We start from the raw sequence: 144,179 nt of genomic DNA on the forward strand, positions 1-144,179 counted from the left end.
GCGCGAACCCCGCAGGAAGCTGCTGCGCTCCACCACGCGCATCCCGCGCCACTACGTGATGGAGGAGCCTGCGGAGATCCTGGAGCTGTACCCGCGCAACGTGAGGCGCTACGCCCCCCGCGCCGCCCACCTCCACCCGCATCCCCATCGCTCCCACACATCCCAGCACCTCCTCCCCACCGCCGACGACGACGGACCGAGAACGGAGAGCAGGAGGACGTCGGTGGGGAAAAGCCATCGGCCCCGCTCGCTCTCCGACCTCCAGCAGCAAACGCACTTCTACATCGGAGACCACGTTGATCCCACCGTCCACGGAAGACGTGAAGATGAAGAGGACAAGGGGAAGAGAGGGGTCGACTGGAGAGATCCGGATGCACCTTGTCCGTCGCAGGATGCCGTGAGAGCTGCCGAGCCTCTGGTTGTGCGAACGCGCCATTGCGTCCATTCCCCGGGCAGACCAGGTTTGTCCCAGTCCAGAACCAGACAAGCCGAGTCCTACGTGAAGCGCAAGTCCAGACCCAAGCTGGAGAAACCTCTGACGGAGTCGGACTCTGCGTCCGTGGCCTCCAGCAGCGACCAGCAGAACAGCAGCACCGACCAGTACATCCAGGTGATCCACAACAAGGAGCGCCACCTCAAGTCCGAAGGGCCCAGGCAGGACCGGCCGGCCAAGACCAAGTCCAGGACCAATTTCGAGTCCAGCGATCTCGTCTGCTCTAACGTCTGACCTTTTTGCTCAAACAATGGGTTCTGGTATTAGTCCTGGTGCAGCACTCCTTTGTATTCAAAGCACAAAGAGAATGATCGTAGATAGATTAAGGCAGTGGTTCCCAACCTTTTTTCCTTGTTCCCCTCTACTTGTGTCTAAGACCAGCCGGGCCCCCCGACCTGTACGTACTAGCACCAAAATAGTCTTTAATTGAAAAAATGAACATTAATTATGTTTTTTTGATACATTTCTCTTTGGTTTACCCTGTATACATATGACTTTGTTTTTATCACATTCATTTTGTGTCACCAATGTATAAAATACGCACAAAAGGACATACAGTAAAAGGACATAAAAATATTTCTGAAAAGTTTCTTTTAATATGAGAGAAAAATCTTTTAACATTTATCCTTTAACAACCTGTCGGAGTAGATTAAATGTTGAGTAATGATATAATGATAAGTAATGAAATAATTTCCTGTGTTTGTCACCAGTGTATAAAAAACACAAAAAATATTCAAAGACATTCATAAATTATTCCTAACAATGTCTTATGAATGACTCATTTGCAAATATAATTTTTACAACTGCATAATTTCAAAGCAGACAAAGTTTTGCGCTCCCCCTCCAGAGATCTCTGGCGCCCCCCCAGGGGGCCCCGGACCCCAGGTTGGAAGACACTGGATTAAGTAACAGAACATAATTTGTATGATACATGTGTTTACATTTCAGTGGCAAAATTCCAAATATTTCCAAAGCTGGAAACTTTCCATGGGAATGAAGTAGAACATGTGGTATTCAAGTCAAGTAGCTTTTGATGATATTTGTGGAGTAAATAGAGTTGATCTGTGTTGCAAAGGTTTAACAAACCCGTAAGTGTACCAGCTTGATAACTAGCACATAAAATAACTGAGCTCACCAGGAGAAAGAAATCAGTGGAAAAACCTGCAGGTTTCTAATCTAAAACATTTCTCCAAACTTCGGTCTCGGTCTCCATAGTTCACCTTCGTGGCGACTGGAATGTATATTGACTTCATCATGTAAAAAAGCTTCAATTAATGAATAATCAGGGGTGTGGTCTTTTGATTGACAGCTGGCACAGCAAATGGCAAATGAGATCTTACCCTGCGTTCACACTGAAAGCGTAAAAAATCTCCCGACGCCAGCATCTCGCTGTTTGGAGCGTTCACACTGAAAGCTTCATGTACTGTCGACGCCTGCAGTGGGCGGGGCTAAAGCTGCAGTGGGCGGGGCTAAAGCTGCAGTGGGCGGGGCCTGCAGTGGGCGGGGCTAAAGCTGCGCTGCAGAACTGGAGGGAAAAGTGGGAACAGCCTACACATATAGCGTACACATCTTCAGTTTCCTATTTCTCCTATTTCACCATAAATCACACTTTGGGACGCCTTCTTTATATTTTAGCGTTATTTCCGCGTAGATAAGAGTGAGTTTGATGCTCCTTAACAAGTTTGGTCTGCGGATCAACATCAACCGCCAACGAGCCCTTGCTCCTGGTGAACCATAAATCTGCCTAGGCTGATTTATGGTTCCGCGTCACACCAACGCAGAGCCGACGGCGTAGGGTACGCGGCCATAATTCAGGCGAAGCTGCAGTCTGTCTGCGCTGATCACTGACACACCGGGTCGGAGCGGATCTGGTCATGATGTTTAAACTGTGTTTTGTGATTAATAAGCACGGTTTTTAATTATTTTGCGTTGGATCAATGTAGCAAATAAAATCGTTGGGACCATCCAGTTCCTCACCCATCAGTTAGTGTTTCACATGAGCAGTTCAGGTAAAAACGGCAGTCAAATCAGCAAAAATGTCAGTTTGCTGGATGAAATATATTAATTCCTGATAAAATAAGTTTGTTAGTGACAGCTCTGCTCCTGTACGCATATGAATGAGTGTACGTTTGTGTGTACATGAAAGTACAATCTGCATTGAGGCTTCTCGCTTCGGGAATCCCGGTCTGTGATTGGACGCTGCCTCGGCGTGGCTGCTGCTCACTTGCTTGAAGTTCAGATTTTTCAACTTCAAATTGACGCGCTGCTCCGGCTGCTCCGGCTGCTCCGGCTGCTCCGGCCGCTCCCGCCGCTTCTCGACGCGCGTTTTCATAGACAATGAATGGCAGCCAGACGCCTATGACGCCCGTGACACTTTCAGTGTGAACGCAGGGTAACAGGATATAGTCCTTCATATCTAACATTGTGTAATGCTGTTAACTGTTTGGACTGTCATGGCCAGTGTTGAGTTGGTCTGGGAGAGTCCAAGCACCAAGTTTAGCAGAGCAGCTTGTATTAACAAAGCATCAGCTGTCTCCACTTCCTCTGGACCATTGCTGAGGTTCAGCAATGGAAGGGCTTGAGTTCATCCAGGGTGCTTGATGGCAGCAACACCAGTTTGTTCTGCGTTCTAACTGACAAAACTTGCTGCGGTTTCTGTTGAAACAGATTTGAATAGAATCAACAAAAGGTAATCATTACATCATAATTAAGCATGAGCGACGCAAGCCATGCTAAAGTAGCTAACTCTTGGTGACTGAGCTAAGGTGGGCATGCCGCGCCTTCAGTACAATCAAGAATTGGGTGGATTCAGCCCCAGTCAACATAGTGGCTAGTATAGAACAAGACTATAATAGTTAGTCTCAAATACAGCTTGGTGCTAGATATGCTGCTATAGGCTTATGCTGCAGGGGGGACCGACATGATCCACTGGGCGGTGCCTCTCACCCTTCTTCTCATCTCCTCTTCCCTTCCTCTCTTCTCCATTTCCATTTTTATTTATTATAAGTAACTCATAGCTATCGTTTTTGTCCATCGTTCCTGTAGTTTCTTGTGCTGGCCCCCCTTTTATCTCTTTTGAATTCAATTCAATTCAATTTTATTTATATAGCGTCTAATACAACAGAGTTGTCTCTAGACGCTTTACAGAGACGCTTTTTGTGCATGTTTGCTGGCCTGCGGTCCCGGTTTGTTGTAACTGAACGGGTATGGTCCAGGGGGGGTGCACTGTTCAGGAACATGTGAATGGCACCACAGAGGTCCACATGTCCAAACTTACATTTATATGTTACATATGAACTAGTTGACATCATTTTCTCACCTATGGAACTGTGGATACTCTCCCTTATGGTGCTTTTCCACTAGTACCTACTCAGCCCGACTCGACTCGCCTCGCTTTTGCGCTTTTCCACCAGGGGTCTAACGTGCCGAGTAGATACTTTTCTGTAACTATTCTGCCGAGGTTCTATGCTGCTGAGTCGGCTGTATCTGACATCATCACACTACAGGCCACCGATTGGTCGGGGGGTTGGAGTCAGACGTCTGAGTCAGGAGGAGGAAATCAGAGAAAGAGACTCTGACGGATTCTTGTTCATTTTATTCAACAGCAACGGCAGCAGAAGTCTGTTTCATGATCCAACTCTGAGGGTCAGATGTTCATAAACCTGGTGCTGAGGAGAGAATTAAAAAGAGATCTAGACGGAGATAAGGAACGACCAGATCTACCAGGAGATCTGTCTCTTCATAGCTGCTCACGGCTGCAGCTGACTTTTCAGCAGCGACGAGACAAACTATCAAAAAAGGTGTTGCTGCTTGAAGTTTCTCTCACTCTCATTTTTTAACTTGGTATCAAACACAAGCCACAGACCCAGCAGCACATCTATCATCTCCTCCAGGTTCTACATCTTTAGTGTTGTTGTCTCCGTTTAGATACACAATCAAATACGTCACAGCAGCTTCTACAACCTCCTACTTCTGCTCCAGGTGCTGAATTGTAGTGGAAAAGAAACCAGGCCGAGTTGAGATGAGTAGAGCCGAGTAGGTGCTGGTGGAAAAGCGCCATTAGAGACAGGAGAAGTTGTGTCATCCAGAAGAAACTTGGGGCCTGATTTACTAAAGGTTTGCGTGCGTAAAAACGTGTGCAAACTTGACATCACCCGCAAACCAATGTGCGAGCTGATCTACTAACAGCGTGCAAAGAGGACTGTGCCTCTCAAATGAGCAAAATAGCACACGCTGTTCATTTAGTACTTTTGCCCTGATGAATAATCAATATGGGGCGTACCCGCCAGAAAGCGCTAAATACTGGGAGGGGAAAATGCAAATAGGTTCATTTACCACACGCAATGAGATTTACCAAGCCTGAAAGTTATTGCGGGGATTGTGATTGCGTCTGTATTTAATACGTTCCAAAGGAAGGTGCTAATCTGCCCAGCATTACGCACCGATGGCTGCTGTTATTGTGGTGTTGTGCCGTATTCAGCACCCCTGCCGTGAAAAGCACCCCCTCATACACACTCACACAAACACATACTTAGGAGTTTATATTATATATATTTACAAATATTATGGAAGACAACACAGTAAGCAGGCTATTAATTAATGACATCAATAACCATTTACCCGATTTTTGTTATCTGTGACTGTGATTGTGGGAAAGTATGACTATTGTGGAATCCATGAGCGCATTTAAACATGAATCATTAACACAAAACTGGACGCTAAACAGAACGTGACACGGAATGAGAATATCATTTTTGTCATTGTGTGTACGTTGTCATTTGTAGTAAATTAAACATGAGCATTTAGTCCTTTTTGACATTTACTCGTGAATAAGAAATCTGTGGGTATATGTCGACGAGGGGGTGCTTTTCACGGCAGGGGTGCTGAATACGGCACAACAGGTGCAAGGAGGCGACATCGCCAAAATCAAAGAATACGCAGAGAGAGAGTCTTTGCCCAAGTTTTATTAAAGGCCACTTTTTCTTTAGTTCTTGCCACCTTCTTTTAACCTCATCTGCCGTTCTTTTTGTCTTACCAACTGCATTTATTCTATCAGATTTTCTCCCATAGCCTATTGCGTTTCTTTTGGTAATGTTTAAATTTCTTTGCTGTAGTTCATGAATGTGTTTATTTGCCTCTTCCACTAATATCTCTAACTCCAACTCGTCAAATTTCATTTTGCACTTGCGACCCTGCTTTCCATCCAGACTCTCCATGGCGCAAACCGTAAGACACGCAACACCTCATTTAAATACTGCGGTTTGCGCCTGTTATCAATTGCGCAAGCATTCTTAGTTGATCACCCGCAAAACACACAACAACAGCACGTGCAAACTTTTTCAGTGCACACGCAATTTAGTACTCTTTATTTAGGATCTTAGTAAATCAGGCCCTTGGAGTAGAGTCACTGCTCCTCCACATCCTCCGTTGGTAGGTGTTCTGGTCCAACCAGGTGGAGTCAGGCTACTGCACCCCTGACCAGATCTCAAATAAGCAGATTTTAAAGGATGGATTGAGATCTTTTCATTTGGCGTTCCTCACCCTGTAGTTTTACATCGAAATACAATTGTTTGGGGTGGGAGAGGACGTTAACATTTAGCGACACATGTTTTAAATTCTGCCCAGTTCATCAACGCGGTGTCCAGTAGGGACACACCTAGGCTTCACAGGGCAGCATCTCCCAGAATGCCATCCTTATCCACAAATAGAAGAAAGTTGTTTTGAAATGGAGCTTGTGGGGGGCACGGTGGTGCAGCTGGTAGTGCAGCCGTCTCACAGCAAGAAAATCCTGGGTTCGATTCCTGCCGGGGACGCTGTGGGCGCTGAATTGCGTGTTAGTTCCCCCATGACTCCAGTGCCCACACCATGGGTGGGGTTGGAGAAAGGAGCTTTCTATGTGGAGTTTGCATGTTCTCCCCGTGTTCCCCTGGGTAGCTAATGTTCTCTACCCTCACAAAAACATACAGCAGGCCTGGGCTCTACTGCCCCCTCTGGCCAACCGGGGAACAGATGGGGTGGGGAGGATCCGGCCGGAATAACGTGATCCTTCCACGCGCTACGTCCGGCCGGAGAAACCTCACCCTGTCTGGTGAAAAGATGCGGCCTGCTCCTCAGGTTAAGCTGAGGTCAGTGCGGGGCCCTCCCGGGGTTGGTAGAGGATGGCAATGCCCAGAACTGTAGCTTAGGTAGGAGCACTGGGTGATAAAAAAATGAGGAAAAAACCGGGATAAAAAAAAAAAAAAAATGGAGCTTGTAGCACCCTATAATGTAATAATTTCCTATAATGTAATAATTTCCTGAAAATTTAATAACGCCTGAAAATGTAATAAAATTTGCATTTAACTCAATCGAAAATGTAATACAATCCAATAATGTAATAACTTCACCAATAATGTAATAAAATATCAATTTTTACCAATAATGTAATACCTTATTACATTATTGGGAATTTATTATATTTTCAGGTGGGTCTTTTTTTTTTTCCAAAACTGATAATGTAATATTTGACAAATAATGTAATATATTTGTTCATTTTCAGTCCAGAGTTCTACATTTTGTGTTTTAAGTATTTAAGAATGTTTTATACGCTGGATTTGAATCACCAGAATGACTATTGGGTTAAATTGCAGACTTTTAGTAGCATGTAATAAATTCCCAATAATGTAATAAGGTATTACATTATTGGTAAAATTGTTATTACAATATCAGTCAGGATATTTTATTACATTATTGGGGAAGTTATTACATTATTGGGTTTTATTACATTTTCTATTGAGTTAAGTGCAAATTTTATTGCATTTTCAGGCGTTATTACATTATAGGAAATTATTACATTATAGGAAATTATTACATTATAGTAAATGATTACATTATAGGAAATGATTACATTATAGGGTGCTACAGAGCTTAAAGATGTTTTCATGCGAGACTGTAACTTTTGGCTGATTTATACGTTTTGAAAGCCACGTGCCTGGTGCTCGCCAACCATGTCAGACCTATCAAGTCCTTGCGAGCGTTGCCATGGAGACACGGTGGGTTGTAGAGGTTGGCTCACACTGATTTCATTTCTTCTGCTGCCAGAGTGTACGTTTTGATTGAATGCAGTACAAAAAGAGAACTCTTCATCTGTCATCTAGGGTATTTCTGTTCAGTTTTATTTGATCATTTACTCCAAATACACAATTAGTTCTCACATATTCTCACTTGTTCCCATGGAATGTTTCCAAATCGGAGTATTTACATCATAAATTGTGTGCAAATGTTTGAAACCGCCTGTATATCCGTGACACCTGTAATAAAACATGAGTGGCGCTCACATGCAGTGGACATCATGACTCCTGCGTTCTCAGAAGAAAGTGGAAATAGAAATGAGAGAAATATCTGTAAGATGTAGTGGTCAGCTTTAAACCTCAGTCACTGAGTCAGACAGTTATCTCAAACTCATCTCTGTGGAACAAAAGTAAAGTTGTTAAATTTGCTCTTTAAAACTGTCTGGTTACCATAGAAACCACCTTTCTATGTTTTCATAAAAGACCTACTAAAATCCAATGACCGGCAGAAATTTTAGCATGCCAAATATCTGGAGAAATTTGTGAAATCCCAAAAAAAGAATGAGGCAACATCCTGGCAACGTCCTCCTAGATCCTCAAAGGGGCCTTAGGCTGCTGGCGACGGGTGCTGGTGCCCAGCGGAGCCACCCAGCAGGACCAGTAACATCCTTACCCACAAACTACTGATGTGCTTGTTAAAATAACTAAAACTACATTGAAATAATCAAACTGAAAAATAAAAAATATTTAACATTTTTAAACTGTTATAACTGGTGGGCTCATAGTGGAAGTTCCGCCAGGACCCTCTGTGAATATATCTGTTTACATGCATCAATAACCCTTTTAAAACCTGAATATTGGCAATAACCCGAATTTGCACGGCCATGTAAACACCAATAACCCCTTTGAATAACCCGAATTTGCTCATATTCAGGTTTTTAAAAACCCCAATATGAGCCCTGGGTTACTCCTTTTAAAACCTGAATATTGGGTCATGTAAACACCAAACAGAATATCCCCATCAAACGGAACAGGAATCTGTTTTCTGCACATGCTCTGTTCACAAGGAATCCTGGTCTTTTGAGTCCAGGAAGTTCTTATAAACACGGAGAAACCAAGACCAGGAGGAGACTAATCACTTCATAAATGTAATGAAGGATATGAACATTTCTGCATTTGTAGACGCTAGAAAGTACCGGGATAGAAGATTTACAAGAAGGTGAGAGAAAAGTTGCGCGAAGCAGCATTTGTTTTAAATTTGGATACAGGAAGAAGAAGCAGAAATGACGGGAATTGCCTCATGACGTTCTCCGTGCGTCGCTGGTTTGATCCAGATATCACAAATGATTAATTACCATGTAAACGGAATATTCCCAATGTTTCAGTAACCGGAATATTAGCAATAACCCGAATTTTGACTGCATGTAAAAGTAGTCTATTATAACTGGTGGGCTCATAGTGGAAGTTAAGCCAGTACCCTCTGTGAATATACAGTATCTGCGGCAGAGCCTGGCAGCAATGTTTGGATGCAGGTGCAGAGCCACAAGGGGAAGGATGGAAACTGAGTCAGAGAATAGTGAAATACTGCAGTAGGGCTTTCAAAGGCCGAGGATCAAAGGTCCTGATAACCCAGGTGATCACCGGCCACACGTAGATCCAATTAATCCACATAGCAATGGTTTCCAGTTGATCCTGGAATAAAACCGGAAGCAATTGCACCTACAAAGTAAATAATTCAAGGTAGGACTGGTTTGGTTTCCACACAGACAGGTGGAAGCAGCAGTGGGATGATCAGAGGGGGGACTGCAGGTCAGCATGGAGCTCCTGAAGCTCTGGCCTTCAAACATTCACAGAAGACCAAAGACCAAGACCATAAACTTCAACTGGTCCAGAATTCAACTGCCCGCATCATAACTCGGACCCCCTCCATCCATCACATCACTCCTGTCCTGCAACAGCTCCACTGGCTCCCGGTTCAGTTCCGCATCCAGTTCAAGGTCCTCCTGTTCACATTCAAGGCCATCCACAACCTCCCCATATCTGTCTGATCTCCTCCACGTCCACACTCCCTCCCGAGCTCTAAGATCCTCCTCCTCCATACAACTGTCTGTCCCCTCCACCCGTCTCAGAGCATTCAGCCGCTCTGCTCCTCGTCTCTGGAACTCATTACCACCTCAACTCAGGAACATTGACTCATTCACTCATTTCAAATCCAAACTCAAAACTCATCTGTTCAAGACTGCCTATCTCATTTAATGTTAATTTCTTCTAATGTTCTTACCTCTGCTGTTTTTAAATGTTTTTTTTTTATTTTCTATTTTTTATTTATTCTGCTGGCTCTATTTTTTTTAACATGTTGTGTACGGCGACCTTGAGTGCCAAGAAAGGCGCCTTTAAAAATAAAATGTATTATTATTATTATTAGAAGAGAAAAGGATGGGGAGGGCAGACCAGCACAACAAACTACAAGAACTATGGAGAACAATGATGGTGATGAAATATTTATGATTAATAAGTGAGAAAGGAAAGAGAAGGAGGGGTGAAGGGAACCGCCCAGTGGATCATGTCGGTCCCCCCTGCAGCATAGGCCTATAGCAGCATATCTACCACCAAGCTATATTTGAGACTAACTATTATAGTCTTGTTCTATAGCTGCAAATATGACTACTGACTCTAACACACTAGAGTTTACACTAACTAGAGATTTACCAACACCAGCTAGAGGTTTACTAAACACTAACTATAGGCTTTACTAAACAGAAAGTTTTTCAGTTTGGTTTTAAAGGTGGAGGTGGTGTCAGCCTCCTTAACCCAGATTGGAAGTTGGTTCCAAAGTAATGGTGTCTGATAGCAGAACGCCCGCCCTCCAAATCTACATTTGGATACTCTAGGAACTACGAGTAAACCTGCACTCCGAGAACGGAGAGCTCTGCCAGGAACATAAGGCACTATCAGGTCTTGCAAATATCACGGAGCTAAGCCGTTTTGGGCTTTATATGCAAGTAATACAATTTTAAATTGGATTCTGAATTTTACGGGTAGCCAATGGAGCGACGCTAACACTGGAGAGACGTGGTCTCTCCTGCTGATTCCTGTCAGCACTCGTGCTGCTGCATTTTGGATCAGCTGGAGCCTATTCAGCAAATTACTTGGACATCCTGCTAATAACACATTACAGTAATCAATATTACAGAGATGGAAACCTGATTAATATGCTATCTAAATGACAAATCCTGATCGTAAATAAGACCAAGGTTTCTCACAGTAGCAGTGGAGGCCATCGTAACACCGTCTAATCCCTTCCTAAAATGCTTGGGACAAAAATAATTCTGGATTATACTTCCCAACGGCTGCATGTATAAACTGAACAAGATTGGCCCTAGCACTGAACCCTGCGGAACACCATAACAGACCCTTGACTGTTCTGAAGAAACCTCATGTACATGAACAAACTGGAACCTGTCAGATAGATATGATTTAAACCAACGTAGAGCTGTCTCTTTAATCCCAACAACATGCTCTAACCTGTGCAGTAAAATGCTGATCTACAGTGTCAAAAGCAGCACTGAGGTCCAGTAGAACCAGTATGGACACTAATCCCTTATCTGAGGTCCAGTAGAACCAGTATGGAAACTAATCCCTTATCTGAGGTCCAGTAGAACCAGTATGGACACTAATCCCTTATCTGAGGTCCAGTAGAACCAGTATGGAAACTAATCCCTTATCTGAGGTCCAGTAGAACCAGTATGATGCATTCTGAACCCTGACTGAAAAACTTCAATCGATCATTTCTATACAAATGGACTCATTAAAGCTGATTAGAACTGTAGAACTAATTGGAACTGATTAACAACTGATTAGAACTTTAAAACGGATTAGAACTGATTAGAGCTGATTAGAATTTATTATAACTTTAAAGCTGAGTAGAACTGATTAGAAGTTTAAAACTGATTAGAACTTTAAAGCTGATTAGAATTGATTGGAAGTTTAAAACTGATTAGAACTTTAAAGCTGATTAGAATTGATTGGAAGTTTAAAACTTATTAGAACTTTAGAGCTGATTATAACAGACTAGAACTTTAAATCTGATTAGAACTGTTTAGAACTTAGAACTGATGAGAACTGATTAGAACTTAGAACGTTAAAGATGAGTAGAACTTACACACATATGTGTCCCATATAGGCCCGGTTTCACAGACAAGGCTTAAGCCTAGTCTCAGACTAAAATGCTATTTGAGCTGGTTTAATTTTAAGTCACTTGCACAGATATATCTTAAAATAGTCATAGATTTAGTCTGTTCTGGATTAAACAAAGCCAATTGCAAGAGGGTGGATTAGAGCTACTCTAGGACTAAATTGAAGTTTATATTAATCCTGCAAAGAGGCAGGTTTAACTTCGGCTTAGTACTTTTTGTGAAAGGGAGCACAGATGTTTTGGGAGCATGGAGTATTTGGAATATCTAAATGAAGACCAATATTCGCTACAGAGTCCAGCCAGACAAATACTTGTGGATAGGAGTAATCCATTGAGTCAGTTTGATGAAATAACTTTCCGAGACCGCTTAAGAAGATGTACTGGAGATAATTACTTTGCTTGAGCCTAGACTTTCCTCCATGTCTCAAAGAGGAAGGCCTGTACCCAGTTCTCTCCAAGTTCTGATCACTTTGAGATTCTTGGGATCTGGAACCTTTCATCGTGAAACTGGTGATTTGTGTGGTGTCAGCAAAGCAACAGTGTGTAGAATAGTTCACAATGTCTGCAGTGCCATTTGTGAACTGAGAAATCTGTACATTAAGTTCCCTGATGCTGCTGAGCAAGCCAACTATAAATCGCGATTCTACGAATATGGGAACTTCCCAGGAGTGATTGGCTGTATTGATGGATGTCATGTTGAAATCAAGTGTCCATCAACTCCTGATGCTGAGGAGTACAGGAACCGTAAGAACTGTTTTTTCATCAATGTTCAGGGTGTATGAACTCCCAATTTAGAGTTTTCAAACATTGTTGCCCGTTTGAAGGGAGCAACACATGACTCAAGGATTTTTCACAACTCTTCATTGTGTGCTCAGTTTGAGAGAGGGCAACATAGTGGATTACTACTTGGTGACAGTGGATATGCTCAGAGTTCCTATTTATTCACACCTTGGCCACATCTCACAACAACTGAGCAGCAAAGATACAACAGAGCTCATATTCGCACTAGAGGGATGGTCAAGCGTATGTTTGGAGTGTGGAAAAATCAATTCCAGTGTTTACGCAATACACTTCGTTTTGAGCCAAGAAGATGCTAAAAAGTGATCATTGTTACAACTGTTCTGCACAACTACCTGAAGCTGCACAACTACCTAAAGCACTATAATTGTCCTGACCCTCCAATGGAAGACCAGAATGATTCAGATGTGCCCATGCCAGTCCAACGAGGACTTGCACTCAGAGCTGCTTTCACATTGCAGTGCAATATTGCAGTGCAATAGTGTGCTGAGAAATTAAATGAGAAACTCAACCAAGGCTGTCCTAAAATTTAGGTTGTGGTGACTACAATACTCACACTCTTGTCAAGTGTATTCATTACATTACATAGCTATCTCATGCATCTTTCTTTGAACAACTCTCTTTTCTAAATTCATATCCAATTCGACCTGTAGAATTCTCATTATCATGTCATGCTCTTCTTTCAGATATTTCATTTTCTGCTCATGAACTTCTAAGGCTAACTTTTCATGCATTGACATCCTTTTTGGTCTCTGCTGGAAGGTTTTGGCAGCATCTTTTCTCTGGGATGCCATGCCAGATGTGGAGGGTGCACAGTCACTGGCTCTTCCACCAGGGTTAGAATAATTTCCTCTGGGAAAAGAACACTTTTGGATACAAAAGTGTGGTTACATTTTTATTTGCAATGAATTCACTGCAAATGGCAGCCCAAGCATTGTTCTTCTTAATTTCAACAGCAGCACTATGCCCTTTACTTTCAATAACAGCATGATTTCCCAAAATTTGTTTAAGTAGAGTTTTTTTTTCATACATAGTATAGTTCTTTGAGCTTCAACCATGTTTGGTGTCAAAATTCCCTCCAGCAAAACTGTCCTCAATTCCATTCCAGGTTTTTATGAACACCATTAGGCTAACAGACTGTGCTCCCACTTAGGCTAATGAGGTGTTCTCATTTAAGCTTACTCCAGGACTCCACAGTCTGGGACTAACTAAGACAAATATAAGCCACGCTCATGCAAGCCACTTAAATGACCTAGCTTTACTAGTCTGACTTAGGCCTACTCCTGGCTTGATATAAGCCTTGTCTGTGAAACCGGGCCATAACTCCTCATGACCGTTAAAGCTTTTTGAAGGCACTAGTGTTAAATACAGTGACATGTGGCTGATGTTCTCACACATGTCATGAACACCATCACTGCAACAGACTGGATTGGAGTTGAGGCTAAAAGTGATTCAACTTATTTTTTCAATAAATGCAGACTGTAAAAATCATAGTAAAGTAACTATTTAATTCAAAATAATGCTGTATTATCTCAGGCAGAAGATTCAGTGACTGCGATAAAAGGTACAGTAGCTGCCTGGATGGTTGAGGCAGCAAGTCCAATTCATTTTCCGAGTTTGTTTAAATCTGAACTTAATTCATCCTTTATGTAACAATCAGTATCACTGATTACTCTTTCTTATCCTCATGAGGTTTATTAAAGGAGCTTGAGGCCGGATTGTGGCAAGATTTATGAAAAAAATCCGTATACATTTTAAGTTTTCTAGTAATAATGTCAGATGAAGCGTTCCAAACCCAAAAGAATGTTTCCTCTAGTGTATCTCTCCGTTGCCTTGAACAGGCTGTGTGCTGCAAAATGTGCTGCAATTCGGTCCCGATTTTCCCGCGCTGTCCTGCAGATGTGACGTCACATGACGCTGCATGCACGTTCTCCCCGTTCTCCCGTGCCGGCTTCACTGTTGGCTGCAGTACCCCCAACGGCCGTCGTGGTGAAGGGTGGCGCTAGAGAGTCTCATTTCTTAAAACGAGCCTCAAGCTCCTTTAACAGAAATAATGGAGATGCTGGGGATTGAACCCAGGGCCTCATACATGCGAAGCATGCGCTCTCCCACTGAGCTACATCCCCTTCCATGGCTGGGCCTGAGAGGAAAGTAGTGAGGTGGTGATGGGGCATTGTGACGCCGTGGCTGATGTGAAACTCCAGCTTCCTACCCCCTGCAGGGGCCACACCTTTGAACTGGCCTCAACACAGACTTGAACCACGGGAATGCCATATGATGAAGTTCCTGACTGACTGATATGTTAATACCAACTCATTTGGCCACAGATCACATCTGACTGTATATTTCTTTTTGTCTCTCACTTGGCTTGTTTATTCCTGCCTTTTGTGCTTTGAACTTACTGTATAAAGTCATGATTTCAAACCATTCGTGGTCAGCACACCGACCCAGACACGCTCTGCGTAGGTCTGCTCACCGCCGGCTTACTGAATAAAACTCACTACACCACAACGACTTCTGAACTGGTTTTGATATTATTCTTCAACAGTGGCATATCCAGATCTGTATCCGGTGGAATCAACTCTTTATTTCTATCCCTCCAAAATCCAAACCTGATGGATGAATGTCTGCCATCCAGGCAGGGCAGGATAATACACAAGAATTTAGGATTTTTTTATTTCACAGAACAAATCACTTATTATTTTATTGCAGTGGATAAAGTACTTCAACATAAGTAGTTATAAACACAAACTGTCTGTGTGTCTGTGTTCTCACAGTCTACTGTTTATTAAAAAAGTTAATCTTGAGAAAACAGGTTTAATTTCTAGATAACTGTAGAAAGAGCAATTCATGGATGTTCACCTTCTTACCTTCTGTATTGTGGTTTATACTTTACAGGACTGTCTCAGAAAATTACAATATTGTGATAAAGTCCTTTATTTTCTGTAATGCAAAATGTCATACATTCTGGATTCTTTACTCAACTGAAATATTGCAAGCCTTTTTAACTCTAGCATAGTTTGTTAGAGTTAAAAAGGCTTGCAATTTCATTCTTTGCATTTCAGTTGAGTAATGAATCAAGAATGTATGACATTTGTTTGGGTTTTAAACGTGTACACTGCAAACGTGATCGGGGTGATCAGTACAAAGCGGTCAACAAAAAATTACGGCTCCCTAAGAGTTGCGAATTCCAGAGAAACCACTCGGATAAACTGTGAAAATTCAGATTTGTCACAAATGTGGTGCTGCGATGGCCGGGAATCAAACCCGGGTCAACTGCTTGGAAGGCAGCTATGCTCACCACTATACCACCATCGCTCAGACATGTCAGAGCAACGTCATAATTTCGGCCACACAGGGCAAAACTGGATTCAATGGGACTGAGGCTTGTCTGTCCTGGCTCTGTTTGCCTGTTCGTCTGGTGTCCCTGTGAGGGATTTAGGCTGTCCCTGTGTTGGTTTCCTGCTGGCTCTGTCTTCCCTTTCCCAGGGTGGGCAAGGCTATTCACTGCTGGGGGACCCTGACCTCAACAATGCTGCTGCTTTGCTTTACTTTGTTTTCAATTCACTTGGACATCAGTGCTTTTCTGGACTTCAGGGTGAAATTCCCAAGGTGGCAATGTTGCATAACTCCTCCTAACCTTTAAACAGAGAGGGTAGAACTGATTAGCCAGAATAAAGTGTTTAAATTCATGGAAAAATAAAAAAAGGTGAGTAGAACTGACTAAAACTTTAAAGCTGATTAGAGCTGATTAGAACTTTAAAACTGATTAGAACTGACTAGAACTGTAGAACTGATTAAAACTGACTAGAAGTTTAAAACTGATTAGAACTTTAGAACTGATGGGAACTTTAAAGCTGAGTAGAACTGATTACAACTGATTAAAACTTTAAAGTCTATTAGAACTGATAAGAACTGACTACAACTTTAAAGCTGAGTGAACTGAACTGAATGGCAGGAAAAGTCTTGTAGTAGGATATTGAATTGGTCACAACCTTAAAACCCAAATAAGTGACTTCAAGCACAGAAAAAAGGGATTTTTTTTTAAATGCTGTCTTTATAGGATGCAAGGATGAACTTTCAGAGGGACATCAGGGACTGCTGTGTGATGGCCTTTCCTGAGACCTGGGCAAGCTCCTGACGGTGACATTCTGCTGGCTGGTTCCACCACATATCGGCACAGAACTTCAGAGAGCAAGAGTGAGTTCCTCATCATCAAGTCAAACTGGCATTTGGATGTGGCAGGACTGAAGCAATGCTCCACTTCAGACCAGACTGTCCTTGAAAGTGAGCCCCTTCTATGTTCCCTGGGAATTCAGATTGCCGATTCACTATTGTAGTTTATATCCACAAGCAAATAAATCCTTTGCTCTGGACGACCTGTTTGAAATAATAAATAGAATAGAATGATTACCAGCTATGATTTTTGTTGGCGACTTCAACGGGGCAAACATGAGGAAAGCTTTGTCCAAGTATCATCAACGTGTGAACTTTCCCACCCTGGCTGATCAAACACTAGACCAGGGGTCGGCAACCCGCGGCTCTAGAGCCGCATGTGGCTCTAGAGCCGCCCTAGTGGCTCCTGGAGCTTTTTCAAAAATGTTTGACCTTTTTTTTTTCCCTTTTTTCCTTCTTTTTTTTCTCTTTTCTCTTTTTTTCCCCCTTTTTTTTTACTTTTTTCTGTTTTTTTCTTTTTTCCTTTCCTTTTTAATCTCGACATTTCGACTTTTTTCTAGCATTTCGACTTTTTTCTCGCATTTCGATTTTTTTCTCGCATTTCGACTTTTTTCTCGAGATTGTACTTCAACATTAATCTCGACATTTCCACTTTTTTCTCGAAATTTCCACTTTTTTCTCGACATTTCCACTTTTTTCTCAATATTTCGACTTTTTTCTCTAAATTTCGACTTTTTTCTTGACATTTGGACTTTTTTCCCAACATTTCGACTTTTTTCTCAAGATTGTACTTCAACATTGTGACTTTTCGACTTTTTTCTCAACATTTCGACTTTTTTCTCGACATTTCAACTTTTTTCTCGACATTTCCACTTTTTTCTCGACGTGCATAATGAAAAAAAAAATCTTCCCCCAGTTATAACTAATATAGAAACATGCAGCATGTGTTGCCTTCATTCTAAGACTTTTCATTTTTTGCGGCTCCAGACATATTTGTTTTTTGTGTTTTTGGTCCAGTACGGCTCCTTCAACATGTTGGGTTGCTGACCCCTGCACTAGACCATTGTTATACATTGCTAAAGGAAAGTTACAAAGCCCTCTCCTGTTCACCTTTGGGGAAGGCTGACCACACCTCGGCTCTACTCATGCCAGACTTCAGAAAGAGACTGAAACGGAACAAACATCTCTGGGGTGAGTGCAGCACTAGAGTGAGGGATCTGTCTCCCTGCTCCAGAGCTGGTTCCTCACTCTGGACTGGCAGAAGTTCTGTGATTTTTTATTTATTTATCCTTTATTTATCCAGGAAAGTCCCATTGAGATACAATATCTCTTCTGCCAGGGAGTCCTGGTCAAGATGGCAGCAGAAAAATAAATTCAGTTTCATATAAAAGAAAATACAAACAAGGACAAGTAACTTTACAAAAAAATAAAACCATATCAAAACAAGAATCAAACAAACATAAAACATACAAGGATCAGAAAGCTAAAAAGAATGCATGACAGATAATGACCCTTGATTAAAAACAATGACATTGTTCTGTGAAAACTGATTTGAACATATGTTTGAACATGTTAAGAGAGGGTAAATATTTCAAGTTGAGTGTGTGTTGTAGCTCATTCCAAGCTTGCGGTGCATAAAAGGAAAAGGCTGATTTACCAACTCTGTTCCAGTGCTTGTTTTCTCTGATGATCTGGTGTTATAGCTACTAGAGTAATATTTTAATAAATTGGATATGTACAGCGGTAGTTTACCCAGTAATGCTTTTGCAATAAATATTAACAAACGGGATTTTCTCCTTAGACTCAGTGAAGTCCATTCAACCATTTGATACAAATTACAATGATGTGTACGTGCACATGAACCAGTTACAAACCGCAAGGCAGCATGATAGACGACATCCAGTTTTTTCAAAAGAAATGAAGATGCATGCATGTAAATGCATGCATGGATGCAGCTGATGGAGACTGTAACAACGGTTGGGGGTGACTACATATGTTGCTGCTCAACCGTGCTTATTTCTGCTCAGAGAAAACACTGCTACGTTTCTTCTGCAGGTTAAAGTTTATCAAACATGTACGGCTCCAGGTATTTCCTACATGTGTCCTACAGTCCTGTTTGTGTGTGTGGTTTGTGAACTTTAAATTACTGAAAGAAAGCAAACGTTTACATGAACTGGTGTAGGATTGAGGCAACGCCACCGGAGGGCAGTATCATCACAGCTCACACTATTACAAGGCAAGTGTATCAGTGTATCACAATTCAACAACATGGTGATTCAAAGTGCTTTACAGAGACCTTAAAAAATGACATACATAAAAAGCATGATTCAAAATTTAAACAAAAAGATACAAATATAAAAGAAACAATAGATAAAATCAGTATTTTAAAATATGATCCAGTTTCTAAACTCAAGTTTAAAAGTACCAGTTCAGGTGTGGATATTTATTCAGATCCAGCTAAGAATAGTTGAGTCTTCAACCTGGACTTAAATAAAGTGTTTCAGCTGATCTGAGGTTTCTGGGAGTTTGTTCCAGACATGTGGAGCGTAGAAGCTGAATGCAGCTTCTGCATGTCTGCTTCTGACTCTGGGAACTGATAAAAACCAGATCCAGATGACCTGAGGGGTCTGGAAGGTTCATACTGGGTCACAAGGTCCCTGATGTATAAAGGTTCTGGACAGTTAATTCAATTCAATTCAATTTTATTTATATAGCGTCTAATACAACAACAGTTGTCTCTAGACGCTTTCCAGAGACCCAGAACATAAACCCCGAGCAATTATTACATAAACAATGGCAGGTAAAAACTCCCCTATTGGGAGAAAAACCTTAAGCCAAACAGTGGCAAGAAAAACTCCCCTTTAGGAGGAAGAAACCTGGACCAGGACCTGGATCATAAGGGGGGACCCTCCTGCCAAGGGCCAGACTGGGGGTCAGGGACGGCAACAGCACAGCAGGCAGGTGGAAGCAGCAGTGGGATGACCGGGGGTGGGAGCCGCAGGCAGGTGGAAGCAGCAGCGGGATGACCGGGGGTGGGGACCACAGGCAGGTGGAAGCAGCAGCGGGATGACCGGGGGTGGGGACCGCAGGCCAGCATGCAGCTCCCGAAGCTCCGGCCCAATCTGCAAGTTCCAGGTTGGGGTGCAGGGTCGGGGAAAGGTTGAGAAGGGGCAGGGCCAGGGAGAGGTGTCTTGAGGGACAAATCTCTCCCCCGCCTGCCCGGGCCGTTACCCTGCCCCTCTCACTCCCACGCTGCAGGTTCCGGTGTTGTGCATTCAGAGATGCTCTTCGCCACCAGCAGAGGATGCTGCACCATGTACAAAAGAGAAAAAAGAGAAGAAAAGGGGGGGCCAGCACAAGAAACTACAGGAGCGACTCTAACACACTAGAGTTAACACTACCTAGAGATTTACTAAACACAAACAAACAAACACATTGTTAAAAAAGTTTGAAATATCCAATACATTTCGTTCCACTTCATGATTGTGTTCCACTTGTTGATTCTTCACAAAAAATTGCAGTTTTATATCTTTATGTTTGAAGCCTGAAATGTGGCAAAAGGTCACAAAGTTCAAGTGGGCCAAATACTTTCGCAAGGCACTGTATGTGTTTTCGTTGGTGTTCATTTAGTTCACGGGTCGGCAACCCAAAATGTTGAAAGAGCCATATTGGACCAAAAACACAAAAAACTAATATGTCTGGAGCCGCATAAAATGAAAAGTCTTGTATGTATAAGTCTTAGAATGAAGGTAACACATGCTGCATGTTTCTATATTAGTTAGAACTCGGGGAAGATTTTTTTTTTCATTATGCACTTCAAGAAAAAAGTCGATATGTCGAGAAAAAAGTCACAATTTTGTGAAAAAAGTCAAAATGTTGAGAAAAAAGTCAAAATGTCGAGAAAAAAGTCAAATGTTAAGAAAAAAGTCAAAATTTTGAGAAAAAAGTCGAAATGTCCAGAAAAAAGTCGAAATGTCGAGAAAAAAGTAAAAATGTTGAGGAAAAAAGTCAAAATGTCGAGAGAAAAAACTCAAAATGTTGAGAAAAAAGTAAAAATTTCGTGAAAAAAGTCAAAATGTTGAGAAAAAAGTCAGAATGTCGAGAAAAAAGTCAAAACATCGAGAAAAAGTTGAAATGTCAAGAAAAAAGTCAAATTTCGAGAAAAAAGTCGAAATGTCGAGAAAAAAGTTGAAATGTTGAGAAAAGGAAAAAAAGAAGAAAAAAGAAAAAGGAAAACAAGAAGAAAAAAAGAAAAAAGAAGAATAAAAAAAGGAAAAAAAAAGAAAAGAAAAGAATAAAAAAAGGAAAAAAAAGTCAAACATTTTTGAAAAATCTCCTGGTTTCCACTAGGGCGGCGCTAGAGAGGGGTTGCTGATCCCTGATTTAGTTTCTTAATGTTTTTACCTTCTCACTGGACTGAAACCAGGACCTGAAACCAGGACCAGCAGAATCCACACAAACCTGCATTTAGAAACACACGTGCACTCTCACATGCGCAGTGGAGCAGCCACAGAGGAGCCATTCATGCCCGGCCCGGCCACGCCGGAGAGCCCCCGAGGAGAAGACTGGGACCTCTGTGAGGTGGAGGAGCTGCGGGGTTGGGCGTGAGGTCACAGGAAAGGGGCAGGGCCGGGACGCCACCCCTTTCCTGTGACCTCAGTCCTCTCCACACAGAGCAGGAGGTGAGGAGGTTCTGATCAGGAGAAATCTGGACCGTATGTTCTGTCTGAGCTCTGGGATTGACCCATCCAGACTGGATCTGCAGAGTCAGACCAATCCTGACTAAGACCTGCTGGGCTGAACTATCTAGACTTGACCTTCAGAACCAAACCCATCCTGACTGGACCTTTGGAAACAGACCCAGCCTTCCTGGACCATCAGAACCAGATCCATCCTGTCTGGACCTTCAGGAAAAACGGGGAGAGACCTGAAACATGATTGACGGTGGTGAGTTCCAGAGCAAGAGAGACCTCCAGAGGACTTGTGTGACATGTTTAACCTCCCCAGGCCCGTTCCTGAGGTTCCTGGGGTTCCTGAGGTTTCTGAGGTTCCTGGGGTCCCTGATGTTCCTGGGTTGCCTGAGGTTCCTGGGGTTCCTGAGGTGCCTGGAGTTCCTGAGGTTCCTGGGTTTCCTGAGGTTCCTGGGGTTCCTGAGGTTCCTGGGTTTCCTGAGGTTCCTGAGGTTCCTGAGGTTTCTGGGGGTCCTAAGGTTCCTGAGTTTCCTGAGGTTCCTGTGGTTCCTGAGGTTCCTGGGTTTCCTGAGGTTCCTGAGTTTCCTGAGGTTCCTGGGTTTCCTGAGGTTCCTGAGTTTCCTGAGGTTCCTGAGTTTCCTGAGGTTCCTGAGTTTCCTGAGGTTCCTGAGTTTCCTGAGGTTCCTGGGGTTACTGTGGTTCCTGGGGTTCCTGAGGTTCATGCTCTTATGTTTGATCTAACAGAAGTTACCACAGGTGTCTCTGACCACATCTGGGAAGATGATAACTGGTGTATGTGACACTCCAGCAGAGGGTAAAGTATTCCCAGGGTCTACTTGTATCAGCAGAGGGTAAAGTATTCCCAGGGTGTACTTGTATCAGCAGAGGGTAAAGTATTCCCAGGGTGTACTTGTATCAGCAGAGGGTAAAGTATTCCCAGGGTGTACTCGTATCAGCTGACCTCTTCAGAATGTGGAACTGAGTCGTGGGTGTTTGTGACATATCTCATGAAGGGCTTATTGATTGATTTTGGTGATTGACGCGTCAGCGTCTTCTTGTGTAATGTGCTGTCAGTCCCCTGAGAGATTAAGTCTGACTGACTGAAAAACAAAGACCATACTGAACTCAGACTTGGGGGGGGGGGGGTGCTGGGGCTGCAGGTTAGGTCAGACATCTACACAGACAGGTGGAAGCAGCAGTAGGATGACCAGAGGGGGGACTGCAGGACAGCATGCAGCTCCTGAAGCCAAATCACACCTGATTCTAATTCATGGTTGTCATCAGCTTCTCATCCAGGTCTGGACAAGTGTGTTAATGACACAGTCCTTTGTATCACGGTGCGCTGAAGCAGGTTAGCATCTAAAACATGCAGGACAGGGGGCCCTGAGGACCAGGGTTGAAGACCATTGCTCTAGGAACTACGAGTGAACCTGCACTCTGAGAACGGAGAGCTCTGCCAGGAACATAAGGCACTATCAGGTCTTGCAAATATTGCGGACCTAAGCCGTTTTGGACTTTATACGCAAGTAATAACATTTTGAATTGGAATATCTGAGTTTTACTGGGACCAGTGGAGCGACGCTAACACTGGAGAGACGTGGTCTCTCCTGCTGATTCCTGTTAGAACTCGCGCTGCTGCATTTTGGATCAGCTGGAGGATATTCAGAGAATTACCTGGACATCCTGCTAATAACACATTACAGTTATCTAGTCTAGAGATACAAACACATGAACTAGTTTTTCAGCACACTCTGGAAGAGGGTGTTCCTCTTTGTGATATTACGGAGATGGAAAAATGCTATTTTACAAACCTGATTAATATACGACAAATCCTGATTGAAAACAACACCAAGGTTTCTCAAAGTTGCACCGGAAGCCATCGCAATTTAGAATTTAGAAGCAAAACATTTCTGGACATCCAGTCCTTGATGTCCCTAAGACATGCCTGAAGTTTAACCAACGGTTCTGTCTCATCCGGCTTCATAGACAAATAGAGCTGCGTATCATCAGCATAACAATGAAAGTGTATGCCGTGATTCTGGATTATACTTCCCAATGGCTGCATGTATAAACTGAACAAGATTGGCCCTAGCACTGAACCCTGCGGAACACCATAACAGACCCTCGACTGTTCTGAAGAAACCTCATGTACATGAACAAACTGGAACCTGTCAGATAGATATGATTTAAACCAACGTAGAGCTGTCCCTTTAATCCCAACAACATGCTCTAACCTGTGCAGTAAAATGCCATGATCTACAGTGTCAAAAGCAGCACTGAGGTCCAGTAGAACCAGTATGGACACTAATCCCTTATCTGAGGTCCAGTAGAACCAGTATGGACACTAGTCCCTTATCTGAGGTACAGTAGAACCAGTATGGACACTAATCCCTTATCTGAGGTCCAGTAGAACCAGTATGGACACTAATCCCTTATCTGAGGTCCAGTAGAACCAGTATGGACACTAATCCCTTATCTGAGGTTCAGTAGAACCAGTATCAGTGTTGGGGGTAACGCGTTACAAAAGTAACGCAATTACAGTAATGTATTACTATTTGCTGTAACGCAGTAATATAACGCATTACTAATACATTTTCGGTAATATTTTACTCGTTACAATCTAAGTAACGCGCGTTACAACGCATTTTAACCCGTTTAGCTGTTGTTTTTTAAAGAATTCACCAACACCGCGTCCGCGAGACATCCCGACAACAGAAAAAAGCGTTGGGAACGCGGCGCGGCGGAACGTAGCGCCGCTGGACACTGTTTGTGTGGGGACTGTTTAGCCAGTGAGCAGAGCCGGCAGGGAAAAGTCAACAGTGCGGCGTGTCCGTGTGTAACTTAAATCTACCATGGTCTCAGCGTTAGAGCTCGGCCAAGTGAGGCTTTATTAATATATGGGCGTTATACATTTATTAAATATATATGAGCGCGGAGTCGGCGAGGAGCTGAGCCCGGCGAGGAGCAGGAGCCGGGCTCACAGTCAGTCGCGCTGTGAGAGCGGATTTATGGTTCCGCGTTAAATCGACGCAGAGCTTTCGCCGTAGGGTACGCAGTAGTTCGCGTAACCCACGGCGTATGGCCTGCGTTGGTGTAACGCGGAACCATAAATCAGCCTTAAACCACACCTGCAGCCCATCCGGAGGAGAGGTTAAAACAGCTGCGAGTTGTTGATTGCTGGTACGTTTTGTTAACTCTGAGAGAAATATTGGTTTGTTTGTTAGCTTGCTGGTGTTTTTTTCTCTCTGGGAGTTATTTATGAAGAAGTTCTGAGTTCCGTGTGAGCAGTATTCGAGTTGAGGGGGGATGAGGGGTGATGTGATGGCACCCCCCCTGAAATTAAAACGGTCCAAATCACACCCCCCCCCCCCCCGAAATAAAAACGGTCCAAATCATCCCCCCTGAAATAAAAACAGTCCAAATCATCCCCCCTGAAATAAAAACGGTCCAAATCATCCCCCCTGAAATAAAAACGGTCCAAATCATCCCCCCCTGAAATAAAAACGGTCCAAATCATCCCCCCTGAAATAAAAACGGTCCAAATCATCCCCCCTGAAATAAAAACAGTCCAAATCATCCCCCCCTGAAATAAAAACGGTCCAAATCATCCCCCCCTGAAATAAAAACGGTCCAAATCATCCCCCCCTGAAATAAAAACGGTCCAAATCATCCCCCCTGAAATAAAAACGGTCCAAATCATCCCCCCCTGAAATAAAAACGGTCCAAATCATCCCCCCCTGAAATAAAAACAGTCCAAATCATCCCCCCCTGAAATAAAAACGGTCCAAATCATCCCCCCCTGAAATAAAAACGGTCCAAATCATCCCCCTGTAAAACTGCCATCCCCCCTTTCCATCCCTTATGTCATTTCATCAATGAATGTGGTTTTACTGCTATTTCAACATTTAGAGTCATCACCAGAAAAATAACACCAGAAAAATAACTTATTTGACAATTTTCACCTGTTTCAAGTAAATTTTCACTTGAAATAAGTAGAAAAATCTGCCAGTGGGACAAGATTTATCTTTTTTTGCTATTTTGTTGAAAGTAACTCAAAAGTAATACACAAGTAGTGTAACGCATTACAATTCAGATATAGTAATATTGTAATGTAACTAATTACTTTCAAATGACAGTAACTAGTAATATATAATGTATTATATTTTGGATGTAACTTGCCCAACACTGACCAGTATGGACACTAGTCCCTTATCTGAGGTCCAGTAGAACCAGTATGTACACTAATCCCTTATCTGAGGTACAGTAGAACCAGTATGGACACTAGTCCCTTATCTGAGGTCCAGTAGAACCAGTATGGACACTAATCCCTTATCTGAGGTACAGTAGAACCAGTATGGACACTAATCCCTTATCTGAGGTCCAGTAGAACCAGTATGGACACTAGTCCCTTATCTGAGGTACAGTAGAACCAGTATGGACACTAATCCCTTATCTGAGGTCCAGTAGAACCAGTATGGACACTAATCCCTTATCTGAGGTCCAGTAGAACCAGTGCTGTCTCTGTGCTATGATGCATTCTGAACCCTGACTGAAAAAGTAGATAATTTCTATACAAATGGTCACGTAACTGACTTGCGAATGGAAGGTTGGAAATTGCTCAATAATTAGCTAAAATGTCTGGGTCAAGAGAGGGTTTTTTAAGTAAAGGTTTAATTACTGCAACTTTGAAAACCTGTGGTACACATCCTAAGTTTAGGGATAAGTTAATCTGGTCCAGTATTGTCACACCAATAAGAGAAAGAACATTTTTCAATAGTCAAGTCGGGATGGGGTCTGCTTCACTATTTTCCACTATTGTAAGATGAGCAATGGCCTCCCTAAATGTAGCAATAGCTTTATCGTACAAACATCTGCTAAAATAATACCTCCTATTTTGCGCTTCAACATCGACAATATTACATTCAAATGTTATTAAATAGTGGTCAGATAAGAGGGAATTTACACCAACAGATTTATCGGGTTCAACACTGTAGGTGTGGACGAGATCGAGGGTATGATTAAATCAGTTACTAATAGAGACTTATAGCTTAAAGATCGTTTATTTAGTAGTCTGCATCACATTTTTCGGTCTTTAATTGGCAATAAAACTGTATTGGTGTTTTTTAGAAGGTTATTTTGATCAACACCTCTATCAAGTCGCACTTGGTGAATTTTCTAAGGGGGGGTCAACACCAACTCTATTCTGCTAGGCACCGTGTTAGAATAGAAAATTACATAATGTATCCCTATATTTTTATTGGCAGGCAGTAGTCATTGAAAAGGTACAGAGATACCTGTAAGCCTGCAGCTCTGCACCCATGCCTGGACCCTGAATTGTCAGGGGGAGTGTCTAATAATACCAGCCAGATTTCTAGAAATAAGAGCTGGACCATCTGCTTTATTCTTACTTTTAATGTAAGATTGTAGCCGTCTCCTTAATCAGACCGGGCTTTCCCCAAAACGTCTTCCAAATGTCAATAAAGGCCACGTAGTTTCCTGAGATGAGACCAAAGTGGACATGTTTGGTCGTATTGACCAGAACCGTATTTGAAGGTAACTAAAAACAGCATTTCAGCAGAAACACCTCAGACCTGCAGAAGGGCATGATGGTGGATGGATGATGATTTTCCATTTGGTAGCCACCACTGATGAGTCTCAGAGCGAACAGTAGCAACAGCTACATTGGCACACGGTTAAATGCTGCGCTGGAACCCTGAATAGCCTTTTGGTGCCAGTCCAACTGCCCCTGGTGCTCACCCCGTCTCCAGCTGGGCCACTGAGCTAGACCACAGCTAGTCTAGATCAGGGGTCGGCAACCCAAAATGTTGAAAGAGCCATATTGGACCAAAAACACAAAAAACAAATATGTCTGGAACTGCAAGTCTTGTACAAGCCTTAAAATGAAGGCAACACATGCTGCATGTACCTATATTAGTTATAACTGGGGGGAGATTTTTTTTTTTCATTATGCACTTTGAGAAAAAAGTCGAAATTTCGAGAAAAAAGTTGAAATGTCGAGATTATAAAAGGAAAAAAAGAAAAAAAAGAGAAAAGGAAAAAAAGAAAAAGAAAAAAAAGAAAAGAAAAAATGGAAAAAAAGAGAAAGGAAAAAAAGGTCAAACATTTTTGAAAAAGCTCCAGGAGCCACTAGGGCGGCGCTAAAGAGCCGCATGCATGTTGTTTCAGCAGAGAAATGTCAGATTACTGCTGTTAAAGCTGCTACTGAATCATGTGGGTACGTACTGTTCCCCAAATAATTTATTTGTAATTTTTGGCTTTTTTTCTGTTAAATGATGTCAGGATGAAAAAAAGTGGTATCTTGATTTGAGGTTGTGTTTTTGTGAACTGACAATGATGATTTTTATCCCGTTTATACTGTACATCAAAAACAGTATTAACATTGTAAGTAGATTGTCGGACTGAGCAGGTAGCACGTTTTTGGTGGACCCATCTCCTCTCACAACTCAGTCAGTGCGTTTACATGCAGCAGTTCAATCAGATTTCTGATCGTACAAGACATTGTTCGGACTTTTAAACTGCATGTAAACACCTCAATCCGATCTACTTCGGACCTATTTCGGACATTTAATAATTGGATAACAACACCTAGATAATTCGTTCACAGTCGGAATGTTAACGCCGTGTATATGGAGACATCAGATATTGCAGTCTGCGCATGCTGGAGAATTTCCTCTGGGGCGTTCACCCGGAAGTGAAAGGAGACGGCGCGTGTTAAATAGTTGTTTAAACACCAACATGAAGATCAATAAAGAGATGGCAGAAGCTTCATCAGGACACCGGAGCAGATCAAAATAAAATGGAAAAATATACGGAAGGCGTAACATTGGCGCCAAACAAAACAACCGTTAACTGGAGGTGGCTCTTTGTTGAAATGGTTACCATGGTTACAGCGCCACATAGCGTCAGAGTCAGCCATGCTCTGGCCATTTATCCCATTCTCTGAACAGCATGTAAACTCAGACAAGTGATTGGGTCTTCTGAAAGTCGTTATCAGATACGATCAGAAATCCCATTTCTTTGCTGCATGTAAACGTACTGACTGATTAGGTTGTCCTAAGTGGATTTTCTGATGGTCCTACAGAGCTTCCTCCTCCATCAAGCTCAAACTCTGCTGGGAGAAGATCATCTCAGTGGTGTGGAGGAGCTACCAGAGGGATGGGGATGGAGAGGAGGCACTGGGAGCAGGACAACGGTCTTTGCCACCACAGCCACCGCCGCCACGGAAGGCTGGCCGTGCTCTCCAGGTCTGCAGCCTCGCCGGGTTTGCTCAGTGGTATGCAGGTCGGCCAGTGACTGACTTCTCTGACTGTCCAGGTCCCTCATCCTCTGTCACTCTGAGACCCAGGAGGACCGTCCACCACAGAGGAAAGCTGGGAATCTGTCAGAAGTGTGCAGACTGTGGACCAATAGCAGGAGAGCAGACATGATAGAGGACGAAGAAGTCCCGAATGAAGCCTGGAGGCTGATCCGGCATTCAACCAGGGAGGGAAGATTCCACAACCAAAGAAGAACCCACAAGGAGAGCAAATGGAGAAGCTGGAGGTCCCTCACCATGAAGGTAGATACAACAAGAACTGGTTCCTCAAATAAATGTAAATACAATGAGAATGGGTTCCTCAGCATCGTGGTACATGCACCGAGCACTGGTTGCTCAGCATCAAGGTATGTAGAGCAAGAACTGGTTCCTCGGCAACAAGGTATGTAGAGCAAGAACTGGTTCCTCGGCATCAAGGTATGTAGAGCAAGAACTGGTTCCTCAGCATCAAGGTATGTAGAGCAAGAACTGGTTCCTCGGCATCAAGTTATGTAGAGCAAGAACTGGTTCCTCGGTAACAAGGTATGTAGAGCAAGAACTGGTTCCTCGGTAACAAGGTATGTACAACAAGAACTAATCCCTCAGCATCAAGGCATGTCCAGCAACAACTGGTTTCTCAGCATCAAGGTCGGTAGCTCAAGAGCTAGTTCCTATGCATCAAGGTTTGTGTAGTGAATGAATGTTCTGACTGGAGCCACAACCACCAGGGAACAGGATTGCAGTCAATCAATTGTCCAGTTTATTTTAAATTCACAAGGTGAATGTTGGTTTAGTGAAGTTTCAGGATGATTGCCATGGTTCTAAAATAAAGAATGAACAAATTAAATCATCTTGACAAATAAATCATCAATTCACTCTTAAAGCATGTTGAATACATATTAAATTACCACAAATCTCTCCAATAACCAAAAAAATGATCCTCAATAACAAACTAATTGGATCAAATCTATCCATTCTTCATGTCAGAGACACTTTAACTAAAGGAATATAAAGAAACTACTTACATTGGAGGTCAAACCAAAAGACACATGGCAAACACCTGAAAAACCCTCAACACACACTCAGTCAAGGTGTGAATGCTTGGAGACAAAGAGGAGGAAGTTCTTCAGACCTCTATTTATAAAGGTGGGAGGTACCAACACAGATACTGAGCCACCACTGGGTGTCTCCCCCTAGTGGAGAGGAGGGAACATGACCTGACACTTTCTTACAGTACATCAACAACTTGTTCCACAGCATCAACATAAATATGTCAACAACTGGTTCCTCAGCATCAAGGCACATAGATCAAAAGCTTGTTCCTCAGCACATACAGTAGGCGCTGGAACCGTGGGTGCTTCGGGGCCCGAGCACCCACGGGGAGGGCCAAGCAGGCGAGCCCCCATGTCAACAATCACTGATTGGCTAAAGCCGTTTTCACACAGAGGGCGCGCAGCTGGCGCCGGCGCCGGCTTTCCCATTCGTTGTGCACGGTCTGCCGCCGAGGTCGGCGGCGCGCAACAGGGCGCACGCCGCTGAGTTTGCGGGGCGTCAAGGGCGCAAGACGGCGCAAAGCGGCTTTCACCTAGAACGCGGTTTGCGCCGCGCACCCTTGCCGCCGCTCAAACCCGGTGACATGCGCCCTGTTCCGCGCCGCCGACCTCGGCGCAAAGCCCTGCGCCCTTGCGCGGCGGCAGCACATACACAATGAATGGGAAAGCCGGCGACAGCTGCCATTGGTGCCGTTGGTGACACAGTCATCTGTATCAGGGTTTACAGGCAAACATCAAAAACATGCAGGACAGCGGCTCTCGAGGACCAGGAATGAGGACCACTGTTGTAGAACAGAGACGATCAAGATGGAAGAAAGAATCATCTTGGTTATGAACTATAGAACTATAACCTCCTTTTTCTCAGATGAACATCCAAATTTGTTTAGATATTGATTATTATTTGTGTGTGTGTGTGTGTGTGTGTGTGTGTGTGTGTGTGTGTGTGTGTGTGTGTGTGTGCGTGCGTGCGTGCGTGCGTCCGTGCGTGCGTGTGTGTGTGTGTGCAGCGTTCATGTCCGTTACCGCTGTTGAATCTACATTGCTGAATTGCTGAATCTCGTGCGAAACGACACTATATGACATCCAGCACCCACCAGCAAAAACATAATTTGGCGCCTATGCCTCAGCATCAAGGTATGTAGATAAAGAGCTGGGGCCTCATTTAAAATGGAGTGCGTAGAATTCATACTAAAAGTGCATGTACACCCAAAAGCCAAAAATGGCGGGCGCAAAAAAAAAATCCGGATCTATAAAACCGCGTGCACGCAGACTTCCACGTAATGTTCTCTTTATAAATCACAGTCCAGCTGGAAGGTTGCGCAGCTGAATCCGCCTCATATCCCGCCCTCTACACGCCCACTTCATACCAAAAATGGTATGTTTTGCATATGAATGAGCCTGCTGAGCATGCGCAGTGGCTTCCTGCAGCCTGTTTGGCGTCAGAATGAATGAGATGTGTCCAGCCACGGTGCCACTGAATTTCACTGAGATCTGAGATCTAGATGTTGAGGATGAGGTGGAGGACAGGAAAACCACATTATTTTGTGGTCACAGTAAAAGTAGAAAAATAAATAGTATAAAATACAGCGAGTGAGTGGCAGCACGCCGTTGCTGCGCGGAACGCCGTGAGTGCCCCGGCGCAACAGGGGGGGGGGGTGTCCCCCCCGTCTTTTCAAAATCATGTTTTTGTCCCCCCCCACTTTTTATAGTTTAAAAACTAACGGTAGGATCAGCTATTAACTGCAAATCACACCCTGTGTGAAGGGCCCGGCAGCCCCGCTGCACCCCCCACTCCCCCTCCTCCCCTCCCGTCTCCCCTCAGAGCTGCTCAGGGCGGGTTTATGGTTCCGCGTTACACTAACGCAGAGCCTACGGCGTAGGTGCGCGTCAGCGCGTACCCTACGCCGCAGGCTCTGCGTCGTTTTAACGCGGGACCCTAATTTAGGCTTACACCCGCACTTAAAGGTTTCACGCGCGCGTAAAACTCATTATATATATAAAAAAATCTGTGTCCCTTTAGGGAAGAAATGAGAGGCTCCGTGGAGCCCCTAAACGCTCTACGAAGCCCCTCATTTGTTCTGTCCTAAAGCGGTGGGTGAAGAGGAGGTTGCAGCAGCAGCAGCAGAGTCCTGACTGACTGAGCTTCACACACAGAGGGACACGATCAGCGCTATTTTATTTTATTATTTTATTATAAGTCTGATATATGTTGTGATATGTGATGACATTATTAAGAGTATGACATGAATCTGGCTTCATTTCACCACCTCACAGCCTGCGTCGCCAGTTCCCCGTGTCTTAAGTAAATTCTTACGGGAGGGTCCTGGTTGCCGTAAAGATAAGCAGATTTTTCGGTTAGTTTCTTCTTTTTAGATCCGAGGCTTTGCGTAGATGGTGGCTTCCGCAACTTTCAGGCGCTTTTTCTGCGCAAGCAAGCTTTATAGATGAGGCCCCTGGTTCCTATGCATCTAGATACTTATATCAACAACTGGTTCCTCAGCATCAACATAAATATGTCAACAACTGGTTCCTCAGCATTAAGGTACGTATGTCAAGAACTAGTTCCTCAGCATCAAGGTACATAGATCAAGATCTGGTTCCTCTGCATCAAGGTATGTACAACAAGAGCTGGTTCCTCAGGATCAATGTACATACAAAAAAAAACAGAATGCCAGGTGACAAAACTGGAGAGAACCCTCTGAGACCCTCATGGACTCCTCGGAGAATGAACAGATTAGATATAAAACCATGCATCATCTGGCATTAACCAGATGATAGTGAAACAGTTTCCATTGCGGAGGTCTTCATAGAGATGGGTTTATTCTCCCTGCAGATGGATGTGTGTGTGATATTTGTTGCAGGAGAGCAGCATCTGGAGGATGTGCCTGGCCACGGTGCCTGCTGATGATGCACCATCAATGGCCGACAGCAGCATCCAGACTGACCACAGAGATGACAGAGTTGATGTCCTGAAGAACGAAGGGAAACTGGTCAGGTAACAACAAACCCAACCGCCGCGCCACTACGTTAAAAAAAAAAACAATAAAATGAATGTGTTAGACATGTAACTGAAAAAAAGCCCATACGATCACAGTGTTATGAGGTGGTTCTGCTGAAATGCTGTGTGTGGTTTTCTACAAACATGTTCTGAAATATTGTTTCTGAACTGTATCATAAAGCAGATGTCAGTCGATTGTATCCCATAAAACAACATGGTTCTGCTTTAACATATGCAAAATATGTATAAAGACAAGATCATAAATAATTATAAATCATTGGCATAGCCACATTATGTAGATTTATTGCAAAATTATGGACAGAATGATGTGTGTATTATGTCTATGGAAGGGTGCATGTATATGGATGTATGTATATGAATGCTTATGTATGCATGTATGTGTAGATGAGTGTACATGTATGTACATGTATGTATGTGCATACAGGTATAAATAAGTGCATATATATGTATGTATGTATGCACAGCAAAGTATATATAGGTGGGTTTGGTGTGTGTGGGTGAATGTATGCACGTGTGTAAATATGAACATCTTAATGCTGTTAAGCCGAGAGCCAGTTTGAGCAACATTTATTTATTTTTCTTATTTATTTACTCTGTTTCTTTCTTTCTCTCATATGTAAGATGTAAGTATATATATATATATATATATATATATATATATATATATATATATATATATATATTTTTTTTTTTTTTTTCTCATGTAGTTATTGTGTTTTGTTTTTTTCAAATCTTGCACTATAGTGCTTACATTGTGTTAAAAGGGTAGACAAAATAAGCTTTGGCTTCAGTCTACAGTCAGTCTAAAACTTTGTATTGACTACTGACTTCTATAACGTGACCAAATAAACATATCAAATCAAATCAAAAATCAAATCAAACATCAAATGTCAGAGAAAACACCTGTGGCTTTTGGTTATCTGCTAAAAGTCAGAATATGACACCAACTACGTTAAACCTTTGGCATCAGGAAGTAGTTGATGTTTGGACATGTCTGTCAGTTTTCAGCTGTTCTCCTGCACTTTCCCCTCAGACACCAGACCCCTCTGAGTCCAGACCAGCTCACCTGCTTTCAGAACCAGGTTGTGGACAGCGGAGGAAGCAGCAGCTTCCACCAGAACATCTGCAGTCAGGTGAGGAAACTGCTGGTTCCTGTCATGTCCTTGTTAGAAATATCCTGTGTTTCTTTCTATTTCTCTCTATATTAACCCTTATGCTGTCTTCGGGTCAAGGAAGGAGGAAGAGAAGAAAGGAGGAAAGAAAGGAGGAAGGGAGAAAGAAAAGAAGGAAAGAAGGAAGGGAGAAAAGAAGGAAGGGAGGATGGGAGAAAAGGAAGGGAGAAAAGAAGGAAGGGAGGAAAGAAGGGAGAAAGGAAGGAAGGGGGAAAGAAGGAAGGAAGGGAGGAAAGAAAAAAGGAAGGGAGAAGGAAGGAGAGAGCAGGAGGAAAGAAGGAACAGGAGAATTAGGTCATTTTGACCCAAAGACAGTACAAGGGTTAATATCTATTTTGTATTTTTCTTATTACGTGAAAGCTCCTTGTGGTCAGTAAAGGAACTGCAACTACATTCACCTCCTGGATTATGTCAGACTTTGTTACACTTTTATCCAAAGCAATTTACAAAAGGAGAAACAAATCATAAAACATGGTAAATTGCTAAATAAGTGCAGTTAGGGAAGTGTTCAGGTGAGGCCTTCATGTAAGGGCAGTTAAGATAGTATTCCGGTGTTGGTTAAGAAATTACAAAGACATGAACTTGATTTACTGCCCGTTTCTGGTCAGAAGTGGTTATGCTTCATTGATTTTTTTCAAGCTGTTGTTGAAGCTGTGACAACTCCAACCAGTAAATGACTTGGATCACCAAACAGACGTTTGTGCTGTATAATAAAATCGCCGCGAGCCGCGAGTCGCCTCGCGCTGACTCCCGCTTCCTGATTCAAACGTTTGACGGCCCCGCCCCCCGACCAATCAGAGGCACGGAGGGTGATGACGGCCCCGCCCCCCGACCAATCAGAGGCACGGAGGGTGATGACGGCCCCGCCCCCCGACCAATCAGTGGCGCGGAGGGTGATGACGGCCCCGCCCCCCGACCAATCAGCGGCGCAGGGGGTGGTGACGTCAGAAATAGTCCCTGCTCAGCCCGGATAGAACCTCGCTAGAATGGTTACAGAAAAATGTTTGCTTGGAGCGGCTCTACCCGCCTCAGACCCTAGTGCAAAAGGGCAAAACGGGGCTGTGGCGGGTAGAACCGAGGAGAAGCGGGACTAGTGGAAAAGGGCCATTACTGGACTCATATGCGCTTTCCCACTAGAACCTACTCAGCGCGACTCCACTCGCCTTGCCCTCGTTTCTTTTTATACACCCAAATGAGAAGTAGGAGGTTGGGGTGAAGCCATCCATCCATCCATCCATCCATCCATTCATCCATCCATCCATCCATCCATCCATCCATCCATCCATCCATCCATCCATCCATCCATCCATCCATCCATCATCCATCCATCCATCCATCCATCCATCCATCCATCCATCCATCCATCCATCCATCCATCCATCCATCCATCCATCCATCCATCATCCGTCCGTCCTTCCGTCTTCTTCCACTTATCCGTTCCCGGGTCGCGGGGGCAGCAGTCTCAACAGAGATGCCCAGACTTCCTTCACCCCAGACACTTCCTCCAGCTCTTGCTCCATCTCTTCCTCCAGCTCTTCCTCCAGCTCTTCCTCCATCTCTTCCTCCATCTCTTCCTCCAGCTCTTGCTCCATCTCTTCCTCCAGCTCTTCCTCCAGCTCTTCCTCCATCTCTTCCTCCAGCTCTTCCTCCATCTTTTCCTCCAGCTCTCCCTCCAGCTCTTCCTCCAGCTCTTCCTCCAGCTCTTCCTCCATCTCTTCCTCTATGTTTTCCTCCAGCTCTTCCTCCATCTCTTCCTCATCTCTTCCTCCAGCTCTTCCTCCATCTTTTCCTCCAGCTCTTCCTCCATCTCTTCCTCCAGCTCTTCCTCCATCTCTTCCTCCAGCTCTTCCTCCATCTCTTCCTCCATCTCTTCCTCCAGCTCTTCCTCCATCTCTTCCTCCAGCTCTTCCTCCAGCTCTTCCTCCATCTCTTCCTCCTCCTCTTCCTCCAGCTCTTCCTCCTTTTGATGCTGGTGCAGGTACCAGACGTGCTCGGGGCCCGGCGCCTGCCCATGACTTCAGTCCTACACCGCGCTCCATTTCATAAGAATCAGATCTGCTCGGGGTCTCTATTTATGCATCTTTGTGCCTTAGCGTCACATTTCCTTTGCAACCTAAATTTCTCTCCAGCGCACCAATAAAGCCCCTTTGAATTTGAAGATGCGTCAATTTTATTTATTTAACTGTTTACGGTGTGTGTCTGGCACTATTATTTGTTAGACCAAATACCAATTATACTTCAACAAATAAAAAAAAAACTCTTATTGATAACAGGAACACATATTGGCAATATAAACTAATTTTTCCATATGAGCAAATTAATTCAAGTGTATAGATAATTTTTATTTATTTATGGTATGCACTCCGAGATTATTTATTGGACCAAATATCAGTTCCTATATTTATATCTAGAAATACTTGATAGGAATATGTATGGAAGGCAGTGGCCTCCCACCCTGAAGTCCAAACATTTAACATCAAATCCCACACTATGTGGTGAAAGAACCTGCTTACAGGTTAACTAGACCAGCTATGGTTGCAAATTTCACGTTTCCTTTCAAACATTTTGGAAGCATTAACAAATCAATTAATCAATGTTGAAAGAAGTCTCAGTTCAAATTTTATTGTCATTAAAAAATTCAATTGAGAGTTTCTGCTGCTGTAGGAAACATTTCCTGAGAGTTCCTGCTGGTGGTAGATCTAGGAACTGCCGTGTTATTACTGTTTCAGAAATTCAGATGAAAAGGATTACTTCCTGTTTAACATGGCGACCAGTAACCTAAATTTAGGGTGAATGGGTTCAGATGAATGGTTCTGGTCACTTAAAGGAGCATGAGGCAGGATTGAGGCAGGATTTATGAAAAAAATGTGTATATATCCGTGCGTGCTCCCGTGCTGGCTTGGCTGTTGGCTGCAGGAACCCCGACGGTCGTCGTGGCGCTAATGAGTCTCATTTCTTATTCTTGCCTCAAGCTCCTTTCAGTGTTCGGAGGTGTGATTCAAGTTTTCTGACATTTAAGAGTGTGTGTGCGTTTGTGTTCATGTGTGTGTAGTTAGCCATCCCAGAGGTGAATGAAGAACGGTCCCCGGATGGAAGGAAACCCGAGCTGAGCCCACCAGAACCAGAACCAGTGGACGACAGCAAAACACAGTCCAGTTCAACCAGTATGTGATGTTTCTGGAACAATCAGTGGCGGCTGGTGATAGAAGATTTTGGGGGGCACTGGCGGGTGGGGATTACAACACAACTATAAACTCTATTTGAACGTACATTTTTTTGTTATTTTTTTATTACATATCCCTACATATACTACATATACCTATACATATACTACATATACATGTAGCATATTTTACATAAACATATTTTACATTTTTCAAGTAACAAAATAACATATTTGAACCATTTTTCAGATTTTATATAGAGATATTGACAGATATTGTCTGAAAAATGGTTCAAATATGTTATTTTGTTATTTGAAAAATTTTAAATTTGTTTTGTTGATGAGAAAATATGTTTCTCTATTTTTCTTATTTTTGTGAGGGGGGATATATATTGTTTTTCGGCACTACCTTGTTCTCTATAGCTGATATAACATGAATTACTCCTATGTGGGATCAATAAAGTTCTTATTTTTGCCATCTAAGAAAATTAAATATATTACTTTTGGTGCCTAACTGTTTCCCAAGTATATTAGTGCGGGTGTGAATGATAAAAAAAAAATCCAAATCAAAAAATCAAAAAATCTCATTACACTTAAAACAAGAGTTTTCTTTTTGTCCATCGTTCCTGTAGTTTCTTGTGCCGGCCCCCTTTTTTCTCTTTTGTGCATGTTTGCAGGCTGGAGCCTCGGGAGCTGCGTTCTGGCCTGTGTTCCCCCCCCCCCCCCCCCCCCCCCCCACCCATCCCCGGTCATCCCGTTGCTGCTTCCACCTGCCTACGTGGATGTCTGCTGTTGCTGCTTCCGCCTGCCAGGGCTCATATTCAGGTTTTTAAACCCTGAATATGAGCTAATTCGGGTTATTCAAAGGGGTTATTGGTGTTTACATGGCCGTGCAAAACCGGGTTATTGCCAATATTCAGGTTTTAAAAGGGTTATTGATGCATAGAAACTCAGTCAATAACAGGACATGAACTGATTTCACAATGCTGTCTCAAAACAGGTGTTAATCCTTACTGGATAGGAGATCTGGACAGCATCATCATTAAGGCGCCTGAGCTGCTGCTCAACCATCCTCAACATATAGCTGGGGTCTATGAAAAGAGGAGGTCCCTGTCGCAGCAGCTGGAGGTTCCTCACACCACTGCACAGGTACGCCACTGATCGGCCAGGAGAACTGCCATTTGTAGAAGAATCAGGGATGAACACATCATGGAAACTTGGTGGTCTATGTCCACATTGCTTTTTTTGCTTTTGCAAACTAATTGACACACAGATTCAAACTGGCCCAGCTGATAGCCTTCAGGCCACTGGTCAATAATATAAAACATGCTGGTTCAATAACTGAGCTCTAAGTGCAACATGTAGCCAAGATGAAGCCACAATTGATCAAAAGTTAAAAACAAAATGTGTTTCATTTCTGTGCACACTGTTTCTGCCACCTGGAAAGCTTTTCCAACAGTCCTTGAGGACTTTCCAGGTTTGCTGAGTAATTGTTAGTTGGTTTTAAGGAAAACTTGCAGTTATTCCACTGACCTATACAGGACTGTCTCAGAAAATTTGAATATTGTGATAAAGTCCTTTATTTTCTGTACTGCAAAAATGTCGTACATTCTGGATTCATTATAAATCAACTGAAATATTGCAAGTCTTTTATTATTTTAATATTGCTGATTATGGTTTACAGTTTAAGATTAAGATTCCCAGAATATTCAAATTTTTTGAGATAGGATATTTGAGTTTTCTTAAGCTGTAAGCCATGATCAGCAATATTAAAATAATAAAAGGCTTGCAATATTTCAGTTGATTTGTAATGGATCCGGAATGTATGACATTTTTGTTTTTTTAATTGCATTACAGAAAATAAAGAACTTTATGACAATATTCTAATTTTCTGAGACAGTCCTGTAAGGTCTGGATACAGACCTGCAGTTCCTCTATTGACCACTGGGGTCCAAGTCCAGACCTTTGGTTCCAATCAGGTCTGAATCTGGACCTGCGGTTCCTCTCCTGACTTTACCAGAGCCCTGCTCGGTCCAGAATGCTGGCCATGCTTGTCCCAGATTCTAAATATGTTGATTTCTGCTGCAAAGTTGGATGTTTTAACATGGAGGTCAATGGAGTTTGAGTCACTGTTGGATTCAGACCCTGGTGGTCAGTAAGAACTGTAGCTGATACAGACTTCATCATTGGAGAAGGTTTAGGAACCCTGATGTAGTTTATGGCTCCAAAAGTAAACAAACTTTATTGCTTTGCATAAAAGTGGTATTTTTGATGGGAGCGGGTGTTTAAGCGGCAGATAAAACTTGCCATGTCGGGTGTATTTATGTGTGTGTTGCATGTCCCCCTCCTCCAGCCCCACCGGCTGCCCTCCTGCTCCCTGAGCTCTGCTCCGCTCTTCAGCTCCTGCAGCAGCCTGCAGGCCTTCATCATCTCCACCATCGTGCTGATGAAGGGTCAGGGGAAGGTAGGATCACTGACCATTCCCACATCTCGGCTGTGAAACTTTATTTGATCGCCATGATCAGTGTTGGGTTGGGTTACTGTAACGAGATTACATTCGCCAGTAACGCAGTAATGTACCGCGTTACAGTTGTAATTTGGAATCACATTATAGTTACTCTAAGACAAAAAACATTACGTTACTTTAGTTACTTTAAGCTTTTCAGCTACATGTAGAACGGGGGAACAGAAAAGAAAATCAAACTTGCCTTTCATGCGTTTTCACGCGTTGCGCAACACTTGTCTGACTTTACGTGATTTTACGTGATTTTACGGGACTTTACGAATACACATTTGTGCTGATCTGGGCACTGCAGTAATAAGGTTCCAACTACAGGACTGTCTCAGAAAATTAGAATATTGTGATAAAGTTCTTTATTTTCTGTAACACAATTAAAAAAACAAAAATGTCATACATTCTGGATTCATTACAAATCAACTGAAATATTGCAAGCCTTTTATTATTTTAATATTGCTGATTATGGCTTACAGTTTAAGATTAAGATTCCCAGAATATTCAAATTTTTTGAGATAGGATATTTGAGTTTTCTTAACCTTATGTATTATGTAGTATGTATGTTGTATGTAACTGTTTTGTATTGTGTTGTATGTTTTTTGTTGGACCCCCTCGAAAACGAGATTATTCATCTCAAGGGGCTATCCATTAATAAATTTACTTTACTTTTAACTAGTTACTTTCAGCAACCAGTAACTAAGTAGTGTAAGGGATTACTTTTTTTTAAAGTAACTAGTAATATGTAATGGATTACTTTTTTTGAGTAACTACCCCAACACTGGCCATGATCCTCAGAGCTCATGCCATGGTCATTTTGTGGTTCTCCGATGTTGAGAAGTAACTAAGGAGGACTGTGTCTCTGTTCTCAGGGTTTGGGCTTCAGCATCGTTGGAGGGAGGGACAGTTTGTACGGACCAATGGGGATCTACGTGAAGACCATTTTCCCAGCAGGAGCAGCAGCTGCAGATGGACGTTTGCAGGAAGGTGAGATGTGGGAGCTCAGAGATGAGGTGGTTTCTATCAGCGGAGGTCCAGAGTCTCGGGGAAGGGAGCTGGGACAGGCCCGACCTCCACCTCGGTCCTTTCAGACATTGAGGCTCTAGTTACTGTCTAGAAAGCAGTTATGTCCCATTAGATCCCGACAGATAACATAAGCCACTTCAAATGGAGGCTGTATTTCGGAGGTGGAAGAATGAGGTATTGCAAAGAAAAACCTTAAGCAAAAGAGTGGCAAGGAAAAACTCCTCTTTAGGAGAGAAGAAACCTTGAGCAGGACCTGGCTCATAAAGGGGGACCCTCCTGCTGAAGACCAGCTGGGCAGAGCAGGAAAGGAGAGAACCGAGAGAGAAAATGAAAAACAGAGAGAGGAGAGACACAGAACATGCACAGAAGAGAAAAGGAGAGGCAGACCAGCACAAAAAACTACAACAAGGAAGAACAATTATGTTGATGAGATAATTCTAATTGATAACTGAGGGTTGATCTGAGGAAAGGAAAGACGAGGAGAGGAGAGGAGAGAAGGAGGGGTGATGGGCACCACTCAGTGGATCATGTTGGTGCCCCCCTGCTGTGTAGGCCTAAAGCAGCAAATCTAGGACGAAGCTCTGTTTCAGACCAGCTGCTCTAGTCTGGTCCTGCAGCTGCAGCCATGACTACTGACTGACACACTAGAGTTTACACTAACTAGAGGTTTACTAACACTAATGTTTTCAGTTTGGTTTTAAAGGTGGAGGTGGTGTCAGCCTCCTTAACCCAGATTGGAAGTGGGTTCCATAGTAATGGTGACTGATAGCAGAACGCCCGCCCTCCAAATCTACATTTGGATACTCTAGGAACTACGAGTAAACCTGCACTCTGAGAATGGAGAGCTCTGTTAGGAACATAAGGCACTATGAGGTCTTGCAAATATCGCAGAGCTAGGGCATTTTGGGCTTTATAAGCAAGTAATACAATTTTGGATTGGATTCTTCAAAATTGTTCTACGGGGAGCCAATGGAGTGTTGTAGAACTTCATACTGTGGACAGGAAGGATCTCCTGTAGAAGTCTTAGGGATCTCCTGTAGAGGTCTGAAGGATCTCCTGTAGAGGTCAGAAGGATGTCCTGTAAAGGTCTGAAGGATCTCCTGTAGAGGTCTCCAAGATCTCCTGTAGAGGTCTGAATGATCTCCTGTAGAGGTCTCCAAGATCTCCTGTAGAGGTCTGAAGGATCTCCTGTAGAGGTCTGAAGGATCTCCTGTAGAGGTCTGAATGATCTCCTGTAGAGGTCTGGAGGATCTCCTGTAGAGGTCTGAAGGATCTCCTGTAGAGGTTTGAAGGATCTCCTGTAGAGGTCTGAAGGATCTCCTGTAGAGGTCTGAAGATCTCCTGTAGAGGTCTGAAGGATCTCCTGTAGAGGTCTGAAGGATCTCCTGTAGAGGTCTGAAGGATCTCCTGTAGAGGTCTGAAGGATTTCTGGTAACGGTCTGAAGGAACTCATGTAGATGTTTGTGTTGCAGCAGATCCGAAGAACCTCCAACTGAAGACACTTTGTTGATGAATCTCTGAATTGTGAAGACGGATGTTCAGGGTTGTTAATGATCTTCTTCATTTTATTAAGTATCCTTCAATCATCTCCCCAGAACAGGGTCCAGAACAGTCCCCTCAACAGAACCAGCCTTCTTTGTCACATGATCCACTCCAGCTCCATACCTGCCTCACTCACCTGCCAGCTCTGCCTCCTCGTGTCACTATGGTTTCTCCCCCCTTCCACACCTGCTCTGCATCTGCAATCAGATGCAATCAGCCCTGGGCTTTACGCTTTCCACTCCCAGCCAGGCACTGCCAGATTGTTCTTTGCGTTATGCAAGTCTTTCCAGAACTCACACTTGGACTGATTTCCCGGTTTTGACCCTCCCTTTCCCGACCTGTTCGCATGTCTCCGTCCTGCTAATCACCTCAGCCTTCTGTCTCCGACCACGAGTTCTGCCTCAGCGCTAGTTTCTGTTTGCCTGCTCCCTGGGGTGCCTGGTGATTCCTCTGAGTGACCGGCGTTTCAGCTCCTGTGTTCCAGCTTACAGATCTTCTCAGCAATCACACCAGCTGTTTTCTGGTATTCGCTCTCCTGTCACTCTGAGCGTTACCACGATCCTGAGGACTGAATTCTGCTCTGCATCTTACTCTGCTCTATTGCCTGCTGTGAGGTTGCCTTTCATACTCAACGCTTACTCAACACTGTGCCGTTGTGCTGCACTTGGGTCCGCCACACACCCTTGTCATTCTTTATCAGTTTGTTCAGCTTCTTTTAGTCTCGGGTTCTGATGCTGCTCCCCATCAGATGACTGCATATGTGACTGAACTATCCACCACAGACTTATAGAACATATTCAACATCTTGCTGTAAACACAGAAGGATCTAAACTTCCTCTAGAAGTGAATTCCGCTCTGTCCTTTCTTGTAAGCATCATCAGTGTTGTATCTCCAGTCCAGTCCGCTGTCCACGTGAACATTGAGGTGTTTATACTCTTCCACCACCCTCACTTTTTCTCCCATGATCGAAAAACTATTTGATTTCATTCTGGATCTCCTAAAATCCACAATCATCTCCTTTGTCTTGTTCACATTCAAGGTTATATTTATTTTTCCCACACCATGGCACAAAAATGGTCAACCAGTCCTCTGCCCTCAGTGTCTTGTCCATCACCGATACAGCCCACAACTGCAGAGTAATTTGAGTATTTCTGCGGATGACAGGACTCAGACTTTTCCCGGAAGTCTGAGTTGTACAGCGATAAGAGGAAAGGCAGGGTACTGACTGAAGGAACCTGATGGATGATACAAGCAACTGAAAGGAGTCTCCTCTGCAGGGAGGCTAGATTCTCCCTTAGAGATAGAAGATGTTGAGTCAACCAGGAGAGACTACTGCTTCTCTACATCCAGAGGAGACAGTTAAGGTGGTGCATTTGATCATGTCTCAAGCATCCCCATGGACAGAATCCAGGATTTCGTAGCATTCCTCGCCCTCACTGTGCACCTTTCTGTTATGGCAATTCACGCAGCACTCATTTGACCTGAGTTACCTCTGTGTCCAAAATACACTACAGTGACAACTGAGTGAATGGAGCTAAAAGACGTTGGAACGCCTCGGTATTCCCTTGGAAGAGATGGGTGGATGGATGGACAGACGGACAGATGGATGAGTGGACTGTTCTGTTAATCAGACGATAGTCAAATAAATAGATGTGAACATTTGCTTCTCATCTATGCAGGTGATGAGATCCTGGAGGTCAACGGAGAGTCTCTTCATGGTCTGACTCATGACGAAGCTCTGCAGAAGTTCAAAGTAAGCCGACCAACACTAGGTTTCTTCTTAGATCCTGGCTTTGTCTTGCTGAAAGACAATAGTTAGTTTTCAGATTTACTGATGCCACTAACGTAGACTGAGTTTACAGCTGTTAATACTGCAACTTTTCTTTCCAAAATGTAGTAGTGTCATCTTAAAAGGCTGATGAGACAGTTCAGGAGGCCTCTGGGAATGAGACATTGACCCACGTTGGAGTGGAGAACCTGATCCCGGGGGGAGGCCTTCAGGTCGGCCTCCTGGTGAGTGTCAGTAGGGCAGGGCCCAGTGGAGCCTCTCAGGAAGGAAACCAGGCAGAGAGAAACAGTGGAAAAACGCTGATGTGAAAGTCCACCTGGCAGTTGATCAGACAAGATGACCAGGTGCTAGACAGGTGAAGCAGTGACCAGGAGAATCCAGAACTCCTCCTGTGGGGCTGGATGTGGTAGCCAGTAGATGGAGTCATCCTGGAGAGAGACCAGATTGACAAGTGCTCAGCCAAGGCCCAACGCATGAAGGAAGGACAGAAGTTCAGGGCTAAAGTTGGAGGGTTCATGGGTGATTGTAGCTCGGTTGCAACAACTGTAACCCAGTGCTGAAGCCACGACCTGGACCAGCAGCTGTGCATGTATATGCTCTTTAACCCTGTACAGTCTCTGGGTCAAAATGACCTCATTCTCCTGTTCCTTCTTTCCTCCTGCTCTCTCCTGCCTTCTTCCCTTCCTTCCTTCCTTCCTTCCTTCCTTCCTTCCTTCCTTCCTTCCTTCCTTCCTTCCTTCCTTCCTTCCTTCCTTCCTTCCTTCCTTCCTTCCTTCCTTCCTTCCTTCCTTCCTTCCTTCCTTCCTTCCTTCCTTCCTTCCTTTCTTCCTTCTTTTTTTCCCTTCCTTCCTTCTTTCCTCCTGCTATCTCCTTCCTTCTTCCCTTTCTTCCTTCTTTCCTCCCTTCCTTCCTTCCTTCCTTCCTTCCTTCCTTCCTTCCTTCCTTCCTTCCTTCCTTCCTTCCTTCCTTCCTTCCTTCCTTCCTTCCTTCCTTCCTTCCTTCCTTCCTTCCTTCCTTCCTTCCTTCTTTTCTCCCTTCCTTCCGTCCTTCTTTTCTCCTTCCTTCCTTCTTTCTTTCCTTCTTTTCATTCTTCCTTCCTTCCTTCTTCCCTTCCTCCTTCCTTGACCCAAAGACAGCACAAGGGTTAAAGTTGGACATTTTAAATTGGAGGTTTAAGGAAAACTCACTGGTGGATCCAGACCCTAGTGGTCGGCAGAGGAACCAGAGCTCTGGATCTGGACCCTAGCAGTCAGAAGAAGAACTGCAGGTCTGGATCTGGACCCTAGTGGTCAGTAAAGGACCTGCAGGTCTGGATCCAGACCCTAGTGGTCAGTAAAGGACCTGCAGGTCTGGATCCAGACCCTAGTGGTCTGTAAAGGACCTGCAGGTCTGGATCCAGACCCTAGCGGCCACTAGAAGAACTGCTAGATCCAGACCTTAGATTGTACTTTTTTTCTCTGTAGCAAATAAAAAAGGGTCTCCTGACGATGGCGGTGAGGACAAGTGTCCGTGTCAGGGCCCCATGTGGTCTGGAGCCGGTTCCCCAGCTCTACAGGTCTTGCTCCCTCGGTTCCACAACAGCCACAGCAGAGTACGGCCACATGAACAACTCCAGCAACACCCTGATCCCGGGCCAGAAACTCAGAGACCGGATTATGATGGACATCGTCCTGCAAAAAGGTGAGCCTCAGGTTTGCATATGAACCACTACAAGAATCACTTTCTAGCAGTTTTTTTGGTTTGTTTTATCCTCAGCTAGATGGCAGAACTTTCATTATTATTGTTATTATTAGCTGTCCCTTTTTTGTGTCTGGGTTACAAAACTATACTGATGCTTCAAAGGCTAGAACAAAAGTTCCGTCTGGGTCGGGTTTCTTTGAGGCAGCTAGATCAAAGCCTCATATTTACCACAATTTCTAACGTTGAAGTTCCTGACATAAAAAAAAATAGCAAAAGTAAAAAGAACTAATCTCAAGTCATTCAACTGGTTTTCAGAAGATCTGGTATACCTCAACTGCTGAGAACTTGTCAGTCATTTTGACTGGACAATGCATTTTAGGGCTGCATCTTAATCAAATATGTGGACCTGGCCAACACACACTCTTTGGCCCATATCTAGTCAATTAATGATAAGTTATTAGTGAAACCCAGCACTCAGTCAGTATATAATTCTGTAGAAGTGCATTGTATTTTTTGCAGCTTCTTCCACAGGGGCGCTACAACCCAATGATGAAAATTTGAACTGTAACTGCACATATAAGGTGTCACGATGAGGCTGGGTAGGACCGAGATGCGATAGACGAGTAGGCAGGAGTTCCAGAAAACTTGATTTATTTATACCGAATAAAAAACAAACCAAAATCGCTGCTGAGTAGGAATTACAAAAAACAAGAGCGATCAGGATAGATGGCAATAAGGGAAGTCAAGACATAACTTAAACAGAAGGACATAGAAGGACATGGGGTTTCAAAATAATACAGGAACCTAAATACCAAAACTGTTAAAAAAAAACCCAAACCTTTGACATAAGGCTTCAGCTGCAGGCAGTAACTAGCCTATCAGGAAGCCCCGCCCCTGGAATTCAGACGAGCCAATGGCTGTTGAGTATTGGTTCCTCAAGGACCAGAACTCAGACATCTGTCGATTTCAACTCCACAGACAAACACTGGAACATCCTGAACTCATCGGTTTTATGGAGTTCCATGTGTCTGGAGTACCGGTTATACTAATTCCACTCTTCATGTATTCCATGAAATGTTTTGATCCTGGAAGTTGTCTGTAACCATGACGACAGTAAGATAAAGTTCCTGTAAACCCATTTACCAGGTAAATCTATTTTTAGATTTTCTACATATCCATCAATGACATTTATGTCAATTTATATGTTCCTCAATGTGTTTGTCTGTTTTTGTGAAAACCTTGTTACCATTGTAAAATGGTAAACAACAGATAGAGTTAGCAACAGTAACTAAAGGGGGTGCTGCTTGCTGAAAAGTCATTTTTGGATTACAATACTTAACAGCATGTGGGAGGAATAGACCGAAACCAAACCCAACCGGTTTAAAACACACCAGCAAAACTGTGCTGGTGGTCAGCCCCGGGGTCAAGCAGACAGACATGGGTCAGGCGCAGATGCAAGAACAGGAATCGGCTCAAGTCACAGACAGGAACTGGACCAGATCGAGAATAGGGAATAGTCCCGAAAAGATTCCTGGTCCAAATTCTAAAACTGGTCAAAGTCAAGGTCAGGAGCTGAAGGAGGTTCAATGTTGTTCCAGAGATGGAAGATGGACAATGCCTGGGTCAGAGATGGAGGAGGATCAATATGTGGGTCCAGAGGTGGAGGAGAGCCAAAGTCTTTATCCAGAGATAGAGGAGGGTCAATGTCAGGGTCCGGAGATGGAGGAAGGTCAATGTCTGGGTCATGACATGGAAGAGAGCCAAAGTCTGGATCCAATGATTGAGGACGGTCAAAATCTGGGTCCAGAGATGGAGGAGAGCCAAAGTTTGGGTCCAGAGATGGAGGAGAGCCAAAGTTTGGGTCCAGAGATGGAGGAGAGCCAAAGTTTGGGTCCAGAGATGGAGGAGAGCCAAAGTTTGGGTCCAGAGATGGAGGAGAGCCAAAGTCTGGGTCCAGAGATGGAGGAGTGTCAATGTGTGGGTCTTTAAATGGAGGAGAGCCAAAGTCTGGGTCCAGAGAGGGATAATAGGCATGGGCACCTTAAAGTAAAGGTGATTTTCAATAGTTTCATGATAGAAAGTATGTTAAAAGTTTTGATGTGTCGCTTCCCAGAGACCGGAGTCGGTTTGGGTATCGGACTGTGCTGTGTTCCCGCTGGTAATGGTTCTCCTGGGATCTACATCCACACCCTGTCTCCTGGGTCTGTAGCGCACATAGATGGCAGGCTGCAGTGAGTAACAGACCACCTTAAAATTCCTCTAGAAATTAAACAGAGATTTTACTAAAACTTTATTTGTCATGTTGGCATTATCTGAAGTTCTTTTTTCCTGGCATGTCCTGCTGTCTCTTCCTTCAAAAGGTGTGTTTCGACTAGCAGGGGTTCTGGGCTGTTTTTTCAGGTGTCTCCATTACCAGGAACGGCCCTGTAAAAGTGGTCTTCAGGAACCTTTATAGGGTAAAAAACGCCCCTTGTAGCAGAAGAGGTTTTCAGGTCAGCCGACAGGAATGTCCTGTTCAGCTATCTCACATAAATCATTACGTAAACATAAATCATGTGACCACAACTCATCTGAACCATTTGGATCAGAGATATTTTCCTGCAAGCACATGTCTAATTCAATTCAATTTTATTGGTATAACGTCTAATACAACAAAAATTGTCTCTAGGCACTTTCCAGAGACCCAGAACATGATCCCCGAGCAATTATTACATAAACAATGGCAGGTAAAAACTCCCCTAGTTGGAGAAAAGCCATAAGCCAAACAGTGGCAAGGAATGTGTGATGAAGTTGGAGATTACTAATACTTTCATTTAGCAGACACAAAGCGATAAAAGCATCTTCTGAGAGAACAACAAAAGCAAGAAATCACATACGAGGGTCCAGCATGCATAAGTGCTGGTCAGACTACTGTGAGTCCATTCGGACACAGATGCTGCCATGCTAGTGCTACATGTTTTTTTTTTGTTGAAGTGTTCCTTTCCCACCCAACACCACAGTCCTTTATAAAAGAAAACTACGTCTTAGAAGACACTATCACATGGTCATCTTGTCATAAGTGCATGCAGCTTTCTCAGTGCTGAGTCATGGAAAGAGCTGGACAAATCTTCTAACTCATTCTGATGAGCAGAGAAGTTTACTAAATGCAGAAATTCTCCGTAAAGTGCTGAGTCTTTAGCTTGCTCTTAAAAGTAGACACGGACCCTGCAAATCGGACAGAGTTTGGTTGGTTCTTCCACCCTATGGGAACAATGGAGGAGAGTCTGATTTCATGCCACGTTGTGGTGGAAGCACCATGCGTCTTTCACTGGCTGAGCAGAGCTGTCGAGAGGGAGTGTAGCTCTGGATGAAGGAGTGAAGGTAGGCAGGAGAGGTTTGGGTAATTGTTTGGTAGCCAGAAGCAGAGCTTTGAACTTGATGCGCGATGCAACTGGAGGCCAGTGCAGAGAGATTAGCAGCGGAGTGACATGAGCTCTCTTGGATTGGTTGAAGACCAGACGTGCTGCTGCATTCTGGATTATCTGCAGATGTTTAACTGAGCACGCAGGGAGGCTCATTCTTCGCAACTGTGCGGCAGTTTGATGGTTTTTACAAAAAGTAGTTTTATTGCAAACCAGACAGTCCAGACAAAAACACAATAACCAGTTTGTACTTTTAGCACGGTTCCTGCTCCCTCCAGCTGGATGAGCTAGATTTAAGGGTGCAGGCACCAATAAATAGTGCCATAACCTTAAATGCTGTCAGTTAGGACAAACCAATACAAAGGGTGATTTCAAAAAACTAAATTAACATAAACCAATTATCGGACCCCCACAAGAATACAACTGAAAAACAAAATAGAACATTTCCAACATATACACTATCCAATAAGTTTCCCCTTTTGTTATTTCTTAAAATTGACCTTAAAACCATTATCTCAACACTACACCCCCCTACCCACTATGGCCTGCACCTCCTACTCTCGTTCAGGTAACCAACCACACCTGGTGCTGCACTCGGTGTGTTGCATGCTCCTCCGGCTAGGAGCCATTAACCTGACCTGGAGGAGAAGGAAGTGCGTGTACACAAATATGTTTAACAAAACAAAAAAACACAAAAATGACAATGGAAAACAGAATGTAAATGAACATTAAAAAGTGGGTTACCAAACACGAACCCGGCCAATAACACCTTCATGCAGTGGTGAGAAGGCGAATATCCACTTCTCACACCCACCAACAACGAATTACAGTAGTCAATGCGTGACATGACCGGAGCCTGAACCAAGAGCTGTGCCGTATGTTCGGTCAGGTAGGGTCTGATTTTCCTGATGTTGTAAATAGCAAATCAGCAACATCAGACCGAGGCAACATGGTCCTTAAAGGTCAGCTTGCTGTCAAATATGACACCAAGTTTCCTAGCAGAAGACGTGGACACAAGTGTGAATCCAACTGCACGTTTGTCTGAGGAGGTAAAGAAGGGCTGGCTGGACAGACAATAAGCTGAGTCTTTGACTCAGTCTTGAAGGTGGCGGTCCTTCACCAATGTAGAGATATCAGAAAGACAGGCCAATATTCGCATTGAGACGGCAGTGTTGCCAGGTGGGAATGAAAGGAAGAGCTGGGTGTCATCGGCATAGCGATGATAGAAGTCATGAGAGCTGATGATTTCACCTAGTGAGATGGTGTATAGTGAAAAGAGAAGAGGGGCAACACCAATCCCTGTGGCACCCCTATTGCGAACTCATGTAATCTTGACACTCATCTTTGCCATGATAGGATCTTCCTGCAAGGTAAAACATGAACCACAAGAGTGCAGATCCTGGAATGCTAAGCTTTGAGAGTGTGGAGATGAGGATGCTGTGGTTGACCGTGTCAAAGGCAGCAGATAGGTCAAGCAGTATGAGGGCTGAGGACAGACCAGCAGATCTGGCAGCCCGTAGTGACTCAGTAACTGTCGGAAGAACAGTTTCAGTCGAGTGGCATTGCCTGAAGCCAGACTGATGTGGATCATACAGGCAGTTGTTGTGAAGGAACTGTGAGACCTGACTGAAGAGGGCTCATTCTACACAGACAGCTGACAGGTTATGGCAGACCAAGAGAGCTGTGGCTTCAGCTGTTACTGAGACGAAAAGTCGGGTGTGCGAGGAGTTAGGAGACACCATGAAAGGTGACTTTCAATCAATCCAAAGTAGATTCTGGCAAAACCTTGTGGGGCACATGAGGGTAAACCACAGTTTCACCAGCACTGTTTGTAGTGAGGTTAAGCTGCTGTTGTCCTCAACTGGGGATGTCATTAGGCGGTTGAAGGAATACTTTTAGGATCTTCTCAATCCCAGAAATGCATCTTTCAACAAGGTAACTAGAGTCTGTTCTTGTGAAGACCACAGTCCTCATGATGGGGTGAAAACTTTTATCATGGAGTTCATATAAGCAGGACCCCAAGACCACCTTGTAGACCAGTGAAAGAGACGTGTGTTTTATTGTAGCAGCCACAAGTAGCCAGTGAAGATCAATAAACAGAGGTGAGAAGATCAATGATTAGAGATGTTTTGTGTGCGTCTGGGTTGATTAAAAACTAGATACACCCCTGTATTCTGGACCTTTAATAGTGCTATGATTGCACAAGCTAGAAAGCGAGCTAGGAGGACATTGAAAGGAACTATACATGCACATTGCTGTTGTCTTGCTGGTCATGAGTCAGATTCGTTTCCAGTAAATGTTAGACTGTCAGTGCATCCCTTTGTCACACGTTTATTCATCCATAACTTTTATGGACACAGATTTTTGGAGCAGCCAAGGACTAGAAGTGGTGTAGTTTGGCGGTCTCCAGATTTCAGCTTTTCCTTCTGTGGATGATGTGCTTTGGTTCTGAACCACAAATTTGAAAAAAGTTTGGTGGAAACGACTCACTAGTGACCATAAACTACATATACATATACATAAACATGTTGATATTTGACTGGAAGAGCAGAACGATGGACTCAGAATAACTGTGTTTGTTACTTTTGCATTAGCTAATGTGAAGTCAGGGGCACAAGTATGTACACACCTGTTTTTTGGAATTTTGTTTCCTTGTTTTTTTTCTGACACCTTCTTCTGAACTTTCCATTCAGGTGTGGAGATGAGATCATGGAGATCAATGACACTCTGGTGTACAGCATGGAGCTGAATGATGTGTACTCAGTTCTGAGCCAGTGCATGTCAGGTCCAGTGCACATCATCATAAGTCGACACCCCAATCCTAAAGTATGACCCACTTCCTCACCTTACTTTGACTAGTGCTGTGTGTGTGTGTGTGTGTGTGTGTGTGTGTGTGTGTGTGTGTGTGTGTGTGTGTGTGTGTGTGTGTGTGTGTGTGTGTGTGTGCGTGTGCGTGTGCGTGTGTGTGCGTGTGCGTGTGTTTGTAAAAATAGATGGACAGACAGTTTGCAGGTCAACCTCAATCTACACTGAATAAGCCATCTAAGTATGAGCGCCATCTTTAATTTCCTGAGCATGAACACCTTTGATTATCCTGGCTGACCTGACTACAAGTTTAAACTCTGGACTGGAATGATCCATGTTCCACAGGTTTCCGAGCAACAGCTGAATGATGCCATCGCTGAGGCAGTGGAAAACAGCAAACTGAGAAGGGATAAAAGCCAGTGGAGCATAGATGGTGAGATTTGTCCTCTGGCTTTGCCCAGCAGTAATGTGTTTGTGTTGAGCAATCAGCAATTGTTGTCCTTATCTTCATCACCGAGGCTCTTCTTGTTATGGCTGCCTTCAACAAGAATGCAAACCTGTGAGACCTAGTAAGATCATTCAGGAGAAAAAGACCACAAAACAATCTGGGTTAATCCAAAAATGTACAAATGCACGGTACCAAGTGTAGCAGTCAGTTGGGAAACACCCACTTTACCTCAGTTACTAGAAGTTGGCTATTTTAGCTTGTGCTAACCTGGGGTGGTCTAGTGGTTACAAAGGTGGGCTTGGCTCTGGAGGTACCGACATCATTCGACATATCTGAAACAAGGAATGCCAGAATCCACAGCTAGCTAGTGAATTGTGTGACCTTTTTAAGTTTTAGTGAGTATACATTTATTTTAATATTCGTGAGCACTTTACAAAGTCAATGAAAAATATATTTTTGAGAGTTGGCTGTATGAAGAAGTGATGTGTGATAAAGTACAGCTCCACGTGTTGACCTCTTGTCAAAGGAGTGTGTCGGGCAGAGTCTTCCTCCCACAGCCGGCAGCAAGATGAACGATTTCAGGAGCAGAGTCTCAGTCTGTCAAGAGTTCAGCAACCCCAGAAGACCATGACCCGCTCATGGAGTGACAACAGCCACCAGCACAACCATGTGCCCGTTAACAACCATCGCAAAGTCCTCCATGACCCACGGCCCTGTGTTCACAGCCTTGAAACTCCCCAGGTGAGCAAGCATGCCCTTGCTGCATTGACAGGTGACAGACAACATCCAGCTCCCAGGAACAGTATTACAGGGAGGGAATATACACATAATACATGATTTTGTGGTCCATGACATGTTACAGAGGATGTGTCACCCAAGACAGCCAAAAAAATCCTGAATCTTGAGGTACTTAGCCAGTCCTGGAGCCTTACACCACAGAGCTTTTAAATAGCTAAGCAATCTCATCCTCGGTTATAGATGTGTCCACCTCGGAGTCCATAGACTCAGCCTCCTCAATGGAGGATTTGTTGGTTGGATTGTGAAGATCCACACAGTATTCCTTCCCACCATCTGATGACATCCCCAGTAGAGGTCAACAGCACCCCACTCCTAATAAACAGCGGTGGTGAAGCCCGGCTTTCCCCACCATAGCATCTGTTGATTTACCAGAATCTTCTAGGGTGCACTCGAAAGTCCTTTTCCATGGCCTTTCTAAATTCCTCTCTCACTTGAGTTTCAGCAACCACGAGGGCTGCAGCCCGGTTTTGCCTGCAAGTCAGGTGTCTCCAGAGTCTGATAGACTAACCAAGCCCTGCAGGACCCCTGCTTCATCTTAACGGCCTGCCTAATCTGGGGTGTCCACCACCAGGTTTGGTGATTATTGGACACTGACAACTCTGCGGCTATAGTTTCAGTCAGCTGGCACAACTACGGAGACATGAAACATGGTCCATTTGGACTCAGTGGCCCTTAGCTCCCTCAAGATGAGGTTGACGCCTTGTTGGAGGTGGGAGTTGAAGATCTTTCTGACAAGTTCTTCTGCCAAATATTCCCAGCAAACACTTACTATACATTTAGGGATCTGTCTGGCATCTCCCCACAATCTTATCCAACTCACTACCAGGTAATGATCAGCTGACAGCTCAGCTCTTTTCTTTGTCCTATTCCAATTATACAATTATAAAATTGATAATTTACCAAAACCCAACTTATATAATATAAGTTGGGGTTATATATAAAACTTTTGTTTGAACATTATTTCTGTCATGGACCACTGGGGTTTAGATTGGAAATGCCTTCAGGGTTAGGGTTGTGCCCTTACCTGCTGGGCACAACCCTCATCCATTTATACTCTCATCCACCAGGCAAAACCCCAACAAACAGGCTTAGAGCTGGTAGCTAGAAGTGATCCAAATCCAGCCTGATACCTTTCATCATGAGCAAATCCAGTCTGGAACCAGGATTGGTTCCACAACCCATGATGGTACAGTTGGGTTTGGCTGTATCGAGTAGGTACCTCTCAACCTAATTCACAAGTTCAAGCTATTTCTCTTTGAGAGAGGTGACATTCCACGTCCTGAGATCCAGTTTTGGGAGGGTTAGGTTTATATGTGTCATCCATCAGGTGGGGACCAACAGGAGAAGTTGCTATGTCTTATGTAGATTCTTCTACTGTCTTCTAGTTGGTGATGGAGTTTTGGTCTGAAAACAGACTGTCAGTGCCTGTGTACCCAGATGAAGATTATCACACCCCATACAATTCCAATGCTATCACCCGGTCCATTCCCTGCGGCCTTAATCCAGTCCAAACCAGAAAGAACAGAAAAAAGGTATTCATTACTTCCTTCCTTTTCAATTTTCAATTTTATTTATATAGCGTCTATTACAACAGAAGTTGTCTCTAGGCGTTTTCCAGAGACCAGAACATGACCCCCGAGCAATTATTACATAAACAATGGCAGGTAAAAAACTCCCCTAGTGGGAGAAAAACCTTAAGCCAAACAGTGGCAAGGAAAAACTCCTGTTTAGGAGGGAAGAAACCTTTAGCAGGACCAGGCTCATAAGGGGGGACCCTTCAACAAACGTCTTCAACGACTACCAGCCAGTGGTCCTGTTATCACACCTGGCAAAGACCCTAGAGAGGCGGGTCCTCCACCTCTTGGGCCCCCTGGTGAGCTCCTCCACCGACCGGCTGCAGTTCGCCTGCCAGCCGAGCATCAGGGTTGAGGATGCCGTCATCTTCCTCAGGCAGAGGTCCCTATCCTACTGGAGCGGGCTGGAAGCTCTGTGAGGATCATGTTCTATGATTTCTCCAGTGCCTTCAACACCATCCAGCCAGAACTGCTGAGGGACAAACTGTACCATGCTGGAGTCTGCCAGCAGCTGACATCATGGGTCCTGGACTTCCTTACCAACAGACCACAGTTTGTGAGGACAGGAGGCCGTGTGTCTGACACGGTGGTCTGCAGCACTGGAGCGCCACAGGAGACCGTCCTGGCCCCCCTCCTCTTCACCGTCTATGCGGCCGACTTCACCCACCACACAACAAACTGCCACCTACAGAAGTTCTCGGATGACTCTGCCGGTCTAATCAACAACGGAGACGAGAGGGAGTACCGAGAACTGAACCAAGAGCCAGAGCTGATAGCGGACTTCCGCTGGCGCAAAGTCACCCTCTCTCCGGTGAACATCCAGGGAATGGGCATAGAGATAGTGGACTCTTACAAGTACCTGGGTGTGCACCTGAACAAAAAACTGGACTGGACCATAAGCACACAGGCACTTTATAAAAAAGGCCAAAGCATACTCCAATTGCTGCGCAGACAGAGGTCCTTTGGAGTGAGGTACAGCCTCCCGAGGACCTTTGGAGTGAGGTACGGCCTCCCGAGGACCTTTGGAGTGAGGTACAGCCTCCCGAGGACCTTTGGAGTGAGGTACAGCCTCCTGAGGATCTTTGGAGTGAGGTACAGCCTCCCGAGGACCTTTGGAGAGAGGTACAGCCTCCCGAGGACCTTTGGAGTGAGGTACAGCCTCCTGAGGATCTTTGGAGTGAGGTACGGCCTCCTGAGGATCTTTGGAGTGAGGTACGGCCTCCTGAGGACCTTCTATGACTCTGTGGTGGCGTCTGCCATCTTTTACAGTGTGGTCTGCTGGAGCAGCAGCATCACAGCAGCAGAGAGGAAGAGACTGTACAAAGTGTTGAGGAAAGCCGGCTCTGTCCTGGGCTGCAGTCTCCATCCTGTGGAGGTGGTGGGGGAGAGGACGATGGCGGCAAAGCCGTCATCCATCATGGAGAATGTCTCCCACCCCCTTCATGAGACTGTCAGAGCCCTGGAGAGCTCCATCAGCGACCGGCTTCGTCACCCGCGATGCGTCGCTGAGAGGCATCAGGTCCTTCCTCCCTGTTGCCATCAGACTGTACAACAAGGCTGATCACAGTAGCAACTGACAGTAACAACAAGATTTGCAATATCTGTCTACTTCATACACATCCTACCTGCATTTTCTTTCTTCTCGTACTGCACTACTTTTATTTTTATTCCACTGTATATACTGTTTATATTTTGTAATTATATATTTTTTATTTTTTTCATCCTTCTTTCGCTGCATGTGTGTGTTGTGTGTACTGCTGCTGCACAAAGCGAATTTCCCCACTGAGGGATGAATAAAGAACTATCTAATCTAACCCTCCTGCCGGAAGCCAGACTGGGCAGAGCAGGAAAAGAGAAAACAGACAGAATGAAGAACAGAGAAAGGAGAGACACAGATACAATGGCCAGTCAGTGCAGCACAGGGACGACTATACAAGCAGATGTAGACAGCAGACGCTGAGGTGGTCAGAAGCAGTGGGATGATCAGAGGGTGGGACTGCAGGTCAGCATGCAGCTCCTGAAGCTCTGACCTGCAAACTATGTAGCTAGAACAGTCACAAATGCACACGCCGATCCAGAAATGCACAGGACAAGAGTCACAAATGCACAGACCAATTCACAAATGCACACGCTGATCCACAAATGCACAGGACAAGATTCACAAATGCACGGGATGATTTGCAAATGCACAGAACAATTCATATGTGCGTAGGACAAGATATACAAATGTATTTCTGGTGCACACACAAATATAACTTTACAAATGGTTTGTGATCTATGGGCTGCGCTGCATTTGTGTGTGACTTTTGAGGCTCCCCTGATGTGCCTCGATCCACAAATGCGTTTTTTTAAACACGGAAGGATCTGCAACCAATCAGATATCTTCCTCTGTTTCAGCCAATCATAAGAGCGCACCCCACGTGGGAGACAATTTACTCATAAACCAATCAGATTGGTATTTAAACCAATCAGACTCAAAAAACACCAGCATCCACCTGGACCAATTTGAAGTTGAGAGAACAGGAAAGAGGAGACAACAAGAACCACAGATCAGGCACACCTGCTGGGAAGAAGGGACACAGTATAGACACAATAGAGTAGTTAATAGAGTTGGAGAAGAAGAGAACAGAGAGAGGAGAGGTGCAATGGGCATATCATTTTGGGCCCCAGACACTGTAACTGTAAGGGACCATGCCACTGGACCCTCTCAAACCCACTCTGGACCACAGGAACCTAGTTTTAACCCACATATGGCCCACATGAGTCTAGATTCGTCCAATTGGGTCAACAGGGTTCCAGATGGGTCCAGATGCCCATGGTTGCCGGGCTGCTACTCTCTTTCCACACATGTGAATGTTAGTTTGAATGTGTACATGTTTCAGACAGCAGGAAGTGAGTTTGCTGCGGAGGTGTGGTTATTGCACCTCTCTGTGGTTGATGCAGCAGAACAAAATGTGATGCAGCACTTCCTGTTTGTGTGACAGGAAGAAGAAGCAGCAACCGATCAGTCGACGGGGAGCACAGAGGACTTCGTCCGTGCACAAACTGTTGTTGCCACCAACCACCCACCTCAGGCAGGTAGGACAACGCCGCCATCAACTCCCAGGTGACCCGCACAGCTGCTGGTCCAGCTCTGAGGCTGCAGTTGTCAGTGTTTCCGTGGGACAGAACTTCCTGTTTGAGGCCAGGTCTGTTCCGCTTTCGTTCACTGAACAGATATCCTCTTAGAGATTTGTGCCTCTAGAAATCAAAATCTTCATTGGTGACTGTTTATGAATCGCCACACGCAGACTGGACCCCCATAGACTCAATGCTGGTCCAGGCGTGTCAGGGGGGCCTGAGAGTGGTCTGGCTCATCCAGATGATCACACTTCGTTAGTTTACGTTCTTCCTGACCACATACCCACTGAACCCAGTGCGGCTTAGCTTAACTTCATCCTTTTTTTTTATGTGAAGGGGAGGGGGGGTCAGGGTGAAATCCGCTGCTAGTCTAAGAACACAGGGAAACGCACAACGAGCACACAAGCCTTAGAGATCTGTAAGAGAGAAAACAAACAGACAGGAGAACAAGCAGAGACACAAACAGCAACCATTTCAGGTCCCCGAGACTGAATCAAAGCTAGACTACTGCCATTATCTGTCCCCCAAAACTGTGGAGTGAGTGTGTAGGTGGGTGAGCAGGTGTGTATGTCTGTGTAGCTGTGTGTGTGTAAAGTCAAAATGATGCTCCACCTGAACTGTAACTATAGTGGAGGAGGGAGGGAGCAACCCGCCACCCGAGAGACCAGAAGCCGATAAGGAAGAACCCGAACCCAGGCCACCAGCCGCCCACAGAGGACCAGAAGAGGGCGGGAGGAAACACCCCGCCAGCAAGCCCCGCCCCCTCCCAGCTTAACTTCATCCTTACTGTGACTTCACTGTCAGATCACCAGGTCAAACCTGCCCAGTCTACGTGGAACCAAAGCTAGAAACCGGTTTACTAATGCTGCAGTCAGTTCCTGTAGTATTGATACAGTACCTGATCATATTGATCAAGATCAACACTCATTTGACTTTGATCGTGACTCTAAAACTCTCCTGGGGGCCTCATGAACAAAGAGTGAGCGGTTTCCATCGTCAATCCTTGCGTGGACATATTGCGTATCACGCAATCACATTCTCAAAACTGCATACGCCCAAATCCACGCACGTTTCTTTCTTTCTTTCTTTCTTTCTTTCTTTCTTTCTTTCTTTCTTTCTTTCTTTCTTTCTTTCTTTCTTTCTTTCTTTCTTTCTTTCTTTCTTTCTTTCTTTCTTTCTTTCACAATCAACATTAAATTGAGCGCACATGCAGGAGCACAACACTCCGCCCTGTCTCCTCCCTCAAATAGATCAATTTGAATATGATAGTGAGTATAAATATCCATTAAAAAAAGTTCATACTAACAAGGAACTTACAAAAACAAGTGAAACCAATTTAAAAACAAATCGGCTATGAGCTGGAGACAGTCCTGTCAGAAGTTGAGACCTGGAAAAAAGAATTTATTTGGGGGCATTTCCTCCGATTAAAGTTGTAAAAGAAAACAGAGTAAAGTGCTGTAGTTTTGTTAAGCGCATTGCGTTATGGGTCTTGTTGTTCTTTGCTTTGTGTTGTGTTCTGTGAATAGTTGTGGGTTTATTATGTTCGTAAGGGTTTGTGAATGTTTATATTCAGCGTTAGTTCGTCATTACACTCTTTTCTTGTTTGTATTTTATTTATTTTTTTTACCTTGTCTGCACACATATTAATGGTTAATACCACGCTTCCACATAGATCACGCTTCCACATTTATCTATGTGGAAGCGTGATCTGACAGGGTATTTTCTGTCAAATCATCCTACCTGCCAATATCTATGTGGAAACAGGCCCGGGTGTACGAGGGTGCATAAGCAAGCATTGCACCCTCAGTTTATGTGTTTGCATGCTCAGTTGAAAAGACGAAAAGAAAACTGACAAATGCGCACGCGTTAAGCCTGATTTACAGTTCCGCGTTAAATCAACGATGTAGCCTACGGCGTAGGATACGCGGCGACGCGCACCGTACGTTCGCGTCTCCACGTATCTTACGCCGTAAGCTCTGCGTTGGTGCAACGCGGAACCATAAACCAGCCAGTGTCCGTCACTCATGCTTCCAGCAGTTTCCTGCACCAGCAAGACGCTGCTCTCTGCTGCTCCGTTAACACAAAGTAACGATGGATATTCGGAAGTGGTTCAAGCACAATGACGCAAGCAAGTGTACAGGACTGTCTCAGAAAATTTGAATATTGTGATAAAGTCCTTTATTTTTCTGTAATGCAATTAAAAAAAAAAAGTCATACATTCTGGATTCATTACAAATCAACTGAAATATTGCAAGCTTTTTATTATTTTAATATGGCTGATTATGGTTTACAGTTTAAGATTAAGATTCCCAGAATATTCTAATTTTTTGAGATAGGATATTTGAGTTTTCTTAAGCTGTAAGCATGATCAGCAATATTAAAATAATAAAAGGCTTGCAATATTTCAGTTGATTTGTAATGAATCCAGAATGTATGACATTTTTGCATTACAGAAAATAAAGGACTTTATCACAATATTCTAATTTTCTGAGACAGTCCTGTATATATATGGTTAAATTTACATTTGTTGCTATGTTTTATTTTCTGTTGCTAGATTGTCTGATGGGTGAGGTAGCCCAGACTAAATGCAGCATTTTCTTTGTTCTGCAGCGATATTGCTGCAAAAGTGCACTTGAAATACACTTCAAATATTCTTGTTTTGCTATTATTATTCCGCTTGAAATTATGGGAAAATGCATAATTTAGTGTTGAATAACGTGCCAGGCATGTGCACCCCCTCTGATATGAAATGCACCCCTAGTCATCATTTTCAAGAACCGGCCCTGTGTGGAAGCGTGATTTGTTTTTTTCTTCCGCCGAAGCGTCGTACACATGGATCTATGTGGAAGCACATTCTGACTTCCTGCTCTTAAATCGTCTATTTGCATGAAAAAGCTTTTGAAAAAAAAGAAACTGAGATAAAAGAAACAGGGATCGTATGGTAGTATTTAGTAGGACACCTCGGCAGAGAAGTATATCATTTCATCCTACGGGTAGGACGATTCGCGGAGGTAGGACACCTCGGCAGGACACCGGCTTGAGTGTACATGGATCTATAAGTCTGATATGTACTGACATCAAAAGTATGACATGAATCTGGCTTAATTTCACCACCTCACTGCCTGCGTCGCCAGTTCCCCATATCTTCAAAATGTTCGTGCGCGAGGGTTGGCGTAGAGATACACACATTTTTTGCCGTTATTTTTTTTTTTTTTAAATCCCAATCTTTGCATAGAAGGTGACGTGCGCATCTTTCAAGCCCTGTTTTGTTATAAATGAGGCCCCTGGCATTTATCTCGACTAGTCATCCCATACGGTCGTCATGGTGACAGAGATGTCCGATCTGTAGCAGCTCCAGCTGAAAGATCATGTTGGTCTGACCCGGAGCAGCTGGTCCAGTTCAGGACAGAGATCCAGAAGATCCTCTTGGTACCTAAACCAGCTGATGGTCCAGTCTTAGTCCTGGACCAGCAGGTCCAGACTAAACCAGCTGATGGTCCAGTCTTAGTCCTGGACCAGCAGGTCCAGACTAAACCAGCTGATGGTCCAGTCTCAGTCCTGGACCAGCAGGTCGGTGTGATCTGATCATCAGCAGGTTCCTCTAACGGAGCCAAAGCTCCATCAGGATTTGCTGGTTCCATCGTTGAGCTCCTTTAGTTGTTTGTTCAGATCATGTGGTTGATTGTGAGATTGTTGCAGCTCCACTCTTGTGTAATTTATCTGGTGATGTGGAGACTGTCATGTCCTTCATGTGGTCGTGAACTTATTGTTGACGTCACGTTTCCTCATATTCTGCACTTCACTGCATCACCAGTGAGTGTCGCCAACGGACAAAACCTCAGAAAAGTGCGTACGCCAGCCTTGGTGTGTGCGTGAAGGACCGCAAGTTTTCACGTTCATGTCACCTTTTGAACATCCAACCATGAGCGTAGAAAGTGGCGTATGCAAATTTTTTGTATGCCGCACGTTTTGTACATGAGGCCCTTGGTCTCTTAGAACCATCAGCCTAAATCCTCTATTTTCTGTGTGCTCCAGTGAGCCTCCTGTTGGTTGCCCTGCAACAAAAGGGGTGCTTGTTTCATTAGATGGCTATTGATAATTGTCTAAACAATTTACTTTGTATGGCACCCTCTGAATATCAGGAATTTATATCTAAAAATCTGTTATTGAATGTATTCCTATAGTGGCGCTGTAGAGCAACAGAGTCCAAGGACAGGCCCAGCAACCAATGCAACAAATATATGTCAAACGCCTTCTCTCATAAAAATGAATCTGAAGTTCTACCAGACCAGAACAGACCAACTTTATTTATAAAGCACTTAAAACAGCGGCAGTAGACCAATACAGCAAGTAAATACAAGATGTCAAATTAATACATAAGAAAAACGGAACTCGCATTTGACATAAAAATAAAACATAAATACAATTAGTTTAGAAAAATCAATTTCAAATATCCATCCATGTGGGGGGGGCTTCTTTCTTTCCTTCTTTCCTTCTTCTGGTCCCCCCTGGGGGCTGCTGGTTGCATAGGTCTGGGCTTCTTTCTTGTTTGCTTCTGGTCTCTCTGGTGGTGTGGTTCTGCCCTCCCTCCTCCACTGTTGGTGCAGTTCAGGTAAAGCCTCGTTTTCACCTTGCACACACACACACACACACACACACACACACACACACACACACACGCACACACATAGGTGGGTAGAGTAGCCAAAAATTGTACTCAAGTAAAAGTACTGTTACTTCAGAATAATATGACTCAAGTAGAAGTAAAAAGTAGTCATCCAAATAATTACTTGAGTAAAAGTAAAAAAGTACTTGGTGAAAAAACTACTCAAGTACTGAGTAACTGTTGAGTAACGTCTGATTTATTTTTATAACGCAACCATTTAAACAGACAAAAGTACAAAATAATCATCTTCAGCCAAATTAAATCAATAAAATAATAAAATTAATTAAAATTAATAAAACATAAAATATAGTTTAAATTAAAATAAGCTTAAAGTAAATTCAAGTACTTTAATAAATAATAAAATAAATAAAATAACAGAATAAAAAAATAAATTAAGCACGAGTAGCACAAAACTTCCAGCCTTTGTACTTTTCTTTTTTAACCAGCAGAACTAGAACAAACATGAACTCATAGAAACTCTGTGTGTGTTTGAGTCTGTGTAAATGTGACAAAACATGCAAAAACTAACATTTTTCCCAAAGAATCACCCAGTGATGTCATGAGATTGACGCGTACGTGGATAAAAGGGATAAAAGAAAAGTAACAGCTCAACGTAGCCTAATGTAGTGGAGTAAGAGAAACAGTTTCTCCTTCACAAATCTACTCAAGTAAAAGTAAAAAGTATAGTGATTCAAAACTACTCCTAAAAGTACAACATTTCCCAAAAGTTACTCAAGTAAATGTAACGCAGTAAATGTAACTCGTTACTACCCACCTCTGCACATACACATACACACCTGTTTACTCACTTAAATTGTCACCCCACAGTTTGGGGACAAATAACTGCAGTGGTCTTGAGTCAGTTTTAGAGACCTGCGATGGTTGCCTTTTTCTGTTTTTCTTGTACAGCCGTTCATATCCCTCTTAAAAAAAGAAGGAAAATGAAGAAAATGTGTGATGGGAGATTAGCTGTCTTTTACTGGTGAACTGTCTAGGGTGTCCCCATCCCTTTGGCCTGTAATGAGCTGGGATAGGCTCCGATATAAACCTGTAAGCCTAGATAGTATTAACCAGGTATATAAAAATGGATGGATGGATCAGCTCTCTTTTTTTGTCTTATTAGGTGATTCAAGTGCTGTACTCTGCTCAAGACCATCCAGAGGAGTGCTGAGGAGGCAGGCTTGTGTATCCCAGCATCAGGATCCTTGGGTTTATCTTCCACTTAGCACCCCTAAAGAGCTATCCGAGGTCCAGACCCCCACACATAGCATCCATAGCATCCCCGCGACCATGATTTATGAAGATGACAGCATCACCAAGCTCAGTGAGGGAGCCAGATATGCCACACCCACTGAAAATGTAACTCAAAATCCCATGGGACCAAAAACAGCACCCCCAGTGGCCCCCAAACCGGCCTGGTTTCGCCAGAGTCTAAAGAAAATACGGGTTGATCAGGACCAGAAGAAGCAAGCAAGCAAGTCCCTAGAGCTTGGGTCTGCTGCAGGCTTCAGCAGGAGCTTTGGAGGCAGATCTGGGCCAGTTCCATCCAGCATGGCAGTCAAACAGAAGATCCATTGCTTTGAGTTTCTTTCAGAAACTCAGGAGAAAGAAGGTACCAGAAGGCCTGTCATGGAGAAAAAGTCCAGGAGTCTCTGCAGTTCACATCCAACCTCACATGGAGATCTTGGGATGGGCAAATGTGACACAAAGTCAAACTGGTCCAAACCTGCCTCTGCTGTCTCTTCCGTCTTCCCCCCAGATACTCATGAAAGTTGTCAAACAGAAGCAAAGTCCTACAAAAATATTCTTACTCTTCGGTCCTCCAATCATCTGTCATCCTCTGATGATAATCTACACCCCTCTATCACCGCCCCTGGGTCTTCCAATGATGTCCCACCCTCTAACACCGTCACTGGGTCTTCCAATGATGTCCTACCCTCTAACACCGTCACTGGGTCCTTCAATGATGTCCCACCCTCTAACACCGTCCCTGGGTCTTCCAATGATGTCCCACCCTCTAACAGTATCCTTGGGTCCTCTGAAGATGTCCCACCCTCTAACACCGTCCCTGGGTCCTCCAATGATGCCCCACCCTCTAACACCGTCCCTGGGTCCTCCAATGATGTCCCACCCTCTAACAGTATCCCTGGGTCCTCTGAAGATGACCCACCTTCTAACACCGTCCCTGGGTCCTCTGATGATGTCCCACCCTCTAACACCGTCCCTAGGTCCTCCAATGATGTCCCACCCTCTAACACCGTCCCTGGGTCGTCCGAAGATGACCCACCTTCTAACACCAGCCCTATGGATCTTGAGTCAGTGCTCAACGTTGCTTCTTTGGCTTCGGTCCATGATGACAGTAAAGTCTTTACATCCAGACAGGAGTCTGAGCCACAAAAGGAGGGTATCAGTGAGTCTACAGAATCCAGGGTCCTGCTTACTCCAGCATTAGAAAGCTCTGGTCCAAATGAGGCAGAGAACAGTTCAGAAACAGCTGGACCCCTGAGAACGGATCTATCCACTGAGAGTCCGGCCCTGAAAGAGCAGGAGGGAGAGCAGATGGGCAAGATCATCGCCTTCAGCAACCAGGTAACCTATCTGCGAGTGCACCTTTTTTTTGGTCTCCAAAAAACATTCACATCTATTTAGACTACATTGAAGTCCATGGTCTCAAAACTTTTAGCTACTTAGCATTTTCAGTGAACTTCTGAGCTGTGAACCACAGACTTTACTAAAAGAATGGGACAAATGCTCACCTAAGTCTCGAATTGAAGCTTTTCTTTGGACAGCACCATTTTGGCAGGTACTGACTCAACCTGGTTAATCCAAAAGAGAGCAAATGGACAGGGTGAACAGTCCTGGAAGCCAACTGGAACATGCTGACCTTAGTTCAGTTAGCACAAGTTTGCTGTTTCAGCTGGGCTGGCTTAGCGAATGCTAACTTATAATGCTAACCAATGTGATTCATTCATTCTGATCAAGACTGTCCAAACATCTTTATTTCTGATGTGCCACTGAAAACACATTTGAAAAAATTGCTGCTAGAGCTGAAGTGAGGACTGTGGGCGGTCTGATGGAACACCAGCATGGCCCTTGACTAGTTGATGCCTTGCTAATTGAACAAACCCAGGGACCTTTAGAGTTCATTTAGTGCCCTGTTCTGCTCATGTTCTGTTTCTCAGGAAAAGGCCTTGAGACAACTTGCATTGTAATATACAGTATATAAATGAAGCTGAATTTAATGGAATTCAAAAAGCCATATAGGTTTTGCACTGGCTGTGTCCCAATGCCTTTCTCACCATTTCCTTGTTTTAACGGTTTTGATGTGGCGTTGATGTGGTGTCCAGGTTTCTCGGGCGTTGATGCGCTCCCTCCTCAGTTCCTCCCATGGTGACCCCCCGGGCCCTTCGGCTGAAGATGTTTCTAACCCTCCGGAGTCTGAATCGGGCCTGAATACCACCAACAAAGGCTTCTCCGTCAGGTGAGAAATAAGTCAGGTGTCCAGCTGCATGATATCATAATTTCTACTGAAATAAGAATCTCATGTTGCAGGGTCATGGGTTAAGTATGTTTAAGAACATTTTAATTGTCACAACACATTGGAGGTTTTACGTTTGAATTGTCTTTTGAATACAACTCACATTAGTGGTAAAGTTGGAGGACGGGTCTTTTGCTATCCGGCACAATTACTATGGAACCAGCTTCCAGTTTGGTTTCAGAAGGGTGACACCACCTTCACCTTTAAAAGAAAAACTTCAAACGTTAGTGTTTAGTAAAGCCTCTAGTTAGTGTAAACTCCAATATTTTAGGGCTTAAGGCTGAATTATGGTTCTGCAACCAATCGGCGCTGTGCCTACGCCGCAGGTTGCGCCGCGTCACGCACCCCACACCGCAGGACACGCCGGGCCTGACGCGCACCTCCCACAAACTGTAACTACGCGTCGAGGCGACGCAGACCAACGCAGACCGAGTGGGCTGTGATTGGTTCACTTGGTAGCAACGCATTTCCGGTTCCGGTTAGTGAAGCAGTCGTGAACTTTCAGCGCTCTTTTCTTCGTGTATGTGTGATTTTTTTTGTTTTTGTTTTTTTGCACAATAGTTGTCCTTATCTCTTTGATTCACTGTGACCAGAAAAGTCGGATAAACCATTCAGGAAAAGATCGCGACCCCCTAGCGCTCGCCGGGGGTGTTGCACCGCGGCGAAATGGAGTGTTGGAGAAGTCCGAAGGATTCACAATGGCGTCACAGCAACGGCGTAGGCTCTTAGTTGGTGTACTGCAGAACCATAATCCAGGCTTACGTAGTCATAGCTGCAACTACAGGACCAGACTAGAGCAGCTGGTCTGAAACAGAGCTTCATCCTGGATATGCTGCTATAGAGCTACGCTGCAGGCTACACCAACATGATCCACTGATCTGTAGTCCCCCCCTCTGACCACCTCAGTGTCTGCTGTCTACACCTGTCTATATAGTGGTCTCTGTAGTCCACCAACTAACCAGGTGTCAGTCGTATGTACTGTGACAGCCTGCCCCCCTCCCTACTGATTGGCCATTCTGCTTCCTGGATGGAAGTTGTGTTCAGGTCGTCAGCCCAATTGGCCTCACCTGTGTGCATGTGTGGGCCAGTGTATTAGGGGCCTCTCTAGCCCTGCTGTCTGTCTCTTGCTGCTCCCAGACTTGGGCTTGGTTCTGGGTTTCCACCGGCCATGGGGAACTAAGTATTCTTTTTTCCTGCATACATCACTGTTTAAGAGTTTAAGATTAAGATTCCCAGATTATTCTAATTTTTTGAGATAGGATATTTGAGTTTTCTTAAGCTGTAAACCATGATCAGCAATATTAAAATAATAAAAGGCTTGCAATATTTCAGTTGATTTGTAATGAATCCAGAATGTATGAAATTTTTAGGGCCCGAGCACTTATAGTGCGAAGGGTCTATCTGTAGGAATTTTTCTTTCTTTCTTTCTTTCTTTCTTTCTTTCTTTCTTTCTTTCTTTCTTTCTTTCTTTCTTTCTTTCTTTCTTTCTTTCTTTCTTTCTTTCTTTCTTTCTTTCCTTTTTTTCTTCTGACAAAAGGAAGGCCTTTTTGCCCCCCTAAACATGCCCAAAAAGTCACCAAATTTTGTACGCAAGCCAGGCCTGGCGAAAAATTTGATATTTATTGGTTTGCATTAATGGGCGTGGCAAAATGGCTCAACAGCGCCCCCTAGAAAACTTTGTGCCTCAAGCCCCACGATACGGTTTGACGTACATGCACGAAAATCAGTACACACCTGTATCATGGCGCAACTTTTTTTTTTTTTTTTTTTTTTTTCTTTTTTTCTACCTTGTCTGCACACATATTATTGATTGATACCATGACGGTAGAAACCAAAAGTGTATATATGTGCATTATTACTATATTTAATATATATACATATATATACGCACACAAATGCGTACACATACATAAATATACACATACAAACCCAGTGTTTTTTTTTTTTGTTTTTTTTGGGGGGGGGGGGGGGGGTGACGACATCCACTGCCAATCCAGGAAGCAGGAACACACGGAGACACACGTCAAGCACTGGAAATCTGCAACAAAAAAAAAAAAACACAAACAAAGCACGAAACCGGCACGGAGCCAACCAAAACAATAACAGCAATCGACCTAAATCTTGAGATCTGATCGCAGTCTGAGCTAAGCTATCGCTACCGCTACTTAAACCCAAAAACTAGAGAGCCAGCATGCAGGTGAACAAGCCAGTCTGTATGTCTATGTGTGTGTGTGTGTATGTATATGATCATGCGTGTGTGTGTGTGTGTGTGTATATGCATGTGACTAAGTGACTGTGTGTGTGTGTGTGTGTGTGTGTGTGTGTGTGTGTGTGTGTGTGTGTGTGTGTGTGTGTGTGTGTGTGTAATAAACCAAACAAAGCTCCACCTGAAGTGTATCTATAGTGGGGGAGGGGGGGGAGCAACCCCGCCACCCGCGAGACCAGAGGCCGACACGGAAGAGCCCGGAACCCAGGCCACCGGCAACCCCACAGAGGGGAGAAGTAGGAGGGAGGCAACCCACCGCCTGCGAGGCCCCCCCCCCCCCCCGGCGGCGGCCGAGGGGGCCCGCGGGCGGGGCCCCCACGGCGCGGGAAGAAGCAGCCAGGGACCCCGCGACGGCGGACCGCGACCCAGGCGATCCCCGGCCACCCGGTCCGGGCCGGACACGCGGCCAGGAGGCCCTCACCCTTCAGGCCAACGACCCCCACCCGGCAGGGGGCCAGCCTGCCCGGAGAGACAGAGCCGCCCCGGCCGCCGACGCGGGCAGGCGCACCCGTCCCCCACGAAAGTGGCCCCCCAAGACCAGAGGGGCGCCCCGCCGCAGAGGCAGCGGGGGGGACCGGAGACGGGCCCGGAGAGAGGGAACCCCCCAACAAGGCGACACCCGTGCAGGCCCGACAACGGAGGGCCCCAGACCCAGGCATCCCATTCATTCATCCATTCACCTATCAGATACCTATACTAATAATAATATAATATACTATACATAATAATAATACTAATAATAATAATAATAATAATAATAATAATAATAATAATAATAACCATCTTTGTATAATATAATATTCATAAATTATTAAGTTTTGATGTCCTGCCAATGGAGGCTCAAATCCTCCATGGCAGGACCCTTCCATACCGCATTCTCACCGACACAGACCTACAATCACGCACCGTTTCCCCCTCCCCGGGGGGGTCCAGCACCGCCAGAAGGCACTCCAGGCTGCACGGCGGGCCCCGCCAGGCCCGGGTAACCCGACCCACCTGTCCCAGGCCAGTGAGGGAACGCGGGTGATGTGGGACCCCCTCCCGCCCCTGGTGTTGAGTGCGTGTGATTAATGCCATAAAAACAGGGAGGGGGGAGGGCCAATCATGGCCTATCATGGCGCAACTTAAAGAAAAGTCTCTTGGCGCCATGGCCGAACAGGAAGTCGGCCATTTTGAATTAATTGTGTAATTTTGGCGCAATTTATGCCATTCCTTCGGCAATTAATACGGCCCGAACCGTAACGTGCACCCAGGTGTGTTATACATCAAAATGTGCTTCTCCATCTTGCGACTACGCGCATTACTTTTCTCTTTCAAAAGTGTTACCGTGTCGACGCTAGACGGCAAAAAGCGCGCCCCCCCCTTCATCTGATTGGTCCATATTTGATAGTTCCCCAAAAGGCACCAAATTTGGCATGCCAGCCAGGCCTGGCGATAAATTTGATATTTCATGGTTTGGATAAATGGGCGTGGCAAAATGGCTCAACAGCGCCCCCTAGAATACTTTTCTCTGCCATAACTTTTGAATGGTTTGACATAGAGAGTTGTGGGTGGTGTCATCGTACTCTTTATTGAGTCCTTGAGCTTCATTGGCCTGAATTAGCCCCGCCCCTTCTTCTGATTGGTTCTTCCTATTTTCTGTTATAACTTTTGAATGGTTTCACATAGAGAGTCGTGGGTGGTGTCATCGGACGCTGTATTGAGTCCTTGAGCTTCATTGCCCTGAATTAGCCCCGCCCCTTCTTCTGATTGGTTGTCTCTATTTTCTGCTATAACTTTTGAATGGTTTGACATAGAGAGTCATGGGTGGTGTCACCTGAATCGGTATTGAGTTCTTGAGCTTCATTGGCCTGAATTAGCCCTGCCCCTTCTTCTGATTGGTTCTCCCTATTTTCTGTTATAACTTTTGAATGGTTTGACATAGAGAGTAGTGGGTGGCGTCATCGGACGCTGTATTGAGTCCTTGACCTTTCTTTGGCCTGAATTAGCCCCGCCCCTTCTTCTGATTGGTTGTCACTATTTTCTGCTATAACTTTTGAATCGTTTGACATACAGAGTCGTGGGTGGTGTCATCAGACTCGGTTTTGAGTCCTTGACGATAATTAGTGAAAATTAGCCCCCTGTATACTTTTTTGGTTTACTTTGATTTAATTTTTACTTTAATGATTTATTGATATAATTTACTAATAAAATTACATTTTTGAATTCGGTACTCCATGTGTGGACTCCCTCTTTGTCACTAACTGGCCCGGTTTGTGGCAATATATAGAACTCTTAGTTCTCCAGTTAACGGATCATTTACAGGACTGTCTCAGAAAATTAGAATATTGTGATTTTCTGTAATGCAATTACAAAAACAAAAATGTCATACATTCTGGATTCATTACAAATCAACTGAAATATTGCAAGCCTTTTATTATTTTAATATTGCTGATCATGGCTTACAGCTTAAGAAAACTCAAATATCCTATCTAAAAAAAATAGAGTATTCTGGGAATCTTAATCTTAAATTTAAGATTAAGTTTAAAACAACTTGTAGACAGTGGATGCTGTGTAAGTAAAACTGAACTGAATTTCCATGTGTGTTTCTGAACGCAGCTTGGCTTTTCTGAGGGAATACACGACGGAGCGAGGAGAGGTGGAGTCGGACAGTGAGGGGGTGCCCACGCCCGTCGCCTCTGTTCTCCCTCCCCATGAGATACAGAGGATGATCCAGGAAGTTAAAGATCTGGATGAAGAGTCGGTGAAGGTAAAACCAAAAACCCTTTCAACGCTCCTGCATTCTGCTTTTCCTGACGTTCAAAGGTTCAGAATGAATAAATCCAGATTTCAGGCTGTTTAACTGTAATTTTAGGAGGAGTCATGATTGATAAAGCAGTCAGTACAAGTTTTAAAGAGCTGTCACAGCAGGAGCTTCCAGAAACAACTTCCTGTTTCCACAAACATTCATTCCGTCTGCTGATTGGTGGTCTAAACTCCAATCACAACTTGACCCGCCCACAAACAGGGTCCTCACCAGAGCATACATGAAATGGAGGTTTTAGGAGTTTAAGCATCACAAAGAAAGTAAAATGACTGTAGTAATGACGTAATATGAAGTAATATGATCAGAGATCAATGCTGCAGGATGTGGAGCTTCGGTCAAAGGTAACCAATAGAGGGAATGTGCATTACGTCACAGATTCGACTTCACAGCGGGTTACGCCCACTGAGTGTCAGAAAGACTGAGTGGCACCGTAAACTTTCAACTTGAAAACATCTAAAATGGGAAAGAGCTGTTTTGCGATCGACTGTACTCATAGATTTAGCAAGAAATCTGAGTTATCGTTTTACAAACTGCTGAAAAATAAGCTTAAGAGAGACAAATGGATCTCTGCAATTCACAGAAACAACTGGATTCCAGACACCTAAACGTGGATTTGCGGTTCCCATTTTGTATCAGGTAATATTGGATTTTTGGGTAGCTAACGTTAAACGGTCAAATCATAAAGTTTGGTGTCCTCATCACTTTAATTTCTACAACAAATCCTGCCTTGAAGGAGGACCAAGCGTCAAGACTTTTGTCTGCCTTCAAGCTTTGCTCCATGTATTTCCCCGGTGTAGAAATTAAGTACATATAAATATCAGGAAACTGGATTCATGGCCAAATATTAATGTCCATGGACCACTGGTTCTTGGGGAAACTGTACCAAATATTAATGTCCATGGACTACTGGTTCTTGGTAACTGTACCAAATATTAATGTCCATGGACCACTGGTTCTTGGTAACTGTACCAAATATTAATGTCCATGGACTACTGGTTCTTGGTAACTGTACCAAATATTAATGTCCATGGACTACTGGTTCTTGGTAACTGTACCAAATATTAATGTCCATGGACCACTGGTTCTTGGTAACTGTACCAAATATTAATGTCCATGGACCACTGGTTCTTGGGGTAACTGTACCAAATATTAATGTCAATGGACCACTGGTTCTTGGTAACTGTAACAAATATTAATGTCCATGGACCACTGGTTCTTGGGGTAACTGTACGGGTCACTGTCAAGTCCAGCTGCCGTTAATTTAAGCCATTAATTGGCTGTTATCCCGTCTTCTTCCAAAGAACTGATTGTGGATTCAGGAAGAATGCTGTCACTCATCCACCCGTCCACATCAACGGTGTGGCAGTGGAACGTGTGACCAGCTTCAAATTCCTGAGGATCCACATTTCACAGGACTTTCTCCTGGACAACAAACTGCTCCAACCTGGTCAGGAAGGCTCACCAGCGCCTCTTCTTCTTGAGGACTCCAACCTCAACTGTATCACAGCCTTTTTTTTTAATTTAACCTTTATTTAACCAGGTAGTAGCCCATTGAGATCAAGGATCTCTTTCACCAGGGTGACCTGGCCAGGAAGGCAGCAGCGCAAGTCAAAACAAATAAAATCACAAGGTTAAAAGACAGAATACAAAACAATAACAGAGGAACAAAGTAGCAATAAAATGATAAAACCACATCTTATAAAGTGCAGATACATAGGAGGTCACAGCCAGTTAAAAGTAGGTAATCACACCAATCATATAAAGTGCAGATGTTGAGGAAGACATAACTACCATCAGGTACAGAGACACTGTCCAATGCTTTCACGCTCTAGGTCCTTTCAAGATCGAACCAAAGTCGTTGAAGGATATCAGGTCCGTCAGTTTAAAGTCTTTCTGAAAGGTGTTCCAAGCAAAGGGGGCAGCAAATTTAAAAGCTCTTTTTCCCAGCTCAGTGCGAACACGCGGAATAATGAAGTGAGCGCAGGCCATAATGGCTTTGTCTGGTACGGGAACTGCTCCAGCGCTGACCGGAAGGCACTGCAGAGGGGGGTGAAAACCGCCCAGCGCATCGCCGGAGCTTCATTTCCTGCCATGAACACCGTCCACAGGAAGTGTTTCAGGAGGGCAACCAACATCACCAAGGACTCCTACCACCAGATCAAGGACTCCTACCACCAGATCAAGACTCCTACCACCAGATCAAGGACTCCTACCACCAGATCAAGGACTGCTACCACCAGATCAAGGACTGCTACCACCAGATCAAGGACTCCTACCACCAGATCAAGACTCCTACCACCAGATCAAGGACTCCTACCACCAGATCAAGGACTCCTACCACCAGATCAAAGACTGCCACCACCAGATCAAAGACTGCTACCACCAGATCAAAGACTCCTACCACCAGATCAAAGACTTCTACCACCAGATCAAGGACTCCTACCACCAGATCAAGGACTCCTACCACCAGATCAAGGGCTCCTACCACCAGATCAACGACTCCTACCACCAGATCAAGGACTCCTACCACCAGATCAAGGACTCCTACCACCAGATCAAAGACTGCTACCACCAGATCAAGGACTCCTACCACCAGATCAAGGACTCCTACCACCAGATCAAGGACTCCTACTGTTAGGTTCCTAATCAACATAAAATAAATTCATAACTTAGGAAAGACACAGAGACTGTAGAATGATCTTTAAGGCGCTCCTGCAGGAGGGGGAGAGCACACTGAAAGAGGCAGAGCCCCTGACAGCAAATGCTTCCCAAAGACCCTCCCCTTGCATGAAGCTTTTTATTGAGAAAAGGGGTGACAGGAACATGACCATATTTGGTGGACAATGAACAATTAGAAGAAAACAAATACGGAGTTTCCAAACCTCGAGGTTTAAAAAGACACATATGTGACATGTGAAACTTAAGCTTTAAAAACCATGGGTCACTGGGGTCAAATGCCTTCCGGAACTAAAAACAGGACCTCTGTTGGGGGTTTTGAACAGATGCGTCTAAAGACACTGGGCCATTTACAAACCGGAAGTCACCAGGCCAACCTTCATGGGGTCTTGTGTCATCAGATGGTCCAACTAACCCTTAGCTAACCTTTAAAGACAATGAGGCTGCCGTCAGTCGACCCCCCTGACAAAACTCAGGAAGTGGCCTGTGATCTGCATGTGATAGTTTATAAGGACAAACTTGTTCAGAAGTTTAATTAACTTCACACCTACCACTCAGCACACAGACTGTTGGCCCTCCTGCCCTCTGGGAGGCGCTACAGGAGTCTCCGTACACGAACCACCGGGTTCAGGAACAGCTTCTTCCCCACAGCTGTCTCCCTGCTGAACTCTGTCTCAGAAAATTAGAATATTGTGATAAAGTTATTTATTTTCTGTAATGCAAAAAACAAAAATGTCATACATTCTGGATTCATTACAAATCAACTGAAATATTGCAGGCCTTTTATTATTTTAATATTGCTGATTATGGCTTACAGTTTAAGATTAAGATTCCCAGATTATTCTATTTTTTTGAGATATGATATTTGATTTTTCTAAAGCTGTAAGCCATGATCAGCAATATTACAATAATAAAAGGCAATATTTCAGTTGATTTGTAATGAATCCAGAATGTATGACATTTTTGTTTTTGTAATTGCATTACAGAAAATCACAATATTCTAATTTTCTGAGACAGTCCTCTATATGTGTATATATGTGTATATGCTGTACATTGTGTTTATTTCACTTCATAAGCACTTCCGGTTAGATGCTAACTGCATTCCGTTGCCCTTGTTGAGGAATAATATAGAATCCAGTTCAGGAATCCGCTGTGGGGTTGAGAGTTTTATTCAGTAAGCCGGCGGTGAGCAGGACCTACTCAGAGCGTGTCTGGGTTGGTGTGCTGACCCAGAGTGGCTCGACAACAGGACTTTTATACAGTAAATTCAAAGCACAAAAGGCAGGAATCAACAAGCCAAGTGACAGACGAAAAGCAATTCACATCTGTGGCCAAATGTCACTATCGGGCATTTGGCATGACTGTCACTAAGTTCCAAATCACCCCATAGGGTGCTGTAGTGGTTCAAGTCTGGGTTGAAGCTACTTGCAAGGTGTCGTCTCTGCAGGGAGTAGGAAGCTGGAACTTCGTGTGACAATGTGTCTCAACACCCTGTACTTTAACATATGCAATGACAATAAAGTTGAATCTAATCTAATCTATCTTCTCCACTAGTTTCAGCCATTTTTGCCACTCAGTGTGAGTAAGGGGGCTGGTCCAGTGGGGAAGTTATGTCAATGCAGACCCTCTATAGAGGAAAGGGGACATTTCCAGATAATTAATGTGCAGGAGCAAAATCTAATGGCAGCATGACGTAAATAACTGCGATCAGCTCAGAACAAATGGTCCAGGTTGGAGGTGGTGTTGGCGGGGCGTCTCCCATCCCAGCACTAGTTTAACACATTTGAGCTGCTGCAGGAAACCTGAAAGTGCTGTTTTACTCTCCCAGACGCTCATCAACATCCACGTCATCATTCTTCACAAAGAGGAAGGAGCCGGGCTGGGCTTCAGCATCGCAGGAGGCTGTGACTTGGAGAGCAAAACTCCCACGGTACCAGGAACTCAACACACACATGTTCTCGGCATAGTAGAAGAAGACGAGGTTTTAACCACGCAGCTGCGATTCAAGGGTTTCCAAAGCTGTGTGCTGTGATTGTACAGTCCGCTGCATTTTTAATATTATTTGTGTAGCATCTATTACAACAGAAGTTGTGTCTAGGCGAATTCCAGAGACCCAGAATATATCACGTCCAAGCATTTCCTACGGTGGCCGAGACCCGCCATTGCTGAAAATAAAAGTAACGCTGCAAACAGAAACAAACGCCGCTGCAAATAAGATAAACGCTTAGCAAATAAAATAAACGCTGCAAACAAAAAGAAACGCCGCTGCAAATAAAAGAAAAGATGCAAATATAAAGAAACCCAGCTGCAAATAAAATAAAAAAACGATGCAAATAAAAAAGCCACAACGGAAGTGAATTACCGGGGACTATTTTTGCCGATACACCGGTGTTGCACATTAAAAATTACACGTAGCGACGTTGAACACTAACCTTTTCACTTATTTTCTCGTTCGTTGTTCTTCTTATTCCTCGCTCTTCTTATTTCTTCCTTTTCACTTACGTCTTTGTCTTCTTCTTCTCCTCTCACGTAAAAAACACCGGTGCATCAGCAAAAATAGTCCCCGGTAATTCACTTCCGTTGTGGCTTTTTTATTTGCGTAGTTTTTTTTTATTTGCAGCGGTGTTTGTTTTTATTTGCAGCGTTTCTTTTATTTGCAGCGGCGTTTGTTTTTATGTGCAGCGTTTCTTTTATTTGCAGCGTTTCTTTTATTTGCAGCGGCGTTTGTTTTTATTTGCAGCGGCGTTTCTTTTATTTGCAGCGGCGTTTGTTTTTATTTGCAGCAGCGTTTCTTTAATTTGCAGCGTTTCTTTTATTTGCAGCGGCGTTTCTTTTTATTTGCAGCGTTTCTTTTATTTGCAGCGGTATTTCTTTTTATTTGCAGCGTTTATTTTATTTGCAGCGGCGTTTCTTTTTATTTGCAGCATTTCTTTCATTTTCAGCAATGGCGGGTCTCGGCCACCGTAATTTCCTGCTTGAGCGTGATATTAAAGTTCACCCTGATACGACCTTAACATGACCCTGACATGAGCCTGATACTCAAGCGACATTCAGAGGCGACAACATGTGACCCCATGCTCCCCTAGATGAGACGCAAATATTCACGTTCAGATCACGACTTTAGGAACATTCATATTTTTTAATGAATCAGTGTTCTTCAGCCCTGGTCATCAGTTTTTATGGCGCTTTGTTAGTTTGTCTCGGCGCTGCTTAAAAGTCAGCTGGAGCCGTGAGCAGCTATGAAGAGACAGAGCTCCTGGTGGATCTGGTCGTTCCTTATCTCCGTCTAGATCCCTTTTTAATTCTCTCCTCAGCACCAGGTTTATGAACATCTGACCCTCAGAGTTGGATCATGAAACTTTTCATGACTCCTTTCATGCTCATTCCCACCCGTCCTCTGAAAGGTGGTGGACTCCATCCACAATCCACCAGAACTGGGAAAGCATGACACCAACAAGTCATATTTAGCCCTTTTTTTAAAAATTCTGCTGGTGTTTGCTATTGTCTGGAACCAACCATCTTGATCCATCGTCCAGGTCCACAAAGTGTTTCCCAGCGGCCTGGCGGCTCAGCAGGGCACCATTCAGAAAGGAGACCAGGTCCTGTCCATCAACGGCCAGACCCTGCACGGTGTGACCCACGCTGAGGCCACGGCCGCCCTGCGTCAGACCCGCGGGCTGAAGCTGGCCGTGGTGGTGGTCTGCAGGGGGGCCCCCCAGGAGTCCAGGGAGGGCCGGGGCCCTGCAGCCGAGGACTCCAGTCCTGCTGGTTAGTGTCACCACAGCTTCATAATGCTGTTTTCCTGTTGCATGATTGAACTCTGATTTATTTTTTATTTTTTATTTTATTAGTTTTGCACACAATAAAAGTAACACTTACAATCAAAATAGTAAAACAAATGTGACAGGAGAGGTCAAAAAGCCAACAGGCTTATGCAGCAAAACCTACCCTCAATTTAGGAGGTAAAACAGTAATTACAAAAAAACACAACAAGACGAAAAACTATAAACAAAAAACAAAGAAGGTTAGACTACATACAGGACTGTCTCAGAAAATTAGAATATTGTGATTTTCTGTAATGCAATTACAAAAACAAAAATTTCATAAATTCTGGATTCATTACAAATCAACTGAAATATTGCAAGCCTTTTATTATTTTAATATTGCTGATCATGGCTTACAGCTTAAGAAAACTCAAATATCCTATCTCAAAAAATTTGAATATTCTGGGAATCTTAATCTTAAATTGTAAGCCACAATCGGCAATATTAAAATAATAAAAGAATGTATGACATTTTTGTTTTTTTTAATTGCATTACAGAAAATAAAGAACTTTATCACAATATTCTCATTTTCTTAGACAGTCCTGTACAGTTACAGATCATTAACACTCAAAAAATAATCAAAAAAAAAAGAAAAAAAAAAAACTTGTGCCATTTTTTAAATATGAATTAAATGAGATGATACATTTCTTTTAAAAATCTCTAGAGAAACAGAGCTTTTGATAATGTGAGATTTGGAGTTCCATATCTGTAACACCACGATATCTGAGGGAAAACTGGCCGTGTTTAGTTTTATAAAAAGGAAGATGAAGATGATTAACCTGTCTAGTATTATATGAATGTATTTAAGAATTATATTTGAAAAAATTACTAAACGATAGTGGTAAAGAAAAAGGCAAAAACATATGTTTGTATAAAAACACACATATCTGATGAATATTTATGTCATATACTGAAAGAATTTAGAGTTTTCTGAACAGAGGAGTAGAGGGTTCCGTCCAGTTAGAACAAGTTGCCAGTCTTACAAATCGTTTGACCTTCGTTGTCGTGGTGTTGCAGGAGACGAATGGGAAGCCCCGGTGACTGTGGAACTGGAGAAAGGTGTTGGAGGAGTTGGCTTCACTTTGGAAGGAGGAAAAGGTTCAATCCACGGGGACAGGCCCTTAATCATCAACAGGATCTCCAATGGTACGAGCCAGACCTGTATTTATCTCCTGAATATCTCCACTTTGGTTTTCTATGACACAAAAAGGGACCTGAAAACTGTGGGAGGCCATTCCAGCCCCTCAACCCCCCATAAACTCACATGGGTATTTGAGAATTCTTTCAGATTTGACTTAACATACAGGACTGTCTCAGAAAATTAGAATATTGTGATTTTCTGTAATGCAATTACAAAAACAAAAATGTCATACATTCTGGATTCATTACCCTGGCCCTGCCCCTTCTCAACCTTTCCCCGACCCTGAACCTAACCTGGGGCTTGCTGATTGGGCCGGAGCTTCGGGAGCTGTGTGCTGGCCTGCGGTCCCCACCCCCGGTCATCCCGCTGCTGCTTCCACCTGCCTGCTGTCCCCACCCCCAGTCATCCTGCTGCTGCTTCCACCTGCCTGTGGTCCCCACCCCCAGTCATCCTGCTAGTCATCCTGCTGCTGCTTCCACCTGCCTGCGGTCCCCACCCCCAGTCATCCTGCTGCTGCTTCCACCTGCCTGCGGTCCCCACCCCCAGTCATCCAGCTGCTGCTTCCACGTGCCTGTGGTCCCCACCCCCAGTCATCCTGCTGCTGCTTCCACCTGCCTGTGGTCCCCACCCCCAGTCATCCTGCTGCTGCTTCCACCTGCCTGTGGTCCCCACCCCCAGTCATCCTGCTAGTCATCCTGCTGCTGCTTCCACCTGCCTGTGGTCCCCACCCCCAGTCATCCGGCTGCTGCTTCCACCTGCCTGCGGCCCCCACCCCCAGTCATCCTGCTGCTGCTTCCACCTGCCTGCGGCCCCCACCCCCAGTCATCCTGCTGCTGCTTCCACCTGCCTGCGGTCCCCACCCCCAGTCATCCGGCTGCTGCTTACACCTGCCTGCTGTGCTGTTGCTGACGTCCCCGACCCCCAGTCTGGCCTTCTCAAAAAATTAGAATATTCTGGGAATCTTAATCTTAAACTGTAAGCCATGATCAGCAATATTAAAATAATAAAAGGCTTGCAATATTTCAGTTGATTTGTAATGAATCCAGAATGTATGACATTTTTGTTTTTAATTGCATTACAGAAAATAAAGAACTTTATCACAATATTCTAATTTTCTGAGACAGTCCTGTAAAATGTCAGGGGCAACATGACCAGGGTCCAGGGTCTGGATCCAGACCTGCGGTTCCTCTACGGGCCACGAGGGTCTGGATTCAGTCCTTATCCTGTTGTCACTCCTTTAGTAAAGACAATTTGGTGTGTCCAGTTCTCTTTATACAGTTTTTTGGGGTCTATGACCTGGAATTCCGTGTATTTCAGGAGGAGCAGCTGAGCTCAGTGGTCTTCAGTGCGGAGATGAGGTTCTGCAGGTCCAGGGGGTCAGTCTGCAGGAAAATACTCGATTTGAGGCCTGGAACATGATCAAGGCTCTACCTCAAGGACCAGTCGCGGTGGTCGTCAGGAGGAGGCAGCCGGCGGAGGAAGGACAGATGTAGCCAGGACTGGAGTTGAGGGGAGATGAGGGGGGATGAGGGGGGATGGCACCCCCCCTGAAATAAAAACGGTCCAAATCATCCCCCCTGAAATAAAAACGGTCCAAATCATCCCCCCCTGAAATAAAAACGGTCCAAATCATCCCCCCTGTAAAACTGCCATCCCTCCTTTTCCATCCCTTATGTCATTTCATCAATGAATGTGGTTTTACTGCTATTTCAACATTTAGAGTCATCACCAGAAAAAAAACACCAGAAAAATAACTTATTTGACAATTTTCACCTGTTTCAAGTAAATTTTCACTTGAAATAAGTAGAAAAATCTGCCAGTGGGACAAGATTTATCTTCTTATTACAAGCAAAGAAATCTTGTTCCACTGGCAGATTTTTCTACTTATTTCAAGTGAAAATCTACTTGAAACAGGTGAAAATTGTTGTTTTTTCCAGTGATGAGTCTTGTTTTAAGTGTAATGAGATTTCTTTTACTAAAATGAGACATTTTAACTAGAAATAAGACAAATATTCTTGTTAAGATTTAGAGTTTTTGCAGTGATCCATGTTACTTATCCTGTGAAGGACAGAGTCATATTGATAAGTTCAGAAAAGTGTTTTTTATTGTTGTGTTTTGATGTATTTGATGTAAGCCCAGTGGATATTTAAAGCTTACAGAAGGCTGCATTTAACTGCTGCTATGTCATTCCTGCAGTATTTCTGCAGGTGTTTTGGTCACTGCTATTATTTGTAATATATTATATTATTTGTAATCAGCCCAAATTATCTGTCCCCATATGATAAAATCCACCATCCCCCCTGATTTATTTTTACAACTCCAGTACTGGATGTAGCTACTGACCCATGAGGAGAAAGATACTGATTATCAGTACCAGGGTCTTTAACTCTGGATCATTACATCACAAACGCACAACCAAAGAGAGCTTTAGCCATGCCCACAAATTAGATTGGCATTTGGCATGTAACTTTGAAATGATCTGATCAAATGTATTTGATCAACTTTTCATCAGCATGCTCAGCAGATGAAGTACACCACCGTTTGAGACAATTAGTATGTTTGCAGTGTGGAATATTTGAGTAACCTTCAGCTACCCGGGTATGAAGATAAAGTTGATCATCACAGCGCCAGGTGGTTGTAGTTGGTCTGTTCTCTCTGCAGACCCTTACAAATGAGTCTATGAAGATTTGTTCATACAATATAAAATTAAAGAAGCCTGGTTAGTCCTGGTTAGAGAAGGAACACAATAACCACATCTAGAACCAGGACCTAGTTACAGGATGCTGACTAGGTCCTGGATGTGGTTACAGTCTGGGGGAGGAAAAACATTGACACCTTCTGAAATTGTTCTTATTTGTCAGCGGGAGCAAGAAATAAAAAGAACAATGCTAGAACTCTGTACTGACGAGAGGAACCCTAGTAAGCTTAGCTTTAGCACACTAAAGCTAATGTTTTGCTGGCTTCAGGTGACGTCACAGGTGTTTTGTGGAGTTCTTTTTAGTCTCTGCTGCTAATCAGAGTTAATGATCCAGGGACACAGGTGATTCAAACCATTTTTAATCACGTATAATAAACACATACACAATAAAGACATGCAGCAAAAGTTTGGCTTTAATCAAATCCTTCTGCCCCCCCTCCCCTTCCTCCTCAGGGAGTAAGTTCAGGTGATATTTACAGTTTACAGATGTGCAGCGCCAGAACCGAGGAGTCCAACAGAAGTAAAGATGAGGCACGAATCAGAACAAAATAACAATCATCACATGACATCCATGCAACATAATACATGTTTACTGAGCGTTCCATGAGGTGAGGAAGAGGAGTCACATTACTGAGGTCCCACAAGCACTACGTTCTTTTAAGTGAGGGAAACAGGTGGAAATTAGCCCGGTACAGGATCCGGGTCCTCAAATGGACCTATAGACACAACAATAGTCAGTATGGGGAAGGTGGTTAAGAAAAAAAACCTCCAGGAACGGTCTGGCTGGTGTACAAAATGTGTTTCGACTTGTAGGTGAGACTAAAGCAGGCCTGGTCTTTGAACAATGGACCATTCAAAAAACAACAGTAGAAATTAGGAAAAGGTCACTCCTGATGGGACGCATGGTTTGGTTCTTTCAGAGATGGAGCAAGACCAATCTGTCATGGCAGTTTTTTGCAGCGTTTCTTTTATTTGCAGCGGCGTTTCTTTTTATTTGCAGCGTTTCTTTTATTTGCAGCGGTATTTCTTTTTATTTGCAGCGTTTATTTTATTTGCAGCGGCGTTTCTTTTTATTTGCAGCATTTCTTTCATTTTCAGCAATGGCGGGTCTCGGCCACCGTAATTTCCTGCTTGAGCGTGATATTAAAGTTCACCCTGATACGACCTTAACATGACCCTGACATGAGCCTGATACTCAAGCGACATTCAGAGGCGACAACATGTGACCCCATGCTCCCCTAGATGAGACGCAAATATTCACGTTCAGATCACGACTTTAGGAACATTCATATTTTTTAATGAATCAGTGTTCTTCAGCCCTGGTCATCAGTTTTTATGGCGCTTTGTTTGTTTGTCTCGGCGCTGCTTAAAAGTCAGCTGGAGCCGTGAGCAGCTATGAAGAGACAGAGCTCCTGGTGGATCTGGTCGTTCCTTATCTCCGTCTAGATCCCTTTTTAATTCTCTCCTCAGCACCAGGTTTATGAACATCTGACCCTCAGAGTTGGATCATGAAACTTTTCATGACTCCTTTCATGCTCATTCCCACCCGTCCTCTGAAAGGTGGTGGACTCCATCCACAATCCACCAGAACTGGGAAAGCATGACACCAACAAGTCATATTTAGCCCTTTTTTTAAAAATTCTGCTGGTGTTTGCTATTGTCTGGAACCAACCATCTTGATCCATCGTCCAGGTCCACAAAGTGTTTCCCAGCGGCCTGGCGGCTCAGCAGGGCACCATTCAGAAAGGAGACCAGGTCCTGTCCATCAACGGCCAGACCCTGCACGGTGTGACCCACGCTGAGGCCACGGCCGCCCTGCGTCAGACCCGCGGGCTGAAGCTGGCCGTGGTGGTGGTCTGCAGGGGGGCCCCCCAGGAGTCCAGGGAGGGCCGGGGCCCTGCAGCCGAGGACTCCAGTCCTGCTGGTTAGTGTCACCACAGCTTCATAATGCTGTTTTCCTGTTGCATGATTGAACTCTGATTTATTTTTTATTTTTTATTTTATTAGTTTTGCACACAATAAAAGTAACACTTACAATCAAAATAGTAAAACAAGTGTGACAGGAGAGGTCAAAAAGCCAACAGGCTTATGCAGCAAAACCTACCCTCAATTTAGGAGGTAAAACAGTAATTACAAAAAAACACAACAAGACGAAAAACTATAAACAAAAAACAAAGAAGGTTAGACTACATACAGGACTGTCTCAGAAAATTAGAATATTGTGATTTTCTGTAATGCAATTACAAAAACAAAAATTTCATAAATTCTGGATTCATTACAAATCAACTGAAATATTGCAAGCCTTTTATTATTTTAATATTGCTGATCATGGCTTACAGCTTAAGAAAACTCAAATATCCTATCTCAAAAAATTTGAATATTCTGGGAATCTTAATCTTAAATTGTAAGCCACAATCGGCAATATTAAAATAATAAAGTTATTCTAGTAGTCATCCTGCTGCTGCTTCCACCTGCCTGCGGTCCCCACCCCCAGTCATCCGGCTGCTGCTTCCACCTGCCTGCGGCCCCCACCCCCAGTCATCCTGCTGCTGCTTCCACCTGCCTGCGGTCCCCACCCCCAGTCATCCGGCTGCTGCTTACACCTGCCTGCTGTGCTGTTGCTGACGTCCCCGACCCCCAGTCTGGCCTTCTCAAAAAATTAGAATATTCTGGGAATCTTAATCTTAAACTGTAAGCCATGATCAGCAATATTAAAATAATAAAAGGCTTGCAATATTTCAGTTGATTTGTAATGAATCCAGAATGTATGACATTTTTGTTTTTAATTGCATTACAGAAAATAAAGAACTTTATCACAATATTCTAATTTTCTGAGACAGTCCTGTAAAATGTCAGGGGCAACATGACCAGGGTCCAGGGTCTGGATCCAGACCTGCGGTTCCTCTACGGGCCACGAGGGTCTGGATTCAGTCCTTATCCTGTTGTCACTCCTTTAGTAAAGACAATTTGGTGTGTCCAGTTCTCTTTATACAGTTTTTTGGGGTCTATGACCTGGAATTCCGTGTATTTCAGGAGGAGCAGCTGAGCTCAGTGGTCTTCAGTGCGGAGATGAGGTTCTGCAGGTCCAGGGGGTCAGTCTGCAGGAAAATACTCGATTTGAGGCCTGGAACATGATCAAGGCTCTACCTCAAGGACCAGTCGCGGTGGTCGTCAGGAGGAGGCAGCCGGCGGAGGAAGGACAGATGTAGCCAGGACTGGAGTTGAGGGGAGATGAGGGGGGATGAGGGGGGATGGCACCCCCCCTGAAATAAAAACGGTCCAAATCATCCCCCCTGAAATAAAAACGGTCCAAATCATCCCCCCCTGAAATAAAAACGGTCCAAATCATCCCCCCCTGTAAAACTACCACCCCCCTTTCCATCCCTTATGTCATTTCATCAATGAATGTGGTTTTACTGCTATTTCAACATTTAGAGTCATCACCAGAAAAAAAACACCAGAAAAATAACTTATTTGACAATTTTCACCTGTTTCAAGTAAATTTTCACTTGAAATAAGTAGAAAAATCTGCCAGTGGGACAAGATTTATCTTCTTATTACAAGCAAAGAAATCTTGTTCCACTGGCAGATTTTTCTACTTATTTCAAGTGAAAATCTACTTGAAACAGGTGAAAATTGTTGTTTTTTCCAGTGATGAGTCTTGTTTTAAGTGTAATGAGATTTCTTTTACTAAAATGAGACATTTTAACTAGAAATAAGACAAATATTCTTGTTAAGATTTAGAGTTTTTGCAGTGATCCATGTTACTTATCCTGTGAAGGACAGAGTCATATTGATAAGTTCAGAAAAGTGTTTTTTATTGTTGTGTTTTGATGTATTTGATGTAAGCCCAGTGGATATTTAAAGCTTACAGAAGGCTGCATTTAACTGCTGCTATGTCATTCCTGCAGTATTTCTGCAGGTGTTTTGGTCACTGCTATTATTTGTAATATATTATATTATTTGTAATCAGCCCAAATTATCTGTCCCCATATGATAAAATCCACCATCCCCCCTGATTTATTTTTACAACTCCAGTACTGGATGTAGCTATTGACCCATGAGGAGAAAGATACTGATTATCAGTACCAGGGTCTTTAACTCTGGATCATTACATCACAAACGCACAACCAAAGAGAGCTTTAGCCATGCCCACAAATTAGATTGGCATTTGGCATGTAACTTTGAAATGATCTGATCAAATGTATTTGATCAACTTTTCATCAGCATGCTCAGCAGATGAAGTACACCACCGTTTGAGACAATTAGTATGTTTGCAGTGTGGAATATTTGAGTAACCTTCAGCTACCCGGGTATGAAGATAAAGTTGATCATCACAGCGCCAGGTGGTTGTAGTTGGTCTGTTCTCTCTGCAGACCCTTACAAATGAGTCTATGAAGATTTGTTCATACAATATAAAATTAAAGAAGCCTGGTTAGTCCTGGTTAGAGAAGGAACACAATAACCACATCTAGAACCAGGACCTAGTTACAGGATGCTGACTAGGTCCTGGATGTGGTTACAGTCTGGGGGAGGAAAAACATTGACACCTTCTGAAATTGTTCTTATTTGTCAGCGGGAGCAAGAAATAAAAAGAACAATGCTAGAACTCTGTACTGACGAGAGGAACCCTAGTAAGCTTAGCTTTAGCACACTAAAGCTAATGTTTTGCTGGCTTCAGGTGACGTCACAGGTGTTTTGTGGAGTTCTTTTTAGTCTCTGCTGCTAATCAGAGTTAATGATCCAGGGACACAGGTGATTCAAACCATTTTTAATCACGTATAATAAACACATACACAATAAAGACATGCAGCAAAAGTTTGGCTTTAATCAAATCCTTCTGCCCCCCCTCCTCCTCCTCAGGGAGTAAGTTCAGGTGATATTTACAGTTTACAGATGTGCAGCGCCAGAACCGAGGAGTCCAACAGAAGTAAAGATGAGGCACGAATCAGAACAAAATAACAATCATCACATGACATCCATGCAACATAATACATGTTTACTGAGCGTTCCATGAGGTGAGGAAGAGGAGTCACATTACTGAGGTCCCACAAGCACTACGTTCTTTTAAGTGAGGGAAACAGGTGGAAATTAGCCCGGTACAGGATCCGGGTCCTCAAATGGACCTATAGACACAACAATAGTCAGTATGGGGAAGGTGATTAAGAAAAAAAACCTCCAGGAACGGTCTGGCTGGTGTACAAAATGTGTTTCGACTTGTAGGTGAGACTAAAGCAGGCCTGGTCTTTGAACAATGGACCATTCAAAAAACAACAGTAGAAATTAGGAAAAGGTCACTCCTGATGGGACGCATGGTTTGGTTCTTTCAGAGATGGAGCAAGACCAATCTGTCATGGCAGTTTTTGTCCAATTGTTTGGTGCGCACCGAGGTTCACGTGGAGGCCACGCTTGAGCCATGTTGACATGGCGAATGTATTGGTGTGACTGGATTGTTCCAGAAATCACTTAAGAAAGAGGGAATAATGGAGTCCAGCCTCAAATGTGGGCTGAATCTCCTGAGCAAAATGTAAATAATAACATCCATCAATACGTCCATCCATCTATCAACCCATCCATCTCCTCCAGCTCCTCCAGCCAGCTGAGAGCTATAAGCCCGATTGGTACAGCAAGTTTGTGCCGTCTCTGTCGTGGTGTTTAGTTTTGCTGCTGACCAGCCCAGCGGTCAGAGAGACGGACACCAGCTGGACAGGCTGGATTACAAACTGTCAGTACTCAGTACGGAGCAACACTGTGCCTTTGTAGCATCACTGTGGATGCACAGCTGGAGGGTGGAGGAGGAACCAAGGAATCAAGAGGAGATCTGCAGTGATCTGCAGGTCGCTCTGGAGGCTTTTCTGTTCCTACATTTGTCGCATCTCTGAAGAAGTTAACTAACACTCTTCTCTTTATGGATTCCTTTACAATAATCTAAAAAGAAAAGGTGCGACTGTCTGATCATTCTGCTAATTGTTAGCCAAATTACATTAATGTATCTATATTTTTGCAGGAAATCAAAGTAGTAACCATTGTTTTTATCTTTTCCAGTTTTAAAATGACATTTCAAGATTCCCTAGCTGCTCTCCGCCTATGTAATATTCTTTCCCGGCTGTAGATTGTCTCAGCTCTCTTCAGTAGTCAGACCAGTAAAGAGTCCACATTACTGCAGATGCTGAATCACCTGTCCATCTCTTGCTCCATGCGTCCTTCACTCACCCACAAGACCCTGAGATACTTGAACTCTCCCACCTGATGCAGCACCTCAAACTTTCTACTCTACGTAAAAAATGACAAGCTAGCAGCACGCACTACAAAGAAGAACAATGCTACCAAGAGGAGCGATTGATTTCTTTTTGTTGTCTGTGTCAGCTCGACGTGCAGTTACATTTGTGGAAAGTGAACGTCAGGCAGCGGTTTCACTAATGTAGGGTACCGTACTATGGCACACATAGATCATTGGTTTAAAGATGGAGAGAAAACCAGGATGTGATTCATGTTCTAATATGTGGAGGTGGTGATTCTTCATCCCTGCTGCTTCACACCCACCTGTGAACCATCCCAGAGAGAAATGAAGATCGTAGCTTGATAACGCCAACAGGACAGCATCATCTTTGAAAGCCAGAGACATCGTCCTGAGATTACCAAACCAGATCCCATCCAAGGAGGCACCTACGAATTCTGGCCTTGGCATGCTGACCATCAGCCTCCTCACTGTGAGGCATGTCTCCAGAAACTGGTGAAACAACTGGCAGCAGACTCTCTGATGGCCCACAGGAGCGAGGGGAGGGTCAGTTTACGAGCTCACAACTCCCCATTGGTCAGTCTCAACTGATAAACCTTCTTAGGAAGTCAGAGAGTCTCCTGGAAGGGAGGAGGAATATCTTCGGGAACAAAGGTTCAAAGTCTTCGGGAACAAAGGTTGAACGTCTTCGAGAACAAAGGTTCAACGTCTTCCGGAACAAAGGTTCAACGTCTTCCGGAACAAAGGTTCAACGTCTTCCGGAACAAAGGTGGAACGCCTTCAGGGACAAAGGTGGAATGTCTTCATGGACAGTGGAACATCTTGGGAACAAAGGTGGAATGACTTCGGAAAAAAGGTTGAATGTCTTCATGGAAAAGGGTGGAACATCGTTGGGAACAAAGGTCGAATGTTTTCATGGAAAAGGGTGGAACGTCTTCGGGAACAAAGGTTGAATGTCTTCGGGAACAAAGGTGGAACGTCTTCGGGAACAAAGGTTGAATGTCTTCGGGAACAAAGGTGGAACGTCTTCGGGAACAAAGGTTGAATGTCTTCGGGAACAAAGATGGAACGTCTTCGGGAACAAAGGTTGAATGTCTTCGGGAACAAAGGTGGAACGTCTTCGGGAACAAAGGTGGAATGTCTTCGGGAACAAAGGTGGAATGTCTTCGGGATCAAATGTGGAATGTCTTCGGGATCAAATGTGGAACGTCTTCGGGAACAAAAGGTGGAACGTCTTCGGGACCAAAGGTGGAACGTCTTCGGGATCAAAGGTGGAACGTCTTCGGGATCAAAGGTGGAACGTCTTCGGGAACAAAAGGTGGAACGTCTTCGGGACCAAAGGTGGAACGTCTTCCGGAACAAAGGTGGAACGTATTCAGGGACCATGAAATGGAAGTCCTGTTGGCTTGATTCAAACCTTCTGAGAGTCAAAAGAATATTTAACATGATCTCTATTTTCCATTGCAAACAAAAGGTAGGTTTATGAGATGTATCCTGGTTTTATCTACATTTTAAATGGTGTCCTAAAGTTTTTGGGATTTGGGGATGAATATAGGGAATTATCTGGTTCACTTGGAGGTCTTTATTTAAAATGGAAGGAAAGGCGTGGCCTGACCCGTAAACCAGCCTATCACACATGGAGGAAAGCTCCTTCTGTCTTGCTGTCAAAGGTCTTTGAGGGACTTGACAGATTTGGCCAGGTTGCTGTAGAAGTCGGCCATGCTGGAGGGAAAAAAGGAGTCCACCACAGAGCGAGGAAGCAGGCCGCCTAGGTCCGTCTGGAAGAAGCTGAACACCTGGGTTTTGTTGGGTTCTCTAAACCAAAAAAGGATAACAGCATGAGAACAGGTGGCAAGAGGGTGGTTGGTGAAGTTGGTCCAGTGCTAGGGTTTACTCACCCAGAGATGGGAACACAGATGCAGCCACATGGGTGGTTGAAACCTCTCACGTAGCCGGACTGGGGAGGACAGCTGGGGTGGGTCACGTTGGTGGCTGTTCCATGTCACATGAAACAAAAACAAACCAGTTCATTTGATGCCTTCAGGTTGGTCTGTATATGTATTATTATATATAACTGTATACATTATTTCCCTTTTAAATAGCTCCACATTTGTCAGGAACATGCATTTGTGGGAGGAGCAGAACTGAGGACGTGGGTTGGATCCATGAAAAATTTGCCAAATCTCTCTGATGATGCCAAACAGTTTATTTTTTGATGTTCCTATTGGCTTGTTTTGAGCTTCTGGTACCGCCAGGTTTGCGGCACCTGTGAGCATGGACCCTGCTGCGGTGGTCAGTAGATGTCTGATCTGGATACGGCCCGTGCCAAAGGGGAACTTAAAGCTGCTGTTCCACAAAACTGGAATGAGCCCTAGTACCATCTCCAAACTGAAGTTCAAATAAGTACTACTACCGTATTTTCGCGACCATTCGGCGCGCCGTGTGGAAAGGCGCACCCTCAGTTTTTTGTGTCATTTTTGGATTTAAAACACACATACGGCGCACCGGCCGAAAAGGCGCCGTTTACACATACGGAGCGCCGCCTTACAACACACACACACATGCGCGCGCACAACAACACACAAATAGAGCGGAAAAAAAAGCGGGAGCAAAACTTAGTTTGATTGTACTTTATTTAAGTTATTACATTAATCAAACCCATCAAAATCTTCATCCTCCGTTTCTTCCGAGCCTGATCAGCTGAGACCGGGCGAGCTGATCAGCTGCGACGGTCACCTGCCCGCAGCTCTCTGGCCGTGCTGAGCAGCCGAGTCACTTTCCGTGCCGTGCGGCCCCTCGGAAATGATGTCGGCTTTTGCAAAAGCCCGAACAACAGGAACCATAAATCAGCCATTACAATAATACAATGGGCGCATCGCACATTTAAAAAAAAAAAAAAAAAAAAAAAGACGTTTATATGCGCCTAATGGTCGCAAAAATACGGTACTAAAGTCATTTAGCAAACACATTTATCCAAAGTGATCTGAGAGAACAACACAAGCAAGAAATCACATCTGTGGGTCCAGCATGGATCAGTGCTGGTCAAACTGCTGTGAGTGCAGTTGGACACAGGTGCTGACATGCTAGTGCTACATTTTTTTTAAGTGTTCCCTTCCCACCTGACACAACAGTCCCTTTATACAAGAAACTACGTCTTAAATGACACCATCATAGGATCATCGTAAGGTACAGGTACTTCTAGCTACTATCTGCTGGGGCTCATTAAATACACCCAAAGGTAATGATTGGTCAGTCTATTCTACAGAATAGACTGACCAATCAGATCAGTCTATTCTTGTAGAGCAAGAATGTGGGCGGGATTACCATGATCACGACAGAGCGGCAATGTAATCTGGTAGACCACTACAGGACATCCTGCTCTGTCCAGCTGGTCTTCAGCAGGAGGGCCCCCCTTATGATCCAGGTCCTGGTCCAGGTTTCTACCCCCTTATGATCCAGGTCCTGGTCCAGGTTTCTACCCCCTTATGATCCAGGTCCTGGTCCAGGTTTCTACCCCCTTATGATCCAGGTCCTGGTCCAGGTTTCTCCCCCCTTATGATCCAGGTCCTGGTCCAGGTTTCTACCCCCTTATGATCCAGGTCCTGGTCCAGGTTTCTCCCTCCTAAAGGGGAGTTTTCTTGCCACTGTTTGGTTTAAGGTTTTTCTTCCACTAGAGGAGTTTTTACCTGACATTATTTATCTTCTGTTTATGTAATAATGGCTTGGGGTTCACATTCTGGGTCTCTGGAAAGAGCTTAGAGACAATTTCTGTTTTAATTAAAAAAAATAAATAAAAATTGGATTGAAATGGAATTGAATCCTTCAGACCATTACAGGAGATCTAATGACAGTCTTAAACGCCCGGACCAGTAAAACTGGAGGACTGAAGGGTGATTAAGACTGATGGACCATAGTCGCACTCTTCCTCTCCATTTAAAAACCCACTCTTACCAAGTGCTTTCACAAAGGAAACTGTATAAGAATACATGGAGACTGAAACTATAACTTTTATGTGGTCTCTATCAGCACAAACATCAATTCCTAGAGTGAGAGAGACCACACGAGTCAGAAACAGGAAGTCACTCACCGTTTGAAGAAATGGCACCATCTTCATATCGCTTCACTAGAATGGCATCTACGAAGTCCCGCGGGGCGATGATTCCCATCGCTGCTGAGGGCGTGACGGTTCGGCAGATGGCGACGTCCTGAAGAAAAGGAAGAGAAAAAAAAAAACAAAGACGACATTAACAGCACGCAGTACCTGTTGTTGCACATGTCCATGTATCTTCATACTAGAGCTTTAATCTTTAATTTTATATATGCTAACGTACATCTCAAGATAGTGAAACAGAATTGTGGGCCAATCATATCACACCTTTTTACGGTTTGGCATAGAGTTCATCTATTTTTACAGTCATTCTCTAATTTTTCAAAATCATTCTCTCTTAAAAGAAGGGAAGGCAATTTTCTTTCCACCTTGGTATATCAGTGGTGTTCATACTCTTCAAGATATCGTAGGGCAACAAGGTCTTTGTGAATTCCAAGATCTGCAAAGAACCTATAACGTCCCGGGCACTTCTTTCTTTTTTTATTTGCCGCTGCGCGCAGCAATGCGTGCTCAAGGTGTCCCATGGGGCTCTGATTTGGGAACTCATCCCCTTCATTGGATATTTCATACTAAAGGTAAAAATGGTATCGTCTCGGATCTTTATTCATTTATAACTGACCACTCATATAAACCTTTGTCATTTACTAGAATATGGAAAACGGATCTTAATATTTCTACAGATCTGAACTGGCATACTATAAGGTTGAATATATCCCTTTCATCCAGAAACCCTAATCATCAAATGATTTACTAGAAATGTATCCACAAAACATACCTCACACCTCGAAGATTACAACAAATGAAAGCGAGAGATAATCCATATTGCGACTTCTGTTCAGACACTACCATCGGCAGCTTTCTTCATATGGTTTGGCCGGAGTGTCCGGAGGTTAATAGATTTTGGGAAAATGTTTCAAGCATAATGTCTAAGTTCTTGGCGAGAGCCGTCCCTCACTCACAGTGTCTGCTGTTACTCACTGACACTTCCTCTTTAGAGCTCACCACCAACGAAAGGTCTTCTGCTAGCTGCTCTTACAGATGGAAACCACCACACAGAGACTATGTTTACATGCAAGTCACCTAAATCACCTTTCTCCCCCATTCTGATGCCCCCCATTCGGTTTGAACTGCAGCAGATAGTCTTGACCATGTCTACATGCCTACATGCATTGAGTTGCTGTAATGTCATTGGCTGATTAGGGATTTTTGTTAAACATTTGGACAGGTGTAATAATGTGGCTGGTGTGTACACACACACAAACACATCCCCAGGTATTCCAAAAACATTTATGTCTATATAATAATGTGTTTATTCTGGTAAATGTGGGAGTACATTTTTGTGAAATGTACATCTAAAAATTAACTTCTTTAGTTTTGTAGTACTACTCCTTTATTTTCCTAAATGCATAACTACATTTTCACAACTACACACCACACTTTTCATCAAATCTACTGCTTATTTTCCTGCCACGCACCTCAGAGATCTGCTCCAGGAGCTGGAACTTCTTCACGTTGTCGTCCCACTTCACCCGCAGTCCGTTGGGCTCCGGTTTCAGACACTCCCACACTTTAGCTGGACTCCCGTTCAGAACCCCTACGCCCTTATAACTGTAGGCCAATCAGAGGACAGGACATAGTAAAGACATTAATGAAGAAAGAAAGACGGGGAGAAAGAAAGACGGAAAGAAGGAAAGAAAGACGGAAAGAAGGAAATGAGCAAGAAAGAAAGAAAGAAAGAAGGAAATGAGCAGAAAGAAAGAAAGAAAGAAAGAAGGAAATGAGCAGAAAGAAAGAAAGAAAGAAAGAAAGAAAGAAAGAAAGAAAGAAAGAAAGAAAGAAAGAAGGAAGGAAATGAGCAAGAAAGAAAGAAGGAAAGAAACAAAGAAGGAAGGAAATGAGCAGAAAGAAAGAAAGAAGGAAAGAAAGAAAGAAGGAAGGAAATGAGCAAGAAAGAAAGAAAGAAGGAAAGAAAGAAAGAAGGAAGGAAATGAGCAAGAAAGAAGGAAATGAGCAAGAAAGAAAGAAGGAAAGAAAGAAAGATGAAAGGAAATGAGCAAGAAAGAAGGAAATGAGTAAGAGAGAAGGAAATGAGCAAGCAAGAAGGAAAGAAAGAAGGAAAGAAGGAAAGAAATCTCTCACACATTTCCGGGGAACTCGGTGGAAGGACGCCAGGACACGACCACGTTGTTCTAGAGAGATTAAACACAATCCAGGATCAACTCCATTATCACAAATATTAGACTTTTGTGTTCAGTTTGTATATAAAACAGTAAAGCGGCTCTGATGGTGGTGGATATGAGGATTACTAAAAGCATCACCTGTCAACGGGTGTGCAGACCACAAAGCCAAGAGGCAAAGATGTCAACTGTGACCTTAGATCATAAAACCATTTATACCGTTTTTCTATTTTTTCGAACTGTTTGCATATGATATATATATATATATATATATATATATATATATATATATATATATATATATATATATATGGTGGGTTAGTGCCAAATAAGGCAAAAAAACTAACTTTTCTGAATGTAGTTGGATGTTGCAGCAGATGTGAATTGCCACGTGTGAATCTCCTAGGATCAGTCTACAACAACCAACCTGGTATTCTCCCCCCAGTCCCACTGGGTCATAGCACCACGCAGGGACCAAATAAAATTATTAAGATAAAGATTGGAAAACATTTAGCAAATAAGGCTCTAAATGCCCAAACTCCCCAACACCACCAACGTCAACAGGAAGAACCTGGTGAGTTTTGGGTGATGGTTTTGTCCTTTAATTATACATGATTATGTTGATAGATGGATGATATATTGAGTGTTTTGAGTGATTGACTGTTAACTGCTAAACAATCAATTCATCCTCAACACTTTCTTCTCTGCATTTATTTTTGACACAGCATAAAATGCTCTGCGTCCAAAAATATGAAAATATAATAAGCATCTTCTTGCATGACAAAATCATGACATTCTGTCAAAAATAAAGTTCTAACTTCATATTTACTCCTCGCACCTCTTGTATTACTTTGCTAGTTGGTGCGAAGTGCATTGTGGGATACGTTGCCATCTCAAGTTTACACAAGCCTCCATTGGATGCATCCTCCATAAAATGGGCGGAGCAAGTACACATCACATGATTAGAGACTAGAGGGTGGTAATCTAGTGGGAGGACCCCGGTTCAAGACCCCGGAATGGCAACCAAGATGAACCACTTTGCTCTGATTAACCCTAATTGCTCCCCTGGGTGCTGGAAACATGGCAGTGTTTTGTGGCAAATAAAGATTACCGTATTTTCTGGACTATAAGCCGCTACTTTCTTCATAGGTTTACAATCAAAACTAAGACAAAATAAATGCAAAGAAGAATACACTACTTCTTCTTTAGCAGATAGAAGTAGGTAGAAGCAGATTTCAAACAGATAAATAGATAAATAAATAGCGGTTATTTTCTCTTGGTTTTAATCAGCAAAGTTGCTGCGGTGTTAAAAGACACTGTTAGGAAAGGATCTATTTAGGTACAAACATGTACATCATTTACAGTTGAAAATCCTTCTGTACATGTAGTAAATATCTAATCTAACAACATAAATATCTGCGGCTTGCATATCTTTTTTTTTATTTTTTTTTTTAAATAGAGCGGATGCGGCTTGTATATCTTTTTTTGATTATTTTCTTAAAAATAGAGCGGATGTGGCTTATATGCAGGTGCGGCTTATAGTCCAGAAAATATGGTATTAGATGTATCTAGGAATGGGCGATATTTTACCGTTCACGATATACCGTCAAAAAAATTCCCCAAGGTAAGAATTTGTCATCTCGCGGTAAAAACGATAAATTCCCGTTGACGTTTTTGTGTAAAGCTGATTTATGGTTCTGCGTTAAATCCACGCAGAGCCTACGGCGTAGGGTACGCGGAGACGCGCAACGTACGGTACGCGTCGATTTAACGCAGAACCATAAATCAGGCTTAACAAACATGGCGGAAGACGGATCTGAGAGCGAGGAGCTCATCGTTAAACGAGGCTCCAGCTCCGTTATCTGGAACTGGTTTGGATTTAAAAAGAGAGATGAGGAGCAAACATCATCTATTATATGCAGAGTCTGCAAAAAACAGTGAGTGCAGAGGATGGCAATACAAGTAATTAATTATATATTTTACATTATATATTATTATATATAACATATTATTATATATAACAGCTGCTGCTGAGAAAAAAAATTGCAATAGTATCTAATTTACACATTTTATTTATATTAGAAGAGGTCATCACTGATAGGATTTTATTTTCAGTGAACTTTTATTTATTTGTCCTGTTTCTTTATTTATCAGGTTGTATTTTTTTTCTACTTTGTGATTTTATAAGCTAAGAAAACTTGAACGTCAATGGTACTTTAGCTGTTTGCACTGTTATCCCACTGTTTAAGCCATACAGTTTGAATAAATGTTGAATTTGTTCTTACATTTCAAACTTGTTTCATTTGAGTCATTCCAGTTTTGCAGTACAGGTGGACTCATTTAATTGGTTTGTATAAATTCAATTTAATTGGTGTACTTTAGTATCATTTAGTATCTTTTAGAGCAGTGTTTTGGGGGCTCCAAAGACTGAATGTGGTGATAGATTTATAGTTACAAAGGTGGAGTTGAATTGGTATTTTTTTTAATTGTCATTTTTATCGTTATCGGGATAAATGCCAGAAATTATCGTGATACATTTTTTAGTCCATACCGCCCATCCCTAGATGTATCCTTGAGAAATGGACAAAGCTGCAGATTATAACTGCACAAGAACCTTTTTTTGTGCACCTGGTTATAAGGCACATGATAAAACATGAAACAAAACAGTCTGGTAAGTCAAACTTTATTCAACTACTCAGAATATCGTTCAGTTGTAACTAATACAGAAAAGTACACTCCCATTATAACTCATTTATCTTCCATGAATCCACTAATAAAAGGTGGAGGAGGTAAGGGTAAAGTACGTCCTGTTCTCTGATTGGTTCATCGTTTCCAGCGATAGCGGACACCTGAAGTTAGTGTGAGGTTGGAACAACTTTGTATTCCAACATTTGCTTATAATTGGATTATGATATAGAACATTGGCTTGACGTATAATTACAGTAAGGTCACATGGACTAGATGGCGAATAATGGTTGCTTGCCAGTGCTACATAATTAGTTATCTAACGTTGTCTGACGCTGCAGCCCTTATCCAACCAAGGGCCGACTTTAATGAGTCAGCTGAACAGTCTGACAATCAATCAAGTGGAGGGGCTTCTTCACTACCAAAGTCACAATAAAACATTTTGATACATTTTTTTGAGCGCAGTGTACCACATAAAACTGATTCAAGTTCAGTAAGGACAACAAAAATTCATGGTAGTGTAGTTATAGAGGTGGGCTTGGGCCCGAGCAAGGCCCTTAACCCTAACTGCACCGGGGGCGCTGTAAACATGTCAGCCCACTGTCCTAGTCTAACTACAGATGGGTTAAAAGCAGAGAATCATTTCCCCTTGTCGGATGCATAAAAGTTAATAAAAAAATGTTTAAATACATATGGCGTACCAGATTATAAGGTGCACTGTGGGTTTTGAAAAAAAAAAATAAGGATTTTAAGTGTGCCTTATAGTGCAAAAAATATGGTACACAAGTACATACAAGTACACAGAAACACAAGTACCCGCAAGAACGCATGTTGCGAAAAGCCCAGGACAATTAGAACAGACACGGCTGGACAGCAACCAGACGGTCCAGGTGGGTCTGGAGGGTCCGGGTTCTACTGAGGACTGCTGGTACCTGGGCTGCCAGATTCTAAACAACAATTCTCTAAACAACAGCCTGGGCTTTGCTTGATCTGATTTGATTTTTATTTTTGTACATGTAAAAAAACAACACTTCAAGAGAAGCTAAGAAAATAAAACAACAAAACTAAGAATGTCATCCTTTAACACTTGATATCTTAGTTTACATATACAAAAAAGGAGTAGGAAGAAGTGTAAACTTTTTAATCCTACCCCCATTCACTAATCATTTAACCCGTATTTATAAATACTCACAACACTCAACCCACACTGCTAAAGTATTATTATATACTTTAATTATACTCACACACATGTACATAGTTGAATATTTATATATATATAAATATACGTATTTACACTATACTGTCTCTATTAACTGCATCTGCTCTGTATTTACAGTATGTGTATATCTACAACAACCTTTTTTTTACTATTTTCATGTCTATTTCATTATAATCAGTTGATGTTTTGTTTTTTGCATTTATTCACAATATCTATAATCTCCTTTTCCTCCACAGGTTTAAGGAACATTGTGTTAGGATTTGTTTCTATAAGATTACCACTAGATGTCACTGAATCTGGGATTTTTTTTGCTAAATTTGGTCCAACACTTACAAAAAATGTATTATATTTATTAACCACTTCATCCATGTTATGTATCATCTTATCATTTTCTAAAAACTTGACTTTTACAGTTAGAAAACTGACTAGAAAACGACTACAGTATTTTGGTAAAAGCCAAAACAGTAGCAATCCAATCAAAATGGCCATTCCTAAATCAAAAACTGTGCAGTTTGAAAGAGGACTAAATAATTTAAATTGGGAGGAGATAACAAACCTGGGTGAAGTGGAGGACTGCTGTGATTCTATGACTGCACCAATAACAGGGTTGATAGAAAAATTCACAAAGCAACAAAAGTGCAGGCAAAAAAAAATACCCTACTATGGTTAAATAATGAAATTAGAAAAATTATGAAGCTGCGTGACTTAGCATTAAAAAAATCCATATCATCAAAACTTACTACAGATCTTTTAACATATAAAGGTTTACGAAATAAAGTGGTACAGTACAAGAACTCCGTAAAGCAAAAGCCTCATATTACAGTCAACGAATTTAACTCCTACTTTCTGCAATCAGTAATGGAATTAACTAAAGATTTTGAGCAAATAGAATACCCACATTATATAACTCAATCAATTGTTTTCATATTAAGGAGATCCAGGAAACAGAAACTATGGAAATAATTGCTAAATTGTCAAATTCTAAAACTAATGACATCTATGGTATGAGCAGTTCCTTCATCAAACGCCACTGCACAGTACTAGCTAAACCACTGACAAATTTAGCTAATCTTTCAATAAGAACCTGTACTTTTCCCTCAGGTTGGAAAAAGGCCGTTATTGTACCGGTTTTTAAAGCAGGAAGCCAGGATTCTATGTGCAATTATTGGCCAATATCCATTTTACCAGTATTGTCTAAAGTTATGGAGAAAGTGGTCGCATCACAAGTGAAGGAACACCTTGAAGCCCAGGAGCCGCTCCACCCTCAGCAGTTTGGATTTAGATCAGGCTATGCCACTGAAATAGCAAACTTCTGTTTTGTGGAAAATGCCAAAAAATCCCTGGATGGGCGCAATATGGTAGGGGCTAAATTCCTGGACCTAAAAATAGCTTTTGAGCTAGTCAACCATAACCTACTTTTGTCCAAACTGCAAAATTTTAATATCGCTAATTAGGGGTGGGTTAAAAATATCGATATATCGATATTTCATCTATATACATGTGTAGGAACGATATTGAGGTCACAATAACGATACGATATTATAGCAGTATTTTTTTAACAACCTTGAATGAGGAACAAACTGGAAAAAATTGTCTTTTATTTGAAAGATACAAAATCGAAACAATGCTGTACGTTTGCCCTATTGTTACAGTTTGTAATGCTTTATAACTGTTTAAGTTTTAAAGAGAAAGCCAGGCCAACCATTTTCCACAAACTGAACTAAAAGTAAATGTCAGGTTTGCATTATGCATCTGCAGTTTCATACAAGTACAAATATTTAGCCACAAACTGAATAGTTTCTCTCATGTATGATTGAGAAATATGAAATGTAACAACTAAAATTAAATAAATAAATAAATAAAAGTAAATAAATACATACAATTTTACATCATAAAAAAGATTGATTCATGCTCACCTTAAAAGTGTAAGAGGAGATTTATTTTTGTTAAGAAGGTTATTTTGGTAATTCAGGGTTGATTATTTTATAAATCTATTCTTTATATTCTGATGTAAATCAGGGACTATAATGACACTAGTCAGTTTATCTGTAGTGATTAGTCTGTTTTAGATTGGGCGGAGTGATACGCCACAGTACGGCACTAGGTGCTGTGTTGATATTCTAAAATCCTACACTGTTGAGGGACATTAAAGTACACTGGAACTCAGCAGAAGTTGTCCCCGTGTTTCGCGTCTGACGACCCGAAAAAGGCGAACCCCCAAGAGTCCCGTGATCAGGACCGCAAAACGGTACTAGTTTCTTCTGAGCGGAGGAAGATTTTGGTCCGCGGGTCGAGGCGTGGTCGGATGTGCGTTACTAGTCAGCACAATAGATTAATATTAATAACCCACTATCGCGATACAGTTTGTCACCTCCACGACACGTATCGTGACGTTTTTGTATCGCGAAATTTCGTGGCACGATATATTGTTACACCCCTACTAATGAGACAATATTTTAGTTTGCATCATGTCTTCAGGCCCGGGTTCAGTGTGTTACAGTTGCTCAAGATAAATCCCCACTTCTAAACATAGAAATGGGCATCCCACAGGGCTCAATACTCAGACCATTGCGGTTTAGTCTCTTTATGAATGACAAGTCTTGCCCTCAATCTGTGCTGGTATCAGTTGCCAGCTGTACGCAGACGATGCAGTTCTTTATGCACCCGCCAAGACACCAGAGCTGCTGAGGCTCTATCCACACCTTTGGTTGAGGTCAGGCAGTGGCTCTCAAACTTGACCCCCAAACTTAAAGGGAAAGTTCCGTTTTTTACAACCTGGACCTTATTTCTGGCATTTTTTATGGTCGTATACTCACCCAGAAAAGTTTGGTGTCATTTGGAGTCCTTCGGAAGATATTAGGAGTTTTGTGCGAGCCGCTTCTCCATATAACGGTAGCGAACGGGGCACAGCGGGACACAGACGATGCAGCGTCTAAATAACACATTATTGCCGCGAAACTCGTTCATTTCTTTTATGAATCACTAGATCTGCTTCCAGGACCTGTTGTCTACATCCGGGGCTGTGTGTGTAACAAATAAATCAGTTTGTAAACAAGACCTCTGAACTCATGACGTCATCTCTGTGCGCGCACTCTGTCCTCCATTCAGTGAGCTCTTCAGCCGTATACTCCGGCTCAAAACGGTAAGGACGTCCATCATATTCAAAGTCGTCGTCCACAACGACAGAATTTGACAAATATTCAGACATGTTTCAAATAACTAACAGTAAACTAACAGTAGCGAACTCCAGCTGTACACAGAGCTGTATTATGTGGATGCCCTTTAAATTTGATTAACATATAAGAGAAAATCTCAAAAACAATACAAAGTAATTTAAACTGCTTTAAGTTAATCAGACAGTACACACCTAACCAGGCCGCTCTGCTCTACATGCACGCTATGATTTTCTCACACATATATTGCATGACAGTTTGGGCTCAAGCAGCTCCCATGGCCACCTAACACATCTGTTCTCTATATAATCAAACTTTCAAAATAATGGATAGAATACCAGTCAGGTATCACCACTGCCACATCTTTAACTTAACCAACTTACTAAGCTTTGAAAGCTTTATTGATTTATGTTTTCTTAAATTAATTTTTAAGTCTATAAACAACTTAGCACCTGAGCCACTTTGTCGATTTGTTGAGACAAAACAGCAACAGTCACCAGAACCCCCTCAAACCACAATTGCAAAATCCCGTTCTGCAGGACAACTTTGGGACAGTCAGCCTTCTCCTATAAGAGCTGTAAACTCTGGAACTCACTGCCATCAGAAACTAAATCCATCTCAGAGTTTAACATGTTCATCACCAAAACTATAACCTGGTTAAAGAAAAATCTAAACTGTACTCATCTGTAAATAGTGTGTATATTTGTGTGGGAGAGTGAGTGAGGGGAGGTTTTACAGTATATCAATATTGCATTATTGAATTGTATGGTCTTTTTAATGGATGTACATGAATTTCATATATACAGTTTAAGATTAAGATTCCCAGAATATTCCAATAATTTTTTGAGATAGGATATTTGAGTTTTCTTAACCTGTAAGCCATAATCAGCAATATTAAAATAATAAAAGGCTTGCAATATTTCAGTTGATTTGTAATGAATCCAGAATGTATGACATTTTTGTTTTTGTAATTGCATTACAGAAAATCACAATATTCTAATTTTCTGTAAACTCTACATGCACCACATCAGCTGCAAGCTTGTATCTATGTTTGACTGCATTGTCCCTGTCAAATAAATAAATTAATTAAATTAATTAAAAGGGGAAAACATAAAGTACTGGCCATCTCCAGTTTGATGTTTAAAATGTACTACTAGATCGTTTTACTAGCTTACAGGTCCAACAACATGTTAAACATTTTGTAGGCTTATAGTAGGATTGCTGCCAATACCCTTTGGTCTAAGTATTTTACATGTATGGATAATTGAAAGTAGTATACTTTGTGTTCTTTTCCTTTGCATTTTAACATGTACCTGACAACTAAATGGATGTTTCACAAAGTAAACAATTGGAAAAAGAGAATTAAAAAAGTTGTTGTCTGAGTTGATCTGTCCTAACATGTAGATGGCCAAGCCTTTTTCAAGCTTGGGCAGACTTTGAAGTAAAATCCTCAGATAACTTGACGGTACCTGCTCGGGTCACAGGAACAGCCTGCTAGCTGGTCGGGAACGTTCATTAACAGCAGCTGGCAGCTTTCAACACCAGAACTTTTGAGTCCACTAGTACGAATAACGACAACCCGTTATCCTTTAAATTAGAATGTCTTGATTCACAGCATAGACTGGACCCACAGAGTGTACACTCAGAAACATTCCACACTAATATAATTTTACCAGACTGTACGAAAAGTACTGGATGATCCCTTGTGATGTCATCCACGGGTTTCTGAAGAGAACTTCTGAACTCTCTCTGTCATCCTACAGCTGAGCAACAATGTTGGAAGGAACTGAGTCAATGTTGCTTAACACAAAAATGGGTAGAGTTACCAGGCCTGGAAACTCTCTGGGACATGCCCAGTTTTTTCAATAACTGGGGATTAGCTGTTTTAGCCTGGCTAGCTTTGTAATGCTAACCAGAGATGTGTTGATAAGATTACTTTGATCTGCAAGTATCAGATATTTTCCCTCCTAAAGGGGAGTTTTTCCTTGCCACTGTTTGGCTTAAGGTTTTTCTCCCACTAGGGGAGTTTTTACCTGCCATTGTTTATATAATAATTGCTCGGGGGTTTATGTTTATGTTTATGTTCATGTTCTGGATCTCTGGAAAGCGTCTAGAGACAACATCTGTTGTATTAGACGCTATACAAATAAAACTGAATTGAATTGAATTGAATTGAATAGATATTACTGATAGTCAGCTTGTGACATGTTACAACCTCCATAGAATTTGACTTGCCTGTGAGCAGCAAAAATTGAAATGTCTCTGGGGTCTTCAGGTGGGAAAATTCTATCACCAGTTGGTGTTATTAGATTAGACACCGTTTGACACCGTTATCATCCTTGTGGATGAAGAACGTGGGTTTAACATAGGGCGGGGGGGGCACACGGTGGCGCAGCTGGTAGTGCAGCCGTCTCACAGCAAGAAGGTCCTGGGTTCGATTCCCGCCGGGGACGCTGTGGGCGCTGAAGTGCGTGTTTAGTTTAGTTTAGTTTATTTAGGATCCCCATTAGCTGTTACACTTGGCAACAGCTATTCTTCCTGGGGTCCACAAACAAAAACATTGAATTAAAAATAAAAATATTGCAAGAGAGAACAATTCATTACAGCATAAAAAAGTTAAAAGTTAAATTGCAATATTTTCATTGTGTATAAGAAAGTCCTTCAGTCGTTTCTTAAACTGCCTTTTATCGTTAATTTCTGTAATACATGCAGGCAAAGAGTTCCAGAAAGTCATTGCCCTGTACATGACTGTGTTCCTCATTGCCTCCGTTCTAGGCTTAGGCATTGTGAATCGACCCATTGCAACATGTCTAGTGTTATGTCTGTGTCTATCACTAGTGTAATTAATATTTCTGTATAAGCATTCTGGCTTTTTATTTGAACAAATAACGTGTTAGTTCCCCCATGACTTCAGTGCCCACACCCTGGGTGGGGCTGGCGAAAGGATCTTTCTGTGTGGAGTTTGCATGTTCTCCCCGTGTTCCCTTGGGTAGCTAATGTGAGCTACCCTCACAAAAACATGCACACAGTCCTGGGCTATACATGCCCCCTCTGGCCAACCGGGGAAAAGATGGGGTGGGGAGGATCCGGCCGGAATAACGTGATCCTTCCACGCGCTACGTCCGGCCGGAGAAACCCCACCCTGTCTGGTGAAAAGATGCGGCCTGCTCACTCCTCAGGTTAAGGAGGAGACCTGAGCTCAGTGCAGGGCCCTCCCGGGGTTGGTAGATGGAGCAATGCCCAGGACTGTCACTTAGGTAGGAGCACTGGTTGATAAAATGGGGAAAAAACTGGGATAAAAATATAAAAAAAAAAAAAAAAAAAACAGGGCTGGGTATTGTTAAGAACCTCACAATTCGATTTCGATTCTTTCGATTTCGATTCTTTAGGTTTCGAGTCGATATCGATTTGATGTTGATTTAAATGCTTCGACATCGATTCAGTAAGACGTAGATGTGTTGGCAATTTTTCATTATTTTTATTTTCATGCCTATAACATGGCATGTTACTTCACATAGAAATGAACTGAGCAATTAAACTTAGCAGCACCATAATGGCTCACTTGTGCATTTGTACATTTATTTGAGCCCCACCAAAATATGGGTTAGCCTCATCAGAGATTATTATCCTGACACCAGGACAGCAGCTGAGCCACCTTTTCTCTGCAGTCTGCTTCCTCTCTACTGGTGATCAACCCGATGATGGTTGTCTCATCAGGAAACTTGATGATGGAGGCGTAGGTGAAGAGGGATTGAGTATACAGCCCTGGAGGGTCCCTGTGCCTGCTGTCTTTCTGCATGATGTTCTGGTACCAACCCTGACTGTCTGGGTCTGTCTGTAAAGAAGTCCAAGACCCAGCGGCAGAGTGAGGGTTTCAGTCCCAAGGGGAGTTTGCTTGAGCTGACGCTGAACTGTAATGTATGAGCAGAATTCGAGCATATGTGTCCTTGTTTTCAATGTGACAGGACTTAATGGATGGCTGCGTTGATGCCGTCATCAGTCAAATGGTTCTGACTAGGGCTGGGCGATATGACCTCAAATCAATATCACGATAAATTAGGCAGTTTTACCTCGATAACGATAAATGTACGATAACCCCTAGCCGGCAACAAAAAATTTCTATTTTCAGATTGGCTGATTGGTCGGTCCAGACAGCTGCTCTGAGTTGAGAGATGGCATTTCGGAGTTAAGAAATGCCATCAGCAAGTGTGTGAACTTGTTGAAATGCACGAGTCTCACACTAGACAGCCCTATTATGTCAGCCACTTTTTCGTTTTAACCATCAGCCATTTTCTTGGGTTTCCCTTCTCGTTCAGGCTGGATGGGTGGAGTCATGTGATTACAGACATGCCGCCTTAAAGGGGAATGAAACTAGCACACAGCAAACACATTTTTTTTTAATCAAAACACAGAATTTACCGACATGGGAATATTGACTTCGGTAATCGCAGTTAATGTTGGCAACGGTAAATTTTCGGTTTATCGCTGAGGCCTAGTTCTGACAGTACACAAACTGCAGGGGACCAATGTGCCTGGAATGGTCTCTTATGCAGGATATGAATATTCTCTCACAGCACTTTATTACAATTGAAGTGAGTGCAATAAGGCGATGATCGTTGGGACAGGTTATTGTATTTTTCTTGGGGAGGAGTGCTATGGTAGTGGAGGGGCACAGGGCACAGATGACTGGGAGACGGACCAGTTGAAAACATCTGTAGAAACTTTGGCCAGCTCTAAAGAGCAGACTCTCAAAGCGCGGTGGGGGAGGTTGTCAGGGTCAACTGCTCTTCGTGGGTTAGTCTCCTTAGAACCTCAGAGAACTCAGTTGAAATCACAGTGAGCGAAGTACTCCTGCGACTGTAATCATCCCTCTGTGTTGTTTAAAGTGGTCGAGGCGTAGAACTGATTCAGCTCATCAATGGCGCGTTGCTGCCGTCCGTGACCCCACTGCCTCTTGGCTTCTTTAATAGATTTACGTGGGTCTTATATGGCCTTTTTGTTGCCCTCAGTGTTACGAGAGGCAAATGCATTAGAGCGTGCTTGCAGCATGGAGCGTACCTTACAGTTCTTCTGTAGTTTCTGGTTTGGATATGTTTTGTAGGGCTTGTTAGGAACGGCATTCTAAATGCACATGCTGACATAGCTGGTAACCACTGCATAATCTCGTAAATCCACAGAACAGTCTTTCCTCAAGGCAGCAGTCTTAAACACATCCCAGTTTGCTGTATTAACGCAGTCCTGAAGCATCGAATCAGTCTTTAACTCTAAACTTGAACCATTTCACTTACTGGGGGGCTTGTTTTAGGAGGCGCTTGTAGGCTGGATACAGGAACACACAAATGTAGTCGACTTGTCCAAAGTCGAGGCAGGGCACAGCTTTGTACATGTCCCTCACGTTGCCGTAGATATGTTCGAAAATGTTGTAGTTCCTTGTAGGAACAGGCGCATGTTGGTGGAACTCTGGCAACAACACGGTTCACAACAGTGAACACAGAGTTTGGGTATGCAGTCTCGTGTTTCACGTCAATTTTGTGCAGTAGTCCTGGTGCTGTGGTCCGATCGGCCCGCGGCGGGATGTAAACCGCCAGCAAGCACTGAACTTGTTAAATAAAAGGCTCTTCACTTTCCCATCAGGACTTTGATATCCATACAACACAGTTTCAGCACCACTTGGACATCCCTGCACCATCTGTTGTTGACATTAACACCCACACTGCCACCTTTGTTTTTACCCAAGGTCAAGACGCGGCCTCGAGTGTCTTTGCAACTACATGGCTGAATCTGGCATACTTGCGACAGTCCATATTTCAGATCACAACAGTCTCTGATCTGACTTTGTGATGTTGTTCTGGTCCTCAGTGCCATCTTGTTTTCAAGAGAGGGGTTATTAGCTAACAGAGGGTTAGGTCACGGTGGTCACGTAGCTCTACCCTTTAGCCTAGTATGTAGCCCGCCTCTTTTTCCTTGTCTCTGTCTCTGTCTTGGGTGCGCTGGACCTCTGTCCCTCTGTCTACTCAAGCCTGGTGGTGAAACAGCTTGCCGGCTGGAGTTTGTAGTGTAAAAGCACCGTCTGAGAGGTCTGAACTGGCCCTGTGGTGAACTTTACCAATGTTCTAGAGTTTCCCTGCTGTACGGGTTGAGTGTCTGGACCGTGTGACAAACATGTCCGCCAGGATGGGTGTGTCATGTTAGAACAGGAAAATATGTCACTCCCACTTCCTTATAAAAAAAAAACTTTCCTCTTGCTGGACTTCCTCCCCAGAACCCTGATTCGTGGACCTCATCCGAGCCCCCTTCATTCTCTCATCTTCATCACCAAAGTAAAGATTACCAATACCAACTCCTACTTCTATTTTGGCCCCCAGCAGACATTATTTCTCCAGATTCAAATCCCCTGACTACGTCTAGCTGCCTACATCTCGTCTTCCTCCAACTCCAACTGCCCACGTACCACCAGTTGCCCCCAGTAATGCAACTACTGATCTAGGCGTGAAACCCCAACACTCAACTTCTACTGGAACAATCCTACCTTTTTATACACGATGCTCAGCTTCTGCTCCTGATTCTGCGTATCTCAGCTTTTTCCTTTCATAGTCTTCATCCACTGAGTCTTCCAGGGAACCGTCAGCTCAATAAAGTAAACTACTCGCAGACTAACTGACCATGACACCATGTCAGGTCTCAAACTGGTGGGCCAGAGCAACCACGAGCCTTCCACCTAAATCTACCTGCTTTTCCATCACCAGCAGCTTCCAAACAACCAAACTCTCAAAAGTTGGACATTTTAACCCGAAGGTCGATAGAGATTGACTGTTTTTTAGGCCAGCATCTAGCGACCACTCCAGGAAATGAAGGTCTGGATCCAGACCCTCGTGGTCAATAAAGGAACTGTGGGTCCGGATCCAGACCCTTGTGGTCGGTAGGGAAACCGAAGGTCTGGATCCAGACCTTAGATATCAGTAGAGGAGGTTCATAATATCTAGATATAGACTGTAGTGATCAGTGAAGGAGCTACAGGTCTACCCCTATACCCTTGTAGCAGAGGTAGAAAAAGTACAAAAATATTGTACTTAAGTAAAAGTACAAATTTTCTGCTTGAAAATTACTTAAGTAAAAGTAAAGAGTACCTATTAAGAACATTACTTAAATAAAAGTATAAAAGTACCTCAAATTAAATATAATAAAGTACCAAAAGTACATGGTGTAAAATGTACTTAAGTACAAAAGTAAAAAGTACAAAGTACAAAGTACAAAATTCAAAGTACAAAATTATTTTCTGCTGCTGTACCCCATTGGCCCCGCTGACAGGTACACCCTCAGCCTGTAGTATGCAGTGACAAAATTAAGCAACCCCAGCTAAAGGAGGATGAGGGAGACTCTTGAACTGATTGAACTTTTAAATGCCAAAACCACCTTAATTCAATTCAATTCAATTCAATTTTATTTATATAGCGTCTAATACAACAGAGTTGTCTCTAGACGCTTTACAGAGACCCAAACCCAGAACATGACCCCCGAGCAGTTATTACATAAACAAGCTTAGAAGGGGTGGAATGAAAGAATCTGCCCATGGACACGCGTCGGCTGCCGCTCAAGGCTGATTTATGGTTCCGCATTGCACCAACGCAGAGCCTACGGCGTAGGGTACGCGGCGACACGCACCGTACAGTGCGCTTTGCCGCGTACCCTACGCCGTACCCTACGGCGTAGGCTCTGCATCGATTTAACGTAGAATCATAATTCAGGCTTCAGTCCTCATCGGTCCTCGACGCGACGGCGGTTCCTCCGGCCTTCCGGCCCGCCTCTGCGGCGCAACTCCCCCGGGAGATGCGTCTCCTTCTCGGTATGGAGGCCTCCCCAGGTGTCTCGTCACGGAGCCGCCGCCGGGCAATCACGGGCAATTTACGCGCCCCACTTCCTTCCAGTCCGCCTTATGGTTCCGCGTTAAATCGACGCACACCCTACGCCGTAGGCTACCGCGTAGGGTCTGCGTCGTCGCGTACCCTACGCCGTAGCAAGGTGGAACCATAAATCAGCCCCCGCTGTGCTGTTCTCACGGCAATACCCTACATTTTCATTTAATGTAAGACTTTAATTTGTAGCGAGTAACGAAGTGTCCAATTTTAAATATAGCAGATTAAAAGTACGATTTTTTCCTTGAAAATGTAACGAAGTAAAAGTAAAAGTACAGAAAAATGAAAGTATCAATAAAAGTACAAATTCTCAAAAATCTTACTTAAGTACAATAACGAAGTACTTGTACTTCGTTACTTTACACCACTGCCTTGTAGTCGGTAGAGGAACCACAGGTCTGGATCTGGACCCTCGTGGTCAGCAGAGGAACCACAGGTCTGGATCTGGACCCTCGTGGTCAGCAGAGGAACCACAGGTCTGGATACAAAACCCTGCTGTTCAGTTGGGGAACTGCATGTCTAGATCCAGACCCTTGTGGTCAATAGAGAAACCGCAGGTCCAGATCCAGATCTTAGTAGTCAGTAGAGGAACTATAGATCCAGATCAATACTTGGTCATTATTAGAGGGACCTCGGGTCTGTACTCAGCCCTTTGTGGTCGGTAGAGGAACTGCACGTGTTGGCACGATGTCAGTGTTTGCAGTCGCTGTCCAGGTTATTTTCAGGCAACAGGTCCAAGTCATTACCAGATTCCACTGTTGAACAAGATTTAGGTTTATCAAAAATATTTTATAAAAATGTTGCACACAAGGACATGAAGACAGATGAAGACCCCCACACACTGATTACTGTATAAAAACATAAACGTTATCTGCATTTTCCATGTTTCGATAGTAAACCTTCATCACACAAGCAAGTCTTTCATCAACACCTAAAAAAATAATAGCAGCACCTCTCTGGAACCAAACCCTCTTAACCCTTGTGCTGTCTTCGGGTCAAGGGAGGAGGAAGGAAAGAAAGAAGGAAGGAAGGGAGAAAACAAGGATGGAAGGAAGGGAGAAAATAAGGAAGGGAGGATGGGAGAAAAGGAAGGAAGGAAGGAAGGAAGGAAGGAAGGAAGGAAGGAAGGAAGGAAGGAAGGAAGGAAGGAAGGAAGGAAGGAAGGAAGGAAACAAGAAAAGATCCTTCTTTTCTTGGGAGAAAAGAGAAAGGGAAGAAGGAAGGAGAGAGCAGGAGGAAAGAAGGAAGGAAGGAAGGAAGGAAGGAAGGAAGGAAGGAAGGAAGAAAACAAGGATGGAAGGAAGGGAGAAAATAAGGAAGGGAGGATGGGAGAAAAGGAAGGTAGGAAGGAAGGAAGGAAGGAAGGAAGGAAGGAAGGAAGGAAGGAAGGAAGGGAGGAAAGAAGGAAGGAAGGAAACAAGGAAAGAATGATGGAAGGGAGAAAAGAGAAAGGGAAGAAGGAAGGAGAGAGCAGGAGGAAAGAAGGAAGGAAGGAAGGAAGGAAGGAAGGAAGGAAGGAGCAGGAGGAAGGAAGGAAGGAGAGAGCAGGAGGAAGGAAGGAAGGAAGGAAGGAAGGAAGGAAGGAAGGAAGGAAGGAAGGAAGGAAGGAAGGAAGGAAGGAAGGAGCAGGAGAATGAGGTCATTTTGACCCAAAGACAGTACCAGGTTAAATCCTGCAACAGAACTGAAGGGGTACTTGAGATTGCCTCCAGGATTTTTCATTCTTTTCCTTCATTTTTGTTTAAAAAAATGGCTTTAGTGAATAAAATAATAATCTGTTGTGTATTAGAGGTTGCACTTGTCTAAAACTCACATCCACCACAATCAGATCATGTTTTAAATCACGTCTTTAACCTATAAAGCGTGGTTAGAAGAGGGAGCAGAGGAAAAGCATTACCGATCTCCTGCAGACCTTCCAGCCGGCCTCGTCCGTCCGGTACCGGAGCAGACAGTCCGCCGTGTCCCGAGCCCTCTGCTCGTAGTCCATGGCCAGAACCGGACCGGATATGACGTGGACAGGTGCCTGCCTGGCGGACCCTGCAGGTGATGCAGCGCGCTCCCGCCGGTCGTGATCGATGAATGAGAGCGTTGCCCCGGTAACGCCCCCTTCTGCCTGCGTCACCGCAGAGTCCCAGCGCGTGACGTGCCCGTGGTGCCTTCACATTTGCCGTGCAGAAACAGCCCACAGTGGCGCCATTCAACGACTACTTCCGGGAAAACAACCACTTCCTGTGAGGGCTTTTCAAAATAAAAGCCTCCGCCCACACACACGCACAGTCGTCAAGCGGAGCGCCGCAGTTCCGAATAAAACAGGCCTCTATCTCAGGGGTGTCAAACTCATTTTGCTTGGCGGGCCGGATTTGACCAATTTTTTTTCTCGCACGCTCAAAATAACACAAACGGTGGGAATTTTTTATTTTTTTTTGTTTGTTTGGGAATTTCTTTTTTTTTGTAATTCTTTTTTTTTTACTATTGTTATCTAATCCAATATCAGTTTAGTTAATTTTAAAGGAAATATGCACTTTGTTTACACTCTAATTATGTAAAATATATTTCTTCAGGATCTTTTCTTGAAATTTCTCGTTTTTTCGCTTTTTTATAGGAAATTTAATTAGAAGCAAAATCTTTCTTATTACATCCGAGTGTTTATTTGTGATTTAGAGATTTTTCCAGTACAATTAAGTGTACTTATTTTTAAAAATTGGCTCGGATATTTACGCCAGTGTGCCACTTCTTTTTTAACTGTTTTACTTTGTCACTATCCTCGTATTCAAAACTGAAATTCTCCGAATAAATATCTTCTATCATCTTTTTTAGCAGTGATATTTTTCCTGCGAAAATATATAATAGTAGTCGGTCAATAAAAATAAACGGCCGTCTACAAAGAAATAAAATCGGCAAATGCATTCTAGAAAACTAAAAAAATGTTGAAAACTGCTCTCTTTGTGGAATAACGATGGATTTGTAGAAGAAATATATTATCGGATATGCTGCAATTCATGGCAATTATTATGCCTTCTTTCTTAGTAAATTAACATTTCGTTTTTTTGCATTGGAAACTTCTTGCGGGCCGCATGAAAATCTCTGTCGGGCCGCACATTTGACACCCCTGCTCTATCTTCTCTGTACGTTTGGTAATAAACAGGGTGCGATTTGTGAAAAAACCAGAGGGGGGGATAATTTTGAGAAATATTTTTATTCAGAAAAATTACCACCCAACAGCGGTCCAACAGTATAGGCTATATGAAAACTAGTTTCTTGTGTAAACCTTACACTTAAGCTACATAACGTAGGCGGTAGGCCTATTTTGAACATGAACTGAACCACTGCATTTGCAAAAATATTTTCTCCTAATATTGTTTTTAAATGTGCCAAATAAAAATAAATAAACAAAATTAATATTTTTTTAATTCTTTCTTGATATCAGTTAAACAGAAAACATGGGAGCTCTCCTCAGCTGGGGAGATGCTGCTGTCCACCATCCCATCACCAATGTCACATCTGGTTTCATCTTCTGTTGCATTTTTTCTCTGGATTTTTGGTTGTGATCCTGTAAAATATGAGGATATGCTGCTCTGGATTCTTTTCATTTGTTCATTCATTTGACTGACTGTATCTTTTATTTTGGCGGTCCGGATGTCGGACTTTTGGAAAGCAAGAAAATCCGGTTGGTTTTCAAAATAAAACTGTTTCTGTGGGCGCGACTCGCTCCCGCTATCAAAATCACAGCACAAGCAGAATGAACACTCGACTATTCAAACATATTTTTTTCTCTTATTGGTACGACAATACTGGACCAAATTAACTTATCCCTAAGTTTAGGATATGTACCACAGGTTTTCAAAGTCGCAGTAATTAAACCTTTACTTAAAAAACCTTCTCTTGACCCAGACACCTTAGCTAATTATAGACCAATTTCCAACCTTCCATTTGTGTCTAAAATTCTGGAAAAGGCAGTTTCAAGCCAGTTATGTGACTATTTGTATAGAAATGATCTGTTTGAAGTCTTTCAGTCAGGGTTCAGAATGCATCATAGCACAGAGACAGCACTTGTTCGAGTCACGAATGACCTCCTTATGGCCTCAGATAAGGGATTAGTGTCCATACTGGTTCTACTGGACCTCAGTGCTGCTTTTGACACTATAGATCATGGCATTTTACTGCACAGGTTAGAGCATGTTGTTGGGATTAAAGGGACAGCTCTATGTTGGTTTAAATCATACCTATCTGACAGGTTCCAGTTTGTTCATGTACATGAGGTTTCTTCAGAACAGTCAAGGGTCTGTTATGGTGTTCCGCAGGGTTCAGTGCTAGGGCCAATCTTGTTCAGTTTATACATGCAGCCGTTGGGAAGTATAATCCAGAATCACGGCATACAATTTCATTGTTATGCTGATGATACGCAGCTCTATTTGTCTATGAAGCCGGATGAAACAGAACCGTTAGTTAAACTTCAGGCATGTCTTAGGGACATCAAGGACTGGATGTCCAGAAATTTCCTGCTTCTAAATTCAGATAAAACAGAGGTTATCATTCTTGGTCCAGAGCATCTTAGGAAGGGATTAGATGGTGTTGCGATGGCTTCCAGTGCAACTGTGAGAAATCTTGGTGTTATTTTCGATCAGGATTTGTCGTTTAAACCATATGTCAATCAGGTTTGTAAAATAGCCTTTTTCCATCTCCGTAATATTGCAAAGATTAGGAAAATCCTCTCACAGAGTGATGCAGAAAAACTAGTTCATGCGTTTGTATCTTCTAGACTAGATTACTGTAATGTGTTGTTAGCAGGATGTCCAAGTAATTTGCTGAATAGGCTCCAGCTGATCCAAAATGCAGCAGCACGAGTACTGACAGGAATTAGCAGGAGAGACCACGTCTCTCCAGTGTTAGCGTCGCTCCATTGGTTACCCGTAAAATTCAGAATCCAATTTAAAATTTTATTACTTGCGTATAAAGCCCAAAACGGCTTAGCTCCGCATTATTTGCAAGACCTGATAGTGCCTTATGTTCCTGTCAGAGCTCTCCGTTCTCAGAGTGCAGGTTTACTCGTAGTTCCTAGAGTATCTAAATGTAGATTTGGAGGGCGGGCGTTCTGCTATCAGGCGCCACTACTATGGAACCAACTTCCAATCTGGGTTAAGGGGGCTGACACCACCTCCACCTTTAAAACTAAACTTAAAACATTTCTGTTTAGTAAAGCCTATAGTTAGTGTTTAGTAAACCTCTAGCTGGTGTTGGTAAATCTCTAGGTAGTGTAAACTTTAGTGTGTCAGAGTTGCTCCTGTGGTTTCTTGTGCTGGCCCCCCCTTCTCCTCCCTTTTCTCTCTTTTGTCCATGTTGCAGCATCCTTTGCCGGACACCGGAACCTGCAGTGTGGGAGTGAGGGGGGCAGGGTAACGGCCCCTTTTGGGCGGGGGAGAATGTTCGTCCCTCAAGACTCCTCTCCCTGGCCCTGCCCCTTCTCAACCTTTCCCCGACCCTGCACCCCAACCTGGGACTTGATGATTGGGCCGGAGCTTCGGGAGCTGCGTGCTGGCCTGCGGTCCCCACCCCTGGTCATCCCGTTGCTGGCCCCCCCTTCTCCTCCCTTTTCTCTCTTTTGTCCTGCAGGTGGCCGTGGGTGGCTTGTAGCTTGCATTACGGAGCACAAGTCTTTTCCTGACCCTGCACCCCAACCTGGGACTTGCTGATTGGGCCGGAGCTTCGGGAGCTGTGTGCTGGCCTGCGGTCCCCACCCCCGGTCATCCCGTTGCTGCTTCCACCTGCCTGCTGTGCTGTTGCCGTCCCTGACCCACCAGTCTGGCCCTCGGCAGGAGGGTCCCCCCTGATGAGCCTGGTCCTGCTCAAGGTTTCTTCCCTCCTAAAGGGGAGTTTTTCCTTGCCACTGTTTGGCTTAAGGTTTTTCTCCCACTAGGGGAGTTTTTACCTGCCATTGTTTATGTAATAACTGCTCGGGGGTCATGTTCTGGGTATGGGTCTCTGTAAAGCGTCTAGAGACAACTCTGTTGTATTAGACGCTATATAAATAAAATTGAATTGAATTGAATTGAATTGAACACAGACTCTGTGTGTTTACTGTTTTGGTTGTTATTACTTGTTAATAATTACGATGTAATGGTGAAAATACTTTGGGTGGGGGGGATACCGGTACATTTTGTCCCCACGAGGATAAAAATAATTCAGAGGGTAGGACGCGTAAACCAGAGGGAGGGAAAATCCCCACCAATGTATTACTAAGTAATGAATTAATTATTTTCGTAAATGCACACCAAATTACATCATTCAATCATTTGCCCCTTTGTGCCGTGCTGAAACTCCTGAAATTTGTCTTGCAAACACGAAAAAAGGACACGTTTGTCCCCAAAGACGTCTAGTGGGCCGCCAAAAAAAATTCAGTTTTGTACGTGTGGGCCGCGGGACTGCATAGCAACTCCCAACCAAATGAGGAGAAGAAGACACTCAGCTAGCTGTACGTGTAATAGTAAGAGAAATGGTGTGTATTTACAGAGAAAATCCTTCATTTTGCACAGAGTAGGTTTAGATCCGCCAGGATCAGGGATCGATTACTTGGGTCTGCGCCCAGAGCGAGCGAGCGCGGCGTGATCATTTATCCCGGTGTCGGTGCTTTTTTTTCCCACCTGCTTTTTTTTACCGGCTCCCCGTACGTGATGACGTTTCGTCTTGTGATTGGCTTTTGACCGTACGTGATGACGTTTTTGATGACGTTCCGTCTTGTGAAAACTGATGATTAATAAATGTAATAAAGCAAATCGATAATTTAAAATGTCTATTAAGATCAAAATATTTAACTGCTTACTGCTATGCAGCAAGCAAAAGATTGTTTACCCTATACTGTACATAGTAGGCTATTATTGTTTCAGCTCACTGATGAATCTCCAATTGTCTAATGAAAATAGTCCCTAATAAATATTTTAACTCTAATATTTTTTTAGCCTATGTCAGTAAGATCACTGATAATTCTGATAATTCCTTGTATATGTTTCTTCTCCCTTTTACCTCCACTATGATCTGCTGCTTCTGACTAAAATACCATCGCGGGGAAAAAATGCACACTTCCGGGGAAAATATTGCAGCCCGATACAATCTGGTACCCACACCGGCGCGTCCCCGCGGCCGGGGAGGTCGGCTGAGGCTGCCGCTCGGGCGGTGGGCTCCGTCGCTACTGCTGAAGGATGGTAGATGTAGATGCGTGGGCTGTCGTGTCTGCTGGACTGGACTGTTCGGGCTTTCGAAAAAGCATCGGAAAGTAACTGCTGCAGCGCGACCAGAGAGCTGCGGTGCGGGCTGTGCCCGTCGCAGCTGATCAGGCTCGGATGAAACCTGACACACTGAGTCCTGACAACTTATTAATGTAAATAACTTAAAGTAAAATCAAACTAAGTTTTGTCCTCGCTGTATTTTTAAATATGCAACCCGGAATGGACAAATTCATCCTGTTCAGTCTCCAGATGTTCTGGACCTTCGCTTGAGTAAATTTTCTCTAAATGGACCTCTTAAAGTTTTAGTTGAATACCCCTGCTATACAGTGTTTATATTTAATGGGCCCCGGGCCACTCTGTACTGAAAAAATTGGGCCCCAAGGTCAGAAAGGTTAAGAGCCCCTGATCTAGAGCAGGGGTCCCCAACCCCCGGGCCGTGGGTCATCTGGTACCGGGCCGCACAGAGGGAAAAAATAATTTCTGTAGCATCCCCTGATGATGGATGACTCTCAAACTGATGGTTTACAATGTTTTTATTCCTTGGATGTACAATAAATACACTGCAAACACACCGTAAGAGCTATAAAGGAATAAAATAAAATAGAGTTAGTCTTTCTACATTCATATAAGTTTCATTTAACTTAAATACAGACCGACGCAGCTGCTCGCTCGGTAATAACAGCTACAGGCTGATTTATGGTCCCGCGTTACACTTACGCAGGGCATATGGCATAAGGTGCGCGGCGACGCCGTATGCTACGTCGTTTTAACGCGGAACCATAAATCAGGGTAACCATGGCAGCCAAACTCAAGCTGGACATAAATACGGTATAACATTTGCAAAGAAAACAAATCCTTATCAGCAGGTGCTTTTTGTGTCAGTTGGCCACCACTTCAGCATTCCCGACAATAGTTTAGTCTTTCAGACAAAGTTTTCTACTGCTGTTAAACTTTTACCATTAAAGTCTGAAGCGCCAGATGTTTACAAGGTCTCGGTGAGACGCCTTCAAAATAAAAGCATTAAATATCGGTCTCCTTAATAAATAAAATAAAAGCCTGGCTTTAAATAAATTTAATGAGAAAAACATTAAAACACATTTATAGAAATACTCATATTAAAGGAAATTTACAATTTCCATTATTTTATTTTATCGAAAATTATGTTTTATTATTATTCATTATTATTATTACTATAGAGAAAATATCACAGTTTTTAATGCCGATCTTGTCATTTTTTTTAGTTTTTATCAACTACACCTTTAGATTGGGCCGTGAAAATATTGTCAGACATTAAACCGGTCCGCGGTTCAGAAAAGGTTGGGGACCACTGATCTAGAGTACAAACTGTTTCACACGTGAAAATTTAAATAAATTATAACCGCTTCCCCCAAAAAAAATCTTGAATGAAGGTCAGATGGCCTACTGTGTATTTTATTCCTAAGGACCCTATCGAGGATTCCGGCTTGTTGTAGCAAAGCATGCTGGGAATTGTAGTGCCGGTGTCGTGCCAAAAAGTGATTGCCTGCCAGAATCTGATTTCTCCCCTGAAAATGGGTCTTTTGCCAAATACAGTTAATGGAAGGTTGTTTCTACCTAAATATGATTTGATCTCATTCTTGAGCTTCATAATATAAACACTAGAGCTCACAGGATTGGACGTTTTAGCGCTATCGCTCAACGGGATGCTGTGAGCGGTCCCGCGGCCAGAAATCAGATTCTGGCAGGCAATCACTTTTTGGCACGACACCGGAAGCGCCGTTTGAGTCAAGCTTCAAGAGGTTTACAGCATTATCATGTAGACAATGTAAGACAGGGCAATGAAAAACTAGTGACAGGCCAAGCGTTTAAAAATACTACTACTACTAACAACAATAATAATAATAATAATAATAATAATAATAATACTCAAGTAAAAATCTGTAATAACACTTTGGACCAGGTTTACTGTAGTGATGGGAATGTTGGCTCTTTTAAGAGACCCGGTTCACTAGTCTAGGAACAATGGCCCTCACAACAATGATTTTTATTATCATTAGGGTCTCCTATTAGTGAAATTGGATGTTGTGGTTTTTGATTTTGGGGGAAAATTTGTTTTTTTGCCTCTTCTTTAGAACTACTCCAAACCCTGAAAAGGCGCCAAATTGGCCCAGTTCAAATAGGGGAAAAGTGAGGAAAAAAAGCTCATAACTTGAGAATGCTCAGTCTTTTCTGCATCAAACTTGCTGAGGTTTGAACCAGATTTCTGTCCACCATCATCAAACAGTCAGAAAATGATTAACCTGAGAAAATAGTGAAATATAGCACTGTAATCATACCTTTAGTTTAGGTGGAAATTGTACTTTTTGGTAATAAGAACATATAGGACTCCTTCACTTTTTTCTCATTTATCAGAAAAACATAAATCTCTATAAAATATACTATTACTTAGTTGTTTTGAATGCTATTGAATACTAAGCAGTGGTTTTATGGAGATATCTGGTACAGTTCTCTTGAAAATGAGATTTCTTTAGACACCGTTCTCTCTGAAACAGTCAGATTCTGGCCCAATCCCAATACACCCCCTACTTTTCTTCACTAGCCCTACTTTCTTTCACTCGACCTTCTTTTCTTCACTACCCCTAAAAAAGAAGGGACAGATTTTAGGGCAGTTGAAATCTTCCCAGGGGCCTGTCCCAATACTCCCCCTACCCCTCGTTTTCATCCCTACCCCTAATCAGGAAGCAGAGAGCCAAAAGCTGTTTTAATTTCAGCTGTAGCGCTGTTAATATGCCACTAATATTTTTTCAGGTGTAAAAGTAACCATTAAGATCCCCAACCTGGGCTCAGTTTATCCAAATAACGGCTGGTAAGAAATTTGCTGCGAAAATTTTGGGATTTCTGCCTGCCGGCTCCGGAGCTGATTTATGGTTCTGCGTTAAATCGACGCAGAGCCTACGGCGTAGGGTACGGCGTACGGCGCGCGTTGCCCCGTAACCTACGGCGTAGGTTCTGCATCGATTTAACACGGAATCATAAATCAGCTCCGCTATCTTCACTTTAGCTTTATCTGAAAGTGTGTAAATTACCCAGATAACAGCTTTGTGGTTTCTGAAAACTATTATATCAGAAACATCCAAAACAAATCTGACGAGTCACAGGATTATTTCTCTTTATTTCTCACAAAAAAAATGCTTGCTCCCTCGGTCACAATCTGAGACGAGTCTGCAAATGATGTTTGCCCTTGGTCGGCGAGTCAAATCAACGCAGAGCCTACGGCGTAGGTTACGTAGCCTACGGAGTAGGTTACGTAGCCTACGGAGTAGGTTACGTAACCTACGGCGTAGGTTACGTAGCCTACGCCGTAGGTTACGTAGCCTAAAGCGTAGGTTACGTAGCCTACGGCGTATGTTACGTAGCCTACGGCGTAGGTTACGTAGCCTACGGCGTAGGTTACGTAGCCTACGGCGTAGGTTACGTAGCCTACGGCGTAACCTAACAGCCTTTATTCCGGCGCGATCTTCGTGAACAACGGGCAAAAAAGTGATTACCGCATTGGCCCGAATATAAGACGGGGTTTTTTGCATTGAAATAAGACTAAAAAAGTGGGGGTCGTCTTACATTCGGGGTCTAGACGTTATACCCATTCACAACGCTAGATGGCGCCAGATATCTTTAAAGCGGATGCTGAACTAAACTCCCCAGGCCAAAGCCAACCCCTGTCACGAAGAAGAAAAATAGAGATCTTCACAGACATCTTCAACCTGTTCCCACCTGCCTGAAGTCTGCTACCATCATTCCTACACCCAAGAGGAGCACAATAAACCCCCAAAACCAATGTTGTCCAGTTACTCTAACGCCCGTCATCACCAAGTGCTGAATGACTCATTCTCCCCCACATCAAGTCTGCAATCCCTGCTGACGTCGACCTACATCAACACTGTGGAGATCCTGCCGAGCTGCTGCTGCTGCTGCTGCAGAGCCTGGTGCACCTGCAGAGCCTGGTGCACCTGCAGAGCCTGGTGCACCTGCAGAGGACAGGAAGGACCTGCAGAGGACAGGAGCACACTGCGCCAACACCCCCCCCCCCCCCACCCCCCCACTGCTCACTGGGGCACTTTAACTGTCACTTTAACTTAAATGTGCACTGTGCTTCCTACCAACATTCAGTAACCGTACATATCACGTCCCACATTTACAGGACTGTCTCAGATAATTAGAATATTGTGATAAAGTCCTTTATTTTCTGTAATGCAAAAAAATGTCATACATTCTGGATTCATTACAAATCAAGTGAAATATTGCAAGCCTTTTATTATTTTAATATTGCTGATCATGGCTAACAGCTTAAGAAAACTCAAATATCCTATCTCAAAAAATTAGAATATTCTGGGAATCTTAATCTTAAACTGTAAACCATAATCAACAATATTAAAATAATAAAAGGCTTGCAATATTTCAGTTGATTTGTAATGAATCCAGAATGTATGAGGTTTTTTTTTTTTTTTTTTTTTTTTTAAATTGCATTACAGAAAATAAAGAACTTTATCACAATATTCAAATTTTCTGAGACAGTCCTGTATATCTAACTGCTCATCTTCTCTGTTAAAGACATCGCTAGTTAAATTGTGTTTTGCCTTGTCTTCAAATGCTGCCAAAACAAGTTTAACTACGTAATGTTGTACAACAATGTTTTGACTTAATAAAGGATTTTTCACAATAAAGGATTGTTATTCTTATTTTCTAAGAATAGACAGAAAGAAAAGAAAAAAAAAACTAAAATCCGTATGAATAAGAGCATTTACAAAAGGTAATGACAAATATGTACACGCATGAATGTATCGCCCAATATGAATAATGTAGTAGGAAATGTGCAAGAATAATGTTTGTGCAGAAGTAGTCTGAGTGCAGAGGGGTAAAGGCTATTTTTTAGTCTTGTGGTTTTTGCACGGATGCTCGGATAGCGTGTACCAGACTGCAGCTGAAACAGCCCAGGAGTGGGAGGGAGGAGTGTCTGAGAACCCTCTCCATCTTCCTGAGGCCTCCAGGCTCCAGGCTCAAAGACGCTCTGCAGAGAGGGCAGCTCAGAGCCGGTGGTGTGCTCGGCTGTCTCCACCACCCTCTGCAGAGATTTCCTGTCCTGCAGAATGTGGTGGTGGAAAGTCCAAACTTCCTGAGTTTACTCAGGGTGAAAAGTCTCTTACAGGCAGCGTTAACAGATCCGGTGGTCTTTTACACTAGTACCTACTCAGCCCAACTCCACTCAGCTAGGCTCGGTTTGGTTCTTCTCCACTAGGGGTCTAACATGCAGAGTAGATACTTTTCTGTATCTATTCTGCAGAGATTCTAAGCTGCTGAGTCGGCTGTATCTGACATCATCACACTACAGACCACCGATTGGTCGGGGGGTTGGAGTCAGACGTCTGAGTCAGGAGGAGGAAATCAGAGAAAGAGACTCTGACGGATTCTTGTTCATTTTATTCAACCAGCAACGGCAGCAAAAGTCTGTTTCATGATCCAACTCTGAGGGTCAGATGTTCATAAACCTGGTGCTGAGGAGAGAATTAAAAAGATCTAGACGGAGATAAAGAACGACCAGATCTACCAGGAGCTCTGTCTCTTTATAGCTGCTCACGGCTCCAGCTGACTTTTCAGCAGCACAGAGACAAACTAAAATAAATTAAAAAGCATCACCTCTCTCTCATTTTTTAACTTGATATCAAACACAAACCACAGATCCAGCAGCACATTTATCATCTCCTCCAGGTTCTACATCTTTACTGTTGTTGTCTTCTTCCTTTAGATCACACAATCAAATACGTCACAGCAGCTTCTACAACCTCCTACTTCTGATCTGGGTGTTGAAAAGAAACGAGGGCGAGGCGAGTGGAGTCGGGCTGAGTAGGTACTAGTGTAAAAGCGCTATGTGTAGTCCACGAAAGGTCCTCACTAATCTGCACAGCTAATTGTTTAAAAGAAGCCACTCTCTCCACCTCCAACTCCCCAATGTATGTTGGCGAGTGGTCCCTCCTGTCACGCTTCCTGAAGTCTAGCATCTCCTTTGTTTTACAGAGATAGAGTGAGAGGTGGCGGTCCTGACACCACGCTTCCAGGACACACAGCTCCTCTCTCTAGTGCAGGGGTCGGCAACCCAAAATGTTTTAAAGCCATATTGGACCAAAATCACAAAAAACAAATATGTCTGGAGCCGCAAAAAATGAAAAGTCTTGTATCAGGCTTAGAATGAAGACGACACATGCTGCATGTTTCTATATTAGTTAGAACTGGGGGAAGATTTTTTTTCATTATGCACTTTGAGAAAAAAGACAAAATGTCAAGAAAAAAGTCGACATGTTAAGATTAATGTTGAAATACAATCTCGAGAAAAAAGTCGAAATGTCGAAAAAAGTAAAAGTTTCGTGAAAAAAGTTGAAATGTTGAGAAAAAAGTCGAAATGTCGAGGAAAAAGTCGAAATATTGAGAAAAAAGACAAAATGTCGAGAAAAAAGTCGAAATGTTAAGATTAATGTTGAAATACAATCTCGAGAAAAAAGTCGAAATGTCGAGAAAAAGTAAAAATTTCGTGAAAAAAGTTGAAATGTTGAGAAAAAAGTCAAAATTTCAAGAATAAAGTCAAAATGTCGAGAATAAAAAGGAAAGGAAAAAGGAAGAAAAAAGAGAAAAAAAGGAAAAAAAGAAGAAAAAAAAAGGAAAAACAGAAAAAAAAAAAAAAAAAGGTCAAACATTTTTGAAAAAGCTCCAGGAGCCACTAGGGCGGCGCTAAAGAGCAGCATGCGGCTCTGGAGCCGCTGGTTGCCGACCCCTGCTCTAGGATTACAGCTGTGTGTGGCACGTGTGGGGGGGGTTTAAAAATAAAATGGCCATTTTCAAGTGTGGACCTATCGTCCCATTCTTCTAACAATTAATAATAATTCAGCTAAATAAAATGATATGAAGAACATCCTCCTCCCTGACATGTGCTGTATATTGTTAGTAATTAGCAGCCATTAGCCGCTCGCTGGCAGAGAGAGGGATAGAAATGCAGCTGCTCGTCTCTCTACGTCTTTCTGCCCAACGGTTTAGAGATCATGTGATTTTAATTGAAAGTTATTTAATTTAAGTTGCAATCCCCACTTGGCTGCGTGTATGTGTGTGTGTGCGTGCGGGCGCATGTTTTATGTGCATCAGATTTTTATTTATCAGGACATTTAATTGTGCAGACATGCCTGTAAGAGAGGAGGTGGAGAGAGAGGGAAGAGGAGAGAGGGAAGAGGAGAGGAGGTGGAGAGAGAGGGAAGAGGAGAGAGGGAAGAGGAGAGGAGGTGGAGAGAGAGGGAAGAGGAGAGAGGGAAGAGGAGAGGAGGTGGAAAGAGAGGGAAGAGGAGAGAGGGAAGAGGAGAGGAGGTGGAGAGAGAGGGAAGAGGAGAGGAGTGAAGCTGCTAAAGGCCGTGGATCATCACCAGCTGGATAACAGAGATCACAGCAGGGGGTATTCTAGGAAGAAGAAGTTTGTTAAGCCTGAGATGAGGGAAACCTGGGGTTTTCAGTTCCAGAAAGCTTAAAATTTAACTCAAACTCTGAGTCAGTTACTACGGCAACTGACCCTGTGAACCTAACTTTTTAAACACCAAATTAAATTTGTATACAGAAAATAATGACAGTACATCTGAAACAAATGATTATAACAATATATTGGAGAGAAAAAGCATGTTATTTTGCCTCATTCAAATCATGATCTTGAAGTTTGCATCATAACTTCTTCGACCCACTTTTCTCCAGATTGTCGCCACGTTTCTCCATATTCTGTTATCTCTTCTGTTATTTTCTTCTCTTTTCTTTCTCACTGCTAATTTTTCTTTTTCTTCTTCATGCTACTGCTATTTTTATTTTTTTTCATGGTGACAAGGGTTTGCTTTGGCCTGGGGAGTTAAGTTCAGCATTTGCTTTAAAGATATCTGGCGCCATCTAGCGTTGTGAATGGGTATAACGTCTAGACCCCGAATGTAAGACGACCCCCACTTTTTTAGTCTTATTTCAATGCAAAAAACACCGTCTTATATTCAATTCAATTCAATTTTATTTATATAGCGTCTAATACAACAGAGTTGTCTCTAGACGCTTTACAGAGACCCATACCCAGAACATGACCCCCGAGCAGTTATTACATAAACAATGGCAGGTAAAAACTCCCCTAGTGGGAGAAAAACCTTAAGCCAAACAGTGGCAAGGAAAAACTCCCCTTTAGGAGGGAAGAAACCTTGAGCAGGACCAGGCTCATCAGGGGGGACCCTCCTGCCGAGGGCCAGACTGGTGGGTCAGGGACGGCAACAGCACAGCAGGCAGGTGGAAGCAGCAACGGGATGACCAGGGGTGGGGACCGCAGGCCAGCACGCAGCTCCCGAAGCTCCGGCCCAATCAGCAAGTCCCAGGTTGGGGTGCAGGGTCGGGGAAAGACTTGTGCTCCGTAATGCAAGCTACAAGCCACCCACGACCACCTGCAGGACAAAAGAGAGAAAAGGGAGGAGAAGGGGGGGCCAGCAACGGGATGACCAGGGGTGGGGACCGCAGGCCAGCATGCAGCTCCCGAAGCTCCGGCCCAATCAGCAAGTCCCAGTTTGGGGTGCAGGGTCAGGGAAAGACTTGTGCTCCGTAATGCAAGCTACAAGCCACCCACGACCACCTGCAGGTTCCGGTGTCCGGCAAAGGATGCTGCAACATGGACAAAAGAGAGAAAAGGGAGGAGAAGGGGGGGCCAGCACAAGAAACTACAGGAGCGACTCTGACACACTAAAGTTTACACTACCTAGAGATTTACCAACACCAGCTAGAGGTTTACTAAACACTAACTATAGGCTTTACTAAACAGAAATGTTTTAAGTTTAGTTTTAAAGGTGGAGGTGGTGTCAGCCTCCTTAACCCAGATTGGAAGTTGGTTCCATAGTAGTGGTGCCTGATAGCAGAACGCCCGCCCTCCAAATCTACATTTAGATACTCTAGGAACTACGAGTAAACCTGCACTCTGAGAACGGAGAGCTCTGACAGGAACATAAGGCACTATCAGGTCTTGCAAATAATGCGGAGCTAAGCCGTTTTGGGCTTTATACGCAAGTAATAAAATTTTAAATTGGATTCTGAATTTTACGGGTAACCAATGGAGCGACGCTAACACTGGAGAGACGTGGTCTCTCCTGCTAATTCCTGTCAGTACTCGTGCTGCTGCATTTTGGATCCGCTGGAGCCTATTCAGCAAATTACTTGGACATCCTGCTAACAACACATTACAGTAATCTAGTCTAGAAGATACAAACGCATGAACTAGTTTTTCTGCATCACTCTGCGAGAGGATTTTCCTAATCTTTGCAATATTACGGAGATGGAAAAAGGCTATTTTACAAACCTGATTGACATATGGTTTAAACGACAAATCCTGATCGAAAATAACACCAAGGTTTCTCACAGTTGCACTGGAAGCCATCGCAACACCATCTAATCCCTTCCTAAAATGCTCTGGACCAAGAATGATAACCTCTGTTTTATCTGAATTTAGAAGCAGGAAATTTCTGGACATCCAGTCCTTGATGTCCCTAAGACATGCCTGAAGTTTAACTAACGGTTCTGTTTCATCCGGCTTCATAGACAAATAGAGCTGCGTATCATCAGCATAACAATGAAAGTGTATGCCGTGATTCTGGATTATACTTCCCAATGGCTGCATGTATAAACTGAACAAGATTGGCCCTAGCACTGAACCCTGCGGAACACCATAACAGACCCTTGACTGTTCTGAAGAAACTTCATGTACATGAACAAACTGGAACCTGTCAGATAGGTATGATTTAAACCAACATAGAGCTGTCCCTTTAATCCCAACAACATGCTCTAACCTGTGCAGTAAAATGCCATGATCTATAGTGTCAAAAGCAGCACTGAGGTCCAGTAGAACCAGTATGGACACTAATCCCTTATCTGAGGCCATAAGGAGGTCATTCGTGACTCGAACCAGTGCTGTCTCTGTGCTATGATGCATTCTGAACCCTGACTGAAAGACTTCAAACAGATCATTTCTATACAAATAGTCACATAACTGGCTTGAAACTGCCTTTTCCAGAATTTTAGACACAAATGGAAGGTTGGAAATTGGTCTATAATTAGCTAAGGTGTCTGGGTCAAGAGAAGGTTTTTTAAGTAAAGGTTTAATTACTGCGACTTTGAAAACCTGTGGTACATATCCTAAACTTTAAAGCTCCGACATTGATGATAACTTTACCATATTTACGATTACCCTTTGCCAGTAGCTTCAAATTTGCTTCTATGTCGCCCGCTCTGGCCCCCGGGATGCACCTAACTAAGGTCTCTGGAGTCGGCCTCACATGTCTCACAATAGAGTCTCCAATCACCAGGGTCGGTTTCTCAACAGATGTGTCGCTGAGTGGGGAAAAACGGTTAGACACATGAAGCGGGTGGTGGTGTTCCGTGAGCCCTTTAAGACTAGTCTTCCTCCGAACCGTCACCCAGCTGCCCTGCCTGGCCGGCTGCTCGGGAGCTGCAGGGGAGCGGCTACGCTCAGCTGCTACGGGCCGGTCCGCCGCTAGCTTAGCCTGGTTAGCTGAGGAGGCTCTCGGACTATGGTTTAGTTGGCCGAACCGGACCTCTAACTGACTGAGCCTCGCCTCCAGCCCTGCAAATAAACTACACTTTAAGCACTTACCGTCTTCACTAAAGGAGGCAGAGGAATAACTAAACATTTCACACACTGAGCAGGAAAGCGGTGAAGCGGTGGGAGCCGGAGAGGCCATGCTAAGATGCTAACGGAGGCTAACGGACAGAAAATGTATCGGTGATTGGTGACAGTGAAAGTTACGGAAGAGAAAATGAGCGAGTGTTGAAATAAAGACAGTAATGTACCAGATATAGTGCTATTTTACCAGAAAACAGTCTAAGTTTTAGATAAAAAGTCGGGAGAGATCTGAGCCTGGCTGCACGCCGTGCAGCAGCAACAGACCGCAAACACCAGGAAGTGACGCGATGCGTGACGCAATACGTTACCCGATCAGCAAGCAGCGGGGTCTCGAACCACAGCGTTCAGGATGAACAGGACCTGAATTCAGCCAATACGGTACTTTAACTCCCTGATGAGTACCTTACAGAACGTTACCGTTCTTCGTCACTATTATTTATCTGAAGGACATTCTCCAGCCATATATATCCAACATTACAAACCGCGGACGTGCTCTCAGTTCAGAGAAAATTCTTTCTGTTGGCTGAGCAGAACTCAACTGTTAATCGGGATAAAGCACTATACATTGAAATGACCACTGAATATGTATGTGTGCTGAATATATCAAATATGTAGGGTTGCCACCTTTCAGAAATAGAAATAAGGGACGTCCCAATTTCAGCGATTTTCGCGAGCGCCAAAAAACAGGGACATCCCCAAAACAATCATAGTATCAGGGCTCCATTGATGATGGCTTTTTAGTTTCTTCATGCTCGCGCTTAAATCAAGGTTAACAAACTCAGAGTTGATTGAACTAACTCATATCCGCTGTTCTGGAACCAAAAACTCTGAGTTTCCTATCTCAGGATAAGTCAACTCAGAGTTCCGGTTTAGTTTGTTGAACCTGCTTCCTGGAATACTCATGTCTCTGGAAACATCCGAGAGACAACAGGTCAGACATCTGTGGGGCGGGACCAAGCGTGCACCGATCTTTTCTCAATGGAAACATGTTCATAACTACCCTACACTGATTAAACACATACATGTAAATACATTTTACTATAGTTTTCTACTTCATGACCACATGACACTATTTATTCTCACGGTTTATTGACGTTATGGTCCAAAATTATTCAGTTTGTGTATGTTAATTTTCTGTGCACTCTATTCCACGTATAATAAATGCTGCAATTCATTGAATGATGAACTAGTTCTACAGCAAAATATAATACATTTAACAGAATAAATAAATAGCAACACTGCACTAACATCATAATGACTATAGTTACTCTTACGTTATGAACACACTGACTTTTTTCCTCAAAAGAGAATGTGCTTAACTGTCATAATACATTTGTAATGCAGATTACAAAGTAAAATGGACACTGCCTTTAATCTGTCTGTTTGTCATGTTGGGGCAGAGGGAGCAGGGGAACCGGGTTAGGGGCAGAGGGGAACCGGGTTAGGGGCAGAGTGGAACCGGGTTAGGGGCAGAGGGGAACCGGGTTAGGGGCAGAGGGAGCAGGGGAACTGGGTTGGGGCAGAGGGGAACCGGGTTGGGGCAGAGGGAGCAGGGGAACCGGGTTGGGGCAGAGGGGAACCGGGTTGGGGCAGAGGGGAACCGGGTTGGGGCAGAGGGGAACCGGGTTGGGGCAGAGGGAGAGGGGAACCGGGTTTGGGGCAGAGGGGAACCGGGTTTGGGGCAGAGGGGAACCGGGTTAGGGGCAGAGGGGAACCGGGTTAGGGGCAGAGGGGAACCGGGTTTGGGGCAGAGGGGAACTGGGTTGGGGCAGAGGGGAACCGGGTTGGGGCAGAGGGGAACCGGGTTTGGGGCAGAGGGGAACCGGGTTTGGGGCAGAGGGGAACTGGGTTGGGGCAGAGGGGAACCGGGTTGGGGCAGAGGGGAACTGGGTTGGGGCAGAGGGGAACCGGGTTGGGGCAGAGGGGAACCGGGTTGGGGCAGAGGGAGCAGGGGAACCGGGTTCCAGGTGAAGGGGGTAGAAGGAGGTCATGAAGCATGACTTGAAACTGCTGCATCATGAAGATCTTCTACAGACGAGTTTCATCCCGACACAAACTCCCCCAGATCTGGGGCTGGTCAGAGGTGTTTCAGACCACCAGCTCCCTCACAGTTCAGACTTCAACTTTTTGCTCTTCTTGCCGCTGCCTTCTTTCTGTTGCTTGTATTTCGGGACGTCCTTGTTTGCGCCCTTCCCCGGAAACACCTGTCCCTCCACGGTGACGTCTGCACACCGCTCCTGAGCCACCAGGAAGTCCTTGACCTCCCAGGCCATGCTACCGTCCCGCAGCATGAAGATCACCCTGTTGGAGGCCACCACCAACCTGCAAGTACAAACCAGGTGTCAGGACTGCACATCAACGAGGCAAAGTTTTACCTTCCTATCTTCAACAAAGCAGTGTCGGTTTTGTCAACGATGATGAAATTATTTTCGTTGACGCACCTTTTTTTCATCACGATAACGAGACGGTGACGAGCTTAACTTAGGAAATCTAAAACAAGTTTGAAATTATGCCAAATAGGGCAAGGATTATATTTAAATTGTTTTAATATGATTTAAAACCAGTTGTCCAAACAGAAATCAAGGCCGGACGGTCGCCCCACATGATGTTTTCACACTTCAGATGGCAGAAAATGACCAATAACCAACATTTTTAAATAAAATAAGAGTTTTATAAGACGTGTAGAAGGAAGGTATTAGACATACATGTTATGTTTTTTATTCATTTTTATGTTTATTATTAGGTAAAAAGTTCCATCGGACAGAAAAGGTAAGCGTCACGTCTTTGACCCAAATACTGTGCACTGTGGGACTCTGAATGCCACGATAAACAAGAACATGTCAAGGACGTACTTGTTAATGTGTGTGTGTGCATACCTGATGTAAATGACGAAGGTCGTACACACAATCAAAAAGGTAAAGACCTCCTTCAAGGCTCGCTTCAGACGCAGCAGCTGTTTCTTCATGGTTGGAACGAAGTTCAACAGACGGCCGAAACGCAGCACACGAAAGACTATGAAGGTAGGTTCCACAAGACTGAGGGACAAACAAGCACATTTCAATACAGGGCTGTACAATGCGACAGTTTTCATCGCATTTGCGAATAAAAATCATCCGGTGCGAAGAGAAATATGTATCCACTCGCATTTGTGCGAGTGAGTTGCGCTGGGGTCATGTTAAAAAAAGTGTGAAAATCAATATGAATGTCTCTTGACCTACATCAGCCTTTCTCAACCGGGGTGTCGTCAAAAAAATTACCTATTCTGACATTTCATATATAAATACCGTATTTTCGCGACCATACGGCCGGGGCGCCGTGTGGAAAGGCTATTAATTAATACTATTAATACATCCATGATCCGACCGCGCGCGCCGACTGCGCCTCGAAACGCGGACCAAAATCTTACTCCGCTCAGAAGAAAGTAGTACCTTTTTGCGGTCCCGATCACAGGACTCTAGCAGGGTTTTGAGCTCTGAACTTTTAAGACTGGTGTAGAGTTAAGCCTTACCTTATTAAATTAAACATTTAGCGTAGGATTTTAGAACATCAACACAGCACCTAGTGCTAGTATCACTCCGCCCAATCTAAAACATATTAACAACTACAGATAAACTGACTAGTGTAATTATAGTCCCTGATTTACATCAGAATATAAAGAATATATTTATAAAATAATGAACCCTGAATTACCAAAATAACCTTAACAAAAATAAATCTCCTCTTACACTTATAAGGTGAGCATGAATCAATCTTTTTTATGATGTAAAATTGTATGTATTTATTTACTTTTATTTATTTATTTAATTTTAGTTGTTAAATTTCTGGAAAATAAAAAAGTCAAGTCATACATGAGAGAAACTATTCAGTTTGTGTCTAAATATTTGTACTTGTATGAAACTGAAGATCATAATGCAAACCTGACATTTACTTTTAGTTCAGTTTGTGGAAAATGGTTGGCCTGGCTTTATCTTTAAAACTTAAACAGTTATAAAGCATTACAAACTGTAACAATAGGGCAAACGCACAGCATTGTTTTGTATTTTGTGTCTTTCAAATAAAAGACCATTTTTTCCAGTCATATGTTCCTCATTCAAGGTTGTTAAAAAAATACTGCTATAATATCGTATCGTTATCGTGACCTCAGTATCGTGTATCGTATCGTGAGATTAGTGTATCGTTACACCCCTGCTAACTGTCCACCCGGGTGTGCTAGTAAATTTTTATTTGTGCTACAAAAATTTTTAACTTGCTAGCACCAGTGCTACCATTCAAAAAAGTAATCGTACAGCCCTGCAATATGATGTGAAGTGCAGAAATCATATAGAATCTCAGCAAAATCAGCAATAGATTTCAACAAGGAGCCTGTTTACCCCCAAATTCTGTTGATGTCTATATTACACATAGAAATGCTAACTTTTTGGGGAAGTAGGGTTGAATTGGTAGAAATCAATAAGCAAATCAAAAGTCATTACCATGAGATTATGTATTAACGATTTGAATTATACCTCACAATAACGGTAACGAGGTCATAGAGGTTGCCTTTAACTATGAAATATGTCCATTTCAAAGTCAGGATCTTGAATACGCTCGCTACCACAAACAAAGCGGTGAAGATGCGTTTGCAGACAGTCACGACCTTTGTCATCATCTGAGGCTGCAGGACGAGAAGTTGGAGAGTATTTTAAAACAGAGCAAGACAATACAGAGAGCAGGAGCAGATGTGGTAAAGGAGATATGTGAGCCAGAAACATTTCACTTTTCCACACACACCAACATCTTACCTGGTTATTGTGCTCCATAGACATGGTGATGAGATCTGCGATAAGAATCCCTCCGAGGGGAACCGGGGTTAGGGGTTAGGGGCAGAGGGAGCAGGGGAACCGGGTTGGGGCAGAGGGGAACCGGGTTGGGGCAGAGGGGAACCGGGTTTGGGGCAGAGGGGAACCGGGTTGGGGCAGAGGGAGCAGGGGAACCGGGTTTGGGGCAAAGGGGAACCGGGTTTGGGGCAAAGGGGAACCGGGTTTGGGGCAAAGGGGAACCGGGTTTGGGACAGAGGGGAACCGGGTTTGGGACAGAGGGGAACCGGGTTGGGGCAGATGGGAACGGGTTGGGGCAGATGGGAACGGGTTGGGGCAGAGGGAGCAGGGGAACCGGGTTCCAGGTGAAGGGGGTAGAAGGTGGTCATGAAGCATGACTTGAAACTGCTGCATCATCCGAAGATCTTCTACAGACGAGTCTCATCCCGACACAAACTCCCCCAGATCTGGAGCTGGTCAGAGGTGTTTCAGACCACCAGCTCCCTCACAGTTCAGACTTCAACTTTTTGCTCTTCTTGCCGCTGCCTTCTTTCTGTTGCTTGTATTTCGGGACGTCCTTGTTTGCGCCCTTCCCCGGAAACACCTGTCCCTCCACGGTGACGTCTGCACACCGCTCCTGAGCCACCAGGAAGTCCTTGACCTCCCAGGCCATGCTACCGTCCCGCAGCATGAAGATCACCCTGTTGGAGGCCACCACGAACCTGCAAGTACAAACCAGGTGTCAGGACTGCACATCAACGTGGCAAAGTTTTACCTTCCTATCTTCAACAAAGCAGTGTCGGTTTTGTCAACGATGACGAAATTATTTTCGTAGACGCACCTTTTTTTCATTATGATAACGAGACGGTGACGAGCTTAATGTGGCTCTTTGATGACTAAAACATGACGAGACGTGTTTGAGTTTTCGTTGACCAGACGAGACTTTCTGCTTGCCTTTGACATGTCCGTCAAAAATGTAAAAATATCAGCAATAGTGCTGCAACCTATCCTTGTTTGGCCACATGGCATCACCTGCAGCACCTGAGCAACACGGCTGTGTCCCAGTCACACACAGTCCGGTAGGATGATGGACCCTGGCGGCAGCGGCAAGAGGCTTGGTGGTCGGAAACAACGACACATTAGGACTCTCCATAGCCATGGTGACACATCTCGCATAGAATTTCCATCATATATTGAAATACATTAGAGGAAAGGATAGTTCTACATTTCTTTAACATATTAAAATAAGAGCTGTAAATGCAGGGCATTTACAGCTCACCGGACCGTACGGCGTCCCGTACAGCGTCCCGTACGGCGTCCCGTACGGCGTCCCGTACGGCGTCCCGTACGGCGTCCCGTACGGCGTCCCGTACGGCGTCCCGTACGGCGTCCCCGCGGGCTGGGAGCGAGGCTGCCGCTTAGTCGGCGGGCACGGAGCCTGCCGACGTTTACTGCTGATGGATTTTGGATGTGTGGGCTGACGAGTCTGCTCAGCTGGACCGTTGTTTGGCAAAAGCCGGCATCGGAAAGTGACTCGGCATGCTCAGCATGGCCAGAGAGCTGCGGTCTCGTGCCCGTCGCAGCGCTGATCACTTCTCCCAGTCTCATTGATCAGTTCTCCATGTCTCATTGGTCACTTCTCCCCCAGTCTCATTGGTCACTTCTCCCAGTCTCAGCTGATCAGGCTCGGATGAAACCCGACACGCTGAGTTCTGAAAACTGATTAATGTAATAACTTAAATGAAGTGCAATCAAACTAAGTTTATGCTTGTGTGTGTGTTGTTGTAAGGCGGCGCTCCGTGTGTGTAGACGGCGCCTTTTCGGTCGGTGCGCCGTGTGTGTGTTTTAAATACAGAAATGACACACAAAACTGAGCGTGCGCCTTTCCACACAGCGCGCCGTATGGTTGTCAAAATACGGTAGTATTTTAAAATTACCAAAGTTATCCCGCTAGGATAATAGATTTATTGAATCTAAGCACTCTAAAGTTGTTATCAAAACTCTACAGGTTAGTGTCTAAACTGGACAATTCAGTCTCTCTCCCGATTTCCAAGTGGGAGGCGGATCTCTCTCTAAATACCGACCAGTTTTCTTGGTCACAAATATGCTTAAATACGTTTACTATGACTAAGAACCCAAACTTACAACTTATACAGTACAAAGTTCTTCATAGAATACACTATACTGGACAAAGGATGTTCCAGATGGGCTTTGTCACCTCTAATATCTGTTCACAGTGCACAGAGAACACCCCAGATAATTATATGCATGCTTTATGGTTCTGTACACCGGTACAGAGGGTCCGGGTCCGGGGATCGGGCCTCCCCTGACCGGGGGGTGCGGCGGCGGGGTGGCACCATTCCCAGGTGTCTATGTCGTATGTTGTCAGTATGAATGGGGGGATGTTGGACCGTTTCCCCCTCCGTCTGGGTGCCCCCGCGGCGCCGGGGGCGTCCGTGGAGGTACGGTGGGGCCCTGGCCCGGCTCGGAGGGCCGCCCCCCGTCTACTGGATGGCCGGTGGGGGAACGCGGGTGTCTTACCAGGGCCGGCTTTGCTGGTCCTGCTTCCTGGCTTCGGCCTCCGCTCCCCCTCCTTCCCCCCTACACGATTCATACGCACATAGGCGAAGGGCGGGGGGTCCGGGTCGTGGGGGGCATTGTCCCGCATGGCCCGGCACTCCCCGCCTCACGGTTTTAACAGCAAAGTAGACACTGCACATTCAACACTTAATAAATACATTTGACCAGGACACGTAGTTCGGGAGGGGGGGGGGGGGGTCGGTGTCAAATCGATACTTGGCCCTCCCCCTCCCTTTTTTTATAGCATTAATCACATGCACTCAACACCAGGGGCGGGAGGGGGTCCCACATCACCCGCGTTCCCTCGCCGGCCTGGGATAGGTGGGTCGGGATACCCGGGCCTGGCGGGGCTCGCCGTGCAGCCTGGGGTGTCGGTGAGAATGCGGTGTGGAAGGGTCCTGCCATGGAGGATTTGAGCCTCCATTGGCAGGACAACAAAACTTAATAATTTATCAATATTATATTATACAAAGATGGTTATTATTATTATTGTTATTATGTATAGTATATCTTATTATTAGTATAGGTATCGGATAGGTGAATGGATGAATGAATGGGATGCCTGGGTCCGGGGCCCTCCGTTGTCGGGCCTGCGCGGGTGTCGCCCTGTGCTCTTTCCGGGCCCGTCTCCGGTCCCCCCCGCTGCCTCCGCGGCGGGGCGCCCCTCTGGTCTTGGAGGGCCACTTTCGTGGGGGCGGGTGCACCTGCCCGCGTCGGCGGCCGGGGCGGCTCTGTCTCTCCGGGCAGGCTGGCCCCCTGCCGGGTGGGGGTCGTTGGCCTGAAGGGTGAGGGCCTCCTGGCCACGTGTCCGGCCCGGGTGGCCGGGGATTGCCTGGGTCGCGGTCCGCCGCTGCGGGATCCCTGGCTGCTTCTTCCCACGCTGTGGGGGCCCCGCCCGCGGGCCCCCTCGAACGCCGCCGGGGGGGGCTCGCAGGCGGTGGGTTGCCTCCCTCCTACTTCTCCCCTCTGTGGGGTTGCTGGTGGCCTGGGTTCCGGGTTCTTCCGTGTCGGCCTCTGGTCCCGCGGGGTTGCCCCCCCCCCCACTACAGATACACTTCAGGTGGAGCTTTGTTTGGACACACACACACACACACACACACACACACACACACACACACACACACACACACACACACACACACACACACACACACACACACACACACACACACACACACACACACACACACACACACACACACACACACACACACACACACACACACACACTCTGTAGTTTTTGGGGTTAGGTAGCGGTAGCTTAGCTCAGACTGCGATCAGATCTCAAGATTTGGGTCGATTGCTGTTCGTGTTTTGGTCGGCTCCGTGCCAGTTTCGTGTTTTGTTTGTGGTTTTTTGTTGCAGATTTCCAGTGCTTGACGTGTGTCTCCGTGTGTTCCTGCTTCCTGGATTGGCAGTGGATGTCGTCACCCCCCCCACCCCAAAAAAAAAAAAAAATCACTGGGTTTGTATGTGTATATTTATGTATGTGTATGCATATGTATGCGTATATGTATATATATTAAATATAGTAATAATGCACATATATATATACCTTTGGTTTCTACCTTCATGGTATCAATCATTAATGTGTGTGCAGACCAAAGTCTAAATTATTTAGCAGGATAAAAACTTAAAAACGTATTATTATATCATTATTCAACATTTAACCATACTACTACTCTAACAGGTTGTTAAAGGAAAAATGTTAAAAATGTTTGCTCTCATATTAAAAGAGACATTTTTCAGAAATTATTTTATGTCCTTGCAATAATTTTTTGTGCATATTTTATACATTGGTGACACAGAATGAAGGTGAGAAAAAGTCATCTGTACACAGGGTACTGTAAACCAAAAGAGAAATGTATCAAAAAAACCGAATTAATGTTCATATTTTCAAATAAAGATTTGTAACGATATATTGCTCTTCTGATGCCGCTGCATCCTGAGCTGCTGCTGAAGCTCATTGGCCGTTCTCAGCATTGTTGCTAAGCGACCAACGTTATTGACAGTGAGGAAGCGGGGAGACTAGCCAATCAGAATGCAGAACACAATGCACAATATATTTTTAATATTTTAAAATACGTAAGCAGGCCACTCTGTAACTTCTGAACCTCTGTGACCAGCGCAGTGTCAGTCACGTTCATCAGGTCAGTTAACGGCTAGCTTTTTCCTGCTTTCAGTGCACCTATTTATTAGTGAAAACATGTCTGAGAAACGTAAAAGTGCCAAAGACTCGTCAGTATTAAAAAAAAAAGTGAGGCATTATCTGGAGAGTTACTTGGACTTTGGTTTTACTGAAGGACAGGACCGTAATCGGCCAGAATGTGTCATTTGTGGCGAGAAACTAGCAAACGACAGCATGAAGCCCAGTAAAATGAAACGACACCAGGAGACAAAACACCAGGAGACTGTTGGTGAAAGTCGGGAATTCTTTGAGAGGAAGAGGCAGTTGGCACTATCAAAAAGATCCAGGGACATTAGAAAAGCATTTGAAATAGCAGGCAGTGATTTGCACAGAGCCACGGAGGCATCATTTGAGTGCTCGCTATTAAATCGCCAAGGCTAAAAAGCTGCACAACATCGGAGAGCAGCTAATAGAACCCGCTTGTCTAAAAATTGTGGAGAAGTTGTGTGGACCGCAGGTGGTGGATAAAGTTAAAACCATCCCACTCTTTGACAACACGGTCAAAGACCGAATTGATAAAATGGCTGCAGATTGCCAAAACAAGCTGCACGAGAAACTTAGGAAAGTTCCCTTTGCCATTCAGCTGGATGAAACGACAACAGTGTCAGACGAGTCAGTGCTCATCGTTTATGTGCAGTATATTGACGGCGATGACTTGAAACAAGACTTACTGATGTCAACAAATCTAGAGACAACAACAACAACAACGGGTCAGGATATTTTTTTTGCTGTGAACTCTTATTTGTCATCGAACAATCTGCCATATGACAATCTGGTCGCATGCTTCACCGACGGGGCCGCTGCGATGATGGGCAAGAACAAGGGATTTAACAGCCGACTTAAAGAAAGAGCCCCCCGAGTGCGCGATTTTCCACTGCATGCTACATCGCCAAGCATTGGCCAGTAAAAAACTTTCTGAAGACCTCAGTAATACCCTGGGAACTGTCGTTAAAGTTGTAAACTTCATTAAGGCTCGCCCTACAAACAAGAGACTATTTGCCCAGCTGTGTGAGGATGAAGCACATCAAACACTGCTGCTACACACGGAGATGCGGTGGCTGTCGCGTGGACAAGTGCTCGGGCGTTTTATGGAGCGACGGGAAAAAATAAAGGCGTTCTTGCAAGATCACAACCAATCACTGTATGAACAGCTGACTGATGCGTTTTGGATCAAAACGGCATACTTGGCAGACATATTCGCTCCCTACAATGAAACGAACAAGCAGATGCAGGGCCCTGAATCAAATGTCATGCAGTGCAAAGAAGCCCTGCATGCGTTTGTGTGCAAAGTGGAGCACAGAGTCAAAAAAATGTCACAAGGGGACTTGCAACATTTTCCACTGCTGCTGAAGCATTCTGTCGGCACTGTGCGTGCGTCTTTACGCACCGAGTTTATCCAACACATGAACCTGCTCCAGGAGGAGATTAAGACCCGTTTTGCCGATGTTAACGACTACTTGTCAAAGGAAACGTGGGTGATTAATCCCTACATTTCCACAATCGAGGACGTGGAGTATCTCGGCTGTGAAGATGAGCTTTGTGACCTTCAAGCTGATTCGGTGTCAAAGAAATTCTTCCAGGAGAACGGATACAAAAAGTTTTGGATTTCCATCGGACACACTGTTGCTCCCAGACTGGCGAAACATGCAGTTAAGAAGGTTATTCTCCCATTTAGTACTACATACCTGTCCGAGACAGCCTTCAGCGCCCTTGTGACAATAAAAACAAAAGCATGCAACAGACTTGATGTCCACCGGGACTTCAGGCTGGCTGTCACAAGCATCACACCCGACATCGCATCCCTGGTCAGAGGTATGCAAGCCTAAGGTGGCCATTGGTTCATCAATGAACAGAATTACACAGAAAATCAAGTAAGCTAAAAGCTGTTTGTTATTGTTACTGTTTGTTCTTATTATAATGCTTAGACATAATGTGTATAGCTGTACCAAAACCTGTGTTGAAATGATGTGCATGTGGATATGAGACAACAAACTGGCCCTGCTTTTCAGTTAATTTTTTTCTTCTTTTATTTCAGTCAATGTTTTTTTTTCAGTTAATGCAGTTAATTCAGATGTATGACAGGGCTTTTTTATTCCTTTGTAAGGATGTGTGTTAAGTTGTTAAAGGGAAACGGTCAGGCTTATGTTAAGTTTAATGTTTACTTCTTCATAAGACATTTTTAGGAATCATTTATGAATGTCTTTGAATAATCTTTGTTTTTTGTACACCGGTGACAAATACAGGAAATTATTTCATTACTTATTACTGTCAGGGTTTGACATTTCCCCCAGTTTATTTCAGTTCTATCCCTCCTGTTTCCATCTGCCCTGATTGTCTGCACCTGTGTCTCGTTATCCCCTGTTATATCTGGTCTTGTCTTTCCCTGCTCCCTGCTGGTCCGTACCGTTTGCTCCCTCCATGTTCTCCTCGTCTAGTTTTGGATTCCTGTTTTGGTTCTGCCTTTTTGATCCTGCTCAGCAACGTTTTTGGTTTTGTCTTTATAAATAAACCAGATTTTTCTAGAACTCCTGCCTCCTGCTTTTGGGTTCTCAACAAATCGTAACCAGGACAATTACTTATTATTATACAATTATTCAATATTTAATCATACTACTCCGACAGGTTGTTAAAGGAAAAATGTTAAAAATGTGAATGTGTAAGAAACATTTCTCAGAAATATTTTTAAGTCCTTGCAATTATTTCTAATTCTGCTTATTTTATACATTGGTGACACAAAATGAAGGTGAGAAAAAAAAAGTCATATATGTACAGGGTAAACCAAAGAGAAATGTATAAAAAAAAACAATGTTAATTTTTTCAATTAAAGATTTGTGACAAATCACTTTACTCTTTTGGTGCTAGTACAAACGGGTCGGGGGGCCCGGCTGGTCTTAGACACAAGTAGGGGGGGAACAAGGAAAAAAGGTTGGGAACCACTGATCTAGAACATGTAAGCTACAAAGAAAAAGGGTCGGCAGGGCAAACAAGTTATGTGCTACAACAGCTAATGGACAGAGACGTATGGATACCAACAAGAGAGCAGAACTGTGAGAACACACGCCCCAAACCCTGTTTTATTAATAATTATTGGTCATAATACCTGTGAATCGGTGCTGCTGAACTTTTACCTCATACGTGGTTTTAGATTAACTGAAAAAGCTGGAAATCAGCAAAAAATTTATAACATTCTTTTTTGCTCTTTTTAAAAATGTTCTTGTGTTTTGCACCCCAGCACTGCTGCTAACAGTCTTTATACCACCCCCCCTTGGCTGAAGGAATTTGATTCAGCATCATGTCAATATGTCAGTCATGTTGTATTAGCATCATCAACTTGCCTATTATGGGGGGGGCAACAAAAAGACGGACCAGTCTTCATGCTCCTTGCACCACCGTTGTGCCTTGTGGATCCAGCTTGAAGATCTCTGCAGGTCCAGCAGTTGCATATCAGTTTCATATGGAAAACATGATCAAAATCATCCCAATAAATAAGTAAATGCATTAAAAAACACACCACACAAACACAACAAGCTTCTCTTGGAATTCAAGTGAGTTTTGGTAAGATGTATTTATGAGAGTTTATTTGAACATCATCTTCTTGTACTATTCAAAACCTCAAGCTTGTAAAGGTGTGTAAATGTTGAAAAATCCATACTTACATAACTTACATCCTCCTGAATACCACCGGTATTCATCTCGTCCTGTTGGCTTGACTCAACTGCTTCACTGCTGGACTCGGGCTGGCTGTCCAAAGACTCCCTAACCATTATTAACCGAGGTGGCAGAGGGGAACTGGGTTGGGGCAGAGGGGAACTGGGTTGGGGGCAGAGGGGAACTGGGTTGGGGGCAGAGGGGAACTGGGTTGGGGGCAGAGGGGAACTGGGTTGAGGGGAACTGGGTTGGGGGCAGAGGGGAACTGGGTTGGGGGCAGAGGGGAACTGGGTTGGGGGCAGACGGGAACTGGGTTGGGGGCAGACGGGAACTGGGTTGGGGGCAGAGGGGAACTGGGTTGGGGGCAGAGGGGAACTGGGTTGGGGGCAGAGGGGAACTGGGTTGGGGGCAGACGGGAACTGGGTTGGGGCAGAGGGAGCAGGGGAACCGGGTTAGGGGCAGAGGGAGCAGGGGAACTGGGTTGGGGCAGAGGGGAACTGGGTTGGGGCAGAGGGAGCAGGGGAACCGGGTTAGGGCAGAGGGGAACCGGGTTGGGGCAGAGGGGAACTGGGTTGGGGCAGAGGGGAACCGGGTTGGGGCAGAGGGGAACCGGGTTGGGGCAGAGGGGAACCGGGTTGGGGCAGAGGGGAACCGGGTTGGGGTAGAGGGGAACTGGGTTGGGGCTGAGGGAGCAGGGGAACCGGGTTAGGGCAGAGGGAGCAGGGTTGGGGCAGAGGGGAACCGGGTTAGGGGCAGAGGGGAACCGGGTTTGGGGCAGAGGGGAACTGCATCACTGCTGGACTCGGGCTGGCTATCCAAAGGGTCCAAAGCCATTATTAACCGACACTGAAAAAGCATAAACAAAGGCATATGTGTGGAAAAGCAGGAGTGTTTCATCAAGTAGCTCCTTGAGTCTCTGAAGTTAATCGTTGATAACTAGACAACTGGGAAATGACAAAGCACATTTTCTCAGGTGAAGCGCAAGACCCATCTGACATGTTTCAAAAGGACTTTGGAGCGGGTTAGAAGTCTTCAGCAGACCTCACTGTGGTTTATAGAGGGAATGTTTTTATAGTTGTGTATGCAGGTGCTTCTGAATCCCATATTTAAAAGCCAAGTTGACTCAGGGTTTCACTAAAACATGAAGGAAACATATGACTGGTCCATACCTGCTTGTGGAAACTGTGAATCACAATGGCCAACTTTGTTGAGGGGAAAGATTCTTCCTACAACAATGACGGCCACAAAGTAAAGAGCAGCCCAGGTGGAGGTCGAGGCCGTTGTGTGAAACATGACGCTGCTCCAACCATCCAAAGTTACAATCTGGGTTGATAGATGGGAAAACGACAATAGATAAAGATGTATGTGTGCAATGATAACATCTAATGATGATTGCATAGTATGGAAGGTCAAACACTTACCTGGAAGACAGTTGTCATGGACTTGGGCAGTGAGTCAAAGTATTCACTACAGCCAAACAGGTGGATCCCAAAAATACTGCAGAGACAGCAGATCACACTGACAGTCACATTTACAAACGGGTCAATGACGTATAAGGCCTTTGAGTAGCCCATTTTTAAAATACTTCAAATAAAGATATATTTGGACCTTTTCCAAACATTTGGAATGTAGTGTGCACATACATGTATGTGAAAACTTCAAACAAAAGGTATTTAAGTGTTTTTAAACTTACATTAATAGGGCAACGGCCTTAAAAGTCATTTGGAGCGACCGTAATTTATCTCAAAATTAATAGATTTCCATAACAAAATGTATATTTTAATAAGTATCAGTAATTAAATTAACTGTTCAAGAAAGATAGACTCATGTTTCCTTTCATTTTTTTGAAAACCATTTTTAAATACATTTTATCTATAATTGCAGTGTCACCCTCATAAAGCCATTACATATAATTATTTTATTCTAAAATTCATAAAACTGATTTAAAGTGTGTACAAGTAGTATCCACTTATGCATACTATAGCCTACCAATGATTTATATTTAAAACAAAACTGATAGACATTAAATTTTGAATTTGGTACAGAATTGCCATTTGTTGGTTACCCCACATGACGGGTGGTCGCCCCAAATGATGAGAAACAGCAGACAGTTAAGAGTTGAGACAAATTTAAAGACATTTTATTAAAGAATCAGCATAACTATATCATTTGACACATAAACATCATAACATTAACATTTTCCTCACTATTTCATTTGACACGCAAATATCATAACATCAGCATTTTCCTTACTTCATGTCATTTCATTTTCATGTTCCATACATGCACATGTCTCTATCTTGGATCTTTGGCTCTGTTACATAGAAGGGCCGTTTCCAGATGAACTGCCTGTAAGATAGATGGAGACTCCTCTCCATCTCACTGTTGTACAGGGTATGTGGGTCAATGACGTGACGCCTATCATTTCTATCAATCTAAAAAAGGTTTAAATGGATAAAACAAATACCATATATATGAACTACCTGTCCCACATATGGACTCACTTGAATTTTACAAAAAAATACTAGTTATTTGGGATTTTGTTGTTGTTTTAAGCGTCAGAATGTCATGTGGTGTGACCGTCCGACCACGACTCTGGTTTTGAAAACCTTTTTTTGAAATCACTCTAAATGTATTTAAATCAATCTTCTTCTATCTGGCATGATTTCTTAAGTATTTTGTAGTGTGTAAGATTGGAACACATTTGTATTTATATTTCCATTATAATATACAAACAAAGTTTGACTGATGTCCATTTTATGAAATATCATGTGGCGCGACCACTAAAAAAACATTTTTGTATAATACTGAAAACTTGTAAAAAAAAAAGATGTCAAGATATTAAGGAATTTAATTTATTTTAATATGAATCATGTTTGCACCACATGACCTTTTTTCAGGCTAGTGCCAATTCATCTTGACAAAAAACTCTGAAATCAATTAATTTAACATTTTTATATGAATGTATGTGTACACAACATTCTTAATGTTTGAACTACTGCAATATATATTCTTTTATTTATTATTTTAAAATTGACCTGTTGAAAATCCCTATTCGTCATTGACCCATGTACCGGTAGTTCCTTTAGGGGCTTTGTAATTGCGTCGTTGATATTTCACTTTGTTTTTAGTGATGGTGTCTTTATTCCCAGGTAAAAGGCGACTGTTCTCATCTCTTGTTAAAAAACTAACAACTGCCTGCTCTCTCTGTGTTGACACTTTTTTCTTTCCTTTGGGCTTGAACTTCTCACTCAGCCGTACCCTTTCTTTAGCCCTCATCTCACTCTTTCTGGCTCATTCCTGTTCTTTTCTCATCTCTGCTAGTTCTTTTTTTCAGTTTTTGGTTCTCCTCAAGTAGTTTACGCTTCTGAGCCTGCAGTCTCTTTCTCTTTCTTTCTCGTTTCTCAGATCTTTTCCCTCTTTCTTTCTCTGGTGTAGAGGACACCGGTGGGTTAAATTCCTCGTTTAGTGGTAGAAGATTCACCACAACTTGCCCGGGATTCTCCTGCTGCTCATCAACCCCTACACCAAGACAGTTGTGCACCCAAAAGACAAAATAGATCGCAACAAAAAATGCAACGTCATATACGAAATCCCCTGTCAATCATGTAATAAAAACGTACATCGGAGAAACGGGAAGAAGTTTCAACACGAGAAGAAAAGAACATCAAAAGGAAAGCGAGAAGGAGACGGAAAAGACTCAAACAAGAGCAATAAAAGAGAAGGCATTGCAAGAGACCCACAAGTCAGCCATAACAGACCACTGTAAAAGGAAAAACCATATCATGAACTGGGACAAAGCCAGAGTCATCCACACTGAGGACAAAAGACACCAGTGCTGGATCATGGAGGCCATAGAAATAAGGAAACAAGGACAACAAACGATGAACAGGGATGAGGGAGCTACATGCTCTCACACACATGGACCAGTATCTTGGAGGGAGGACAGCGGGGGGCGTGTCCGACCTGTCAAACCTGACAGGTCGGCCACGCCCTCATAGTAAAAACCACTGATATGGACGTTGTCACTTCCCATCACGTGACACTCTGAGGAAGGCGGGAGAACCGCCAAAACTGTAAGATTGAA

At 43.6% G+C, this 144,179-nt stretch overlaps 4 protein-coding genes and 2 non-coding genes across 7 annotated transcripts in view; 3 read left to right on the top strand and 3 right to left on the bottom strand.

The window, feature by feature from the left end:
* The window catches only part of LOC133419183 (transmembrane channel-like protein 3), a 60,625-nt gene extending 59,747 nt beyond the window's left edge, over window positions 1-878 (top strand). The window contains exon 23 of the mRNA XM_061708217.1: window positions 1-878. This exon is cut by the window's left edge and continues 207 nt beyond it. Coding sequence (XP_061564201.1) covers window positions 1-727 — 727 coding nt within the window. The 3' untranslated portion in view covers window positions 728-878.
* Window positions 879-14,589: 13,711 nt separating this feature from the next.
* Window positions 14,590-14,661, bottom strand: trnaa-cgc (transfer RNA alanine (anticodon CGC)). Its single transcript has one exon. It is a non-coding gene; the product is annotated as a tRNA-Ala (tRNA).
* Window positions 14,662-15,781: 1,120 nt separating this feature from the next.
* Window positions 15,782-15,853, bottom strand: trnag-ucc (transfer RNA glycine (anticodon UCC)). The gene has a single exon. It is a non-coding gene; the product is annotated as a tRNA-Gly (tRNA).
* Window positions 15,854-21,528: 5,675 nt separating this feature from the next.
* Window positions 21,529-80,257, top strand: il16 (interleukin 16). Its single transcript, XM_061707827.1, has 24 exons — window positions 21,529-21,658; window positions 28,505-28,667; window positions 28,738-28,981; window positions 32,631-32,764; window positions 33,822-33,921; window positions 37,013-37,124; window positions 38,124-38,272; window positions 39,477-39,587; window positions 40,508-40,622; window positions 43,883-43,956; window positions 45,456-45,672; window positions 47,786-47,903; window positions 51,767-51,899; window positions 52,224-52,311; window positions 52,853-53,067; window positions 54,510-54,656; window positions 57,683-57,776; window positions 63,608-65,073; window positions 65,832-65,965; window positions 70,887-71,037; window positions 75,599-75,700; window positions 77,307-77,534; window positions 78,572-78,740; window positions 80,053-80,257. Exons 1-24 carry the CDS (start codon window positions 21,646-21,648, stop codon window positions 80,226-80,228), a joined length of 4,653 nt encoding a protein of 1,550 aa, XP_061563811.1. The 5' UTR covers window positions 21,529-21,645; the 3' UTR covers window positions 80,229-80,257.
* Window positions 80,258-82,172: 1,915 nt separating this feature from the next.
* LOC133418926 (pro-interleukin-16-like) lies at window positions 82,173-84,671 on the top strand. Its single transcript, XM_061707839.1, has 3 exons — window positions 82,173-82,181; window positions 83,126-83,357; window positions 84,467-84,671. The coding sequence occupies exons 1-3, from the start codon at window positions 82,173-82,175 to the stop codon at window positions 84,640-84,642; spliced, it is 417 nt and encodes a 138-aa protein (XP_061563823.1). The 3' UTR covers window positions 84,643-84,671.
* A 4,226-nt stretch (window positions 84,672-88,897) lies between these two features.
* stard5 (StAR related lipid transfer domain containing 5) lies at window positions 88,898-111,153 on the bottom strand. Of its 2 annotated transcripts, none has more exons than XM_061736013.1 (6): window positions 110,859-111,153; window positions 93,919-93,968; window positions 93,255-93,387; window positions 91,759-91,876; window positions 89,570-89,663; window positions 88,898-89,486 (listed from the first exon to the last, which is right to left on the bottom strand). In XM_061736013.1, exons 1-6 carry the CDS (start codon window positions 110,931-110,933, stop codon window positions 89,336-89,338), a joined length of 621 nt encoding a protein of 206 aa, XP_061591997.1. In that variant the 5' UTR covers window positions 110,934-111,153; the 3' UTR covers window positions 88,898-89,335. The 2 variants fall into 2 exon arrangements, with proteins under 2 accessions (XP_061591997.1, XP_061591989.1); XM_061736005.1 differs by having other exon boundaries at window positions 110,844-111,153.
* Window positions 111,154-144,179: the final 33,026 nt, after the last annotated feature.

This window comes from Cololabis saira, chromosome 2, assembly GCF_033807715.1.
Source record: "Cololabis saira isolate AMF1-May2022 chromosome 2, fColSai1.1, whole genome shotgun sequence".
NCBI classification, from domain to species: Eukaryota; Metazoa; Chordata; class Actinopteri; order Beloniformes; family Belonidae; genus Cololabis; species Cololabis saira.

Bases quoted from the DNA above. Each gene is read 5' to 3' on its own strand.
- il16 (XM_061707827.1), top strand. The intron at 28,982-32,630 runs GTAGATACAACA...TATTTGTTGCAG, and splicing joins GGAGGTCCCTCACCATGAAG to GAGAGCAGCATCTGGAGGAT. The intron at 52,312-52,852 runs GTGAGATTTGTC...CTCTTGTCAAAG, and splicing joins AAGCCAGTGGAGCATAGATG to GAGTGTGTCGGGCAGAGTCT.
- LOC133418926 (XM_061707839.1), top strand. The intron at 83,358-84,466 runs GTTAGTGTCACC...CGTGTATTTCAG, and splicing joins CGAGGACTCCAGTCCTGCTG to GAGGAGCAGCTGAGCTCAGT.
- stard5 (XM_061736005.1), bottom strand. From the start codon at position 110,933: ATGGACTACGAGCAGAGGGCTCGGGACACGGCGGACTGTCTGCTCCGG. The intron at 91,877-93,254 runs GTGCGTGGCAGG...CCTTTTCTTCAG, and splicing joins TCCTGGAGCAGATCTCTGAG to GACGTCGCCATCTGCCGAAC. The intron at 89,664-91,758 runs GTGAGTGACTTC...GACATGGAACAG, and splicing joins TGGTGCCATTTCTTCAAACG to CCACCAACGTGACCCACCCC.